We start from the raw sequence: 144,179 nt of genomic DNA on the forward strand, positions 1-144,179 counted from the left end.
GCCTACTAGAAAGAGGCTAATTGAGGCACTGCTACTCTCTGCTTTGGACTATGGGGACATTATATACAGAAATGCATCACCTACCACACTTAAAACTTTGGACTCAGTTTATCATTCTGCCCTCAGATTTATAACAGGCGACAACTATAACACCCATCACTGCATAGTGCATACTGTATAATAAGGTTGGTTGGCCCTCTCTAGGAGAGATCAGCATTGTTTTTTTTTTTTTAATAAAGTTTTGTTTATTTGGAGTTTACCCTCTTATTTAAATTATCTTTTGCAGTGGAAAACTAGTGCCTATCATACACGCTCTCAGGCCTGTTTGATGCTTGAGATTCCGCATGTCTCCACTGAGTTTGGAAAGTCTGCTTTCAAGTTTTGTGCCCCGCATACCTGGAACACCTTATTGGCTTTGCTTAGGTACAGCTCTCTTGTTCCCCTAGGTCACTTTCAGTCAGATATATCAACCTTGGTCAATCTAAATTGCACCTGTTTTAATTGATGTTGATGAATCATGTGATGAAATTTTCTTTTAAATCATGTTTTATTTATTTATTATTATTATTTTTGGGCAGTGAAACCGCCCCTATATGTGAGGTTTGGATATTTGCACACCAAATCCTGCGCTGTGATTGGCCACCAGTGTACCCCCCTAACCCTGCACCGTGATTGGCTAATCACAGTCTATTCAGGACTGTGATTGGCTAGGGAAACATGACACATGTGCATAGCCCTATAAATAGGACTATGCACTTAAAAAAAACACATTTATGTTTTTTTTTAAGTGAATCACACATTGTGGGTGGAAAGGGTATTAAAAAAAAACACATTATTCTTTTAAGTGAGCTTCCATCACCGTGATGACCACTGTTAACACATCGACCGCCAGAGGTTAATCTCATAATGTACTCACCAGTGCCAAGGTGTTATTGTTGTTTTTTTGTTTTTTTCATGTCGCCATAGATCTTGTTAAAATCCTTAAGATTGAGCCGTACACGGTCTGTTTACTTCGGCGACATCTCACTGTATCTCCCAGTGAAAACCACGTGTCAAACGGGGCATCCATGTTGTAGTTAGAGCGGATTACGTTAAACAGTGATATGCGAGGAGAAAAAACTACAGGAAGAGAATTGAGTTTCAGTTTCGTCTGTAGAACGAGGGCGGACGTGATCGTCAAAACCGGATCCCAAATAATTCTGTTTCCGGTCATCAAACCGGAAACGGAAGTGGATCAAAAACATTCCGAAAGTGCACCCGGAAATTTTTAGCGCGAAAAGACCGTGGACCGTAGGGCTACGGTCTCGGCGCTTAACAGTTCGATTTAACGGACCGTAGGACTACGTTCTTGGCGGTTAATGTGTTAAATAACAACAGTGAAATAGTGCTCCAATTCCACATGCTGTGATTGGCTAGTGAGACATATGATGAAATTAATCTAAAACCACTTTGATGTGACACTAGTATAATATACTAGTGTCTAAGAGCTCAAGGAGATCATGCCAAAAGACTTTCACAGCTTTTATGACAATCTAAAGCACTAAGAAACACCCACCACACACACGCAACACAACACACAACAGTGTGATAATAAAATGTTGATAGGTATATGATAGGTAAATTCAACTGTGGTTGTTATTGTTAGTGCAGTAGGCTACAGATTTGATAGGCTAAAGATTCTATTTTTCATGAATGTATTTTGTATTTATATGCCATTTTTTTTATTGTTGGTGTGCCATGATCGCTTTTGTTAAATACATGATTGAGTATTGAGGCAGAATTGTTTGTTGCACTCAACTGTAGAAGAACAACAGTGGTAACAGTTAGATCCATGGTTGTTTACAATGCATGTTAAAATAAAAGTTGTTTAAGTACAGAATTCAGCTTGATCTATAGTATATGAGGATGGCACTCACCATAAATAGCTGATCTCCAAGCTCACAATGCGTTGTGATGTGTTGTGAGCTTTGAGATCCATTGCCAGCTGTTCTTATCAATGATGGACAAAACCTCCTAACTCCACTTGCACTGGATTTGGGTAAAGTGGTGATAATATAATGACACATGCAAGTATCTGATAATATATAAAGTCACAATACCAAGTTTGATGAGGCAGTATTGCTTTGTTTTAAAAATATAAGGTTTTCTTCATTTTCTGAAAAATTGATATTTTGTTTTTCATTTCCTGAACAATTACCATTTTGGATTTAGCTGGTTCCGGCCGAACAGCAGAGATATTTAACTTAGATGCTGTCCATTTCGTGAGAACAGTAAAAAAGAACTCAAAGATCACTATGGCTGAAATGAGAAAAGGGAAAACCGATATTGAGAAGAAAATAGAAAGTCTTCCTAGAACTGGCCCTTTCAGATCAAAGGATATATCAGAAAAGGTTAAAGACAGAATTGTGACAAAGCACAGATCTGGCCAAGGTTACAAAAGAATTTCAGCTAAACTTAAGATTTCTAAGAACACAGTTACCAACATAATCCGTAAATGGAAGAGACGAGCCTTGGTGGGAAACGTAAAGAAGAACCCAAAAATCGCTATGTTTGAAATGGGAAAAGAGGAAAAGGATAAAATGAAAATGATAAGATCAAAGGGTATTCCAGAAGAGCTCAAAGACAGAATTGTGGCAAAGCACAGATCTGGCCAAACTTACAAAAGAATTGCCGCTGCAGTTAAGATTTCTAAGAACACAGTGGCCACGATAATCCGTAAATGGAAGATGTTTGAGAAAAGCAAGAGTCTTCCTAGAAGTGGTGATTTGGCCAAAGGACTTACACAACAACAGAGGCTAAAAAACTTCAAAACCACTGTCAAATATTGTGTAGTATTGTGATTAGCTAGCAAGACACCGCCCACTTCACACTGGGTGTGATTTTTTCATATTGTTGATTTTCTCGACTTGTAATCTCGGCATCACTGGAAAAGAGGGTCTCAGCCCTCAGTGTGTTTTCCGAGAATTAAATAGAGGTTGAAATGAAATGAAAAACTGATTGGATTACATATCTCAAACAAATTCCAAGTCTATACAAGATCATAACGTACTGAAACAAATAGAATACAATGGCTTCCTCGAAACTCAAACGATTCTCAGTATGCTTTGGAAAATGGTCAGCACTAAACATGCCAGACCACCAGTGTGGTCCTTTAAGTCAGTGGTTCTCAAATAATTTTATACCAAATTGATATGTATTTGACCGCGGAGCCCCATTTGTGTTTTCCCATTTTCAAAATTATTCCAAATTGTTCAACATTTTTAAAGATTTTTCATTAATTGCAAAAATAGCAGATCTACAAGCTCACTATTCGTGGTGTGACGCATTGAGAGCTTGTAGATTGGCTATTTTGGAATAGCCAATCTAAAGTATAAAATAGGTTAAAGTGGTTAAACTGATTCTGATGCTATATTAACACATTTTGCTGGGGACCCCTGGACCCTACTTTGAGAACCACTGCTTTAAGTCACTTTGACTGGGGAGTTTTAAGGTGATGATATCGGCAAGAATTGCACTTAGGACAAATCACAATTTGTATCAGGAAGAGAATACAAGAAAAGGGACGACAGTGGAAGAAAGCATCACTAATGCTACTAAAACCATACCCTGTCACCATCCCACTTCCAATAGGTAGGGTATGATTTCGTTTTTTGAGTGTGAACTACACTAGAGAGTAAATAGGGGCAGGAATTTCAGGGAGGCCACAAAGGCCATGGCCGTCGTTGCACTGTCAGTCTGGCCTTGTGTCCCTCAAAATTATGGCATGCCCTGAGGTCACAGTGGCCTGACTGTACCACTTTCTCCTGTCTCTTTCTTGTCAATATGTTGACACCAGTGTCTCTTTCTTGTCAATATGTAGACACCAGTGTCTCTTTCTTGTCATGTAGACACCAGTGTCTCTTGTTGAGATTCTGAATTCTTAACTCCCCTGAGTCTCCATCTCTAAACCAATCCAATGACTCTGATTGGTGCAGGGCTGAGCATGGATCAGATTGTAAATACCATAATTTATTTATTTCACTGCAGATAGTCTACATATAAAATTGTAAATCATCCATAACCCATCATCCATAATTAGTTATTTCAATGGACAAAATTCTTGTTTTATTTGATGGCCTTCCTGCCCTGGTATTTGGCCCTTGTGCCCTCAAAAAATGGACAACACCAAAGGCCAAGTGGCGTTGGCCCTAAAATGACAAAATTCCAGGCCTGCTGTGACCGCTTGATCACCCCTGACTAATTTTCTAGTTGATTGAATTGATACATTTCTAATTAAAACCACTGGAAAAGCACTGCTCAAACCATCGCTGAGAGATCCACTCATGGCCTTGCTTCAATGGACGAGGAGACTAGTCAATTACCCTGTCATCATGAGTTATGTCATGTCAAACGTATATACACACATACTGTACACATATACACATAATACACATGCAAACACTAAACACATCTTGAACACAATGGAATGCACAGGGAAACAGACAAACAAAGCATGTGCACGAACATGGACCCTACACACTGTCACACACATACACGCATGCACACGCACTCGCACCCGCACCCGCACCCGCACACGCACACGCACACAGTCACATGGCATATATACACCCTCCTTTCACATATGTTCATGCATGATCACACAATGCAATAAGCTTAAAGCCTTTAAGGTATGGCGATAAATTATCAAGATATACGTATGGCGCTGAACCAATTTATTTTCAAATGCATGCTCATCACTCTCAGCCTGTGTATGTGGCAGACTAATTCAGTCAGTGGTTCTCAAAGTGGGGTCCGGGGACCCCAGGGGTCCTTGAGGGGGTTCCAGGGGGTCCCCAGAAAAGTGAGTTAATATAGCATCAAATTCAGTTTAAACACTTTAGATGTGTCAGATGTGATGAGCAGATGTGATGAGCTCATCAATGGGACACAAACAATGTAGAAGGAACATTCAGAGGAAGAAAGAGAGAGAGAGAGAGAGAGAGAGAGAGCGAGAGAGAGAGAGAGAGAGAGAGAGAGAGAGAGAGAGAGAGAGAGAGAGAGAGAGAGAGAGAGAGAGAGAGAGAGAGAGATTCATGGTGTTAATTTATCGAGTACAAATGGTACCAAATGAACTTTCAGATTTAGATTAACAACAAAGGATTTTACTGTGCAGTGGTACACTGTAATATTTGTATGTGTGTGTGCAGGTGGTGGTATTTGAGGTGGTGTGTGTGTGTGTATGTGTGTGTGTGTGTGTGTGTGTGTGTGTGTGTGTGTGTGTGTGTGTGTGTGTGTGTGTGTGTGTGTGTGTGTGTGTGTGTGTGTGTGTGTGTGTGTGCAGTGGCGGAGCGTCCGGGGAGGCCAGGGAGGCGGCCGCCTCCCGGCCCGCGACCCTCGCGGGCCGGGAGGCGGCCGCCTCCCGGCCCGCGACCCTCGCGGGCCCGTGCCGTCAGATAATAAATCGGTAAAATCAGGCAAAAATAAGAATTAAACAACATAACCCTAACCTAACCCTACCCTAACCCTAGAACCGAAATAAAGTGACAAAAAGCCCCCCAAAAAGTGACCGAATCCGCCGGAAACCCTTCGCGCACGCGCGCGTGCGTGGGTGCGCAGGGGGGGCCTGATCACTGTGCTGTGCCTCCCGGCCCGGCTTTCAGTTGTTCCGCCACTGTGTGTGTGTGTGTGTGTGTGTGTGTGTGTGTGTGTGTGTGTGTGTGTGTGTGTGTGTGTGTGTGTGTGTGTGTGTGTGTGTGTGTGTGTGTGTGTGTGTGACACAACACAACACAACACAACACAACACAACACAAAACAACACAACACAACACAACACAACACAACACAACACAACACAACACAACACAACACAAGTACAGCCCTTGATGATTTGACAGAATGAATGTATCCAAATCCATTATGGTCAAGACAGAGGCAAATACTCTGGAAGCCATCAAAATGCTACCTTTCAGTCTCTCTCTCTCTCTCTCCCCTTTCCTTATCCCTCCTCTCTATTCTATTTAATTTCCTCTGTTGTTCATCCTGTTTTGCTGTCCTGCCTCTCATCTTTCCACCTTTAAAACCACCCCTTTTTCATTCATTCATCCTTTCCACCTTTCCGCTCTCTTCCCACTTCTTCTGAATCCTTTCCCTCTTTGTTTCTCTTGCTGATGTATTTCTTTACTTTGTCACTTTGCCTCTTATAACTCCCTTCACCTTCTATGAACCGCCCCTTCATTCTGCTCTCTCTGACTGTCTCTCTGCTTCCTCTCAGCTCAAGGCAGAAGTCAGAAGGAGGATTAAATCTCCTCAGTCATCATCGGATGAACATCAAAGAGGCGCCGGCGAGCAGCACAAGAATAGAAAAGTACTTCTATTTATAACCAGCTATGAAGAATGCCTATAAGCTCAAATAATAGTGCGTCCACTCCTTAGCATCACACACGCACGCACGCACGCACGCACGCACGCACGCACGCACGCACGCACGCACACACGCACGCACACACGCACACACACACACAATGCATATGGAGTGAAAAATGATACACAGTAAACTGCGGCAAATTAACTCAACTTGGGTTACGGGTCCATTTCACACTAAATTAACACTTTGCTGAACCCCACACATTTTGCTGTGTTATGAATAACATCCACGTGCAGCCATCAGGGAACGCATGAGGAATATATTGATAAAGGTAACCTTTACACCAGGATAGGAAACATCATCAGGATGCAAATTACATTAAGTTGTAACGGTTGGTTGAAGTTATCACACAGTGCTTCTTAACGAGTGACTATCACATGTAGCTGCAAGTTGTGAATTAATGTCAGTAACTACAGGACTCTGACTCAGCTGGTCGGTTTCAATCTTTCATGCAGGATAGACAGGTTTAAAAGGCTGCCATATGCACCCGCCCACTCACATGCACAGAAGGTGACAGCTGACCGATGTTCTCCTCGCAAAGGACAGTGATCTTCCTTAATTATACATGATGTGTCACCGAGATGAAGGGAGAGAGAGATAGAGAGAGGACATGCATTATAATCCCGATTTATACTCCATCTTATGACGCTGTTGCATGCCAAAGAATTGTCATAAAAGCTCATGTAGGTGAGCTTGTAGATCTGCAATTTTCGGCGTGTGACAGTGTCGTACGACAGAGTATAAATTAAGTATTGTACTGAAATAGAAAGAGTGAAAGAGTGGTTGAGTGAGAAGAGAGGAGCTCAATGGGAAGACAAAAGGGGAGAAGGAACGCTCAGAGGGCAAATAGATGATATAGAATGAGAGAGGGAAAGAAATGAGAGGAGAAGAATGGTACGAATAGAAGGGTGAATGGGTGGCAAAGGGGGCGAGAAGGGGAATGAATATGGAAAGAGAGCTGAAAGGAATTAAAGGGATACTTCACTTTAGGGCCGGGGAAACATTTAAAAAAAATATTAAAAATAAATGAAAAAAGTTATGGAAAATTCATGGCCCCCTCACGCATTAGAGTGTCCTACTAATGTGTGAGGGGGCCTTTATTTTGCCATAACTTCTTTCATTTTTTTTTAATATATATTTTTAATGTTTATTTTATGTGAAAGTGAAGTATCCCTTTAAGGATGGAGAGAAGGATGGAGAGGATGTCAGGACGTATTGATTGGGACAGGTCTCCTCCAGCAGCAGTGAGGTTACATTCTGAGCATGAGCAGCAGATTGGACACATCTCCCTGACTCTACACACACGGACACAAAAAACACGATCGCTAGCGAGCATAACACTCTTTCCGTACTGCTTGCACATTGAACACATGTCTCTGCCCTTCTAAGTTCTGTTCAATTCAGTTCAGATTAAAGCTTTGTTTCAATTGTTTGCAACAAAAGAAAACTATTAGTGTGAAGCATTTCCAAAGCTTAGAAAATAACAGAATAGGACAAATAATACGAAATAGATGCAAATTGTACAATGATGAATACATTTGTTAATACATTTATATCAATCAACTTCTTTGATTCATTTTCACACTGTGTTGGCCGATCTGGTGCAACAGTAAACAACATAGGAATATAATTACACAGTGCTGTAGGCTGTAATTGCCCCTGGCGCGCACGCACGCACACACGCACGCACGCACGCACGCACGCACGCACGCACGCACGCACGCACGCACACACACACACACACACACACACACACACACACACACACACACACACACACACAAACACACACACACACAGACACACACACACACACACACACACACACACACACACACACACACACACACACACACACACACAGACACACACACACACACACACACACACACACACACACACACACACACACACACACACACACACACACACACACACACACATACACATACAGAGTCAGCCTGTCATGCATTATTGCAATCAATTTCACACACTACCGTCATCTTCCTCATCATTGTTATGGGATAATAATGGGTTTTTCACTGTGAGAACTTTCACTTTCTCACGCATTTAAACTGATTGAATGGACACTTTTTTGATTGGCACTGCACTGATAATTATTTATTTTTTTATGCCGAGATACGGTGAGACACTTATGAAGGACTGATTGTAATGGACACTTTATTTGTCTTTGTGACGGGATACAGTGAGACACTGTAAGACACTGTAACCTGTGTTGTTGATTTTCCTGTGCAGCGCAGGATGGGACACTATACACCTGTATAGTGCAGGACAGTATACCGTTTCTCTGTATTGTTGATGCTTCTTGTTTTTCATTTTGTCTTGTATTGCTGTACAGGACAGTACTTTTTATTTTCCTTACTCTTAACCTGTAACTCTGTAACCTTAACTGCTGTGCCGCCTCTGGGCGACTGAATTTCCTCAGAGGGATAATAAAGGTATCTATCTATCTATCAATCTATCTATCTATCTATCTATCTATCTATCTATCTACCTACCTACCTACCTACCTACCTACCTACCTACCTACCTACCTACCTACCTACCTACCTACCTATCTATCTATCTATCTATCTATCTATCTATCAGATTCAAAGATAATACACTAGGACCCTGGCTAATATTATGGTGTCTAAATAGGAGCTGTAAAATATTGAGACTTTGTACTCTTTGATGACTGATTCCTCAATTTTGTAGTAACATAAAGTTTCGATTTCATAGGTAATACAAAAAACGAATTGAGAAAATAACCACATTTACACACAAAACAAGAAACAAAGTACAAGGACAAGACACTTTACATGTACGTGTTTGCTGTACTGTACAATTATGTATGTGCTATAATAAGTGAGTTAATCATACAGAAGACACGTTTTTTTTATAATGATCTATCATCTTGTTTTTAAGTTTTTTTGTTTTTTTTGTTTAATGAGCTGCACAATTTCATATCCTTATCAAGGCTGTTCCACAAAGTTACTCTAATGAATGTTATACATATTTGTTTATCATTTGTTCTGGTTTTTGCTTTTGAGTAGATGCATGTTCCTCTGAGATTATACTTTTCTGAAACATCTTCTGGATACTGTCCGGGACTGTCCGAGTCTACTAGTTCTCTGAATTTGAGATTTTATGAATAATTTGTTGGTTGGCTCATAGACTTTGTTAAGTATGTTTATTGGGTTGCTTAATGTTTTGTAAGTGTTTCCCCAGACTTCAACACAGTATGTTATTTATGGTATTGTTAATGATTGATACAAAATATACAGTGAATTTGTGGAGAGTCTTTTGCTTTATGCAATATTGCGATGACCGTTGATATTTTTGTTTTTGATTGATTCATATGGAGATTCCAGCTTAACTTAAGGTCAATAACCCCTCCAAGAAATGTGTTGTCATATAGACTCTATTTTTACATTATCTATCATAATTTGTACACTTTGTTTAATTTGATGATTTCCAAGTACAATAAACTTTAAAATATATATACAAATTTATTCCATTTCCACTGTAGCCAGTGTTTGTATCATCAGTAAATAAAACACAATCCAGCATCCTGGAGACATTGCATACTGTATATCATTAATATATCAAATGAAAAGCTTAACCTACTGTATCCCCTCTCATCTTAAAGGAGAATTTTGGACTAAAGTTTTCTTACCTTTTCTATGACGTTATGATATCTTAGGATGAATGGTACAGTAGAAAAAAATCATAACTCCACCCCTGAGCCGCCACAGCTTAAAAGGTGCGCGGATAGGCCTTAGGTTAGATCACATATTTTAATAGCTTTTAAAAAAAACAAAAATGGTGAGATCTGACGTTCATAGTGACAGAACACTATGCAACCAAAAAAAAAAAAAAAAAAAAAAAAGAAGTCTCGCTAGACGAGATTGAAATCTCGAGATTTCAATCTCGTCTAGCGAGACTTCTGTTTTTTTTTTTTTTTTTTTTTTTTTTGGGACAGTGTTCTGTCACTATGAACGTCAGATCTCACCAAGAAAAAAAAAAAAAAAAAGCTATTATTATTTTTTCTACTGTACCATTCATCCTAAGATATCATAACGTCATAGAAAAGGTAAGAAAACTTTAGTCCAAAATTCTCCTTTAAGAGTAAAATTATAAGAATAACTTTATTTATAGAGCAGTTTTCAATAGAAAGTTACAACGTTCTTTACATAAAACTGAACATTCAAATCTAATTAAATCTAAGGCATTTAGAGTAAGCAGAGTAAGCATGAACTCTAGTCAATAAACAAGGTTAAATAGTCAGTGAGAACTATGTAGTGCAGTGGTAGAAAGTAGGCTAACTAAGTAAATTTACTTCAATACTAAACTTAAGTACAATTAAGGTACTTTACTGGAGCATTTAATTTTACTCCACTACATCTCAGACAGTCAAATATTGTACTTTTTACTCCAATACAATTATTAGAAAACTTTAGTTACTAGTTACTTTGTAGATTTGGATTATTATTACAAAACATACATTAACCACTGACCCTATTTAAACTTTGGCTACCGGTATTTGAAAATAGCGATGCGTTGTGAGCTTGTAGATCGGCTATTTTCAAAAGATTTTTATACATTTGAAACCTGTGAAATGGGACATTCTGTATAATGGGTATTTTTACTTTTGGTACTTTCAAGTTAATTTTGATGGCAACTTTCACTTTTAACAGAGTATTTCTATATTGCAGTATTGATACTTTTATTTAAGTAAAACATGTACTACTACTAATACTTTTACCACCACTGATGTAGTGCCTCAAAGAAACTATGATACAAGGTAAATAATGAGCCTAGCATCTGTCTAAACATCATGCTATCTAAATAACATGTTTAACATTTGTGGAACAAGTGAGCAAGATATATCTGCATTGTAAACTAGCATCTATCGAACAAAGGTGACAAGAAGGGATACAAGGAGAGAGAGGTGCTAGGGGATGAGGTGGAGTCTTAAGAGGTGGGTCTTCAGACGCCAGACAAGTGCAGTGCGAAATAAAACATTAAGAGAATCAAACAATATGTCTAGAGTTCTTTCAATAAGTATGTTTTAAGAAATTATTTAAAAGAATACACAGATTTAGCAAGCCTGAGCTCCTCAGGCAGGTGGTTCCAGAGCCGATAAGCCCTGACAGCAAAGGCACGGCCACCCTTTATCTTCACCCTCGGCTCAGGAACAACCAGCCGATTCCTGCCTGAGGACCTGTTCTCAGGCTGCTCACAGGCTCGGTAGAGTATCTAACAATGAGACCTGTTCTTGCTCTAAGAGGGAAGATAATGGTCACTTTAATTAGTTTAGTCTATTCAGTGCCAAATAAACACCATTTAACAAGAGGTTGTGGATAAGAGGTTAATGTTTTGTGAAGTAACATTTTGGCAAACTTTAAAGAGAATTTCAAACACTTCCTTCAAGCCAACATCCCACACAACAATTGCCACAACAACAATTCGTATGATTACATGTTCTCTGTTGCCGCCTCTCGCCTCTACTTCTGACCTATATATGAATCATGATGGAGGCAATGAAATAGAGAGCACACACAAGGAGAGTGAAGCAATGAGATGAAACACAGACATAAACAAGAAGAGCAAAGAGACAGAGGAGGGGGAAGAGAGAGAGCAGTAGAAACGGTAGCCTAAAGGATGGAAGATAGCTCAGTGGAAAGAGGAGTGTTGGAGCAGCAGAAGTGTAGCGTAAAGGAGGCACAGGATGTCATGAAATATGTAGGAGGAGCAGAGAAGCACCGGAACACAAAGCCATTAAAGAAAGAACAGGAGAATGCAGCCAGCTGGAAACACAAATGGCCATTTTCATGCCCACAAATACATACTGTTACATAGACACGCCAACACCTGCGAGGAAATGTGCTGTACAGAACAAAACAATCTCTCTTGAACTTGCACATCGTCCAGTGAAAATGTCACATTTAATGTTTTTGGACACTGTGACTCGTGAACTTTAACATACTGTACTCTTGGCTGGGCTCTCAAATATACTGGGCATACACATTTGGGCATACTTCAGCTGCTGGCTGCTGAGCACTAAAACATGTATCTCCCTGCACTCTCGTATACATACTGTATACCCTTATGCCCTTAATGGTATGCTATAAATGATTGATTGGGTAGATGTAGGGGAACAGGGAGACAGTTAGTTTGACATGAGGCCGTGTGACTGAGTATGTCTGGTCGTCTAGAGTGACAAAACAGGACCGGAGGCTGGTAAACTGTTCAGAACCACTCAAGGTGAAGTGGTATTTAATCAGGTACAGTATGTACATTTTGCAGAGGATGGCCAGTGCCTGCTTGACCTCTGCATCTTCAACCTAGTTAAGGGCCATCCACAACTATAAAGTATATAATTTAAAACATCCTTCTAAGTCTGGTGGACGGCTGAATCCACACCACAACTATAACCACATCGACAGTGGTGACCAATATCATTGGTATCACTTTCACAGATGAACAATAGAAACACTGACAGCAATTAAAATCCATCTGAACTTACAGGGCATCACATTCAACACATCAAGTTGAACATGTTTAGAGAACATCGTTCATCAGCGTGGATGCTCACATCGTTAGTCATTTTTAGTTATGTACTGTATAGCCTATGTACTTGGATAGACCTTTACACCAGACACAGTGTCCAGCCAAATCTAATAAAATCACAGGATAGAATTAAGGAAGTGGTATACATCAGGAAAGAGGCGAGAAATCCAGCGTGAACTTTGGAAAAGAGATTGTACCGTACATTACTGAGCAGGGGGTATAGCTTACTGCTGAGGTGGTGGCAGAATTTAATTTTCCTCCAGTCATACTGTGACTCCACATTCCTTATACTGTACTGTATTTATAGCACTGTCTGTGGGTTTGTAATAATTCTGAGCCACAGTTTAGGATTTAGTTAAATAAAACTGTAGAAAGTTGGCAATAGCTTCACTCATGCACTCTTCAGGTTGCATCTACACACAATACAAGTACAAAGGATCTGGCCAAAAGAAAAACAAAAAGAAATTGCTTTGTGGTATGGAACAGATCATCTTATGGCTGCCTCAGCAGAATAGAATGATTAATTTCACTGTTAACTACTTCCAACAGGGCATGTCATCAAATATTTTCAAAAAATTACAAAAGATTTCAACATCCTGTATTAAAATTGGCTTAAGGGAGGACGTGAGGAGGCCGTGAGCGAACCTCTGACGTCACGCTCATGTCACCATGACTCAGCAATAACCAAAAAATAAGTTCCTAACCTTAATGTGTCGTCATGGCATCAGGCGCAAACAATCAGCTTCATATATGGGTACAAAAGGGGGAATGCCCCATATACTGATCTCTATACTGATCAGCGATCTCCATATAGGGGCATAAAAGGGACATGGACTGACAGATACAGCCACAGAGCCACATGATATGCCCATATGGTCATGTGCATACTGTATATAGGACTGACCGACTTCAAACTCGGCGCGCACAGTGGCAAGGAATCGAGGGAGTGTGGTGCCCGCCGTCGAGTAGTTCGGATATCCATTTGTCCAGAACCACCAATCCAACCAATATGCCCATATATGGACATTCCAATATATGACTTCATATATGGGCATAAAGGGAACAAGGACTGACAGATACAGATAGATATGGGCATAAAAGGGACACAGGTAGACAGACAGATACAGAGATGGGCACAAAAGGGACATAGAAAGGTACAACAGGTACTCTGACAAAGCCCCCGACACTATGACTTAGACAAATTGGTCGGATCGGCGGTGCGACGTAGGTGTGAGGGCCGTGTAGCGGCCCGAACCTCTAGTTTTCAAAAATAGCCATTTGTCGTACACCGAAGTATATATGGCTTAAGTTGAGAGTACTTATAGATAGGTTTGTTTGGAGTCAAGCCCTTACACTCACCAGAGTTAAATGAACTTTACCTAACCCAACCTCCTGCTGCTGCTTCACCATAGAGGCTGACATTGGGAGTGCAAACCCAGACGCACCCCCTTCATCTTGTTCAAATATTGACCAGAGAGCACTGCTGTGTGGAGTTTAAATGTGATGGCTATCATGCATGCAATATGACAGTGGATGAGTTTGGTTGGGTGGAGTTACTGTAAGACCCAGGACTATATCAACTGTCATCACAAACATCCACAGGGAGGCTTTGCATCTCTCTCTCTCTCTCTCTCTCTCGCACACACGGGCGCACACGCACACGCACGCGCACGCGCACGCGCACGCGCGCGCACACACACACACACACACACACACACACACACACACACACACACACACAGCCGGACATGAATGATTGAAATCAATATCACAAAACTGTAGTCATCTTCCGCATTGTTACCATAATCACCACCACACCCATGGAGCTACATTATTTCCCTTATCAATTTAAACTTCATTCTAACTTCTCTGATTGACTCACACTGTCATAAAAACTTTTTTTTATGCAAGCATGGTTAAACTATGTTTAACTATTAACAGCCTTTTGAAATAAGTTTTTTAATGATTTTTTCTTTTTTTTTTGTATTAAATTGTCACATTTTGCTTTATGGTTGCACATGCTGCGTGGGCGTCAGAAATCGAAGGGAATAAATCCCAGTGGGGAAAATGACCATGATGATGGCATGGCACAGCCATCAACACCATAAACAGGTTCCAGATAGTAGCCTAACCCAGAACAATGTGACATTTTGATGTGATCACTTGTTATTATGGCGCTCCATAAAAGCAATGCTCATGTGCCTCATGAATAGGCCAGGCTGTCACAATTATTACATAATCGCAATTATTTGAGATAATCACAATTATTTTGCATAATCGTCATAATCGTTTCCATGTTGAAAAATGTTCATACATTTTCAAAAAATAATGGAAATAGAAGATTGTAGGCTTGTAGATCAACTATTTCCGCTATCATTATAATTTATTAGTATAATATTATTAAATGTAATTTATTTGTATATTTTAAGTTATTTGTCATATCTGCCCTGTGCAATTTGTGATTGAAGCCTAAAAATCTAACGGAAATTAAAATTGTATTCATATGTTCCAATGCTCACGCAATGCCAAAAACACAATGAAATCGTTAATCGCAATTATTTGTGCGACAATGAATCGTCAACTTAAATGTAGTAATTGTGACAGACAGCCCTCCTCATGAATAAGCACAACAATGAGCTCTTAAAGAGCAGGGTGGCGTGGCGGCATGGAGCATGCAGGGTGGTCTGTATGGGTGCATGGGGTCTACCTGGATGCTGCAGGAGATCTCAGAGTCGTCCAGTAGCCGCAGCGTGCAGAGGATCTCCTGGTCCATCAGGGAGCGAATGCTGGGGCTACGGAACCGGAGCATTTTCATTCTTCTGTCGGTTCGATTAGAATCGACCACCAGGTCTTCATATCAACGGAACACACACACACACACACACACACACTCATACGCTCTCATACGCGCCTCGATCAGCTCCGGCGTGGCTCGACGCAGTCAGGAATGAATGAATGGATGGATGGGTGGATGGATGGATGGATGGATGGGAATGGGATGGACCGGTGGTTGGATGGATGGTTGGATGAGGGACTGGATGCGGGACGAAGGAGTGTTTGCATCCGACTCTCCCACTGTGGCAACATGGGGACCAGGCAGGGCTTCTCCCTCACTGGTGCTACACCCCCCCCCCCTTCACACAAACATCTCTCTCTCTCTCTCTCTCTCTCTCTCTCTCTCTCTCTCTACCTCTTCTCAGTGGTGGAAAAAGTACTAAAATGTTTTACTTAAAGGTAGGGTAAGTGATATTTTTTGGTCAAAACAAAAAGTATTTTGTTAAAAGGTTAAAATACTATATTCTGATAGTAATCATTGCTATAGAGTGTCTGTTCAGTAACAGGAGTCTCTCTGTCTCTCCAGCTCTTTAATAAACAGAAAATATTTTTTTCGGTAGGTGTCAAAATCTCAGCCAATCAGGAGAAAGTACCAATTTTTAAGCTTAATTTGTATAGTGTTCCAGTTCCAATTTTGTCTGCTCATTTCTTAGTGTCATCACTTCCAATTTCACTTGTTTAATCTGTATCCTGATTGAGTTCTCTGTCTGTTTTTTTTGGATAAAATTGGAAATGAAACTGAAACTGAAACGAAAATGCATTTTCTGTTTAATAAAGAGGTGGAGAGACAAGGAGACTCCTAATACTGATTACTGAACAAACACTCTATAGCAATGAGTACTATCAGAATATAGAGCTATTTAACACTTATTTTAACCAAAGCAAATCACTTACCCTACCTTTAAGTAAAAGTATCTATACTGCATTATAAAAACACTCTGTTACAAGTAAAAGTCAAAATGTTACTTGAGTAAAAATACAAAAGTATTGGCATCAAAATGTACTTAAATGGATATTTCACTTTCAAAAAAACTTTGGGTCATTTTAATGTCTACTCAGGCTTTTGTGAGCACCCCGGACCGTTTTTAAGTTGCTTGATTCAGTATTTAGATATTTGATATTCATTTTATCAGACACGCCCCCTTCCTATACAAACCCATTATAACTTCAAACTCAATTTTTAACATGTTAGATTAATCAAAAACACCCATCCTTGGTTCTGGTGACTCACCCTGCCCTCCTAATACGCGAGGGAGCCGTGTTTTTTTGATTATTGTAATTATTTTTGACAATTATTTATTGTATTTTTGACAATTATTTATTGTATTTACTTTTTTCATTTTCCAAAAAAAAACATTAAAAATTAATGTAAAAAATTATTGAAAAAACACGGCCCCCTCGCGTATTAGGAGGGCAAGGTGAGTCACCAGAACCAAGAACGGGTGTTTTTGATGAATCTAACATGTTAAAAATGGAGTTTGAAGATATAATGGGTTTGTATAGGAAGGGGGCGTGTCTGATAAAATGAATATCAAATATCTAAATACTGAATCAAGCAACTTAAAAACTGTCTGGGGGGCTCACAAACGCCTGAGTAGCCGATAAAATGACCCAAAGTTTTTTTTAAAGTGAAATATCCCTTTAAAGTACCAGAAGTAAAAGTACTCATTATGCAGAAGGTCCGATTTCACAAGTTTTCTAGAGTATATCAAATGTACAAAAATCCTTTGAAAATGGCAGATCTACAAGCACACAACGAGACGCATTGTGAGCTTGTAGATCTGCTATTTTGAAATAGCCAAAGTTTAAGCTGAAGTTCTGTGTATGTTTTGTAAGCTAAATCTACAAAGTAACTAGTAACTAAAGTGGTCAAATAATAGTAATGGACCTCAAAACTGTGTACTTTCCCCCTCATATCTTTCTTGAGGAGTCTCTGTTCAGTTACCTGCAGCAGGTACTCTCTGTGATATCACATTGCCTTGCAGCCTAACTGGCATTGAACAAAAGTCAATAACCACCCTGTGGGGTCTAAATAAGTAAGCTAATCTCATAGATTAATAATAAATAATAATTCCCATGTGGCTACTAATATGCACAGGCCTGCCTTGTTGTTGTTTAAACTATTGTATAACTTTGCAGCCAAGTTGATATAGCATAAACAAGGCCTATATACTGAGTTCATTTGGGGAACATATTTAAAGTTTATATATATATATATATATATATATATATATATATATATATATATATATATATATATATATAATCTATATCTAGACGGCATCCGGGAGCAGTTTGGGTTGGCGCCCCAGTCTGTGTCTTCCGTGAGGAAGAAGCCCAACAAATCCACGGTGAGGCCTTTGGGAGGACCATTCAAGTAAGACGCAAGGGAGGCTGCAGTACCACCAGCCTGCAGTACCACCAATGTGATGGTGTCACGGGCCAAGACACCATTACACCAGAATGAAATGTTTGGAGCAGGGGAGTCTGGTGCAACGCTCAGGTCCTGGACCTGGTGAGACGAAGGAGGAGCCCGGCCAGGAGACAACCCACAGAGCCTAGTCCCTCCACGTGCCAGAGCCTCCCCGAGTCCCGGCAGAGTATTTCCGGAGAAGCGGACTGAGTGGCCCTGTCTTGCCCTATAGGACTGACCGTGGGTAGCTACTGGGACGTAAGTCGGGGCTTGATCAACCCCGGCTGGGTCACCTGGGTGAGGGTGTATGTTGCGAGACCCGAAACATCCTATGACCCCAGGCTACAACACTGATGATACGTCCCAGGTGCATCCATGTGATGTTTTTCGTTATAGTTATTCTATTTATAGTGGCTCATAGGAATTTATAGACTACGTGACAACCAGGAATAGATTGGTGACCACCGGAGAGTCGGGTGACAGCCGGAATCTAGACGGCATCCGGGAGCAGTTTGGGTTGGCGCCCCAGTCTGTGTCTTCCGTGAGGAAGAAGCCCAACAAATCCACGGTGAGGCCTTTGGGAGGACCATTCAAGTAAGACGCAAGGGAGGCTGCAGTACCACCAGCCTGCAGTACCACCAATGTGATGGTGTCACGGGCCAAGACACCATTACACCAGAATGAAATGTTTGGAGCAGGGGAGTCTGGTGCAACGCTCAGGTCCTGGACCTGGTGAGACGAAGGAGGAGCCCGGCCAGGAGACAACCCACAGAGCCTAGTCCCTCCACGTGCCAGAGCCTCCCCGAGTCCCGGCAGAGTATTTCCGGAGAAGCGGACTGAGTGGCCCTGTCTTGCCCTATAGGACTGACCGTGGGTAGCTACTGGGACGTAAGTCGGGGCTTGATCAACCCCGGCTGGGTCACCTGGGTGAGGGTGTATGTTGCGAGACCCGAAACATCCTATGACCCCAGGCTACAACACTGATGATACGTCCCAGGTGCATCCATGTGATGTTTTTCGTTATATAATAGATATATATTATGCCAGTAATTGGGCTATTTTGTAAGTGACAAAATGAAATATCTATTCTTTTACAGTCATGCAAAACACATAACAGACCCCTGAAATGCTATTTCAAGGTGATGCAATTGCACCCTTTGTGCTTCCTTGGACAGATGTACAGTGTGGGTAGACTACTTTACATGTTGTTACTTAATTATACTTACTACATACTCAGTGGTGGAAGAAGTGCTCAGATGTTTTACTTAAGTAAAAGTAGCAATACCACAATATAGAAATACTCTGTTATGTAACAGGCCTGTCTTCAAAATGTTACTTGAGTAAAAGTACACAAGTCTTGGCATCAAAATATATTTAAAGTACCAAAAGTAAAAGTACTAAAATGTTTGAAAATAGCAGATCAGAAATCGAAGGGAATAAATCACAGTGTTACAATATTTGCCTCTGAGATGTGGAGTAGAGGTAAAAGCACTATATTGGAAATATTCCAGTAAAGTAAAACTACCTCAAAATTACTCTACAGTACTTGAGTAAATGTACTTAGTTACTTTACACCACTATACTGATTGATTGAATACTTTATTAACAGTTAGTTTGCAAAGACAAGCACAGGGAAGTAGCCTACAGTTCAATACAAGGTCTGTTAAAGGTAGGGTAAGTGATATTTTTTGGTTAAAACAAAAAGTATTTTGTTAAAAGGTTAAAATACTATATTCTGATAGTAATCATTGCTATAGAGTGTTTTTTCAGTAACAGATGTCTCCCTGTCTCTCCAGCTCTTTAATAAACAGAAAATACATTTTTCGGTAGGTGTCAAAATCTCAGCCAATCAGGAGAAAGTACCAATTTTTAAGCTTAATTTGTATAGTGTTCCAGTTCCAATTTTGTCTGCTCATTTCTTAGTGTCATCACTTCCAATTTCACTTGTTTAATCTGTATCCTGATTGAGTTCTCTGTCCTGGTTGGATAAAATTGGAAATGAAACTGAAACGAAAATGCATTTTCTGTTTAATAAAGAGGTGGAGAGACAAGGAGACTCCTAATACTGAACAAACACTCTATAGCAATGAGTACTATCAGAATATAGAGCTATTTAACAATTATTTTAACCAACGCAAATCACTTACCCTACCTTTAAGAGGATTTTAAACCCAAGAAAGCACTATGGCTTGTTTCCATTGGGGTCCTCTGTACTCAATTAATCGAAAAAACTGTAGGCTAACTAAACTGGATTTTAAAAACGAAGTTTATTAATTGCCGAGAACAGTATTAGCCTACTGTTATTTTCGTGTGATCAATGAGTGAAGAGAACGCTATATGGTGCACTGACTGACCCTTTAAGCGCGTTACTGTTCAATGGCAGTGTTGCCATGTCAGCTTATTATAAGCGACTATGGGCTTGTTTTTCTGTAAAGTCGCTTGTAAATATTGGTAGTAGCCTACTAGTTAGGGTTGCGGTTTTTTGGGCTTGTTTTTAAAGCGTAGTTATTTGGGCTTGCTTCCAATTCTTTATATATTTTTTTGTTATCATTGTTTAAAGTTTAAACAATAGCCAATAAAGTGCTCATGTGGCTCCGAGTCTAGTGGCTTCTTTTGGGCCTGTTTTCTTATACCAGGCTGCGTATTTCTTTCCAGGATCTGGCAACACTGTGCGCTGGTCGTGTGCGCATACACTTTCGTGTTTGTGCGTCATGACCATAGAGTTATAATATATCTAGAGGGCGGACTGCACCGCCCCACCTATTCATTTCAATGAAAGTTGATCACAGGCGCATGAAGCACCGAGAAGTACCTTTTACTTCCTGTATTGGCTACAATTTTGGATTTTGGAGCCAATAGAGCAGGCGCACAAGCGTTTCAGACGATGGAAGCATGCGCAGTAGCGTCACATATGCAGAAGTCCTGCAATACCAGATTTAGCCACCAGACTTGTGACGCTTCAACGAATTGTCTGCGGTTCTGGGGGCTTGGTCATGACGTACGTAGCCAAACAACCGGCGGCGCTACTATTCTTGATGCAGCAAAAAGGTAGATCTTTCGGCGTGAAGAAGTTCATACATGATGCCTGGGGCCGAAACCTAACCAGGCCAACATGATCTACATCGTCATGGGGGTTTCAGGCTGCGGGAAGTAAGTGCAGCAAAGAAGCGGCGCAACCCTTATTTTTTAACTCTATGGGCGCGACACACAGTATACAGAGCACCGACGTCTGACGTAATCTACGCATCCTACCTGGTTCACGGTTTTTCCTCCCATTCAGAATGACCATAGACTTGTTTAATATCACGTCAAATAAGAACTGTGTGCTAAAAATAAACAAATGATCCAGGTGGTTTGACTCATTATATGAAGCATCAACTGACGGCGAGAAAGCACTAATGTTACCACCGGTGAATTAGTTACATTTTCGCCAGGAATAGACTGAATCAAATGAGTGACTGACTGAGAGAGCCACCTCCCTGACAATATCGCCTGGACATTTTGTGTATTTTTGGACCACAATTCTTATATGAGACGATTCTAAGATGACCTAATGTTACTGGACTTCCGCGACCCAGGGGATGAACTAGTGACGTCACGACTTCGGTACTCCATCCATAGCGTTGCGATGCAACAAGTTGTGAGCTTGTAGATCGGCTATTTTCGTTGAACGACAGGCCATGCCGTGGGGATGGCGGGGGCATCCAATTCACTGACTGTCCCATCAGTCAGGAGCGGTGAGCCACGCACCTGTCTGTCCTCCCATTATATGATGTGGAATTGTGCTCTTCTGGTCAGTGGTCATACTGACATTCATAGTAGGCCTAGTAACCAGTGATGGAAGAAGTACTCACATGTTTTACTCAAGTAAAAGTATCAATACCCTATTGTAGAAATAGTCTGTTACAAGTACAAGTCCGTTGTTCAAAATGTACTTAAATAAAAGTACAAAAGTATTGGCATAAAAATATACTTAAAATTACCAAATGTAAAAGTACTCATTCATTATGCAGATTGTCCCCATTTCACAAGTTTTCAAAAATGTATAAAAATGATGGAAGTAAAGTAAAAATACCTAAACATTCTACAGTACTTGAGTACATGTACTTAGTTACTTTACACCACTGCAAGTAACAACCTGGATCTCTGCACTACAGGATCCTGGAGAGAGCCATGGTTAGATGGCTAGTTATCTGAGCACTTTCTTTTCTCTTTTAATAATCATCATCATCATCATAATACATTGAGCCCCACTCCTTTAGAGTATTTTTGTGACTGTATATTTGCACATAATGTGTAGTGTCCTCTGCATTGAACCATCCTATTTGGAGCAGTGAGCACTAACTAGTACAGGGAGCAGTTTTAGGGTGTCTTGCTAAGGGACACTTTAGACACATAGTAGACTAGGGCCGGGGCACGAACCGGGGGACCTTCCGTTTCCCAGGCAGATGGCCTAGTCTCTACCAACTAAGGCTGCTATGGCTGCCCACACTGTACTGTATCATGTGACAAGGTTTATTGTAAGCTTATCTGTCTGTCTCTGTTCTCCCTTATTGACAGAACCACACTAGGGACCCTCCTCTCAGAAAAGGTAAGACTCCCTCTCCCCCCTCTCACAAATGCACACATCTATGCTTTCAAATTCGAACAGACCCCTTTCATAGCAGACATTTTGATTGGGTAAACGCAGCTGGAGGTAATAACAGTAATTGTGGCCGTGTTTCATTTATGTGTCAGCTGCTGTGTGCCAGCATTGACAATCTCCTGTACAGTTACAGTTCCTGTAAATGTCTGCTGTTAAAAGGGTCTATTCTCAGCCATCTCTCAGGTCTGACTGCATCGCTCCCGTGTGTGTGTGTGTGTGTGTGTGTGTGTGTGTGTGTGTGTGTGTGTGTGTGTGTGTGTGTGTGTGTGTGTGTGTGTGTGTGTGTGTGTGTGTGTGTGTGTGTGTGTGTGTGTGTGTGTGTGTGTGTGTGTGTGTGTGTGTGTGTGTGTGTGTGTGTGTGTGTGTGTGTGTGTGTGTGTGTGCATGATACACTCCTCAGCTAGGCTGGCCCCTGCATGAAGGAGATGACTACCACCCAGAAGAGAACATTAAGAAGATGGCTCGTGGTGAACCGCTGACTGACCAGGTCAGCACTGAGTGAATGTGTGTCTCCTTTTTCTAGGTGAATTTTAACTTAAAGTTTTCAATCGATCACACCACTTACTTACGGTAACAGCGCCCATCTGGGAACCAGAAGGTTCCTGGTTCGATCCCCAATATCCTTGAGCAACATACTGGCCGGGCAAACAAGACACTAAACCCCTAACTGCCGATGAGCAGTGCGTGGTTGCCTCTGCCATCAGTGTGTAAACGTACATGTGCTTCGGATAAAGACACTATAGAATACAGATCAGATAGATAGATAGTAGCCACAATTTTGTAGTGTATTGTATGAAGTACTGACTTCTACACAGTAATTTCCGAAGCAACGACAGCCAAAATATGTCACCATGTGGTTCCTGGCCTGTGTTAACCCATTCAATCTGGGAATGCATACTGTGACATTTTAGATTTTAGTTATAACCATTATTTTATACTTTGGCTATTCAAAAATAGCAGATATACAAGCTCATAGCGTGGCTGAAAAACATGGAAAAAGTTTGAGCACTACAACAGGATTTAGAAGACATTTGTAGATGTTGTCCCAGATTGAATGGCTTAAGACCATCTCATGGATGCCAGTTTACTTACTTATTTACTCATGGATGTCAGTTTCTGAATGAATTAAGACTCAAAGCAAAGTTGTATTGGATTAGGTACAGTTGCTATGGGAGCAATGCTACTACAGCGGGTTTCATGCCAGTATCAGAGTTGATAGGTAGCAGTTGGCATTGCAAAACAGGATGCGTTTATTTTACTGAAGCATTATTTAGAGAAAGTAACTCATCTGATTCACGTTCAGTTCTTTATAGCAACGTCTGGTTGTAGTCTAATCAAAGGAACTATTGCTCCTTCTTCTGTTTGATGCTTTGTTTGATTCCTGATCAGATGGTTCCCTGTGCTAACCACATTAACCCTAGCATCCCTGTTCTGGGCATGTCATAATGGGCAAACATTCTGCAAAAATAGCAGATTCTACAAGCTCACAACACGTTGCGATGTGTTGTAAGCTTGTTGATCGGCTATTTTTGGCAAAGAGATTTGGCGTAGATGGAAAAAAGGAGGAGACCAAGTAGTATCCCTGAGGGACCCAAGTCAATATAGTATATAGGGTTTCAGTGGTTAAGGCCATTACACACAAGAACCATTGGCAGAAGAATGATGTGTAGATATGAACCTTTTGATAAAATTTTCCCCCAAAATATTTATCATTAAACCTGTGTTTTTAATGTGTACGGTATGGGCATAATATATGACATCATGCATTTGTATTTAGTTTTACCCTTTTTCAGAAGAATATATTACACATTGTAATACTGCCCTCAATGGTGAATGTATGTGGGATTGTTTTGCTATTTTGTAAAATAAGCTCACCACTTTATATTATAGTATACCAGTGAATAGACACATCCTGTTCTGGAATATACTGAATATACAGCAATCTTGAAACATAGACGTCACAACAGAAACATTTAATTATTCATCCCCCCAGGACAGATTGCCATGGCTTCTCAAGCTTCATGATGTCATTATGAGGTGAGAGTACACGTCATTAACTCAAGCCTTTTAAATCCTGTAGCATGCACCCCCAGCCCTGTGCAGCACCACACCTATATATCCTGTACATACACACTTATGCACAGAAGTTGGGATTTGCAACCATGAAAATATCACAAAGCCTGACTTAAAACAGTATGCAGTGGAAACCAACAAGGATGTAAGAGAGGTTCGGTGAGCAGAGACGGATAGTGAGCAACAAAAGGAGAAAGCAAATGAGAAAGCGTGACAGCTCTTCTTTAAAGTGCGTGTGACTACAACATCAGAAGAGCTCTTCTCCTTGCCAGACGTTTCTCTTCTCCGTAATCAGCACTCCCTCTGCCTCTGTTAGTCACACTACCCTCCCTCCCTCCCTCCCTCGTTCCCCACTTCCTTGCACTCTTCCAGCCCTGCCTTCATCTCTCTCCACCGCAATCTTCCAAGTCATTTGCAACAAGATGCTGCTTCTGAACTCTCGCTCAGAAACAGTACTTGGGTGTGATTTCCGAAGTTTTTCAGTGTGATCACATCCGAGTCGAGTCATTGGTAATTCATTCGCTTCTTAGCTGCATGTGCATATACTGTATGTAGGGCTACAACTGTTGATTGTTTTCTTAGGGATTAGCTACCAATTACTTTTTCGACTAATCGAATCATCAAGAAGCATGTTTCTTGTTTTAATGTAATTCATTATATCAACGAATAAATGTGGAAAAGTTCAAATTGATTTTTATACTTCGTATTATATAATGGAAGCTTGTAGATATGCTATTTTCAGTATTTTTGCAGTTTAAGTTTTGGAAAATTGATTATTTTACTTTTTGAAAATCTATTTCATTCAGATAGATTTTTTTATATATATAATTGAATAAATCATTTAGTTGGATTAACTGTTCCATCCCTACATGTATGTGCTTGTGGTGTACTTGTGTCCATCCATCAGAGAAAGGTCTGCTGGGTGTGATGCCATTGTGGTGTGTTCTGCCCTGAAGCGACTCTACAGACAGATCCTGCTCTACGGGTCCCAGGCTCTCACTTCCTGTCCAGACTGTGCCGTGCCTGGCGTCTTCTTCCTCTTCCTGTACGGTGATTATGATCTCATCCACCAGAGGATGGTGGACCGGAGGGGACATTTCATGGGGGCAGATCTGCTGCGGTCCCAGTTCGCCGCTCTGGAGCCGCCAACGGAGACAGAGAACGCACTGGCGCTGGACATCAGGAGGAGCATCCCTGACATCGCCACGGAGATAGAGGAACACCTCCTCAGCCTCAAGTCGTAATCATGGAAACCGACAGCCACTAGCATGACGTCGCTGTCACGTGGAAACCTTGTATCTCCAAAACGGTTGCTTTTCAGGAAATGTAGAAAAAGGTCATGCGTTCCAATATATCCAATGTAGTTATTTAGTCTCAAGCTCTTGTTAAATATTAATATACAAAACCCACAGACTTAACCACTGTCACCTTCAATTTAAAATATTTGAAAAAATAGCTAAAATGGTAGATCTACAAGCTCACAGCTCAGGTTGTAGATTGACCATTTGTACTACTTTTGTGTGACACTAGTATGATGATCCATACAAGGTTTTTGCACATCAGTGACGATAATCTATTGGTGAGACAGACCAATGGAAAGAGCTGGTCATTTCATCTATGTCATCACTGCTTTGATGATGATCTACATCACTGGCCTTGGGCTCATGGCTGCATTCACACCTGTGATGTTATTCACTAGGACACTCCTTGTAATCTATTGCTTTTAACCCATTAAGACCTGAGGCCAATTCTACACATATCTTCTAAATCCTAACAGTTTTTCTGAAAGATGTATATTTCTAAGTCAAGGACCCCCAAAATGATATGTATTTGGCTACGGACCCCCATCTTGCTTTAAAAGATTTGCACACATTTTGTAATCATTTTTGCATGATTTAAAAATATGAGCTTGTATATCAAATGACAGATGCTTTCCCCGTTTTAATGGGTAAGTAAAGCATCATATATTATTGGAAGTATTAGTCTAATACTGGTATTATACAAGTATCAGAAGATGCCAAATGATTGGGTATCTGTTTGGACTTAAAGCTGGATTTTCAGGAAGCTGGAGTTAGAAATGCTTTCAAGAGATTTGTTCTTAATAGACAATGGTCAGATATTTTAATCATGTAAATCAGGTGAGCACACAATTTACTACTTTTTTACAAATTAACTTTTATTGTCAAAATAAATCATAAATTCTTGATCAAAATCCTGCTTTATTTGTGTAAAGATGTTGCTATTTTTGAGTGGTGTCACTGTTGCAGCTTCAGATTATTTACTAGTTACCTGTTAACAAAGCTCAGTGTTTGAACAGAGTATTAATGCTAAATGTTGGATTACTAGACCTTGCTGACAGAACTTTCTGGATTTACCCGGATGCAAAATAACAGGGGTTGTGAACTTGAGTACCCTGTTGGATGTGATTTATAAACGCATACGACCATTTTGGTCTCTGAAAGCAACCTTGTTATACGAAGTACTAATATAAATTGCTTAACCAATTAACCCTAGCATTGTTGTGAGATTATAGATCAGCTATGTTAGGTAAAGACATTTGGTGTAAAGGGGGGAAAAGAATGGGACCAAGTAGGCTATGGACCCCTGTCCTGAGGGACCCCGGTCAACAAAATGATAAAGGGATGAAGTGTTTAAGCCTCGCCAGAAGACACCAATGAGTGCACGCGTGCACACACATCGCTGTCGTCCATGATCTTTAAGCTTGTTTGGAAGACATACACACACCATGTGAGCATGGAAGAGCAGTTTATTTTATGGTGTGAGTCATCTTCAAACCCCACCAGGATATTTCAGGAGCCTCTAATCCAAACAAACCCCTTTGGCTCCTCTCATATCTCACACATACAGGCACATGGGGGCATACACACACTTAAGAGACATACACACATATTCAGTGATCCAAAATGCCCTTAGGTCTGTCAGTGACAAACATAAATGCTTTGAGGCGCTTGGTAGGTACACATGGATTGACATTAAGAGACACATGTCTAACACATCACACACACACACACACACACACACACCTCAAATACCACCACTACATGTATGCATGCACAGTTGCACACACACTAACCCTAAAGCTGAAAAATCCCTATTTTCAGTGCATTACATCAGCATGCAACTAAGTGCGCACACACACACACACACACACACACACACACACACACACAGATAGTGTGACAACAAGATGACACAAGCACAGGCTCACAGGCTCATATGCACAAAAAACGCACACAAGTTCACACAGTTCTCCAGCACTGGTGCTTCATAACAAGATCAAAGGAGTCTTTTCTTCAGAAACATAGTTTTTCTATTATTGGTATACAATAAAGTAAAAAAATAAATATGACAACAAAAATCTTCGTAGGGAAAAAGATAAGGGTTATCACAGTGGAAGTGCACAATCTCAACTAGACTGAAGGAACACCATGGTCAGTGGTAGAAATAAGGCCCAGACTATCGATTTACCGCTGACAATGTGTTTCCAAATAAACCAAACCAAAACCTGTGACAAACTGTACTTTCCTGTTTCCTCATGTCTGAAACAAATTACTTAACTTTTAAATATGATTCAATTGATTTGTTGCGCCTTAAAAAAAAAGGAAGGTACATTTCATATGATTTTGTCCTTCAGTGTTGTTTGCCTGGTCTATGTATACTGTAAATCCTTCCATGGAACCTGTGATTATGAACCTGGTATAACATAGAGGCCACCAGGGTGTCGCTGCCCTCTAGTGCTCATGGTGGTATAGTACAAAAGAGATCCTATTTATGCCAAGTATGTTTTTTCCCCCGTCAAGTAATGCCCTACTTCATCATACAAGAGTGTCACACAAAAGTAGTGATTTTTTTATTATTGTTTATAATAATTATTTAAAAAAGGAACGGTTTTGGACATACAAGGTTTCCACCCGACAGCGACAATTTATTCTTCACCCCGCCAATTTTGGAAAGCAATTGACATATGATAAAATGAAGCTGGTCACATTTCTGGAATCAACAGTTTTTATTTTTAATCCATTTTAACACCAGCGGTAGCATATTAATCTAGGTACAGTAGTGTGGAATCTTTTTTTTCTTTTTTCTTTTTTCTTTTTTATCCATTTGAACATCAGCCGTAGCATGTTAATCTAGGTAGTATATTATTCCAACTCCACAACACAAAGGTAGAGGACCCTGAAAGCATTTTCTTAAGTCAAGTACTGAAACTGCCAACCCTAATTAAAGTATGATATACAGCAGGAACAAAATGACTGCTGTGTAAATATGGTCTATGAACACAACCATGGAAGAAACATTTCATCCTGAAGAAGCCTTCAGTTTGAGGAATGCAAACAACATAAAGCCAATATCCACTTAAACCCTCATATGCAGAAAAAAATAAGAAGTTACAGGAGCGCTACTGGTATCCCTCAGACCACCGGTGCTCATGGAAAGGAATAATGTTCAGGAGAAATTATGTCAAAAAGGCATAAGAAATCCAGGTCCAGGCAGTCAAGGTGGATTTTGTAGGTAAAAAGCCTTTATTATATTTGGGACAGACATTAAAAAACACCAACGCGTGTCGGCTTGTGCCTTCTTCAGACCTTTTACCTACATAATCCACCTCTAGTGCCTGGACCTGGATTGTCTTTTTGACATAATTTGTCCTCTCTCCTATCCATTTAAACCCTATTGACTGGTGTCCACAGGGGTCTGTACTTGGGCCCCTCCTTTTTGTCTCAAGTCTAAGCCAAATCTCTTCAACAAAAATAGCAGATGTACATACAATACGGTGCGATGCATTGTGAGCTTCTTAGATCTGCTATTTTCGCCAAATGCTCACCTGTTATGACATGCCCAGAATGCTAGGGTTCATGTGGTTAAAATACTGCTATAATGTGAGACACATATAGTAGTTCCTAATAGTAAAATCTCTGTCGTCCATAAATCTACAACATTTTTATGTTTAAGGATAAAAACACTGAGCTGTCCTTAAACTGCATTTTAAGGACAGACAGAAAACATAATGCCTCCCACCACAGCTGTCCACCTACTCTCCTCGAGCATGAGAATAGGGTGTTGGTGTTCACTTTAAAGAGGGATATGGTTAAGGGGGTGAGAGAAGTTCAGGATAAACATTAAGGTAAGAAATAAAGGAATTTAGTGTTTTTGACCATGTGTGAGAATTAGTGTCAAGAAAAAAATCAAGGAATGTTCTCACAAATATAGCAAATATGCAAGCGTACAGGCATGAACACTTGGACAGCATGGTTTAAGTGTGTATTTCGGCTATTTGAGTACATGGTCATGTATCAGCATTGATCGGCTGTGTGTGTGTGTCTGTGTCTGTCTGTCTGTCTGTCTGTCTGTCTGTCTGTCTGTCTGTCTGTCTGTCTGTCTGTGTGTGTGTGTGTGTGTCTGTGTGTGTGTGTGTGTGTGTGTGTGTGTGTGTGTGTGTGTGTGTGTGTGTGTGTGTGTGTGTGTGTGTGTGTGTGTGTGTGTGTGTGTGTGTGTGTGTGTGTGTGTGTGTGTGTGTGTGTGTGTGAACTTGGATACGGATGCATGTTCCATCGCAGCGGTGAGGTCTCCTCCAGTGCTGATGAGGGCCTGCATGTATGGCTGTACGCCAGGTCATGTTCTTTCAGCTTCTCAAGGGATTCAATTTCATCACTGGACCTGGCAGGAGATGAGATGCTGAGTTAATTCTAGGATATATTAGTCAACATGTACTGTATGGGCACTATATTGAAACCTTGGAAAAGTGGTTATCATTTAATTTATTTATTTCAAGGACCCCCAGTTTGGTACGCATTAGGCAATGGACCCCATAACTCAGAGACTGTCCAAATGTAACCAAATGGACCCGTGAGGCACGATTTGGTTACATTTGGACACTCTCTGAGTTACAGACCTGTAAGGGTCCCTTTGGTTCCTAACTATATATACTTTAGCTGGTGACCCCCTAGAACCCCCAGGGGGTCCCCTGACCCCACTTTGAGAACTAGTGCTTTAGATTTGTGCCAGCCTCCCTCTGTTCTGGACTTTCAGAAATTATATGTTAGGCATCTTGCATTCCAAGATTTATAATCCACATAAGCATATTTAGCCACCATTTAGTGTTGGTGAGATGGAGTCTGATTAATACTTGGTCAAATTCCAGTGTTGCACACCACAAAATAGCCTTGGCATAAGCTTGTAGATTGGCCCACGTGCAACTATGTATAATTTACGGTTCTTAAAAACTCACTATCTGCCAGACACCTCTCTTTCAACTAGCAGCACTTTCATGTACATGTTCGAAGACCTGGTCAAGGTTACTATTGTTCCTATTAGCACTCTTTTCCTAAGATTGAACTACATCTTGGGCTCTCTGAAAACTAAATTATGCTACAGGTCTTAAAGGAGAATTTTGGACTAAGGTTTTTTTTACCTTTTCTATGATGTTATGATATCTTAGGATGAATGGTACAGTAGAAATTCCAAAACTCCATCCATCACAAAAAAAAGCAAAAAAAAAGCTATTAAAGTATGCGATCTAGCGCAAGGCCTATCCGCGCACGTTTTAAGCTGTGGCGGACCCGGGATGGAGTTATGAATTTTTTCTACTGTACCATTCATCCTAAGATATAACATCATAGAAAAGGTAAGAAAAACTTAGTCCAAAATTCTCCTTTAAGTGTTATCGGAAACATTGCAAAAAGGCTTACTTTTCATTAGAAATCGAGAGAGAGAAAAGAAGTTAGTACTATAAAGAGACAAAATGTGTGCATATAATATTAAGCTAAACAACATGTAGTATGCATAACTGATATTTCACTTTAGTTCAGTGGTTCTCAACCTTTTCTGGATTAGGGCCCACCTTGATCATTTCAGAAGCATTCGCAGCCCACCCATCTCACCACTTAATGTTAAGAGGTCAATTGTGTGGGCCGCGTACAATTTCAGGTTATTTTAATGTCTACTCTAGCTTTTGTGAGCACCCCAGACAGTTTTTAAGTTGCTTGATTCAGTATTTAGGTATTTGATATTCATTTTATAAGACATGCCCCCTTCCTATTAGCCTGGCTCCACCCCCTGAATCATTTGCCTCGCATTCAGGGTCTGGTGACGCTGTCGAAGGCGGGTGTTTCTCGGTTGAAAATCTGTACGACGAATCGGGATCGGGATAATCTAGTATGAACCAATTGCCAAAGAGTCCCACTTTGGCCACGCCCCCATCTCAGAAATCGGCTGCATCGATAGGGCTTTCAGACTGAATAATGGAGTGAAACAAAATGAAAATTCAGGCTGAGTGTCAGGCTACCTTCCTATATGAACTCACTGTAACTTCAAATTTTAACCATGAGAGATTAATTGAAAACACCCATCCTTGGTTCTGGTGACTGATATTGGCCTTCTAATGCCTGAGGTGCCGGGTTTTTTCAATACATTTTTTTTTTTTTAAATCAATTTTTTTGGGGGAAAACAATTTTAAAAAGATAAAATAAATGAAAGAAGTAGTTGAAAAAACACGACGCTCTCGCGTATTAGAAGGACAATATCAGTCACCAGAACCAAGGACGGGTGTTTTCGATGAATCTCTCATGGTTAAAAAGTTTCAATGGATTTATATAGGAAGGGGGGTGATAAAACTAATATCAATATATCATGTCTAAATACTGAATCAAGCAACTTAAAAACCCTGTAGGTTTTTTTTGCTTTGTTTTTATTTTTTTAATAAAGATTTATTATTTATTATTATTTATCAATTTTTTGTTATCAATAATAGTGTGCACTTGCAATATCCTCAGGGTCCACCAGTGGGCCCCGGCCCACAGATTGAGAATCTCTGGTTTAGGTACCTGCTTGGTGTTAGCCAATGCCTGTAACATCTGCTGTACAAACTGCTGTTGCTGTTCTGTCGCTGTGGCCGATGCAGAGCTATTTCCTGATTGGCTATCCAGGCCAATTTCAGGCGGCAGCTCAGCGGCAGGGGTGACATTTGTCCCAAAGCTTCCCAGCCCAGTCCTGCAACAAAAAAAACAAGTCTAAACCAATTGGGATTTGTGAAAAGTGGCACAATATATTTAGTACAAACCTACTGTAAGATTCAACCCAGAGAAATACTGTATACTTCAAGAAAGTGTTGTGTCGACTAGGGCTGCAACTACCAATTATTTTCTTAGCGATTATTCTATCAATTACTTTTGCAATTAATCGAATAATCGAGGAGAGTGTTTTTTTTGTTTTGTGTTTATCAAAAAGAATAGACGTAAAACATTTCTAATATGCTTTTTATATTCAACTAAATCTATTTGTATGATTAACCACTTAAGCCCTGTAACCACGTAATCCTGGTGTTGCACAAAAATAGTCTATGTATGTACAATGCGTTGTATCGCGACACATTGTGAGCTTGCAGATCGTCTAATTTCGCAATTGTTTTTAATGGCAAGGTGAAAAAAGGGAAAAATAAATACAAATTCAATTTGGCCCCCAGAATCGATTATTGTATTAAAATTGATATTATTATTATTATGATATATTAAATTGATTAGTTTGATTAATTGTTGCACCACTAGTGTCTAAAGGTACTGTATATGAGTGTCTTTTTATGCTTACTGACCCAGGTATGAGGGCAGGTGCTTCTGAAGCCAGAGTCTGTAGCCCCTGTTGGATCTGTAGCAGAGCCTGCATGGCCCTGGGGTTTAACATGGCTGACAGCAGCTCTGGACTCTGCATCTACATTAACCAATCACAGAGACTTAGAGTAAAAACACATCAACAAGAAACACTGTGAAGTGAAGTGAACACCCTGGCTGCGGATCGAGGGTGTGATTGTGGACCCCCCAGTTCCAGATCGAGGGTTTCCAATGGAATGCGGCTACGGTCTGACCAAATAATATCCCAGACTCTCCTGTAGTGGGAGCGCAGCTTCAGGACGTATGTGGGAGAACATTTAGATATTTAGCATTGCTGTACCATAATATTACTGTAAGTTAACACAAGTCCAAAGCCAGTCCAAATTCCTAATAATTCATGTCCAGTGATGAGACAGTGGAGAGAGTGCACTCACCTGTTTCAGGAACTGAGGAAGCTGCTGTCTCATCTCCTGCTGCAGCTGAGGATTCCCTGAGAACAGTGGATGGCTAAGCAACATCTGGAACAGCAGAAACATGTACTGTACCATATTGTCGCTGTCGTGTGGAAACCTTGTATGTCCAAATATGCATACTTTTGTAGAAACTTTAAAAAGAATAACCTGTGTTCTAATGGATCCAATGTAGTTATTATTTAATCACAAGCTCATGTTAATACTTTTCATTGGTTCAATATTTATAAAATCCACAAACACACTTAAAGGGATATTTCACTTTCAGAAAAACTTTTGGTGATTTCATCATCTACTCAAGCCTTTGTGAGCCCCCCAGACAGTTTTTAAGTTGCTCGATTCAGTATTTAGATATTTGATTTTCATTTTATCAGACACGCCCCCTTCCTATACAAACCCATTATAACTTCAAACTCCATTGTAACCATGTTAAAAATGGAGTTTGAAGTTACAATATTTGAAGTTACAATGGGTTTGTATTAGCCTCGCGTGGCCAGACTCAGGCTCTGCACTCTCCCTGTTTGCATCCTACCTGACGGGTCGCTCCTACCAGGTGATGCTGAGAGGGTCTGTGTCAGAACCACACAGGCTCACAACTGGGGTTCCCCAAGGCTCGGTTCTGGGTCCTCTTCTTTTCTCTCTCTACACTACATCTCTGGGTGCTGTCATCCACTCCCATGGCTTTTCCTACCACTGCTATGCCGATGACACCCTGCTGATCCTCTCATTCCCCCCCTCTGATACCCAAGTGGAGGCACGCATTGCTGCTTGTCTGGCTGACATCTCGGAGTGGATGTCGACAAACCACCTGAAGCTCAACCTGGACAAGACCGAGCTGATGTTCCTCCCGGGGAAGGGCTGTCCGCACCGAGACATGGCCATCACCATTGATAATGCTGTGGTGACCTCGACTCGGACTGCGAAGAATCTGGGTGTGACCCTGGACGATCAACTGACGTTCTCGGCAAACATCGCATCAGTGACAAGGTCCTGCAGATTCCTCCTCTACAACATCAGGAGGATTCGCCCCTTCCTCACGGAGAAGGCAGCCCAGGTGCTCATCCAGGCTCTCGTCATCTCCCGCCTGGACTACTGCAACTCCCTCCTCGCTGGTGCTCCGGCATCTGCCATCAGACCTCTGGAGCTTGTTCAGAAAGCTGCGGCTCGTCTGGTGTTCAACCGCCCCAAGTTCTCCCACACAACCATCCTTCTCCGTTCTCTACACTGGCTCCCCGTAGCGGCTCGCATCCAGTTCAAAACCCTGGTGCTAGCCTATAGGGCAGTGAAAGGAACAGCTCCTTCCTACCTCCGGGCTATGGTCGATGCCTACACCCCTGCCCGACCACTTCGGTCTGATTGCCTCGTCACTCAAGGGTCCTTCTGGCCGATCCACACGGTCACGACTCTTTTCTGTTCTGGCCCCACAGTGGTGGAATGAACTTCCCACTGATGTTAGGACAGCAGAGTCACTGCCCATATTTCGCCGCAGGTTGAAAACCCACCTCTTCAGGAAACACTACCCTTCCTCTCTGCCTGACCTACTTGTTGTTAACTAGTTGTACGAACGCTTGTTTTCTATTGTTGTATTGTTTATTGGATCTTGTTTAGTCGATACACTTAATTGTTTTAGCTCATGCTCATTTGACTTAGCTTTTTTGTCTCATCTGTTTAAGGAAATAGGTAGCTGATATATTGCACTTTTACCTTAGCGCTAGGTATACTCTTGGTTGCTTGTTTTTGCAGAAAATGCACTAAAGACTTCTGGTGATTAGTAGTTTTCGTTCCCTACCTATGTTGGATACACTTATTGTAAGTCGCTTTGGATAAAAGCGTCTGCTAAATGACTGTAATGTAATGTAATGTAATATATCACACAACACACTGCGTGGATATTAGTCTGGTCCCTATCAACGATAGATTTTTTTCCAAGGGGCGGTGACAAAAAGATCCAAACGGACTCTATTGGTTAGACCTAAACCAATCAGAGCAGTGCTTCCTTGTTCACTAACCAATCAGCAGTGCTTCCTTGTACGTCATTGCTCCAAATAAGGTGATAAGCCCGCCCACATTTGGATACTGGGCCCTGGTTGGTTCCGCACAACTGCGGAGGGAGAGAAATGGAATCTCTATGGAGGGGGCCAGACCTAATCTGCCGAGGGCTAAAGTGCGATGCAATTTTGCAAAGGCAGATTCGTCTGGAACCAGGCTAGGTTTGTATAGGAAGGGGGCGTGTCTGATAAAATGAATATCTAATATCTAAATATTGAATCAAGCAACTTAAAAACTGTCTGCGGGGCTCACAAAAGCCTGAGTAGATGATACAATCACAAAAAGTTTTTTTGAAAGTGAAATATCCCTTTAACCACTTTCACTTTCAAAATGCTTTGTGCGTGCGTGCGTGCGTGCGTGCGTGCGTGCGTGCGTGCGTGCGTGCGTGCGTGCGTGCGTGCGTGCGTGCGTGCGTGCGTGCGTGCGTGCGTGCGTGCGTGCGTGCGTGCGTGCGTGCGTGCGTGCGTGCGTGCGTGCGTGCGTGCGTGCGTGCGTGCGTGCGTACGTGCGTGCGTGCGTGCGTGTACCTGTGCGGCTACATCAGGGTTCTGGCTGAGACTCTCCAGTAGGCTGACCACATAGGGCCCAGAGAGCAGGCTCTCCGTCAGACCGGGACTGGCTGTGATTTGCTCTAGCAGGGACTGCATGCCTGGTATAGAGAGGGCAGCCATGGATCCCCCATACAGAGATTTTCACATACGCATGGACGAGATGAGTGGGTGCACACAGAGAAACACAGGTAAAGTGAGTGTGAATAAACAAGAGGAACATTGCATGGTATTCAATATAAAGTGGTTTGGCCATCTCTCGCAGTTCGTAGAGAGCAACATTGTATTTTATTTACTTATTATAAGGCCTTGAGTGGTAAGCTTCCTTTGGTATCTATCCTCGCTTTTAGAACTAAAGGTTCTAAAAAAGTTCTAAAATGCTTTTTTTTGGTACATAGTGGTATTTTTTCTCTGTATTTTTATGTTGATATTTGAACTGTTTGGTTGCTACTATATATGTCTATGAAATTAATTCAAGGACCCCAACGGAAACAAGTCCGCAAGGACTTTTTTGGTCGGACCTTTTAGACAAAAGTATTATAAATGTAATTGTGTTGTGTTACATTCTTTTGCCTAATACAAATTTCAATCAATCAATCAATCAAGGTTACTGGATATTCAACACGTTCACAGACACACATTAGATATACCAGTACACGTATGAAGAGCAGTGGTGGAAAAAGTACTCAAAGGTTTTACTTAAGTAAAAGTATCAATACTGCAATGTAGAAGTACTCTGTTACAAGTAAAAGTCCGGAATTCAAAATGTACTTGAGTAAACGTACAAAAGTATTGGTATCAAAATGTACTTAAAGTACCAAAAGTAAAAGTACAAAAATGTTAGAAAATAGCAGATCTACAAGCTCACAACGCGTTGTGAGCTTGTACATCAGCTATTTTCAAATAGCCTGGTTATAAAATAGGGCTAAAGTGGTTATTGTATGTTTTATAATGTAATAATTTATATCTGCAAAGTAACTAGTAACTAAAGTTTTCAAATAATTGTAGTGGAGCAAAAGTAAAAGTATAGACAATTGGAAATACTCCAGTAAAGTAAAAGTACCTCAAATGTACTTAAGTACAGTACTTAAGTAAATGTACTTAGTTACTTTACACCACTGATGAACAGTGAACAAGGAAAGACTGCTTTCATTTATTGTGCTGCACAGAAATGGGACAAACTTCAGGACTCTCTGAAACTGGTTGGACTGGTCTCCATAGAGACATTTAGGGTGCTTCTTGAGGACACATTACATACAGTAGTGACTGCATCTGTTTTAATGTGGTTCAAATGTTTGTTATTGTTTTTCATTATATGTATTGTATTTTATAACTGTACTTGTTTTCATGCTGTAATCAGGGCGCCCTTGAAAAGGAGAGCTTGCTCTCAATGGGCTTCCCTGAATAAATAAAGGAAAAAAGAAAGAAAGAAAGAATATTGTACAACAGCGATTCCCAACCGGTGGGCCGGGGCCCACTGGTGGACAGAGAGGATATTGCAAGTGGGCCCCCACATAATAAACACCAAGATTTGAATGATAACATAACATTCATATTTAAAAAAGTAATGTAAAATAAATGTCATGGTATTTCATTGTGATACCAATAAATAGGAACTCAAAGTATACTACGTTAGTTCCATTGATTCAAACCTGAACACAATCATTGATCCAGACCTGAACACAATCAACTGATTGATCATGAAATATACACATGCTCTGAAAATGCATGTGACCCACCCATCCATCGGACTACTTAACACGACAGCCGTTCGGCTCGTTAAGCGGTTAGATGGGGTGGGCCGCGAGCGCTTTCAAGATTTTCAAGTGTACAATGGTGAGAGTTTGTGAGCGTGTGTAGTGTGTACCTCCAGTGACAGCATTCTGCGTGGTGGTACCAGTAGTAGTGGGCGTGGCAGTCAAGTCTGTCGGAGGAACTGTACCGTGGCTGGAGAGAGGGGGGGCCTGCTCTCTTTTCCTGATTGGCTGGGATCCCCCCGATGAGGAAGTCGTAAGTAGGTTTCTTCCCATCTGAATCAAGGAAAGAGAGCATGAAGGACAAGCTAAATATACACCCTGTCTATATGGTAGGTTCACCTTGACTTAACCGGTAATGGAGCTCATGAACCCCATCATGAAATTAACCGTGTGTGTGTGTGTGTGTGTGTGTGCGTGTGCGTGTGCGTGTGCGTGTGCGTGTGCGTGTGCGTGTGCGTGTGCGTGTGTGTGTGTGTGTGTGAGTGAGTGATAAAGTGTACATGCATTTGAGTGATGGTCAGCCTCTTGCAAGTCTATGTCATCATCATCATAACCTTTATTTCAACTCAGTACAGTACAGGAGTACAGTTGAGGGGCAGGCCTTCATTTTCAATGTAGCCGAAATGCATGTGTATACATGTATGCAGAGAAGGGCAGTATTTCAATTAAATGTTTAAAATGCTTAATCTTTTTGTGAGTATTTTGTAATTAACATTTTGCTGGATGTCATTTCTTTTTCTTAAAAGAAAAACATTTAGTATGTTTTTTTTAAACTAAAATTTTCTCCAAATTTGGTCATTATACCAATTAATCCTCCCCACACATTTCTTTGTTTTGCCACTGCTGTATTATTCTACTGGCTCACCAGCCAGTGAGGAGCCCCCACCGGGAGGACAGTGCAGTGGCGGCCATTTTCTGGTTCCACTTCAAAATACTCAATGCATTTTTCCCATTGAAATTTCCAAAAATATTTATATCAATTACAGGTAATTAAAGCCTAGAATCAAGCCATCCAGTGAATCATGACCATAAAACGTTTGATTCAGTGAGAAAAACAAAATTGAAAACGGCAAAACAAAGGGTATTTATTAAATATAGTATCATTATAATTAATTATAAAAATAAAATCACAGAAAAAAATGTTTTATGGTCATGATTCACCAGGACCCTGGATGGCTTGATTCTAGGCTTAAATTAATTGATATAAATATTTTTGGAAATGTCAATGGGAAAAATGCATTGAGTATTTTGAAGTGGAACCAGAAAATGGCTGCCACTGCTATGCCCTATAGCGTCTCCATCCTACTCCTCCCCCTCGCTGACGGGCAATGTACAGTGATAAGATTTTGTGCACATCTCTGCATGTATGTAAAGAATGTGAGATTGATTGAGTTTGAAAACAGTACGGCAGTACAGGAAATCAATGTTATTGGGCATGGAAGTGGAAAATGCACATAAGTATAGGAAAACACCTCTCTATTTCTTTGCATATTTGTTTTTTTTGTACCTGAGATGGGTTGAGGCTGTGTTCCTGTGCTTTAGTATCAGTCTTCTGAAGGTGATTGTCACCAGAGGTCAACTCTGGATTGCTTAGTGCTGTCTGAAGGTTGCACAGTGCCATATCCTGGCTAAGCAATAACTCCTGTATCATGTCAGGGTTCTGGGCTAACTCTAGAATCTGAGGAACAGGATGATTTATGGACAGAGGGATGCAAGGACACAGATGGAGAGAGAAGAGAGGTCACTTAGGCACAGGGGTGGACAGTAACGGAGTAAATGTATTTGAGTACTGTACTTGAGTACAGATTCTGAGGATGAGTATTAGATTTTTTCATACTTATTACTCTTACTTGAGTACATTTCCAAGACAAATATTTTACTTTTACTCAAGTACTTTCTAAGAAGGCTGTAACGTATGAGTACTTTTAAGCCCACTCCACATCCACACCAATGATTCGCCAATGATTTTTTCTTTTTCCTTCCCTAAAATGTAATTGGCCTAACTTCTGCTCTCACACTAGCCGTGTTTCTGGCTTCCCCCTCCACTCGCCTCTTTGTTACATCTTGTATGGGTGTACAGGAGTAAAAGTGTTTAGTTCGGGTTCCTCAGTCATTTCTATGTTTTTATAGGTGTTTCTGCAGGCTTTGTATAACCTAGTGGTTCTACAAGCAAGCACATCCGTGTATGCAGTGCAGTTGGTTTCAGAGAGTTACAGTACTTCTCTGAAACAAGAGTTACAAGGTCCTATAAATTCATTGTGAAAACATTACAGCAATTCATTGATATAAAAATTAAGAAATGTACTTCTACTTTTACTTTAAGTATTTTTCAAAGCATGTACTGTTGAATACTTTAGTATATTTAAAAGCAATTACTTTTTTGCTCTTACTTTAATTTTGACTGAGCTACTTTTACTTGTAGTGGAGTAAATTTGACCAAGAGTATCTCTACTCTTACTCAAGTACTGGGGTTGAGTACTTTGTCCACCTCTGCTTAGGCGACAAGCATATAACTCCTACCATGTCCTTACAAGATACAAATGTACTTCACAAATGTCACAGTTAGATACATACTTAGGTATTGAGGTCAGAATTTGACACATTTTTACTACAGTGGAAAAATACAAAATAATGTTGCTAATTTATCTTGAATAATTAAATAAAACATATTTTAGCTAATTTTGAAACCATAATCTACACACTAACATGCTTTTGTCTTTAGCATATGTATAAATCAGAGTCAACTAATTATTGTTATATATAAATAAAGTAATATTACAGGACTTCCACCCCTGGCACACATACCAAATAACCATTTGCATACAAACAATTTAAGTGCAGTTATTTACAGGGCTTCCCACACACAAAAACACACACACAAAAAGCAATTCACATTCCCAACTATTTCCCCCTGGGCTGCACATATTACCCCCACACCACATGCACAAATAGAGAACAGCTTGTCTCGCGCACACCTCCCAGTCCCAGTTAAACTTAGTCTCAACCAAAACCAACATATACCTCCGTAATGACATCTGGGTTGTTGTTGAGCTCATCGGCTACATCAGGGTTTGTTTGTAGGAATTGCAGCATCTGGGGATTGGTTAGTATGAGCTGCCTGGTGAGCTGGGGGTTGGCAGTGGACAGTGTACTCTGCACCAAGGGGCTGCCCAGCAGACTACACATCATCTCTGGGTCAGCCAGCAGCTGCCTCTCCATCTCTCCCTGGAGCGCTGGGAAGCAACCACAGACTGTGAGAGACGCTCCTTGTCCCATGCCCTCCACTGTAGGAGGATGGAAAGAGAATGGCAGTCAACACCACAATGCCTAGATATGAACAGGATGACCCAGTGACACGGAGGAGGCAGTGGGGATAGAGAGAATGGGAGGGAAGTGGGCCGGGATTGTACAGAGCAAAACCCTGTGTTAATTTAAATGTAACTGAACCTTAAGGGTCCATTTGGTTAAAATTAACACTAAACATTTTTTACTGTGAACGGAGATAGACGGTGGCAGAGAGAGGAAGAAAGTAGGGAGACATGAATGTCCTCTTCCATCTCTTACCCAGGCAGAGAGGAGAGGTGGGTGGTGGGCTCACGTCATCAGGGCTGAGATTAAGGACAGGTGTGATCTCTGCTGATTGGGCCGTTTCTGAAGCAGGGCCATGGGTGGACGGGACAGACAGATTGACAGACCTGAGAGAGTAGGTCAAATAGACATTAGCCATCGTGAGGTTATTATCAGTGGAATATTTATGGTGATGATAGCAGTTTACTGTGCATGTTGTGCTGATGTATGCGATGTACAGTATGCTCTGTGTGTGTGTGTGTGTGTGTGTGTGTGTGTGTGTGTGTGTGTGTGTGTGTGTGTGTGTGTGTACCTGAGGACCATGTGAAGGCTGACTGAGCCATCCTGTCCTTTATATAGACTCAGCAGTTCTGATTCAGTGAGGGTCCGGCCAGAGTGAATCAGCACAAACTGCGCTTCAGTGGTCCCGAACCGCTCTGACACAATTTCTTTCAACTTCATGAGTTTGTCATAAGCGGAACACGGCCAGATAGACAGGGAAATCGAGGGGGAAGGGGTTATTGTTTGGAAATGACATCAACACAACACCAGGCATTTGCGCACAGACAGTTGCTTTTGTTGGCTATGTGGGGCAGTGGATGATACAGCACTAAGTTTAGACTAGTACAGGCAGTAGCCTAATATGCATGCAGATAATTAACTCACCATGCTAAACAGGGTACCTTTTGCAGCTGACAATGCAAAAGGAACCAAGAATGCAATAAAATAAATAGGCTAATGTTGGGGGGTGGGGGAGGCAAATTGCTAAATGTTGTCTGTAATAATAATATTGTAGGTTGACTATGCTTAGATGCCTATTTTTTGTTGTTTTTTGTATTATGTGTTTTTATTGATGTCTCTATGAGAGCTGCTGTAACGCCTTAATTTCCCCTCGGGGATGAATAAAGTACCTAATATTGCCTACAGTACAAAGAGCCTGAATGTCAGGAAGCTATAACATGGATACAACCTGTCTGATGGTGCAATCTCCTTTAATGACGAAGTCCTCTCGCTCTGTGAGAGTTCTCACAGTAACATTGATGACTTCACAACATTCCATCTCCTCAGTGTCCCGCTGCGCTGACGGACTGGTCCGACTGGAAAGTGGAAACATGTGGAGGAGAGGAGCGCACTGAGTCCGGGCGGCGGGCGCGTCTCTCCGATGACTTGGCAAAAACACGAAATGAATCGAATGCAAAGTCTGTGATCTGGCTGATGCGTTATTTATGACCCTGACAATATTATTCCTATGTGCCTCAGGTTCAGCTTTTTTAACGAGGCCGTGAGGTGATGTCACTCTGTTCGCCGGTTAGTCTTTTTTCACGAGTCACTCATGATTTATAATTTGTCGTACTACGGTGTTGCTCGCTGAAAATAGCCGATATACACAAGCTGCCGGCGAAGCATTGTGAGCTTGTAGACAGGCTAATTCCAGCGAGCGACACCGTCGTACGAGGCGACAAGAGGATAGATCAAGCGTTATTTGCTGATTGCAGTCCAGAAATCTGTCCAGCTCATGTCATTGTGCAGTGAGTGCACCTCAGTGGTGGAAAAAGTACTGTTTTACTTAAGTAAAAGTATCAATACTGCCATGTAGAAAATATACTCTGTTACAGGTGAAAGTCCAGAATTCAAAATTTACTTGAGTAAAAGTACAAAAGTATTGGTATCAAAATGTAGCATACTTAAGGTACCAAAAGTAGAAAGTACTCATTACCAGAATGTCCAAGAAGTTTAAAAATGTTTACAAATCTGTTGAAAATAGCAGATCTACAAGCTCACAATGCATCACATTGTGAGCTTGTAGATTGGCTATTTTCAAATGGTCAAAATATATAGGACTGAAGTGGGTATAATATATGTTTTGTAATAATAATCTAAAAAGTAACTTAAGTTTTTAAATAATTGTAGTGGAGTAAAAGTACAATATTTTCCTCTGAGATGTATAGTGGAGTAGAAGTAAAAGTACAGACAATTGGAAATGCTCCAGTAAAGTAACAATGCCTCAAAATTGTACAGAAGTACAGTACTCATTCAAAACACAGTTCTCAAAGTGAACAGGGGTCCTTGAGGTGGTTTTAGAGTCCTCAGCAAAAGTAATCAGTTAGGAACCAAATGGACCCTACACAGCTCTGCAACTCATGTACACACTCAAAAGTTATGGGTCCATAATTACAAAACTGGGGGTCCTTGAAATTAAAACGTTTGACAACCACTGTACACTAAAATGAAACACATGGGAATTACAAAAGTTAAAAATCAAATAAATAAAAGGTTGAAGCAGCTACTTCATCTTAATGCAAATAAACCATAAGTCTTGAAATTCACAAGATAAAACGTGCCAAACAAAAACAGAAATCTCGCTCTTAATTTCCACTGGAAAAGTAGTTTATTTACTTTACAGTGAGATAAAGAAAAACAGAACAATCAAAAAGGTACATCATGTCATTTTGGCATCAAAACAGGGGGAAAGGGATACACAGCGTGCTTTAAACTGAACATGAACAGTGCTGGAGATAAAGTGTCACAACTTCACCTAAAAACGGTAGCACTGGAAACCAAAACCATCATTCAAACTTCAACACTTATGATGGATTTTTAAAGCCTCTTATTCTTCTGCTGTGCAATACATCCCACCAAGTCGGGCGAGTCAGTCTTTTGGGTGTGTGTGTGTGTGTGTGTGTGTTGAGGGGGCATGCATAGTGTCTTAACAAAGTTGGGAGAAACATAAAAAAAAGCAAATCGGGGAGGGTACCCAGAAGAAAATCAACTTATTTTTTCTTCATTAATTTGTTCAGTTACATATTTTTGCAGTCACTGCATCCTCCTGTTGGAATCTTCATAGATCCGACTCTGAACCCTTCTTCCCCTTCTTGTTTCCCTGCCAGTCAGAAAAGACCAGGGATGACAACAATAGTTAATCACAGATATGAGAAAATATGAATAACTGCATCACAGAATTGAAAGAACAAGTCACACACCTCCCAGTATACAATGAAGCAGCCCAAACATCACCACCAGGATCTCACCTACTGTATCAATCTTATTCTGTTCCAGAAAACCGTTTTAAGCCCTACTTATGCTTTGTCATTCCAAGGTGTCGCGTGCCGAAAATAACCGATTCACAACACGTTGCGGATGCATGCATGTTGTTGTGTCACAGCGGTCTGAATTACCCCTCGCAACTGTACATTCTATACCCCAGAACCGATAGTTGCAACCTATTGGCTGCTTCATCGCGGACACGTTATGTATGGAAATCCTGGTGACACTGAAAGGGCATTGGTCGGCAATGTGATTATTAATTCATATGGCCCACAAATCTAGACCAACGCTTGATTGGAACCCTCTCGTTCTTCCTCCTTACCCCGTCTGACTGGATCCCCAAGTGGGGTTGTTCTTTGAACTCAAAAGGTAAACAGACTGAGGGAAAGTTGAGATTGATCAGTCATAAAGGATCAGCACATAGGCCTAATAATTGAACAGCAAATGATATACATTTTCAGTGCAATGTATTGGTTTATGTACAGGTTTACAGGTGTACAGAAGTGGTTCAAATCGGGATCAAATCGATCGAGAATTATTTTTAATCGAGAATCAATTTTGAATTTAGAATAGTTTTGAATCGAAAATTTATTTTAAATCGAATCATCACCTGGAATTTAATCAATTGGGATACCAAAAGATTCACACTCCTCTATGCGCCATATTTATATTGCAAATGAAGTCAACCAATGCAGAGTACAATAATTCTTTTGAGCTGCATCTACAATAGCTATAGTTTTGTTACCATGGCCCTGTCTCTTCTGCTCTCTACTGGTTTAGACATAATGGATGACATCTCTCTTTTCTAGAGGAAGGAACACGCATTACTTCACATGCATGCACACATCATGTTCACACGCACTTGTTACAATCTCTCATACACACACATACAGTATCACGGCTTCCCGTGTCCCAATTGCAATGTAGTCTCTCACCTTCAACCTCCCTCCCCCCCCACACACACACCTTCAGCCCAAGGACAATCTTACCTGATGCTTTGGCTGTTCTGACTGGAGGCCTTTAACTTTAGACTTTTCTTGTTCAAGGGCAGCGTGCAGTAATGATACCTAAAAGGAGACAATTCATCCAGTCACATGATCTGATTCTGATTCACTGCTAATAATACAGGTGACTGGTAGTTATAGTTTGATGCAAAGGTGTTCAATGTGTGTGCACATTTCTCACACACTCACGCACCTGTGATGACAGTTCCTCTTTGATATTTAAAAGCTCATCCACCTGTAGAAGGATCTCTGCTTTATCTTTCACTGTTGAAAGAGAACACATTCAGACATTAAAAGGAGAGCACATTAGAACCTGGAGTAGATCAATACCAGATCAATCAAACAAAATAGTCAGTCAGTATATATATGTCACAGGGTGAATGGAGAACCAGGTAGATTGAAGACAGAGCGCTCGTTTTTAGGCACGGGGCTTCGGGGCGAGGCGGGGCTTTTCGAGATAGGGCTTATTAGCGAGGCTCGCGAGTAGGAGGAGAAGGAGGACGCGGCACTGCGAGGCGGGGGTTTATTACGTGAGGCGAGGAGGAGCTCCTCCTCGCGAAATAAACCGTCCTCCTCCGAGGAGGAGGAGAAGGAGAACGCGGAGAGGCGGGGCTTTGATGTGCCTGTCTTTTGTTGTTCCCCCCCACATAGCAACCAGGAAGCTACGCTAGGGGAACGCTGAACACGCGTGCACACGCACACGCTTGTCCACGACGGAGGCGCGCCGACAAGTGGAGCTTGAGGCCGAGGAAGCGCGCGCGCGAGTGCCCGCGCTGACCGGCCGATGCTCCACTTGTCGACTCAGCGCCGTTTGAGTTGTAAACCGATAGGGACAGAATAGTTCTTTTCATGGATCACTGTGTGTGTGTGTGTGTGTGTGTGTGTGTGTGTGTGTGTGTGTGTGTGTGTGTGTGTGTGTGTGTGTGTGTGTGTGTCAGGGAGAAAGTAAAACAAAAGCCAGAACACAATAAAAGTATCTTAACAGTCCTGCTTTCAATAAACCAAAAAAAGCATGAGCGCGTGTGTGTGCGCGCTTGTGTGTGTGTGTGTGTGTGTGTGTGTGTGTGTGTGTGTGACTGACTGTGTGTGTGTGGTCGCAGCCATATATGTTTGTGCACAAGCCTGGCTTGTGGCTCCCTCTAGTGTTGCTTCTACAGAATTGCTGGGTGGGTGGTAAAAACGAACGCGCCTTCTTCAATCTACCTGGTTCTCCATTCACCCTGTAACATATATACTAAAGGAGACAACTGGGTTTTTATGTTGCTGATATTCAACTCACTCTCCCCCTGCTGCAGCATCTTAAGGAGCTGGGAATTTCTTGCTTTTACCTCCTTGTATTTCATCTGCAGAGACAAGGAAGCAGGACAAAAGGTTAAGGAATTTGTTTTATACATTCCAAAATACAGTGAATAAATACTCCCTCTCGGACACCCTTAAACTATTGTTTTTCCTAAAAGTGAAGCAGGCTATAGCAAAAATGTCTTAATGAGGACAGCGCATGTTAACTCATCACAATATAATATGAGACGAGAACTGACCAACAGTAAACATTTTACCGCTGTAGAGAGGAGGCAGCATGGTGTCTATAATTGGAAATGTCTGAATGTGTTCAAATTGGCAAGAAATGGCTAATAATCTGTGATTCAACATTGGACAAAATGGCAGATTAGACAGTGAAATACATGGATGATCAGGCAACTGTTGCTTATGACCGCTGACCTCCCACTGTGAGATGGTTTTCTTTAGTTTATCAATCTCCTGGTCTTTCTTCTCCAGATCATACTTCAACTGTTCTGTCCGAGGGTCCTGGGAGCGGGGTGTAAAAAGGCAAGAAAATAAGAGCTGCTTTTAGAAATTATAAAAAGGTTAACAGTATACCTGCAACAGCCTGTAACTCTGAGAAAGGTAAACCACAACCTTTGCACACAGTGGAGCGCAGATCTCCACCAGGATGCATGTCCCAAATAATAATCCATGTTGGGCACGTTACTTTAAGTTAGTAGCTAGTTATAGTTACTGCTTTCAAAAAGTAACTTAGTTACTACTACTAGTTACTGCAATATAAAATTAGTAAACTAGTTACGTTACTAGTTACTTTTGCAATACTTACATTTATTTATTTTGATTCAACATTGACTGATTTGAGGCAGTCAGACAAACAGACACAGACAGTGGGTGACAAGCAGAAAAACTGATGCTAAAGCTTAGTACACTGATCCAATTACCCTCACCACCAAACTTAAAATGGTAATTATGTTCACTAACAAAACAGAAAAATCACAATGAGTTGGCAAATTCAGTATCCGTTACATTCTGTAACCCTACCACTACAAGTGATAGTATTCAATATGATGTCCGGTGACACTGCAAACTTAACAGCCGTTTAGAAAAGTGGGTCCAATCCACTCCGACAGTATGTGTATGAGTTCCCGTCAGTCCATCTCACCGGTTCATGTTCTGTGGAGGTGTTGACCTCTTGGCCCTGGCTGTTGACATACTGCTCACGTCTCTTTTCCCGCTGGATGATCCGATTGACATCATCCTCCAGCTTATTGAAGAACCGATCCTCCGGCGCCACGCCTAATGCTGGATTAGCTGCACTACTAGATTCCTGTATGGTGTAATGTTAGCAGCAGTGACAACATGGTATGTAAATATGACAACTCAACCAATCTTAATAAAGTATACAGTTTATATAGAGCAAGCTTGATAAAGGTTACTCTAAAACAGTTTCTACTGACTGATTCTAAAACAATAGATTTATAGTAGATGGATGGTTGGATTTAGGAATGGGAATGTTCGGCGTGTCTCACCTCTTTCTCTTTCTTAACCAGATGTTCTGCAAATACAGAGAATACAAGTATCAAGTATGTGGTTTTACTGTTCATGCCAAGTCAATTCAGAGATTGAAAGTACACAGTAACATCCTCTGTTAATTTTACTCTCGGAGAGTATCTATTCTGTATAGCAGGTAATAGAATGTGGATTAATTATCACAAAAGGAAGAAGCTATCATTCTACTGACTATGTCCCACAACACTTGTGTTTAGGTTTCTCTACTTTTCTCTCACCGACACTTCCTTCTGCCTGAAAATCTTGCAAAGAGACAGTCTTCTTGTCTTTTCCCTGCTGGTTCTTCTTCTTTTCCTTCTTTCCCCCTCGAGACTTAGGAGACACAGTGTCTGTGCCGCCCTGTAAAAAATAGAAAAAAGACAAATCTATAAAAGATATGCTGAAGTGTCAAGTTGCCATGTCTTCAGCCCAACACTAGAGGGCAGCATAAGTGTCATTACAAAACTGGGCTGTAGATCACAGCACAAGAAGTCCTGGGAAATAAATAGCTTAAGAGAAAGAAAATGCCCTAACGGGGACTGCATTTAGTTTTCCCTTTTTATCTTTGCATGACCTCGCTTCAGTGGAGGTCGAGGCTGCAAGGAAAAATACAGCAAATGGTAATTTTTTAGACAAGAATTTCAATAAGCATGTATGCTTAACTGACCGAGCATGGTACGGTGCAGTGTCTGAAGTTAATAAAATCAGATTCAGCACACACCTTGATATAACAAGAAGGCTCCAAATATATATTGATTCAACATATTCATGGGGAAACTGACATTGCTTAGAGCTACAATCTGTAAGCTTCATGTTCATTCTGCTTCAAATAATTTTACCGACAACCAAATTACCAAATTGAGTCATGTGGAAGTCCTGTATTGTTATGCAACTGACAAATTAAACAAAAAACAACAAAAGGCAGTGTAGTATAAGTAAAGTGTGTTTGTTTGTTTACTTTGTGATGTACCTCTTTCTGTTGTTCAAATTCCATTTGGCTGAGAATCAAGGCCTTTTCTAAGTCTTGCTCATACAGCTCACTGGTTATCTACAGATGGGCGAAGGAACACAGAGACAAGGAAGGAAAACATCAGCTACATGCAATACAATGGAATGTCAGGGAGTTTCTCTTTAAATTGTAGCTTGTCACAGCTGGAGAGGACATTGAGCATACACAGCCCTCCAACTTCTCTAACAAGTTTTTATGGAAAAAGACACAGCAACAGACGTACCAAAGTGATGATTATTATAAAACATTTTCCAAAACCGTTACTTAAAGAAAACACACAAAAACAAAGTGCAATGCAAGAATCTTATTCCCAAAACAATTATGTTAACGATATAAAATAATTTGACCATAGTACAGCATAGTACTAATGCCCACTCCCTATTTTTGACATTTTGGCATGGCAAGTTTGACATAAAATGTTACAATACATGTATCTTTCTACCATGTAATCTATACACATGCTCAAACTCCTAAATCGAGACAGTGGGGGTTACAGCATGCATTTGCATTCATTCCCCTTTGGTACTGTATTTTCCTACCTGCTCATCTCTTGTTTTCCATTGTTGCCACCCTTCAGCGGGTACAGTCTGGTCCCCCGCTGTAGGATTGAGAAGGTCATTTGCTACAGCCTGGAGACTAGTCATGGGTGGTGGTGGGGCAGATGACTTCTGAGGGATCTTTTTGAAAGCCAGACTTCGCAGCTAAAGGACAAAATCCAAATACATCAGTCAGAAGATTGGAGTGGCGCGATTACCTCGATACCACTTTTTTCATTTCCAATACCACAACCTTGAGAATCTGCCTCAACTGAGACAGTCAGACATGCTTGTTTCCCCTCTTAAAACAAACTGCTAAACGGTTAATAATCCATTTGTACTGCACTGCTTTTCTTTCTGGCATGTCGCTCAAAGTGGTAATCATCATTACCTGAGGTTATCCAACCGAAGGCTATGAGAAATGCCATGCTGTGGGATGATTTGAAACATAGCCTATTTAGTCACAAAGAAGAAAACTGCATTTGCTCAGCGCAGCCACCACAGTGTTTTAGATGTTAGTTTTAGAGTTACTTCTGCAGGTATGATGGCACTTTAGCTCGCACTGATTTTAGTCAGCTGCCATCAATTACAGTGTCGGCCCTCCCCTCGGGGTTATCAGATATCGCTCACCCCAGGGAAAATAAAGGTTGGGTATGTGATGAAAGCATCTACATTTCAGGCTAGATTTGTTAGTGATCGCAACAGATTATAACTTCAACTTTCTGCATATCTAACCCTGTAAGACCTGTCCTACTCCTAGGTCACCAGTCTTGACCCATGTTCTTTGTTTAAAACCAGTCGAGGCAGTTGAACAGAAAGCTTTAATTATCCTCCAACGTGAAAGGCTCAAGACACCTGACCTTTAGCTACACCCTGCCCCCCCCCCACATGGTTTCAGTTATGAAGTGAAACAACAAATGAGGGGCAGAGAGAACATGTTTACAACAATGGTTCTCAAAGTGGATTTCAGGGACTCTAGTCTCTGGGTTTCTTTAGGGGGGTCTAAATTGACCGTTACAAGTATGTAACTCTGACAGTATATAAATGGAACCAAATGTACTGTCAAGAGTTAAGGGGAGACCTTGAAATGTCAAAGTTTGAGAACCATTGGCCTACAATATGACAATACAACCAGTTGAATGTAAAATGGGCGATATGGTGCATCATCGCTAATTGAATGCATCACTCCTGGCACTCACACACCTGATTGGCTTCAGTCTGTTGCTGTTCTTTCTTCTTCTTCTTCTTATCTTTCTTCTTGTCATTGTTCTGAGCGGCTTTCCCTGCTGCCTTGCCGGTGGTCCCTCTGCTCTTCCCAGGGCCCCCCTTGCTGCCGGTGCCGGTGGTCTTTCCTCCCACCTCGGAACTGTCAGAGTCCGACTCAGTATCGATCTGTAGCAAGGCGAAGCGGGACGCCGTGGTGGGGACGTTGATCATTGTAGACGATGCCATGGTATCTACTGGTTGTTGATCTGAATTAAACAATGAAAACGACTGAACTATAACAATACAGCCTAAAACACTGCCAGATACAACAAGCAAAAGCCCCGTAGTTGGAAAAAGCCTTTGTCTAATTGGAAACGATGTTGCTTATTATGAATGAAGTTGTAATGTTACTGCATTTAAATCAAGACTCCTTCGCTTCAACGTGCCCTCACTGCCCTGGTACCTAGCATTACAATGCAGTAAAGTAACAGTGGATAGCCTCGCTATAGGGTCGCCAGATCTTGCGAGAGAAATAAGCAACAGGGTCTATGAAAACAAGCCCAAAAAAAGAAGCAACTAGGCTACATGAGCGATTGCTAATTGAAAATAGCAGATCGCAAGTCCACGATGCGACGCGTTGAGAACTTGTAGATCTGCTATTTAGAAAAAGATCTTGAAAAGAAAAAGTGAAATATTTGGAACATATTTGAAAGTTATAAATATTTGTTTGTACATTGTTCCTAGACATGCAAATGTTTGAGAACTGATTTAAATAACGATAAAACAAATATATGTATATTTGTTAACAAGCCCAAATAATTACACTTTAAAAACAAGACCAAAAAGCCGCAAACCGCAACTGCCACTATTTACAAGCAACTTAACAGAATAAATAAGCCAAAGGTAACTTATAATCAGCGGACATGGCAACACGGATAGCCTCGCTAGCTGCGGCGGTATGGTTAGCCTCAAAGAGCTACCCCCCCAAACAAGTGTTAAAACTAGTCAACTCGTGACAACAAAGAACGTATTCAAGCTGTCGCACAAAACGCGTCTCCTTGCGATAGTACTTAATGTGTGTTAAAATGTGGGTCAAGAAGACACACTTAGTTTCTTTTCACCTGTCTGTTTGGATCCTTCTGTAACGATGTGATTCTGACTGCACTGTTGGTCGCTGGGTGAAGTACAGGGGCCCGGGTAGACCAAAAATGTGTTGGTGTAGTTCCGCGCAGTGGTTGAAAAAGTACTCACAGCTTTAAGTAAAAGTATCAATACTCAATACTGCAATATTAAAATACTCTGTTCAAAATTTTACCTGAGTAAATGTACAAACGTATTGGCATCCAAATATGCTTAAAGTACCAAAAGTAAATGATTGATTGATTGATTGAAAATGTTATTAGGCAAAAGAATGTAAAACAACACAGTTACATTTATAATACTTTTGTCTAAAAGGTCCGACCAAAAAAGTCCTTGCGGACTTGTTTCCGTTGGGGTCCTTGAATTAATTTCATAGACATATATAGTAGCAACCAAACAGTTCAAATCAACATAAAAATACAGAGAAAAAATACCACTATGTACAAAAAAATGCATGAAAAATAAAACATATTTACAAAAAAGGGGGAGGGGGTCGTCTGTCTACCGGGAAACTGGTACTACCTCCTCTTATGGCCTCCAGAAAGATGAGTTTTTAGGGCTGTTTTAAATGAGCCCAGCGAACTGCATTTTTTGAGGGATGGGGTTAGACTATTCCATAGCTTGGTGGCCATGCTGTAGAAGGAGAATTTGCCCATGTTTGTTTTGTGGGTGGGTGGTACCAGATTGTTGTTTACGCTCCCTCTAGTTTCGTGACTGTGGGTGTCACTAACTTTTTGGAGGTATTTAGACAGATATGCGGGTATAGGGGACATTTCGGGCAAATCTGCTTTTACAATTTTGAAGACCAGTCCCATTTTTAGTTGTTTAACCCTGTCTTCCACCCTGAGCCAGCCTAGGCTGGCAAAGTGAGTGGGAGAGTGGTGGGTCATCATGGGCCCCAGTCCGAGAAGTAGTCCAATCAGTTTGTTTTGGGAGGTTTGAAGCTTAGTCTTCAGTGAGAGGAGCAAGCATAGTCAAAAAGGGGCTGAATCAGGGCCCCTGAGAGGGTCCTGAGGGCCTGAGGGTTGACAAAAGAGGAAACTCTGCCCATAAATGTGGTTATCTGGTTTACTCTTTTGACCACCTTTGTTGCCATGCTTTCTCCTGTCAGGTATTTGTCAAGAATACCTCCCAAATAAGTAATCTCTTCTTTGCTAGACTGCTAGAGATGATTGTATCATCGACTTTGACCAAGTCATTTACCTTCATCTTACTGAGGGAATGTTTAAGATGTACTAAGATGTTTGAAAATAGCAGATCTACAAGCAGATCTACAAGCTCACAACGCTACGCAACGAGGCTATTTTCAAATAGCCTATGTATAAAATAGGGCTGAAGTGGTTAATTTATGTTAATATATTTATAATATAATGATTTATATCTGCAAAGTTATAGTAACTAACGTTTTCAAATAATTGTAGTGGAGTAAAAGTACAATATTTGCCTCTGAGATGTAGTGGAGTAGAAGTACAATTATTGAAAATTGGAAATACTCCAGTAAAGTAAAAAATACCTCATAATTGTACTTAAAGTACTTAAGCAAATGTACTTAGTTACTTTACACCACTGGATGTTGATGTACAGCAGTCAGTGGTTCTCAAACATTTTCGTGTTTGGCCGTGGAACTGGAACCCCATTTGAAAGAATTGTGTGCCAGGGATACCCATAATAATAGAAGATTTGTCAAGGTTTTTGAAACAACATTCAGCAACAGTGAGGTGCCCACAATGTTTAGCTGCCCACTCTTTGTAGGCTGGCTATCCCATCAAACCTTTGGAATAAAAATAATAGTTGTATTTCACCAAAAATCTGAAGATAAATCTCAATATTCATGCTTCCGATTCAATAGGAGAAAAAAACAATAGACTTACAAGATTTTAATAAAACATTTATTTCATAAAATCATCAGATTTTATGTAGTAACTTACTCATTTTAAGTGCATTACTGTTTGAGCTGTGAAAATGGGCATGGAGGGGGGGGCGGGGGGGCATAATGTCTTACTGTACAATGCTTCCTTTCACCACAAGTGCTGAGATTCAAATGGTGACCAAGTGCTGCTGTTTTCAGGGAACTATTTGGTCAATTAATTCTAACAAGTGGTTGGTCATGAGGGTTTGTTTTAGCTTAAAATGGTTTTAAAGGAGGCTGTATTATGCTTAAATACAATGCGCTCAATTTTATCCATGGTATCTTCACATTAAATCTAATAATTCCCAGGTTTCAGACATTGCATTATAGTCGGTCTCAGCTCTGGCAATTAAAGAGTTCCCACCAAAACAGAAAATGAAACCGGTTCAGATGAAACTGGAGAAGCAAAAATAAGATAACAAGAAAAATAAATTAAACCGGCTACTAGCCCATGGTAGCCTGTTATAGTAAAAGCGCCATTACTATTGATCGATGTTATCTAACCTTTAACCATTTCTTATGATGAAAGACTGAACAATTTACAGAAACGTTCAAAGTTGATGCACTGTAGCAAATTATTACAGCCCTTGTGTCAACACATCCACTTCTTTGACTCTACACTGAATGGAATATGGAACATTTATGACTTCCATGCCAAAAGTATACACAAGAGAACATCCTCACAAGAGTCTTACGTTTGCTTATTATTTGTTTCACTCCAATTAACAATACAACATTTCTTCTTAATACGTTTTACTTTTCAAGATAGCAAGGTCCTCTCTTCAGTTCAGAAACTTCCAAAGGCCCCAGTCTTAGTGAATGCAACATCGCTACCTGCATCAACAGTCCATTTCTATTGAGTCCTCCGGTATTGAATCTATGGTGGTCTTTGCTGCAGAATGGCGCCCCCCTGTGGCATGAACACCAACCTGCAGGTCTGCCGGGGAGATCTGTCTCAGCTCTCTGCGAGGCAGGCAGACTGGCATCATCTTCAACGCATCCCCACTGTGGCCTCCGCCGTTCCTTTCTTCAGGCTGCGTGTGTGCGTGCACGCTGGCATACGTGAGAACCTTTGATTTTCGGTGTGTTTGGAGCTCAGAAGATGAGGAAGGACATGAAGTGCGATGTTTGTGTCTCTGTGTGTGCGCCGTCTGCCCCGTGTCAACCAATGCCTGGCTCATCTTTGCCTGGAGTTTGTGTGTCTTCCTGCGCTCAACAGGCGTCTGTTGACTGCTTGTTCTTGTGTCTACCTGCATGTTGTGTGTGTCTGTGTGCGACGACTCGGGCCGTGTCTGTTGGAGCGAGGGCTGTGTGGCAGGCAGCGGCAGGGAAAGCTGAGGGTCATTCAGCAGCTCTCTCACTTTCTTCTTCAGCTGACGACTAGAGCTCTTGTAGAAAAACAACTCTTTCTCCAGCTGCTGTACTCGAGCCTGGAGGGTCTCATCCTTTTCTGCAGACCCGCCTTCCCCCCACACACACGCACACACACACACACACACACACACACACACACACACACACACACACACACACACACACACACACACACACACACACACACACACACACACACACACACACACACACACACACACACACACACAATTATGACTTTTTGTTACATGCTATGTTCACTACTGTGACAATAGACATGGCCAACTCAATATACTGCATGGTTTATACTGTATAGTGCTGTGCTGTAATTAGGTCCCCTGGCCTGGCCTCTGGGAGTATATAAGGACTTGAACTTGGGTGAAAGTTCCCTTTAGCCACGCCCTGAGGAAGACACTTGTGTGTCGAAACTGGTCGACATTAAAGGCATTTGAACCTTTGTTCTTGCTGGGCGGAAGTGTTCTTGGAGTTCACCCATCGGCCTTTCTTTCATCCAAGATTATGACTAACTTCATCATCTCATTTCTGCCCCATCTATCACCAAGCAAGTGATCAGAATAATAATACACAAAAATTAGGGGAACGCTAAGAAAATTAGATTTCAGTTGGATAATCTTTAGTTGGTCAGTGTAAATACTTGAATTCACTAAATTGTGTTTGTTTGTGTTCTGACTTACATTGATCCTTTGACATAAGAAACATTATATGAAAACAAACAAATCCCATTCTAGGTGTATTCTATTTGTTGTTTTTAACAGACAGAGCAATAGTTACAATTGACAGCAAATAACAATGCAGTGAAACATTTGCCAAACATCCAATAAAGTAGGCCTAGCCTTTGTCATAACTATTGACTCATTGAAATTTGGCAAATACTCTAGTAATGTTCTTGTTAATGCCCTCAGGGCTTATTTATATTACGGTACTTGTAAAAATTGCAAATGTACAAAACTAGAGGTTCGGGCCGCGTAGGTCTGCACATACAATATAGGCTACATACTGTCAGTCCTCAAATACAAACCCCTCAGGTAGAGAGGGTGGCTTGCTGTGTGTTGGCCTGGTTCGGCATCATTGGGTTCTCACTATGCTGGTGGGTTCTAATAAGATATGGTATAATGGTCATTTGGGTAATGCCTATTTTTCATGTTAGTGATGATGTTCTGCAGCCTCGCCGTTGTTATCGCTGTGTGTGTGGCAGTCGGCAGTAAGTCAATACAGTGCGAAGTGAGAGACACACACACACGCACACACACACACACACACACACACACACACTCCATGGTGACACAGGCAAAGAAGTGTTAAGAAGATGAAAGTGGATGGTTTGCGACGGTCGCCGCGTGGCGGACCGCCAGCGAAGACACACACACACACACACACACACACACACACACACACACACACACACACACACACACACACACACACACACACACACACACACACACACACACACACACACACACACACACACACACACACACACACACACACACACAGAATGCCTTTCCTCACCTGTAAATTGTTGCAGCAGTAGTTGAATGGTGCCCTGATGCTCTCGGTGCTGCTGGGTGAGCCTACGGTCTGTTTCCAGGGCCACACGCTGCAGGGCAACCTCCATCTCCCTGAGCACTTTGTCTTGCTCCCAGGCCTGCAGCTGTAGCTCTTCACAATGCAACCGTAGATGGCGGTCCTCTTCACGGAGATGCACCACCTAAAGAAAAGGGAGGTGGTGGTTGCGGAGGAGGCCAGGGCAGGGCAGGGTGGGAGGCAGAGACAGGCAGAAAAACATAAACCTAATATACACAATAGTACTTCAAATGGATGAGACTGCTGCTGTGCTAAATTAAAAATGCTAAAACTTCTTCTGTGAGTGTGGACTGTTTCTTAAGACTGTTTGTCTTAAGGCATATCATTTATTTACATTTGTGTTTTATCTTATTGTGCTTTATTATTATTATTGCTGTTTCTTTGAATTATTTCCATTTCATTTCTTGGTAAAGTACTTTGTAATCTTTGTAAAAGTGTGGTTGCTGAAACGAAGTACCTGAAAGAGCATGTGTGTGTGTGTGTCCTATCTAACCTTGTTGAAGTATTGCACCAGTAGCTCTGAGGACTCAGGCAGCGAGAGCTCTCTCAGTTTCATGATGACGTCACAGAGTTGGGCGGGTTCAGTACTATGTGACTGACAGGTGATTGACAGCTGCTTCTGTCTGTTCACTATGGAGCGGTTTTTAAACTCCAGGGCAGTGTCCAGCGCTTCTACAGCTTCCTCCAGCTGAAGTAGGGAAAACTCCTCCTGGACACACACACACACACACACACAGACAGATGCACGCGCACACACACACACACAGACACACACACACACGCACACGCACACGCACAGGAATTCAAATGCTTAGCCATGAGTGGGCTTGTATTAAACATACTGTAGATGCATTGTTATATGAACAACACATACGTATAAATGCGCTGTAAGATAATAGATTACTTTTCAAAATCCTTGCCAAACTAAAAGTCTTTCATACACATGCACCCTTACACAAACTCATGCACGCACGCACGCACGCAAGCAAGCATGCACTCACACACACTTTCTAACCTGTGCAGTGAGCAGCCTGCCATCTCTAAGCTGCAGGTCCAGAGCATCTCTTCTCTGTATGAGCGCATCCCTCTCCTTCTCCAGCTCCCCTGCAGTGACTCCTACAGCCTGCCTCGCTGTGCTGCTGCCCTCTAGCTGCTTCTCCAGGGAGTGCAACTCATCAGATACAAGCGACTGGTCTCGATTCAGAGCCTGCAAAAACATTTGTTGGTTTGTTTTATTTATTTTTATTTATTTATTACATTTATTTATTTCTATAAAGAACCTTGCAATGTTGTTTTTTGGGCATCCTTTTTGGGCATCCCAAGATGTTGAAATCCTTTAACAACCTTCCTGTGGGTATGATCTAGGCTGCCACATATACAAACTAATAGTCTGCACCTATAGCCTAGCTCTGAGAAGGTGTAGGAGTGGTTGGTATTTAATGACCGTGGTCATAAAAGCTTCCTCTACGCTAGGGTCAAAGGTACAGGCTATCTTTAATACAGAGATAGCCTGGTTCTATGCCCTGATTTGATTCTATGCCCTAAAGTTTGCACACACACACACACACACACACACACACACACACACACACACACACACACACACACACACACACACACACACACACACACACACACACACACACACACACACACACACACACACACACACACACACACACACACACCTGACTGGAGCGTAACCTCTTGATCTCCAGCTTGTGTCTCTGTTGCAGACAGTCGTCCCTGCGCTGCAGCACCTCCTCTCTGGTCCTCAGCTCCTCCTCCAGCTCCTGCAGCTCTGCTCTCCTCTGCAGGGCCAGCTCCTCCTCTTCCTCCAGCCAAACACTCTGCTGCTCCTGCAGGACAAAAAAAAGGGGAACAACAGCAATTAGACCAGTGTGGTTCCAACCTTTTTTACTTGAATTTTTACTTTATTGAGGCTGAGACACCACACACACGTGTACATACACACACAGTCACACACTATATACTGTGCTTCTCGTGCGACAAATAGCGTAAATAGACGATCTGTAAGCTCACAATGCATTGCGATGCAATGTGTTCTCAGCTTGTAGATCGGCTATTTTAGATCGGCTATTTTAGCTACAGTATTTATTAAAAAATAAAAAATAAATTATACTTTTAAAATATAATGACAGGATTGACCAGATTGGAAGTGGATGAAAGCAAGCTATGATTTTGTGCAACGTTTAAAACGTTGGACTCCCTCCACACAGTCAAGGCCTTACCTTTTCTTCCGAGTCTTCAGTCAGGCTGCTTTGGCAGACTGTCAGATCCTCCACTGCCAAATCCTGCAAACGGAAGCAATAAACCATTACGGAACATATTTCATTTCACCAGTGACCGTCTCAACTCATTCGAATAAAGTGTTATGGGACTGCTGAGCATACAGTAAGTTAAAAACCGGGAAAGCATCTGTGTCATTTTTGGTTTTTGCGTTGGCTATTCAAAAATAGCAGATGTACAAGCTCACAGTGCGACACTTCGTGCCACGCTGCGAGCTTGTGCATCTGCTATGTTTGAACATTTTTGAAAAATCTTCAAAGTGTGAGAACTACTGATTTAGAAGGCGTTTTGTAGAATCGGCCTCAGGTCTTAATGGGTTTAGCGCATATGATCGGATGTTGCGGCGAGGTCGCGTTGTAACCAACCGTGCTCTGGTCGTCCAGCAGCAGTCCGGTCGTGTCCCTGACCTCGCTCTGCTGTCTGAGGCTGTGCTGGAGCTGCAGTCGTTGCAGTTTCATGTGCTGCAGGCTGCGGTGGAGCTCTGCCCGGGCCTGCTGGCTCTGCAGGGACAGTCTGGCCAACGCACCTCCACCCGCCTGCCTGCCGCGGCGCTCTGCTGCCTCAGCCTCCTCGCCTGTCACGTGCAAAACACACACGGGAGATTGGAGAACAGTTCCAGGCAAAGATTTAGATCCAGACCAGATCGGAACTTGTCTAGATACACATAAAGAATCCATTGTTATTTTAACTGTGAAAGTGTAAAAATGTATCTGTAAGGGTCATTGATCACATTTTTAAATGACAGTCAGGATTTTACTCTATACGTGCTACACACCATATTCATCACATGTGGGCAAAGACGGTCACAGCCAGGTAGGGGAAACACAGAAATACGTGACAATATCTATCTCTCGGATGAAACAGCGATACCAGGTAGTAAAATATGCACTTTGTTTTTAAAGCCAATGGATCAAACAAACAGGCATAAGTGAACAAATGCATCATCATGTACTTACAGTATACAGACACACACACAGGCGCACGCACACACATACACACACACACACACACACACACACACACACACACACACACACACACACACACACACACACACACACACACACACACACACACACACACACACACACACACACACACACACACACACACACACACACACACACGAACACACCAGTTTTGTCGAGCTCTTTCATGAGCTCCTCTTTCATACGCATGTTGATTGATAGCTCTCGGATTCTCCTCTGAATGATACTGGCCTCCCTCGGACTGCAATTTTCAGCACTGATCTCCTCAGTTGCTGTGAAGAAAAAAAGAAAAAAGCAGGATAAACAATATTAAATGAAACCAAAACAATTTTAAAAATTTGCAAAGTGTGGTTGCCCCGACGCAAGTCGTGTGTCCATCATGACCAGGGGAATCCATGGGGGAAAATAGCGTTTCTACGAAATAAAAGCCAATACGGTTGAACTTATTTGCATTTGTGGTGCCCCTATGTTCAGAAGAGAATTTTGGTGAAGACTGGTCCAATCAAATCATTTCTGCAATACACTCTCAACGTTTTGCATTAGAGGCGCCCCCTATGGGTTGAAGTCAAAGCACTTTCGGCACTGTGTTCTGCATACACCCCTCAATGCGATTTGGCATCGATAGACGATGCATTGATTATTTGGGATTTTTTGATAAAACAAGCTTCAGCTTGAACCTACTACCAACTCTTATGGTTTGTGAGATTAAAATAATATATATATACTTTAATGGGAACTGTCATATTTCCCCATATAAATAGGAACATTTTATGTACTAATAAATTAATATCAATTAAACTATAGGCCATATCAGAAAAATACAAGCACACAGTTCCCAATTAAGTGATTTGACATATTACATAATGTATGTATGTATGTGCCGCGACGACTGTGGGAGGAGTAGCAAATCAAGTTAACCAGAAACCATGGCAACTTTATGATGTGAAATTAGGGAGATAAAAAGTGGCCTGGTGAGATATTGTCCTTACACTAGAACAGACCACACAGACTCTAAAAACATCCACAAGTACCTGACTGGGGCTGCTGAGGCAAATTCATTCTGTTCTGGGACCTTTGCTCCAGCAAAGTGTTGTTCTGTTTCTGGCTTGGGTTCTGTCGGCAGGTCCATGTCCGGTTTAAAGAACGTCTGTTAAAAAATCATATAGATTAGACAGCTGAAATGATAACAGAAATACATATGCCTACATATGCCTCAAGTGAATATCCAAATATTGGCAAAACCATAGTATATTTAGAGAGAGCATAAAATGGAAATAAAAATGGGGACATGGGGACAAAACGTTCAGAAACCTGGCTATCTCTGTAGGCCTGTAAGGGAAAGGCCTCCTGGGAATCATCATTTGGGCACAGCTCCTTCTGGAATCATGTCGAAGTGTCCTTGAGGAAATCACTGAACCCCTAACTCCTTTTACGAGCCCATTTTGTTCCATTTGAACACCCTCAGGGTTAAATCAACCCTCTGGATTTTACTGTGTACCTACTTACACAGTAGAGCTTCTCACCTAAAGCCCATTCCTCCCTCCTCGTTGACCTCCTCCTGCCCTTGATCACTGTGGTTCAGTTTCTCCTGCTGGGTTATGAATGGGCAGTACACCTCGTCTTTCTCTTCAACCTCAGCCAGCAGAAGTTGACCACGCATCTTAAATGCTGCCATCACCCTCTCTAAAGAATAGGCTGGAGGACTGGTGTGGATCTACACACACACACACACACACACACACACACACACACACACACACACACACACACACACACACACACACACACACACACACACACACACACACACACACACACACAATCAATGAGGAGTTTGTAATAACAAACAATTGGTTAAAAAAAACTTGTACTTTTGAATAGCCACAGACACAGTTATAGGGCAGTCACCTACATTTCTGACAGGCCCATGACCACAGCTGTGTCTGAGGAGTGGGACACTGTGAGGCCTCCTGGCCAACTTCCCAGAAACCCCCTCCTCTAGTGATGTCACTTTGGAGGTCATGAGGTTGTCGTGGAGGCGATCGATGAGTATCTGCTGGTCGACCATTTGTTCAGTCTGAAATCAAAACCAATGGATATGTGTTGTTAGGATTGTTGCATGTAGGGAACATGTGTTTTATTTGTATTGTTTTCTGTCTTTAAAAGAAAAAAGATGTAGCTTTACAGTCTATCATTTTATATACCTTTTGTGTTATATGTTGTCCGTCTCACCTGTATGCGTGTACGCTCCTTCTCTTGTTCAAAGGCCTGGAGGTGTATTTTGCTCTCTTGAAGGAGTTTCTGCATCTCCTTCTGAACCTGCCTCAGCTCGTCCTCTTTCTGCACAAACACCTGCTCATCTATGGCTAGAGCCTCCTGAGAGAAAGAGAGAGAGAGAGAGAGAGAGAGAGAGAGAGAGAGAGAGAGAGAGAGAGATGAAAAACCTTTATTCCCTGCTCCAAGTCCAACAGACCAACACTTAGACTATCTTGTTCATACAACTTAATTTGTACTGTGGCAGCAACTCTTATGGCCTTTGAAAATAATGATCCTTGACCAAATTCAAGCGAAACTTAAGCGAAAAAGAGATTTATACACATCTTCCAGTCTTTAGGAGAGACTGGTGGAGACAAACTCTGCACACTACTCCCTACATTCCCTGTTTTGACATGCTGCTCTTTTTTAGTTTATTCAATAAAAGCAGCAATCTGTGAGTCATACCTGGCATTTGTTGAGCTCTCGTCTGAGCTGCACTATGGTGACGTGTTGGGCTTGCGCTCCCTCTGGGTCCAACTCTCTGTCCATCTGACTCGCCTGTTGGGAGTGCACCTCCTCCTTCCCCCTCACAGCGTCCAGTTCCCTCCCCTTGTCTTTGAGGGCCTCCCGTAGTGTCTGGACCTCCTGCTCCAGCTCTCCTCGCCGAGCCACTCCTGGGTCCCAGGTAATGGCGCAGGTCTTCCCGGGACGGTTGCGCACGTGGCGCGCCCTCGAAGCAAACTGCAGCACACTCAGGGTCTCGGCCACGCTGTGGTGGGACGGACTGACGCACGCCACCATCAGCGTGTGGGCGCTGCCTCCCAGCGAATCGCGTAGGAGGCGAGTTATTTTGGCGTCGCGGAATGGAACGTGCGATTCTCTGCGGTTTCGCCCAGGGTCCGTGAGGGCCCGGATGACGTTGCCCAGTGCCAGGAGGTCCGTGTTGATGTGAGCGGACTCTTTCAGACGAATCCCGGTGTTGCCCGTTTTACTCGCACGCTCTGAGCCGGCCAGGTCCACCAGGTGGAGTTTTGACAAGCAGACTGTGTTTGAGGTGGCGACGCTGCCATGACAGTGCTTTGTCACCTGAAGGGTGAGGATGGTGTGCGAACGGCTGGAGCGCTCGTTCATTCGCGTGGTGCCGGTATGGCGAAGGGCGTTACCTGTGTCCAGGATGCTGAGGAGCTCCTCCACTGAGCTAACCAACATTTCCTTCAGTCCCACAACCACTGGAAATGCACAAACAAACACACACACACACACACACACACACACACACACACACACACACACACACACACACACACACACACACACACACACACACATTATTAGAACTAGAAAAAAAATCACACCCTGTGTGAAGTGGGCGGTGTCTTGCTAGCTAATCACAATACTGAATGGAGTCAACCAATCATGTACAAAAAATAAATACATTTATTGAAACACTCTTTATGATGAAAAGAAACCATAACTTAAAAAAAAACAATTTATGTTTTTTTTAAAGTTATGGTTTCTTATATAGGGCTATGCACGTGTCATGTGACACTGGCCAATCACAGTCCTGAATAGACTGTGATTGGCCAATCACGGTGCAGGGTTAGGCGGGGTACATTTTTGGCCAATCACAGCGCAGGATTTGTTGTACAAATATCCAAACCTCACTTATAGGGGCGGTTTCACCGCCCAAAAACTGTTTGGCCTGGTCCTACCTGAAGACCCCCCCATCCTGAAGACCCCCCCATACACGCAAAACCCTGAAGCTGCTCAGTTTCCAGTGCAGCCCTGTTAATGTGAACAGGGGGTACGTGCTCTCTGTAGCTTCCTATAGATGCTGCATGCAAACAGTAGAGCGGCCCCCTACTGACCATAATCTGGGTCATAATTTGTGCAAATTGAACAAATTATATGCCAATTAAAAGAGGCAAAAGTGGCCTACCCAATAGCCAGAGCTATGAGTGATATTTAGGCCAAGTTTGGAGGCAGTTGGACAACTGGCCTCCAAAATACACATGTCATTTAAGCAGAACTTTTCAAAAATAGAGAAAACAGCCCATCTACAAGCTCACATATATTGCGACGCATTGTGAGCGTGTATATCTGCTATTTTTGCTATGAATACAGGTGTGTCTTGAGATTTTGACTTGCCAATTGGTGTGCCTTGGGCACAAAAAGATTGAAAACGTACCTGTGTTGCCCCTGTCATCCTCTCTGATGTGCAGCTCCTTGTGGTCGGTGTGAAGCTCCAGCAGGTCCCTTAGCTCCTCCCTGTACAGCTCCATGTAGGACATGGTCACTGTGGCCTGCTCACCCTTCAGCCCAGTGAACACATCGTAGGCCACGCGCCCCACAATCCCCATCCCTTCCTCTGGAAGGGACACAAGAGAGACAGCCAGGAGTGGAAATTAATCGAATAATCAAGAAGCACGTTTTTTCTCAACGCATCGTGACGTGTTGTAAGCTTGTAGATTAAACTGATTAACTGGATTTGTTTGATTAACTGTTGCACCCCTAGTGGAAAAAAGTGGGGAAAATTTACTCAAGTATGTAACATTTTTAGGTACTTTTTTACTTTATTTGAGTATTTCAATTTGTTTAATACTTGTATTGGCGTTGGCGTTCATGTGTTTAACTGATAAATTATGATGTATTATTATAAGTTATTAAGCTACCCCGGCAGCACATAAAGAAATCAAAATCATCCTCTATTGTGTCAGGACCAGTTCAGTGGTCTTGTGGTTAGAGTGTCTGTCCGCCATCAGACTGGGAGGTCAGGGGTTCAATCCCCAGCCGAGTCAGACCAAAGACTGTAATTTTTTTTACCCAATTCCTCCATGCTTGGCACTCAACATCAAGAGTTGGATTGGGAATCCCTGTGACATACTGGCATCATATCCAGGGGGTGTACTTGTACAAGAAATCATGTCCAGGGAATGTACATCGTGATATGGGAACAGGAGATCCTGTCCTATGGGCTAGTGGTTCCCAATGCTACTTTACTGCTTATTCTGTTCTATCTGCAGCAGCAAAGTCGTGAACACATTAATGCATGAAAAATTACAACCCAATAATATGATTGTGAAATGGGCCATTCTGTATAATGAGTACTATTTGTTTATTTTTTTGAATATTATATTGTACTTGTGGTTATATGTTGTATGTTTATAGGTGTAACTAAATGTTAAGGCTGTTCTGGTCAGTGTGATCAGGTACAAATGTATAGTAATTGATTCATATTGGAACACAATTGTATATAACTTGTTAACTACTATAGGCCCTATAGCCTGGCCTATACATCATTGACTGGTGTCCCTATAGGGGTCTAAATATAGTCCCCTCCTTTTTCTCCCTCAATTACAAATATGCAAACAAAACTGACTTTTGCCTCTCAAGTAAAGGTGACAGATTAGCAATTAAGTCAGACAGACGTATTTGACCTTACAGGTCAAGTATCAAGGGTATAGGTCATACATACCATCATGCAGCGTGTATGTCTTGCCCGACCCAGTCTGTCCATAGGCGAACACTGTTGCATTATAGCCCTCAACTAGGGATCGAACCAGCGGCTGGACGCAGGACTCGTAGAAGGCATCCTGGCTGACGGCCGGTCCGAAGGCATGGTCGAAGGAGAAGTCCCTGTCCGAGCCCAGCATCACCTGTCCGGTGCTGTCCGGTCCAGGTATGACCCTCACACACACCTGATGACTGTGGAGGATCTCTTTGGGCAGCAAGGGACGGATTCGAACCGCCACCCGGACATGCACCTGATCGCCCATGACCTGATTGATTGATTGATTGATTGATGATTGATTGAATACTTTATCAACAGTTTGCAAAAAAAGCACAGAAAGTACAGTTCTATAAAAGGTCTGCTAAAAGGATTAAAACCCAAGAAAGCACTATGGATTGTTTCCATTGGGGTCCATGTGTATTCAATTCATCGAAACATTGAATGACAAATATACGACGATCGACGACTAAATATGCCAGATTAAGCCTAGTTTAGTTTGGTTTAGTTACTGGACGCCGGCTAACTAATGCATGTGAAGACGTACAGTCGCATCTCTTGCTTATTTGGGGTAAAACTCATTCACAATCATAAAGTTGGCGGATCAGTCAATACAAACATGCGATCAATAGACTACATGCATTTACTGAACGCCCACCGGTTAACTAAACAGATGTGCGACTAACCGTGTCCTCGTTTGCGTTCCAAGGGTTACTTTTAACACCTAAAACGTTACCTCTGCTGCCTCCAGTTTTGTTGTGGCTTGTGGGGTTGCCTGGGAAACGGAGATGCGAGCGATGCTCAAGGAAAACACGGAGCAAGAGACGAGGACTGCAGGTCATAATGTTTCATATTTGCAACAGTGCCACCCCACGTACAACTCTAAGCACTGCGTTTCCATTTCACTTCAGATCAGGGGTTTTCAACGTTTTTCAGGCCAAGGACCCCCTTAGCTGAGAGAGAGATGAAGCAGGGACCCCCCCCTCCCATTACACATTGAATAAAGTTGTGTTGCAGATTAAACCTTTTCATAGATGTCATAAAGAGTTTCATAGACTTGTTTGACAGCACCATCATCAGTGTATGTATGTTGAATTCATGTTCATGTGTATTTTGAGACTTTTACCGCTTGATCCCTCAATACTTAGTAAACTTGACCTTTCACTCTGTATTTGGTCTGCTCTTTTTTCCCTCTACACCAAACCTCTTTGCCGAAAATAGACGATCTACAAGCGCACGCAGCGCGAGGCGTTGTGAGATTGTAGATCTGCTATTTTCTGCTGTTCCCTTCAGAAAGGGGGTGCTAAAATTTCAGCCGGGCCACAGAAAGATTTGGTGGCCCCCCTGTAGTAACTCAAAGGACCCCCTGTAGAAGACCCCTGGTTTAAATAATATTGGGCATTGGCAACCCACAACCGAAGGGCTTGTCCACCTGGAAACAAATGTTGAAACATGGACCTAGGAATCTGTGCACTAAAGTTCAGCTAAAATAAACATAATCCTGTGTGTTAGAAATAGGATATCCTTTATTTAATTATCTGTTAATTACTTAAAAGATTTCTCTGAAAAAAACAACAACACCCACATCTCTGTTTGTAAATATTTATTTAATAGACTGACATACAGTACACCATAATATTGCTGGAATATTTTCAGCCTGTAGTGTTGAGATTTTCCTCTCAGTACCAGTTTGTTTTTTCTTCTTTAAAAAAAAAAGTGAAACAGCATTTCAAGAGAATAGAAGAACCCTCGCCCCAAAACACGCTTGCCCCAGGTCTAATCCGGCGACCTCGGAACGGTCGCCAGACTCGCCAACAGGTATTCCTTAACGGAACCTCAGTAAAACTATGCCTAAACCTAGCCTTATTCCTAAACTTAACCTCAGTAAAACTATGCCTAACCCTAGACTTATTCCTATACAAGAATGTGATAAAATGAAATAAAGAAAGGAGTCAGGACATGAGCATAGGACATAATGTTGGGAGGAATTTAAATTGAACATTGAAAAGTTTTCATGTCAAAACAAACTGAGAATTACAGTTGATGGTTGATTGATGGGTGAATGTCATATTATTGTTTTAATTGCTTGGTTCAAGTGTAAGCAGATGACATTTTGTTTCACATCTTTTCGGGATATATTGTTAAACAGATCTATAATATGACCAGAATGTTATAGAATGGTGGTGCTTCTATAAAACGAAAAATCTCATTAAAACTAAGAACCGTTTTATAATACAAAGTATAAAACAGGCAATTTTGAACAAGTACAGAACAAAAACATTATCTCAGGGACCAGCACTGAACGTCCCTTGCTACCGAGAAATGCATTAAGGCACTGTATGTACTGAAACACTGTCAGCCAGCTCATTAGTAGTAAATACATCGTGTGTGGTGTATCGGGATATGGGCCATCTCTTTGTGGTGCTGCTTGGCATACGGCCACAAGTAAAAGTCGATAATTGCAGCGTTGATGTTGCAAGGCTGACCGTCTCTCTCCTCCACCAACTTGCAGAGGCACGCTTTTATCAGTTCTACTGACCAAATAGAACAACCGCGGATCTCCACCTCTCTTCTGTCCCCCGAAGTCAGCAGCTCACCTGGGAGAGAAGGGAGGGAGGACGATGAAGTAGGGTTGGGATCCGGAACCGGATCCATCATTGAGGAACTGGTTTCCTGAACTGGTTTATTAATACTGGTGGTTCTCAAACGTTTCAATGTCAAGGTCCACCACAAATGGAACCAAATGGACCCGTAAGGGTCCATTTGGTTCCATTTGTACACTCTCAGAGTTACGGGTCCATTTGGTTCCATTTGTACACTCTCAGAGTTACGGGTCCATTTGGTTCCATTTGCACACTCTCAGAGTTACAGGCCTGTAAGGGTCCATTTGGAACCCCTTATAGGACTCGTTAAAGGGAACCATTAAAGGAGGAGTTCACCCAAAAAATTACTTATTTTCTATCAGTTGCACACCCTATGAAGCCTTGAATCCATGGATTCTTTTTTGTTTTTGTCGCATTCCTAAGCTAATAATTTGATTCCCGTCTCCTACCGACTAGTGTATCCGGTAGGAGACACAAAGTAGATTATTTGTGTCTCCTACCGGAAATACACACGGTCATCAAATTGTTGGCTTAGGAATGCGACAAAAACAAAAAAAAATCCATGAATTCAAGGCTTCATGGGGCGTGCAATTGATATAAAATAAGTTATTTTTTGGGTGAACTCCTCCTTTAAGGAATCGGACCGTTAAGCAGGAATCGTTAAAGTTAACGATTCCCTCTTAGCGGTCCGATTAAGGAACTGGATTTGTTAAAATAGGATCCCAACCCTACACTTGAGCCCCATTTCATACTTCCTTGTACGATGGTATTGTGCGGAAATAGCCAATCTACAAGCCCACAACACATTACGACGTGGCTATTTTCACAATTTGTGAGAATTTGGGAAAAGTTTAAAAACGTTTCTAAAAATGCTGAATGCCCAAAATAGGGATGCCAGGTTAAAAGTGCTTGTTCTGTATACAGGGGGACAGGGAACGTGAGAGAGAGGCAGAGAGAAAACAGTGGCATAGATAAAGTGGGGAAAAAAAGATGAAAAGAGGTTTATGGGAGGGAGACACACACACACACACACACACACACACAGAGCTTACTATTATTATTTCTCTACCTCCATAACAGGACAGACACACATACACACACACACACACACACACACACACACACACACACACACACAAACTCACCGTTCTTCAATGTCTGCATCAGTGTGTCAGAGTATCGTAGCACCCTGAGGTAGACCAGGGCCTGTGGGACCCTGTAGTCCGCAAACATGGTAAGATAGTCCAAATTGGGTATATTGCCCTCCCCTCTTGCCTCCATAATGCCCCAGAAATCTGCTATTAGGATTTGGGCTCGTTTGTAGAATGCGATCTTCTTACCCTGAAACACAACAGTTGGACAATTGGCATAATAATATACCTTAGCCTCAGTACTAATGTGCCTATATGTAACTGATGAGTGAGTAATACCTCAGCACTGTGTTTATGTTATTGATGGGCGAGTAATATCTTGTCCACACTCCACAGTGCTGTGGTTATACCCTCTGTTTTCACAACATTGTGGCTGTTAAATTGCGGACTGGAGCTTTAACAAATGAAAGCAAAAGACTACTTGCTACACTGTTGTTGGCCAGCAGATGGCGGTCTGAAACCAGTTATATTCAGACTCTTATTTATATGTACAATGGGTGGTGTGCATGACTATCACTGATCACATGCACGTACTATGTGCTTTCAAATAATTGGTTATGCTATGCACATACAGTATGTGTATCATATTGTTTTGCTACTTTTTCTGTGCCGGTTGCCTCAGAAAATTTACGTTTTTTGCATCAGATTAGTCGTTTTGTGGTTTTGGCATTGGCATTAGTTAGGGTAAAAATAAGGCTAAAATGATATTAACCACTTAAATCCTAGGGTTTGGGTTAGGGTCCTTTTTCCCTTTACACCAAATCTCTTTGCAGAAAAGAGCTGATCTCCAAGCTCACATGTCACAACGTGTCACGCTGTGAGCTTGTAGATATTCGCCAAATGTCCCGCTTTTTTGTTGTTGGATATTTTATTAGACAAAAATGCTAAACAGCACGAGTACAGTCAAACACTTGGTCTAAAAGGGTAACACAAGTTTTTGTTTCCATTGGGGTCCTATGTATCTAATATGTGTCCTATGTAGCTAATTTCACTGAATGTTTGCCTATTATGACATGACCAGAATCAGATAATGTTACAAAGATAAGGGTTTAGAAGATGAATTCAAGTTTGTAAATATAACATACAGACAGTGGCATGTGTGTGTGTGTGTGTGTGTGTGTGTGTGTGTGTGTGTGTGTGTGTGTGTGTGTGTGTGTGTGTGTGTGTGTTTGTTTGTTGATGCACATACAGTATGTTACTTTTATTTTATTTTTTATCTCACCTCATACATAGCTTCATCTCTGTAGGAGGGTATTTTGTCAACAATGAGTTCCATCATCTTCCGAGCATCATTTCCAGCCTGGCTGATAAAGCTACTGAAGCTTCCTCCATGCTCCAACAGCACACGGCCACCTTCAGTCAAAACCTAATTACGAAAATTCAGTACATGATGTGGTCAAATCTTTGTGCTGAAAGGGTGGAAAATAATTATAAATGATAATTTTCCCCTTACAATAAGTGGAATACATGTTATATGTCAGAGAGCTTATTCTTCCCAAACAAAGTAATCTGGCAGCTCAGACCCAACTTCTAAGCGAGAAAGCTAGGGGTCATTTTAGACTAAAGAGCACACTTAACTTATTTGACAAAGCCTGCCTTTTACATATAGAACATTGACAAAGACTGCCTTTTTCATATGGAACATTGACAAATTAGACCTTTCTATTCTCAACAGTATGCAGAGAAGCATATTCATGCCTTGATAACCAGCCGCCTTGATATACAGGAATACATTTTATACCAAGCAAAAAGTGTGTTCTGTCGAAAATTATATAGGAAGGACATTCTAGTCAAGCATGGACTGTGTGTAGTTTTGTGTATGAGATACTTTTAAGAGTTATTGGTGTTAATGTGAAGTGGCTTGTTATAGTGTTATAATCAGGAACATTTTGTTTTTGGCAAATCAGGATGGAATATGAAAACAATCGGTTTGAGTGATGTTTGACAAAATCTGTACGAGTAATATCCAAAAATGTGTTTTGCAAAAATCTGCCTCCTGGTGGTGCTGTAACAGGCCCACGATTTGGGGCATGGGTTCTGCTCTGGCCTCCTGGGAGTTTGCATGCACAGTTTTGCGTGGGCACCACCTATTCTTGGGCTGCTCGATAAGATAAAGTGAGTGAGCATAGTGTTGGGCTGCCCCCCGGGTTTATACCTGTTGTATGCCTTTGTACTGTGCTAGATCGTGATGCTGTCCGTTTTGCCCTCTGGGTGTGTGCCGTCATCAGCCTAATGTTTCTTGTATATTTTTTTTTGGTTGTGTTATGTATTATGTTGGTTTGTTATGTATGCTTTGGTTTGTTTCTTGTTTCATGTTTGTTTTCTAAATTCATTTATATTTTGTATTGTGGTATTTCTTTTATCTGTTAAATTCCTGTTATTACAATACGTTGAAAAATACCTGTGTGGAAGAAAAAAAACTACAATAAACAGATGTTTTAAAAAAAAAAGGTCTCGGCCACGCCTTCGACCTGGCGGAGACAATTAGAGAACACTTAACATCTGTCTTATTTGACTTACACTGGCTCCCACCTCCCTGTGTCAGTGAGAATGTATTTCTAAGTTAATGTAATTATCTATGACACTAATAGATTAGCACCCTGCCTATTATTTTACATGCCAGCATGCCCTCTAAGGTTCTTTAACCATATGAACCGTACCTAGTACCCCTAATCTGTGGTCAACATTTGTCGAAAATAGCATACAAGCTCACAGCCTGAGCCTGGAGCCCCCGGTCAAGTGGTTAAACTGTACTAGTTGTACCTCATGTGAGATGTCAAACCTCTGGTCACCCGATTAGTTATGGTGCAATGTTATGGAACACACTAGCCAAGGCAGACTCTGCATATGCTCAGAAGGAATCTAGAACCTTACCTGCCACCTATCTTCTGACTGATGTTTGCTTGTCTTAATTATTACTGCATTTCATTTCTGATTGTATTTTATTGCCAATTATTTGTAATGTCAGTATTTACTTGCTTGTTTATTACTACCATTGGTCTAGTGCTTGTGTTAGGAAGCACTGGGGTTGCTTTTGTACCCATAATTTGTCATAGTACTTGGAGACCAGTCTCTGACATCATATTGATGACATCAAGGATCTTCATACATGGGCATAAAGGGGACACAGACAGAAAGATATAGAGGTCCCTGGATTTTTCCTGGCTCTGTTCGGTTCCAAGATATGCACAAGACAGACACACATATTCCGTGCATTTATAGATAGATGCACTGTAATACCTGATGGCGCTCCTGAAGCATGGGCATGGACGTGCCATTGTCTGAACGCAGGACATGTGCCAGCTCCTCGATACTCATCTTAGAGAAGTAGTTTGGATCAGTGATGGGAACACCTGAGGAGTGAGGGAGAGAGATGGTTCAGAATGAGGAGAAGAAAAAGAAGAAAGTACACTAGGCTTAAAATAATGCAATAAAGTTTTAATAGCGATAATTACAGACAATTGACTTCATAGAAACCATGTCTACTTAGAGGAACCGGGGCAAAACGGCAACATTATATTCTGAAAAGATCTTGCATTTAGAGACCAAAACAAATGCCCGTAACAATCACTGTTCCATACGAGACGTAACTGATTAGAGTCATTCATGGTAATTACTGAGGGTGCACAGTCACATGCTAAGCTTAAGGCACTTTACCAGCAGTATATAGGTATAATTGGCAGGCAGAAATACAGTAATGAGCAAGAGAAATCCATGGGACCAAAAGAACCATGCAGTGCATAAAGAGGCTAAACTGGCATCACAGCCAATTCAATTCAATAGCCAGTTATTTCTTTTATGGAATGAAAGGTGGACAAATGTCCGAAAAATTCTCCTAAAACTAAATACTAAGTACGCGGATGTAGATACCCCACCTAAAGAAATTGTCTGCACTAGCATCCGTATTCTTGGGCTAAAATACAGCAAAAAAAGCAGATCTACAAGCTCACAATGCGGCGGGACGTGGTGTTAGCTTGTAGATCGGCTATTTTTGGCAAAGAGATTTGATGGGAAAGAAGAACGGGAAGTACAGAGCCAACTCAGGTCAGGTTTACTGAGTATAGGGCATAGCTGTGGCGGCCATTTTGTGGTTCCACAAATCGAAAGCCCATTCGTTTTTCCCATAGAGATTTCTGAAAATATTTATATTAATTATTTTATGCCTGGAACCAAGCCATCCATAGCCTGGTTCCAGACAAATCTGCTATTGCCAAAAAAAATGATTGCCCTCGGCAGATTAGGTCTGGCCCCTCTCAATAGAGATTCGATTTCTCTCCCTCTGAAGTTGTGAGGGACCAATCAGGGCCCAGTATGCAAATGTGGGACGGGTTTATCGCCAGAGGCATTTCTTTTATTGGCCCCTCGGAAATGCAGGTTCCACACAGAGATTCCAGACTAATATCTACGCAGTGATATTAGTCTGGCCATGCCAGGCTAAGCCATCCAGGCTCCTGGTGAATCATGACCATAAAACATTTGATTCTGTGAACAAAAACATATTTGAAAACCACAAAACAAATGGTATTTATTAAATATAGTACATCATATAATTAAATGTTCCATTTGTTTTCACTCTAGGGTTTAAGAGGTTGCTTTAAAGTTTAAACTTTAAAGTTTAAAGCAACAAAGAAAACATTCAGGTGGCAACATGAGAACTGTTTTCAAGTTATATATAGTTGAATCTCCAATGAGTCAAAGACTGGGTTTCAATCTTTGACTGCTCTCACCCTCCTCCATGGCCCTGGCCATGGCAGCACATAAAGTCATGTAGCCTCTGTATGTAGTCCCTTTGAAGGTCACCTCACACTGCTGGTCTTCCTTCTCTGGCCAGAAGGAGAAGTTCATAGTGTCTGCCACGAACACCCAGTTTGGGGCCTGCAGTGCAGAAGAGCTAGGATTATCAAGAGAGCAAAACAGAAAGTCTTGACCATCTCAAACTTCCGCCAAGAGGCTTTGATTGTGTCCTGAATGGAACAGAATGCATCCCCTTTTTAAGTAAGTCAATATTTTTGAATGTTTATACCAGTGTTCTTTAGCTATCAATACTCATCACCAATCACCATCCATCGACTGCAGATGAGATCAAAGAAAATCAGGCATGCCACTCTGTTTATCTCCCATTGCTTTGGCCAGATCTCCACCTGGAGTCCAGTGTCTCTGCCAATAGCTTCTGAAGGAGTTGCGACCTCTGCTTACTATCAGCAATCGACAAGATAGATGAAGATAAAACTATCAATACTAGCGGACCTAGAATAGGGCCCTGCGGGAGCCTGTCAACTATGTATATAGGGTTTAATTGGTTACGAAACAGCTTTACAAGGACAATGTTGGTGTAATCCAAGAAAAAAGAAAGAATGTATAGATGATCAATTACGAGTTCCACTTTGCATTTTCTGGTTGTACAGGCTGTCTGCAGAGAGACTGTTTTATGATGTCAAGCACATGAGCTGTGAATGGTCTGCTATTGAGAGGACATAGATACAGTCAAATGATGTAGATATAAACTGCGTGGCAGCGTGGCTCAGTAATGGTACTTTGGCTAAAGGAATCCACCACGTCTGTAATGAGATTAAGTCAGGTTATTATACAACTTCTCAGAAGGCTCACATTAGGGATGGGAGGATATAAGATTTTATATTTTATCATGATAAAAACACTCAAGGTAATTGTATCGTGGTGACGTGGTCTGTTTCAAATATGGGGATAATTGTGAATATCCTTCACAACGTGACTTGAAAAAACAAACCATGTTACATACACTACATCTGAGCCATGTGAATGCTTGGATATCAGGTTGATAGGTGATTATTTTTTCTTAATGAATATCTTTATTAATGGAATAATTTTTCTCTCATAGTGATTACCTGCTGTGTGTTGGCAAATCTTAATCTGTTCTTGTTTTTCACATAAAGGACAATCACGAATGTTCATGTTCCTATGATGAGATAAAAATATTTGTTTCTTTACTCAAATTAAGGCAGAGTGATTCCAGTATGTTTTTGCGCCATTTTAACAGTTTTAAGCATTTTTTTGGTTTTACAATTCATGGGATAATATTGTGCATCACAATTATTTTGGGCGGGATAAATGTGACAAGAAATGTTCATATTGTCCCATGCCTACAGTAGCTGACCTAGTAGTATACTAAAACATTTGTTTGAGCTACATGGTCATTTCAGTTTTCAGATCTGAATTAGCACAATTCTGTTCCTAGTGTAGTCCCAATGTTGTATTTCTAGGATGACAGTTTTTGTTTATTGGATGTGGCCCAAATTGTATCATACCATGAGTTTTACTATACATTTCCCCACTGTTCTTCACCAACATTTATCCTACAATTACAAATGGTCTGAATATCACCAAATATTGTATTTATAACAAACACTCAACTACACTAGCAGGCTACAGCACTATAATAAACCCATTATTTTCATGATATAGCAACTGTAATTGTGCAGTACAGCTGCTAACTAGTCTCCAAATGGTTGCAGAGTATGAGTGTATAATCACAATGAAACAATTACAATACTTTTCACTAAGCTGTGCCATACACCTTTTTCAGTTGGAAAAACATCATTTGACTATTGTCGTTTCTCCTTTACGGGGGTGGAGGTACATTACAGAAGTAGTTCACCACTCATGTACTGCATGTTATGGTGGAAATAGATATGGCTCTCTGAGTGACCTGGTCAGAGGTGGGTGGTGGGGCCAGAGGATTGGCCTTCTTCCAGCCGCTGGCGGTTAAAGCCTCACTGTGCCGGAGGGAGTAGAGCATCTCCGCTACCCTCTGCACTCCCTCCTCTTCCACAAAAACATCCAGACTCCGCTCTGCTACAAACTGGCCAGACTCATGGGGGTAGAGAGGCAGCTCCATGATGAAGACTGTATTGAATAAAAAAGACACGAATGGAGGTGTGCAGGCAGACAATTGCATGAATAATATTTCCCCAAACTGGAGTAGTAGGTTGTGGTTGAGGTTAAAGCAAAGGTCTTGATTAGAAATCAGATTTATGCATGCATCTCTGTTCCACAGGGCCAATTTAGTCCTGCAGCTTTGCTTGTGGGGGCAACATCTCTCTCTCTCTGTGCATTCATCACATCTTACCAGAGAGAGAGAGAGAGAGAGAGAGAGAGAGAGAGAGAGAGAGAGAGAGAGAGAGAGAGAGAGAGAGAGAGAGAGAGAGAGAGAGAGAGAGCGAGAGAGAGAGAGAGAGAGAGAGAGACAGACACAGTGAGTTATTCATAGGGCTTGTACAACCAAGGCCAAGTTTGCACTAATAAGGTCCCCATTATTAAAACCAAAGGCAAAGGGTGATGCTTCTCCGTCCTTTCAAAATGTAACCTACCCATTTGGTAACAGGACAGGTGGGCACTAGGGACATCTGGGCACCTCTATGTAAAAGTGGACATTTTGTCCAAAATGTAAAAAAAAAGTATATATATTTGAAACATGGTCTAAAGTAAAGTATGATTAGAACATGCTTAAATAATCGACAATTAAAGTCTAATACTCCTACAATTGCTACAAAATAATAATAATAATAATAATGATGTACCGTGCATGTTCACATCATGTATACTTTACATTACTTAAGACCATTTTTCAATTTTTTAACATTTTAGACAAAATAGCCTATTTTAAATCGAGGTGCCCCAGATGTCCCTTGTGCCCACGTATCCCATTCATCACATCTTACCACTTACCAGAGAGAGAGTTAGATCATTGGGCTTCGTACAACCAAGGCCAAGTTTGCACTAAGGTCCCCATTATTAAAACCGAGGGGTGATGCTTCCTTTCTGAATTTAACCAACTCATTCCCCTCAACGTGAATATCGGTAGTGAATAATATGTCCCCCACCGAGGTGATAATGGAACACACTGACGCACAAACACCAATCACCCTACAGACTCCTATTGGGTGAATAGATATATTATAACTCTATAGGTCCTTACACACCGGGGCGATTTTTTTCATGCGAATAATACGTTTTTTTAAAAAACCTTAAAGCCATAAAGTCAATGCAAGCTTCCACACCAGTTTCGCGGAGCGAAAAAAGCGTCTTTTAATTATTCGGAACGAGTCCAAATGTTGCGTATATTCGCATATTCGCCGGTGTGTACCGCCTTATGCCCTACTCCTATTGGGTGAATTCAAAGCCATTGTACTATGGTTACTGTGGTGAGTCACCTTTCACTTCCACGCTAAAAGAAAACAAGTTCAGGTGAACTTAGGGAAGACTCTTATTACAGAACCGTATATTCCATGATTTCCACCAATGCTGTTATCTACAGTACTTTTCTTATTCGCCCTGTAATCTGTTTTTAACTGCTTTACTGTCTTTGGTGACTGATTTCCCCCCAGCGGGATCAATAAAGGTCTTTTCTTATTAGTCCCTCAGAATTGTTGATCAAATCACTCAGGTTTGTTTACTGCAAGCGTTGCCACTTGCCAGGTTTTGTGAAACAAATAAGCAACCAGGTCTCTAAAACAAGCCCCAAAGAAGCAACTTAGGTCACATATTTGAAAATAGCCGATCTGCAAGCTTACAGTAGATTAGCCCTGAAACATGACTGTCATACCATGACAGTCATGGTGCCGAGTCCCCCTGGTCTAAAGTTGTGTTCGATTTTTTCACATTGCCATCTCTCACATAAACATAAACGTTCAGATTTCAAATATAAAGTGCTTACCACCAAGCCACGGATGTTACAAGGCGATGCGGACCGCGATGAGTACCCGTATCTCCCGTATTGTTCAATAAAAAGCATTTTAATCCCATCGCCGGCCATTTTCTTTTTTTGTTTTTTTTTGTTTTGTAATGTATCGGAGTGCAATACACCTCCCAACCATTAGTGTCGCATGGTTGAAAGTATCGGAGACAATTTGGAGAAAATGGCCGGCGATGGGATTAAAATGCTTTTTATTGAACAATACGGGAGATACGGGTACTCATCGCGGTCCGCATCGCCTTGTAACATCCGTGGCTCGGTGGTAAGCACTTTATATTTGAAATCTGAACGTTTATGTTTATGTGAGCGATGGCAATGTGAAAAAATCGAACACAACTTTAGACCAGGGGGACACGGCACCATGACGCTTGTATACAAGCGTCATGTGAACCATGGCTAACAGTAGATCTGCTATTTCCAACAACAAAAAAAGTGGAGTATTTGGAATATTTTTTTAAACAGTCTTACAACACAAATGCTCCATGGCAAAATATTTTCATGAAAATATTTGAGAATCACTGGCTTATAAAAAAGAAGGAAAAAAAACGCAACAACCACATTTTTACCAGAACTTCACAGAAAAGTAGCCCAAAGTCGCTTATAATAAGCCAACATGGCAATACTGTTTACTGCATCTGGAGTCTGGACCCATGCTTTCATGTGACTCACATTCATCAGCTACCTAATGTATATCGCAGTTGTCCATAGTATCATTGCAAAACACCTGAAAAGTATTATGTAGTAACTTTACTCTAAGAAAAACAGAAGCACGTCACTTACATTACTTGAAGAAACAAGGTTAGTTCACTGACTGCAGCTTCATCATCATGTGCTTCCTAGTTCCCTTTCTGACTGGAACTAGCTTCATGTTGCTGACCAATCAGCGCTTTCTGTTTGGGGTTGTCATAGCCCTGCTACGTGACTGTCATGTGGATGCTGTTTGCACGTTCTCCCTTTTTGGCCCATACATTTACATAAACGTTCAGAATTAAAATATTAAGTACAATTCCATGGCCACGGATGTTACAATTATGTACGGGCCTTCAGAAGTACCCGCATCTTCCGTATTGTTCAATAAAAAGCATTTTAATCTGATCGGTGGCCATTTTCTCCGTATTTTCGCCATATGCTTTCAAACTACGCGACCCTATCGGTTGGGAGGTGTATTGCTCCCCGACACATTACAACTATGAGAAAATAGCCATCGATCGGATTAAAATGCTTTTTATTGAACAATACGGAATATACGGGTACTTCTGAGGGCCCGTACATATTTGTAACATCCATGGCCATGAGGTAAGCACTTTATAGTTGAAATCTTAACGTTTACGTAGATGTACGGGCCAAAAAGGGAGAAAGTGCAAACACTATGTTGAAATTCATCAATGACGGTCATGACAGATGACCGTCTTGGATTCATTCCATGGCTAGGGTTGTAAATGCTAGATAAGCCAATCAAATTACACCCCGCGTTAAGACTGGAAAAACAATGCGTGAGCATAGGTCACATCTATGCTCATAAATTACACAACCAATTTAAACGCCCTTTAGGATTAAACGTGATCGATTCTGCATGAGTTTGTGTGTAATGTTGAACGTTTACTCCGTGGTAAGGGAAATCACTTTAAAAGACTTGTCCAGTGTGTTATAATACACTTTGTCATGTTAGTGGTTATGTCAGCAACTAAAACTAGTGTCCAGTTCTTAATAATCATTCTACAGGTAAGTACGTTTTCAAGCAGTAAGCATGTAAAACATCAATAGCCAGGATGGTAAAAAGTGGCATAATCTTTATTCATCAGTTTACAATTTGACAGTGTGAATTCTACAGCATGGAGAGCAAACGGGTGTAGAACACAGGAAATTGCAGGGGGAAAATAGATCATTTCCACATTAAAGTCTCCCAGACATTGTCGTAACTAGCTAAATCTTTCCATTTCAGGTTCCAGATTGATCACACATCACTCAACATCCTTATAAAATAGTCTACCTGCCCTGCGTCTTACATCAGGCGTACAACTGAAAGTAACAATCAGCATATTCTTCCACAAATTCAGAGTCCCAAACTCACAATATCCCAGAACTGAAAACACTTCAAAGGAGTACAATTTCCAAAGGCTCTTAAAAATAATAAAATGCTCCATAAAAAAAAGACAAAAAAAGAAAAGAAAAAAAGAGTAGCTTACTGTACATTCTGCATGTTGCACTGAGTGGTGATGGTGCACAACTGTGTGTGAGAGACACTATTACAGACAACAAGAGAAAGCACACCCATCCTCACACATACACACACACACTGGACAGATTTACTGTATTGACACAAACACATCTATACCTTATAGAAAACCCATTCAAAAATAAAGTATGTTTAATTTAGTCTCCCTTTCAAAATGCTCCAGAGGGCTTTTTGAGAGACCAGTATTTTAAAAACAAAATCAAAACAAAAAACAGTTACAGAGTGTGAGAAATATGAAATGGACTACACTCGTGAAAAAAAAAATGAAAAAAATGCAGGACACCTACATTTTCTTTTACGCACAGGAATGTTGGGCATTGTTATTTATTTATTTTTATTTAAAAATACAAAAATAAGATTCAAAAAGAAACCCACAATCCGGGATCATAGTCTGAGGGGGTGGGGTAGGGGAGGTTGTGTTGGAGAGGGACAGAGGGGTTGGGGAGGGGGGGCAATCTGAGTCTGCATCAATCTGTCTCCTGGGGGGGGGGTCTAGATGAACTGACCAGAGTACTGCTTCACACTGAAATATAAAGAGTACAAAAAAGAAACTAAATAAAGAACAATAAAATATAATTCAAAATACATTCAGTACATTAGGTATAGGTGACTTGGAGGGGGTGGGGCATGGGGGGGTGCACCGATCTTAAGATAAAATGGGGGGCGTTTGGAGTGGAGGGAAAGGGGGGATGACAGATAGAGAGAGAGCGAGACAGAGAGAGGCAGAAGGATGTGTATCATCGATGGCAGGAGGAGGAAGAGGAGGACTAGGAAGAGGAAGGGTATGGTTAGTCCTGGTGTCCAAGCAGGTGCAGCGCACTGGGGAGGAGGAGAGGAAGGAAGAGGGAGGCAGGGTTAGTTACCATGGCAACACTACACACTACATACGACAGCGGCAGCAGTTTCTACAGCTACGTTAGCATTTTAGTTATGCTAGCTAGCATCAACGAGAAAAGTAGTGTATGATACGTGCTGATTTGTTGCCAAGGGAGACAGAAGAGGAGGAGCCTGTGCCATTTGGCAGACTGTGATTTGTTGTCGGTTGATCTAACTAAAAACAACAAAATCACTAGTCTTCCACACAGCAGCAGCCAGGGGAAGAATCAATCCACTCCCTGCTTCACAGTGAAACGGCTTGGATGGCTAAACAAGTAGACATTCTGGTTGATTTATTTGGAAAATTGTGACACTTATTAAGAAACATCATGTCAAGGATGCTTCTTTGGTTTCAAAACAAAAATCAATCTAGAAGAATGTAAAATATACGTACAAATACTTTGTCTACTCATTCACAGCCATTTCATGTAAGAGGAAGGTTTGAACTAGTTGCAGGTTGCATGGGGAGGAAAGGAAGGGGGTTAGTTAACAGAAGAGTTAAAAGGCAAAAGAATTGCATAGCCCAACAAAGAGTGGGTTAATTAGAAACAAGATGCAATACAAAAATATATATCCATATATATATATTTCCACTCAATAAAACAGCAATTCTTAATAGGTTAAGTCAGAGGAGGGATATGCAGGAAAATACATTCATTTGTTCAAAAAGATCAGATCCTTACAAATACTTTTCATGGCTTGTTCAGACTATTTAATCAATATGGTTCACTATGGGTTAGGGTTCTTATATTTGACATGCAGGCCGAATCATTTACAGAGAATGAGTTCAGAGGTTTTCCAATGGTTCTATTGTATAATTTAAAGCTTGGTTGCTCCTAGACAAGTTTCAAGACATTACAAACTACCACCTGGTACCAGTGGCAACTCGTATGCTCAGTCCAAATGCCATTCAAGTATTTAAAAGGATTTCAGCTTCTACTAAGACCGGAGTGTATTTGGGTCACAGATGCGGTTTCAGAACTTGCCTGTTCTGCAGAAGGTACTGAGCATTTTGGATCTGGTCCTGTGTACCGCTGATGGTGATGATGCGATCCTCAGAGCCTTCCAGAGGCTCATCAATCTTGATGGAAGCCCCAGACTCGTGACGGATCTGCTTAATCCGCTGGCCTCCCTTACCAATGATAGAGCCAGCCAGCTATAAATAAGGCAGAGGATGAGACAGACATGTTCAGATTAAGGAGTCCCAGTGTGACATTTTCAATTAATGAAGTCAGCAACAAAACAGGCAATCAATATATTAACCCATGCACAAAGAATATTGTGCCCCAATATATGCGTGGAAATAAGGGGAAATATTAAAAACTTGAAACATATTTAACTACCATTACTTCCCTGTTCTGAAGTCTGCTGTGTACGTGTAGCATAGTCATTAGTCACAACATTAGTAATTCACCACCCAGCAGTGTCATTGGGACAGTCACAGTATGTATGATGAATAAATTAACGCACAAAATGTTGGTATAAGACAGCAGGCACATACAATGCGAATGACTAAATGTTATCATGACTTAAGGCTGTAAAGATGTGGTGGAGAGAAACTGATTCACACATTCAAACTGATTGCATATCTACAGTATGTCCCATGTGGCGATGCATGTTGAAGTACAGTAATCACAAACTGAATGACCCCTTGGCGTGTATGCATACGTGTGGGCTTGTGTGGTTGTTTACTCACATCTTTAGGGATGGTCACTTGTGTGGTGATGACTGGACCGCCCATGTCATTATAGGAGCTGCGTCCACCTGAAGACGAAAGGATGGAGCCGTGGAAGGGAAACAAGACCCCAGGGAGGGGAGGGTCAGGAGAGTGATTAAAAAAGAAAAACAAACAAACAGTCAATATTGTCACCATGTATAACGTGCAAAGTATAGGTGCCCCAGCAAACATTTTAAGGAGACTCACCTGACTGGTAGTTGTCCCAGGAGGAAGTGCTATCTGAGATTTAGAGTGTGGGAGAAAGATATTTAACATTGACCCAGTGAAACATGAGCCTGCTCATTTCAGATATTTGTGAGAAACATGACAAACTATTACACCAACACTGAGCTCACAACCACGTAATTATTCACACTTTTTTAAAGCAGGCCTTTGGTTGGAAACTGTTACACGACAATAAATCGACAGTCCTTGTAGGTGTTCTTCTGATGAGCACATTTTTAACAGTGTCTCATCATTCATTTAAAGCAATATTGTCCCAGCAGCGCAAGATAGGCAAGACAGGAGATTATGTTCATTACATGTTTAGATTCAACTAACACAGCAAATGTTTGTATTTGCAAATAGTGTGAAATTCCTTCCCGATTACAGTTTGCTTACAACATCCATCTAGTGGCTGCAGTGACAACACAGTAAAATAAGCATTCAGATATTCAATCTCAGCACGCAAGGACACAACAGATACACACAGAAACGCTAACACATACATTCTTGCAATCTTGTATGAGTATATACGGTCATAAAAAATATAAAGCTTGGCACTCACCGTATCCACCGCCACCCTGTAAAAAGACAGAGCGAAAACAGGGTTAGATACAGCACACACATTTCCTTTCATCTTTCCACACATGGATGGATCGATATGAGATGAGTGTATGGATGATGCAGCAGCCTTGTCCATGGAGCAGACTCAACTAAATGCCACCGGGTTTTCATCCATAAGCCAGACTCCTCCTCCCTCTCTCTACCCACCCCCCCCCCCTCCTTCCTGTCACACTCCCCCCCCTCTCTCCTTATGACTCCATCAGCCCCCATTTTCACCTGCTATTCAGCTGCTGCTCTGTCACCAGGGCAACAGGCGATTCAAAAAGCTGTTGCTGAGCAACGGCAGGCAGTATCCAGCCAGCTCTCGGAAAGAGGGGGGAAAGAGAGAGAGAGAGAGAAAGAGAGAGCGAGCAAGAGACCTTCCCGTCTGTCAACAAAGCATTATTATTGCCTAGCAACCTGCCACAGCCACCCCCACCTCTACATCTACCCCAGATCCTTCCTCTCCTAGTGGGAAAAACAGGCTGGCCGTTAAAGTACATGGTGGAGGGCAATTATGGCTGATTATTGTGGGGTGTCTCCGGCTGTGGTGATTATGGTCATTTGGTGGGAATGGCTTGCACTGCGCTAAAGCTTGCTTATATGCATGGTCAGGTCTGGTATCTGTGCGAGTGTGAATGCGTGGGTGCACATGAGTGGACGGTGGCTACGGTAATATTGCCTCAGTCTTTTGTCATTAACTACATCGCACAATCATGGCCATTGTCTGCTGTTCGGACCTATCAGCACGCCAACCAAAGGATGCCGGCGCCCAATGACATGTCCGGGAACAGAGCTGCATGCACTTAGCCAAGGGTCACTAACCATGTTATCGCCATAGCGATCCGGTCTTCCTCTTCTGTCGCTGCTGACGAGGAAGGGAAGGGAGGGTGGGGGGACAAGACAAAGTGGTAAAAACAAAAAAGCTCATCAATATTCAAACAAAAATCTCTGGTCTAGGTCAAACTGCCTCACACACACACACCGTTAAGAATACAGTATAAACACATTTCCTCCCAGCCGTCCACCCACGCAGTAACAGGAACAGCTCTGACAGTGTTATGGTGAGAGGAGTGACAGGTGGTGGTGGTGATGAGAGGCTAGGTCTGCCGCTTCTTTCCCAAAAACCGAGCTCAAATTAAGCCATTGGTTAAATACATTTCAACTGCAATTTTTATAACCGGCCAAATTCTAACGAAAAATGGGTACTAGTTGCTTTTACTTGGCACAATTCACCTCTATCGTCACAGTAAGCACTCGTATACACACCACTCCTTGTACTTGCAATTTGCACCTACTAAGTGGCATGTCTATATATAGAATATCGAGTACATACAATATGTGCAGCATAACCAGCGCAATATTATTGCTATACATTTCTAACTCGTCAGTGCAAAAGATGAGATATGTCGTGTCTCATCACACAGCACATACTTGTCTAATACTGTTTAAACTGGTCTGACCCAAATGCTTTCTCTTACCTGCTATATTTATTTGTCTTCTATGCTTCTTCTAAGAGAGCAATGCACCCAGTCAAATTGTGTGCAATAAACTGATTTTGATTCTTGGTATACTACCTTGCTAGCCAGAATGTTTTTAATTGGAGATGCAAACATCATGAGTGAAATTAACCCTTTAGATCAAAGCATCTCTAGAGGCACAGAAGTAAATAAGTCTACAAAATTATTTTAACATAATTGATCAATCTTGGTATTGGGTGAGTGGTTAGATATTTTAATCAGCATCGACAGTGAAAACAATGTACTAACCCTATACTATATAGACTAATCCCATCAGTTATAAATGTTGACATTTGAAGAAGTGACATCACTTGACCATTAGGAAAAGCAGATAAAGATCAGAGTAAGGCCATATTATTTGAGCCTGGGTCTTTCAAAAGGACTCCAAAATGTGGACTGTGAAGCAGTGGATGGGGTCAAGCCAAGGAACTTTTACAAGCCAGGGTTATTACAGGCAGGGACTGAGTGAGACAGTAATGTTTACAGGATAGGACAGGAGGGAGCAGGTTAACAAAGAGGACAGGATTATCTTCCATGGGGTCTGAAAAGGTGATAAGCAGGCATACCAGAACAGTTGATAAGAAAGGGTAGGACAATATGGGAGGGATAATATTGGACTTGAAGGGATACCTCGACGTTAGCAATTCTAATCTGACTGGTGTCTTGGTCAGGCCCCTGTCAGATTTTCTGGGGGAATAAAAAGAATTCAGTAATTGTCAGCATTAAGGTCTTTTCACACCAAGTCCATTATGAACACGCAGTACGAAAATAAGAAAACAATACAGGTGCAATTTTTACGCACTCCAACCTTTCACACCAAGTCCGAAGCGATTCTTTGCATCCATGCTGGGAAACGCTCTCAGCAGCAAGTAAATGAAAAAGCTCTGGAACGTATGGGGACCAATACATCTGGATGTAGTTTCCCAGAAGAGAACCAAAATAAACAATGACAGACAACTCAAAAGGTTGACAGTCATTGATTTTATAGGCAAGGTCGGTCCTCATAGTAAACACCGTAAAACACTCAATATTCTGCAGCGTTTCAGATTATTTACCATCTGCCACAACGCTCTTTTATTTGCCATTTAGACCTTTTGTCTCACAAAACGTTATTCTCTGACACAATGTTAGATTTCTTGGGTGATATATTTGTTTATCTTAGCGTTTCTCTACGTTAGGTCAACATCTATGATGTAAATTGTGAATAGAATTAGGTATCTGATGGTTATCTGAGTTTTTATACATAAAGATGCTGCAGAAATCATACTGGCTCTGGTTAAAAATATAACGAAGCATGGCCGCACAGCAGGTTTGGACTCGTGAGCAAGAGGTCATAGCTATGCGTGTGCTCATTATCAAGATGTGTGCATGTTTTATGCGAAAAACCTAAAACGGACTTGGTGTAAAAGGCCTTTAGACATGGTTTATTAGTGTTCCTCATGGACAGCACTGGGTAATAAGCTAGCTTGCTAGCAGCAGTACACTTTAACATTGCTAAAAATTCTAATTTAAGTTTTTGGCTTACACATGCCCCACCCAATTGTGTAAATTGCAGGGAAAAGTGAAATAACAGACTGAAATTTCAAATGTCAGGGTATCCCTTTAAAGACAGCACTCTTTGGGCTAAAAAGTCAGGTGGGAGGAGGGCAGAGGACTGGGGCAGAGACTTACTTTGACCTGTCATCTGAGCCACGGTACGAGTCATAGTAACGGTCATCTCTGTGGGCAAGGTGAAGATGGAGACACAAGCGTACGCACGCACACACAGACACACATACACACAAACAAATGAGCACATACACTTTATGGAATGAGTTTGCAATGATTTCTCAACTCCCCTATGTATGAATACTGATGAGTTTATAGAGGCAAGCATAGTATGACATTGGTCTACATGCACAATACTGGATCCAATTCATCCTATGAATGACATCATGAAGCCATGTTGAAAATATAACCAAGACTTATAAAAGGAAACAGAGCAAGAGTATGATTTACAGAAAACCCAACAACAGTCAGGGCAAGTGCCAACTTTTAAGTTATGGAATGATATTGCAACATTGTTCATGTGCATTATTTCATGTATGATCCAGAATATTAGAATGCTCCTCTGCGAGTATAACTGGTGCTCCAGAAATAAACAAAATGGAGAAAACACTCAATGAAGACGGCTTTGAGAACAACTCAGTGGTTAGTAGGACTGTGCAAACCTTTGCGGCCAACAAGTTCAAATAAAACAAAAGGGTTTGCCATTTTATTTTAGTGAAGAGGCAAGATGCTGTTCTTTCTTTTTTAATACACAGGTTGCCCGGATTAATGTTAGATATGTTAAGTATTCTTTTACACACACACACAAGCAATTGGGTTCTTACCCTCCTCTGTGTGGGGGTCCCATGGGCATGCTGCGTCCTCGACCACCTCCCCTACCACCCCTTCCACCAGGGTGGGGTGGTGGTGGCCCTCTGCGGGGGCTTATCTCATCATAGTCCCGACGGGAAGGGGGCATGGGGCCTCGTCCCCCCCTACCGGAGGGCATGCGGTCCCCAAACCCACGGTCGCTTCCGCCACCCCGGCCACCGCGCATGGGGAAACCCCCCATAGGTCTACGGCTTCCCCCTCGCTCTTCAAACATCATGGTGAAACCGCCATAGTCATAGGTTTCATCATAGAAGTTTGGGTCGTAGGGCTGGGCACGTCCTTTAATAGGAGCCTGATGAGGGACAGGCCAGGGAAAACATTTGGATGTCACCAAAAATTAAGGAAAACTGATGGGGTAAGTGTATACATCCTGTACTCCTATTCTAAAACATATACAAATATAATGGCAGCCAACACACCCTATGACCAATTTTTGTGCTGTAAAAACTTAACCTGAAAAAACATGACTTACGTCAGCGATGAGCTCCATCATAGTCTTGATGCACTCCACCACCCTCTCCGACTTTCCTCCAACCAGCACCACTCGGTCTGTTGACTGAGGACAGCACTCCTGAAACAGCTTGATGCTCGTCTGGGTGTTCTGGACAAATGTGCGTACACACACAAAAATGTTAGGCCGTCACTTTTTTCCAAAAATCAAGATCTAACAAAAGCCACAATAATGGGACTCTAATTAATTAATTCAAACTAAATGGCACAGCTGCAAACTTAACAGTGGTACTGTAATGCATTTGCTTCAGTTGGCAAACAGCCTCATCTTTAATGATAATTTTGCCACAATCTGCCTAAATGCTTCCATTTAGGCAGATGGAAGCATGGCGTCGAGATTATTCGTTGAGCAGCATGGCTTGGCTATAATTTCCCCAATTTTTACATTAGTGCTGGGAATAATAGCCTACAACAATACAGTAACATGGTACTATTCTGCCCTAATTGATCCAAGCCCCACATACAAGGCAGCAAAAATGCATCCACATTCTCAGATATTTGTTCATACGTGATGTCTTCCATCCAGGTGTTCTGAGGGAAACAAAGTACCTTGTGCACACATCTTTGCCAATAGACTATGGAGCCAGGGGTAAACCCTTTACTTCAGATGGCCTGTTGTGTTCCAATTTGGATAGTGAACACATCATTATAGATTTAAAATCTAATCCTTCAATCCTTCAATGCTCAAACAAAAAATAAGGCGACAGCCCTACATGAAAGGCAAACATAGCGAAAGTTATTCCCCTGCACAGGCACCTGAGACTAAGTATGCTCAATTCAATTGCAACATGTTTTTTAAATGACTAGTGATTTATTTGGAAATGAAACAAGCCCGTCTCTAGTGTATATGTCACAGTACGTTTGGAGAACCAGTACGATTGAAGACAGAGCGCTCGTTTTTAGGCACGGGGCTCCTTCGGGGCGAGGCGGGGCTTTTCGAGACAGGGTTTATTAGCGAGGCTCGCGAGGAGGAGGAGGAGGACGGCGCTGCGAGGCGGGGGGTTATTACGCGAGGCTCGCGAGGAAGAGGAGCCTCCTCCTCCTCCTCCTCGCGTAATAACCCGTCCCGTCCTCTCCTTCTCTCCTTCTCCTCCTCCGAGGAGGAGGAGAAGGAGAGCGCGGAGAGGCGGGGCTTTGATGCGCCGACGGAGACCTGTCTTTTGTTGTTCCCCCCCACATAGCAACCAGGAAGCTACGCTAGGGGAACCATAATATCTATGAGGGGAACGCTGAACACGCGTTCACACGCACGGCGCGCCGACTTAGTGGAGCTTGAGGCCGAGGAAGCGCGCCCTCGCGCCTCCAGGCGCGAGTGCCCGCGGTGACCGGCCGACGCTCCACTAGTCGACTCAGCGCCGTTTGATTTGTAAACCGATAGGGACAGAATAGTTCTTTTCATGGATCACTGTGTGTGTGTGTGTGTGTGTGTGTGTGTGTGTGTGTGTCAGGGAGAAAGTAAAACAAAAGCCAGAACACAATAAAAGTATCTAAACAGTCCTGCTTTCAATAAACCAAAAAAAGCATGAGCGCGTGCGCGTGTGTGTGCGCGTGTGTGTGTGTGTGACTGTGTGTGTGACTGTGTGTGTGTGTGGCCATATATGTTTGTGCACAAGCCTGGCTTGTGGCTCCCTCTAGTGCTGGGTGGGTGGTAAAAACGAGCGCGCTTTCTTCAATCGTACTGGTTCTCCAATCATACTGTAACATATATATACCTCTCGCAGCTCCTTGATCTTGGCTCCCTTCACGCCGATAATAGAACCAGCCAGGCTTTGGTGGATCAATAGACGCAGCTCGCAGTCAAAATCCATGCCGTTGTACTGCTGGTACTGGTGAGAATTATCAATGTGTTAGGACTGTACAAGTGATATAAAAAGGAATTAACCAGAACTCCTCTCTCCCAGTGCTTGACCTGTGACACATAAGACAGTAACTCCTAGGGTACTGATATTCCTCTAAGATGAGAAGCTGATAATGAAGCATGCACTTGGGATGAGAATATAATAAAAAAAGGTTACAGTTATTACACTGCATGTGGAGCGCTACAAGGATAAAATAAGAACATTTACTGTGATATACAGTATGAGATGGCAGCACTGGGGAGAAGAGCAAAATAAACAATAATCACCTCCTCCAGAGTTGGGATGATCTTAAGCAGTATCTCTCCAACTGTTTCGATGTCTGCGCTGATGCTTAGAATGCTTTAGATCAGACCCATCGATTGCAGCGTGGAGCACAGACAGGACGCAGCCAACAGAGATTAACCAGGGGAACACATCAGGTGGCGGCGTGGTGCCATCCCGAAGAAGAGGAAACAGTACTTCAGATTAAGACAATTCAGAACGTCCCTTAAAAAGAAGAGACTTGGCCATAGAGAAAGACCCACACCTATTTATCCCATCCAGCGCTGTGACTAACCAGGCTAAAAGGAGCAATTGATGTCCTATATTTAAAAACTTTAACAGGATTGTAAGCTCAGTATCAGTGATGGTCTCAGAAAATAACTGCTTAAATAACTATTCCTACATGAACAAAGGTAATTTATAAAAAAAATAAAAAAACATATCAGTCTGTTGCCCAGGGAAAGACGGGAAAAACAGAAGACATAAAGGCAAAGTGATTGTGTTTGGTGACCGTTGGGAGGGGTGAGGTGGGGAGAATGGAGAGTTTAGGAGGATCTGGCACTAAAAAAAATAAACACCAGTGGTGCAAAAGAGAGGGCAAAAATAACCTGAAGCCAAAAGGGATGGATGCACACTACAAATAATGTGTCAAGATTTTGCCCCGACAACGCTCCAAACAAATTTAAAAGGTCCGGGCGTTGGCTAAATTCATCATCTTGCGTTCTCAATTTTAAGGTGGGATATTCTCAGACAATGCTCCCGCTTCTCTGGGACTATCCCACTCTTAAAATATGTCTAGGACAGCACTTTTTGTGTTTTACTGGGTAGTGTTCATTTAAAAAATATTGTTGTTTGCATCCTCCCTAATGTTGCAAGACGATAGCAAAACAAAATTATAAAAAAAACGAGAAAGAGGGAGTTGAAACTAAAGACACTCAAAATAGATTAATCTACCAACAGAATAAACAGGAAAAACCCTGATCAAGAGTGCTAAAGTGCAGTTTGTACATGGGAGAAGGATGGCAGACGATATAGACAGACAGTCAAGAGCAACAGAGCAGGTTATGCCATGGAAGGAGGAGTTTTTCACCCCTCAACTCAATGGTTTTTAAAGGGATGAGGGAAGTGACAAACATGAGACCATGGGACATGAGGTGAGCAAGAAAAGAGAAAAAAAAAAGAGGTCTTGCAATTTCAATAGCTCCAACAGTCAATGGCCAAGCTCAGCTAGGCAGGAGAACGAAAAGAAAAAAATACACACAACACTTGAACCCTAGGCTGGCCTTTTTCCACACAGATTTAGCTCAATGTGCAGTCTTTCTCTAACAAAATGATGACAGCATCACAAGAAAAGCGTGGGATGGGGCAAGAATGATATGAAAAGCTAAAAAACAAAACAAAACACCAGTACATTGATTCTGAGAGGGGGAGAAAGAGGTGAGGAACGCAGAAGATAATCATCACTTAAATTAATATAAAAACACAGACATGTTTGAACACTGGATCAAGTTAGAGTAGAACAGACTGCAAAAGATTTTGTAAAATCCTGATATCACTTGCATATGGCTCATTGACACTGTCATGACTTTAAATGGAGGCATGTAAACAGGATGTTGACATGGCTTTTACAGGATCAAGAGGCAGATTTGGACATGAAGAAGGCATTTTGCTTCAGATTAAAATACTTTGAGAACAGGTAGGTTAAACAACAGTGACTTGACAAAGGCAGGATGACTATTTATCTTTCCTTGTTTGTCCTGTAGTCAGGCAGTGAGAGGGAGGAGCTTAGGGACATACCGCTCAGGCCCACTGCTGTCTGGGACTGACACACTGGCATTGAACTGGGCGTGGCATGGGCAGGGGCCAGGGCCATTCGAGCACACAGATGTCAATCAAGTAAGGCGCCCATTTAGGGACAGGGCACGATTATGGGCAGGGCCAACCAGGGTGTCAGGTGGGCGGGTGCAGGAGGGGCCATCCAGAACATGGGCAACAGAGGAGGAAGTGGGCAAAAAAGTCAACAATAAAATAATAAACAGGGGAGAGGGAAGAGGGAAGGGAGGGGAAGAGGAATACATTTTAATATACAGGCTCTACACTGGTCAAATGTGACTTCATTTTTTAATCTCTCAGAGGTTGGTTTGTCAAAGAGAGAAGAAAGGGTGAAATTGGAAAATGGGTAATGGGGTATTGAGAGATTTAGAGGGGGTAAAATGTTGGGAGAATAGGCAGAAAGAGGGACAATGAGAGAGAGGGACAGCAGCTGGGGGAGAGTGGGAGGAGGAGAAAGGTGTGGAGGGGCAGAGAAAGAGAGACGTAATGACATTGAATGAGTTGAGAATTGGCCAGGTTGCTCAAACATCTCCAATAGAATGACTAATGGCAGTTGGCGCTACAAATGATCTCATCTTTACCACACTGTGCCCATTCTAGAATTAGCAAGAGCATCAGTATGGCTTTGATCAAGAAGTTATAATCGACAGTAGACATTATGCAAAAGTAAATGGACTTGAAGTTGGACATTTTGCGTTTTGCGGGGGTCAGTTCAGCGGAGACAATCAGATGATGCCTATGTGAGAAAAATGATACACTAACCCAGAGGGGTCGTGAGACAAGCTCATGAACAGTAAACAAATAAAACATTAACCTCTAGCCAACATCCCCATAGTTTACATAGATGAAGAGACCCATTGCTAAATTCAAACATGCCGATTAAACAGTCAGCCACTATTTGCACTAAACCTAAATCCAATCCCTACTGAAGTGCTGTTATATTTGCTGGTAGGCTGTGTACCAGTAAAGAAATACAATTTGGAATATACAGAATAGATGTACTCACGTCTGTACGAAGGGCTTTGATGTTTTTGCCACCCTTCCCAATTACAGCTCCTGCATTCTAAGGACAGAGAGATTATTAGGAAAACATTAAATACAATGGTGAAATCATAGAAAGGCAAAGAAAAAAGGGAACTATATTTTAAGGTTCCACAAATACTGGCATTTACATAATTTGCAGGGAGAAAATGAGATTACACAATCTATCAGAAAATGAAACCGCAACACACAAGTGACAAAAACAGGGATTTGATCAGGAAGACGGATAACCAAAATGATAATAATGGCAGAGTACAGGATGCCATGATTTATTAGATATGAATGGGGTTTTCCCCTAGAACCCCCCCCCCCCCCGCCCACAAAAAAAAAACTCTAAAATACTGGAAAAAATAGGATTGCTAAAATAAAGGAGACAGAGGATGCACAAAAAAAATAGCACTTAAAACCTATACTCTATGCTCCCTCGTTTCTTTCCTCTACGCAAAATAGCTTTGCTGAATGCTCACCCTAGAATAGGGATGCTAGGGTTCATGTGGTTAATGACAAAAAAAAAGATGAAAGGAGTGCCGATTTACTTTGCTCTGCAGGAGGATGCGAAGCTCCACCATCTCGTCTGAGTTCCTGGATCGCTTGAATGATTTCTGGTCGTCTGCGTCCTCCGCAGGGCGCTTACCTGGAATAAGGAGATAAATTCACACTTTAGGCACACAGGAAAAGTATGGCCACCACATCCTCACACAAATGCTCAAAATTATAATAAGTTGATTTTTTTTAACACACCCCCACACCGACAAGTGAACAGAAAGATAATAATTAGATTAAATAAATATGCGCACATATATGCATTTAAAATCTCTACATGACATTCTCCCTGCAGATTTATAGGTAGAATGAATAACTATTTCAGCCTGGCTTTAAACACACATGAATGAGAGAGCGATGCAGTGAAATATGGTTCTGCAGCCTGGCTGTTGCATAGTGGGTCTTAGTGACACCTAGCTCTGTCAGGAATACTAAATGGCATGTCTGACTGGCAGAAATTTCAAAAGACTGAACTGCAGAGAGAAGAGAGAATGCGTGACGACGCCACCATACCTGCCTTACTATGTATTACACAATGCTTGGGATATTCTCATTATATAGATGTAATGTAAATTGTCACCTTACTGTAATATACGACACACAATGAGGAAGCAAAACTATATATATTTTTTAAATCTAATATGTTACCGTTTGTCTCTGTGTTGCCGAATGAGGTCTCTTCTTGCTGTTCAATTTCTGTCTCCATTGTCGGCGGACAGCGGGGAGGGGAGGGCGGGCACCTCGGTCCTGGGAACAGGCAGCGTCAGGGAGAGAGGAGCAAGAAACTGTGCCTGGTGATCTGTGGTAGATGGTCAGCATTGTTGAGGGGAAATTTAGAAAAATTAGAGCCTTTTCAAACATAAAGTCATGAAGAGAAAAAGAGGGAGCCTGGCAGAAGGGAAGAGACTCACTGATATATATTGTCAAGAGGAGGGCGTGATGATGATGATGATGGGCGGAACTAAATAAGCAAGGACCAAACACTGTCTGCGACCTATCAGGGGGAGAGAGAGAGAGAGGCTGATTGGAATACTACCGAGACGATTATCAAGGAGCATTTTTATGATGCCAATATTTTAAACATAGGAAATCCTGTATCCTATCTACTGATGTCTCGCACCCTAACATGGCTGACATTCTGCATAAGATTTTCTAAATCAAATAATTACAAATTGATATATATATTTATATTATCATAAAAAATGGGGGGGGTGGGGGGATTTCTATACTTTAACATGAGGCAATAATTGGTTTGCAATAAAAAAAAAAAAGAAGAAATCAGATATGATACATTGCTTTCTATGGGTATTTATTTACACTACCTGCCTGAACTCAAAAGACACTAATACACAGTAAAATCCTCAGCGTTATTATCCATTTATTAACTCTGAGGCTGAACAAGGATTTTTACTGTGACTACAATGACTCACTATGTATGGACAGTTATGCATAGGGCACTACCACAACTAACCAATAAAAGACCCAGAATTAATGTAAACCAGCTAGTACCACACACACACACACACAAAGCTGCAGGCCAGGCCGGGGCTGGAGGAGGTAAAGTTGCTAACTAGCTAACGTTAGCCATTATAAGGAAATGGTTCGTCGAGACGATTTAAAGGTTCGAGCTCTGGTATTTATTATACCATTTTGTTGTTTTCTGTTTCCTCCCCGCGACAATGATGCGTTTCATATAGCGAGCATGAACAACAAATGAGCAATATCTATCGAACGAGCAGTGAAAAAAAGACTGGCCTAAGAACGTCAAATGTTCGCTAGCTTAGCATAAAATGCTAGCGCTGGGCTACCACCATCGCCATATTGAAATCACGTCGCCCAAAGCAAATCTGGAGCTAGCTGGCTAATTTGGCAACATTAGCGAGCCAAAGCTAACTGTGCGTTAATATTGACTTCTATAACAGAGAGCGACGATATAATACCTGTTTTTGTTGCTGCATTCACCAGATTGTGATAGAAAACAAAACGACACACAAAAAAAACACCTACCAAAGATGCAACACCTCGCCTTGTTCCCCTTCCTTCGTTACAAACAGGAAGCTATTGCACACACGGGGGACAGGCGGTCTGATTGGTGGAGCCGAATGTTGAGTTGTTGAGAGTGTTGAATCGAGAGTAGCCGTTGGCTAGAGAACGTGTCAATCAAATGGGACGAGGCGTGTCCAAAGGAGCATGTTCTGTTGTTTCACGTAGTTTGAAGCGTTGCCATGTCTGCTTGTTATAAGTGAATTTGGGCTTGTTATTCTGTAAAGTTGCTTGTAAATATATATATTTTTGGGCTTGTTCTTTAAGTGTAGTTGCTTATTTGGGCTTGTTTCCTAATGTTGTTTAAAACAGTGGTTCTCAAAGATTTTCATGGCAAGGTCCACAGACCCCTCCATCTAAAAATATGTTTTTTTAGATTAATTTGAAAATATCAGATTTACAAGCTCACATCCTGTTGCATCTCGACGCGTTGTGAGCTTGTAGATCGGCTATTTTCAAATAGCCTATTATGTTTAAAGTGCTCATGTTTGGGACTTGGGTCTTTGGGGCTTGTTTTCATAGACCTGGTTGCTTATTTCTCTCGCACAATCTGGCAACACTGATAGTTTGGTTGAAACGTACACAGACGGGTTCTTTCCTTAGTTTCTTAGAAGATCTTCCTTTACCTCAAACTTGTGATCTTTAAAGGTAATCTGACGTTTACTGGTGATGAATTATTAGGCTATAGTAATGCTCTCATGTTTTACTGTAATTGCCGTTCATTACGACATAATGTTACATGGGAAAATGTCAAGTAGCATTACTTTTAGTGAAAGACTTAACTCACTGACATGAACTTTGGCGCCTTGTTTTTTTTTTGTCGTTATCCTACGTCATTCATTGATAGTGGGGCAAAAGACTACTGACTCTACCCAGTGGTGTAAAGTAACTAAGTACATGTACTCAAGTACTGTACAATTTTGACTACTTACTTAACTGGAGTATTTCTAATTTTCAATACTTTTACTCCTACGCAAATATTGTACTTTTTACTCCACTACAAGTATTTGAAAAACATAGTATTTCTACATTGTGGTATTGATACTAATACTTAGGTAAAACATGTCAGTACTTCTTCCACCACTGCCTAACGTTAGATTAAATCAGATAGCATAGAGAGGTTAAATAGAGTAGAGTAGTATATAGCTTAATTTTACACTGTGGCATCCAATCCATCAATAACAATCTATTGCTTGGGTGTCAAGCAATTAAATCTAAACAGAAGATATGCAAGAGTGCTTGGTGTGGCGTTTGATCTTGTAGCATTTGGATCAATTCTAGTGTTTATTACTTAGCAGGGGTGAATCCAAATACTTAATAACTACTTAATTGAATATAGGGATAAATATGTACAGTTGATTTGTCTTTCCCACTTTCTGGCTGCACTCCAAATTTCACAGTGTGTGTGATTAATTATAGCTATTTTATTTATGTTTATTGGACTATTAGTGCAGTGATCAATGCTAAGAAACACTGAATAACCATTTTTGCCAGAGCAGCTAGTAAGGAAGTTTGCTGGGGTTGTGCACATGCAGTAATGGCAGCAGTAACAGAAGAAACATGTTCAGGTGGAGTACATCTAGAAGCGGAGGATGGCTCCTGAGACCCAGGGAGCAGTGCGTGCTGCTCAGGCCTGGCTGAAGACCTCGTGGCATGTCCAGGTACCCAGTGGTCTAAAGTAACTAAGAAGTAGTACATGTACTCAAGTACTATACTTAAGTACAACTTTGAGGTGTTTCTTTACTTTACTGAAGTGTTTCCAATTTTCAGTGCTTTTACTTCTACTCCTCTCAGAAGCAAATATTGTACTTTTACTCCACCACAATTATTTGTAAGCTTCAGTTACTTGTTACTTTGTAGATTTTGATTATTATCGCAAAACATACATTAACCACTTCAGCCCTATATACATTTCGCCCATTAGAAAATAGCCGATCTACAAGCTCACAATGCATTGCAATGCGACGCATTGTGAGCTTGTAGATCTGCTATTTTCAAAAGATCTTTATATGTTTAATTTGATTATAACATTTAATTAGAAAACTTGTGAAATGGGACATTCTGCATAACGAGTGGACTACTTTCTACTTTTGGTACTTTAAATACATTTTGATGCAAATACTTTTGTAATTTTACTCATTTTGAATTCCGGACTTTTACTTGTAACAGAGTATTTCTTACATTGCTGTATTGATACTTTTACTTAAGTAAAACATTTGAGTATTTTTTTCCACCACTGCAGGTACCCTATGCTTGGCTGGAGGCCTGTGTGGAGTGGCTGCAGGAGGAGGGAGGCGGTCGTCTCTCACAACAACAAATCAACCAACAGGTAACAAGGATGGATGCTTCTGCAGCTTCCTACAACACAATATATGAGGCGCAGCTTGTGGAGCTAGTTCAGGCCAGGCAACTCAAGGGATTGTGCCAACCGATCAGGTGACTAGTCACATGCACTCTTCTCCTGGTCGGTGGGTTATAAGTACTGCTCTGCCTACCTGTTCATTCTGGCTGCTCTGTCCTGCTGCGCTGACGTGCCGTCGCTGCTGCTCTGCTGCAGAAATCTCTGCTGTATCTGCTGCCTTCGCTTGCCTGCGTATGCTGCTGACCATGAATAGTCTCATCCCACTGCCTCCCCGGCATCCACCGGCAGGCTCTGTTTCTAGATCCCAGTGGGGGTCTTTATTCATTCCCTGTAAATGCTATTTGGCATGTAACATTTATTAAAATGTGATGCTTACAGGGAGTGAATGGATTCAGAGCCCTGACGCCAAACTATGCTTCATATATGCGTCCTATATCTATGCTCAAGCATGCTCAATAAATATATATTCTAATCCAATCCAAGAGTTGTCTGACTGAAATGAAGTCAGGGCTGGTCCTGGAAGATATGGACAAAGTATCACAATGTTTTTCACCAAATACCACAATATCAGTATTGTGGGGCTGACTATTGGTGGCGCTTTCACAAAATATTTACACTATATGAGATTAGATATTTGATAAATACATGAATGCCTATATCATTAATAACTAAGTGGGTATTAAAGGCAAATAACAGCTACAACAGTTGGGTAAGTTGAGAACATTTCTGTAAAGCAATTTCTTTAAAACCAGTAAAAGACAAAACTTAGTGCCATATCACGATATTATGATATCCAAAAGACAATATCTAGTCTCACACCACAATATCATATCAATATATTGCCCATTGCCCTATATGAAGTAATAAGAACACATGTTCTCAAGAATTTTGTAGCTGATTATATAATCTAGAACTTGAAGAAATGTGTTAAATTTACTAATGCAGCAGAAAATTAATCAATTATTGAGGTCTTTTGGGCTAGTGTACCTCACCTTCATGTTAAAGGTGGTGTAAGTGATATAATTATTTATTGTTAAATAGCTGTATATTCCCATAGTAGTTATTGCTATAGAGTGTTTGTTCCATAACAGTGGTCTCCCTGTCAGTTCAGCTCTTTAGTAAACGGAAAATGCATTTGCAGGTTGAGATACCAGTTTCATCCAATCAGGAAGAAGTAGTACGATGAAGTCTGTAGAACTGAACTCGTATAGGATACACTCAAGATAAACATGTGAAATTGGATATGATTAAACCAAACAAAATTGCAATTGAATTGCAATTGCACAGATAGAAAATGTTTCCCACAGAGATTTCAGAAAATATTTATATACATTATTTTAAGCCTGGAACCAAGCCATCCAGGCTCCTGGTGAATCATGATCATAAAACATTTGATTATTCTGTGTCAAACAATAATTGAAAACCACCCAAAAAGAAGGGAATTTCTGTTCTGTAATAGTATATAAAATAATTAAATATTCTGATATTTCTTGACACAAAATCAAATGTTTTATGGTCATGATTCACCTGTATAGATATCTTAGTTTATCTGTCTTTCTTTTTTCCTTGCTCTCCCTGCCCCACTCCCTTCTTTTTCTTTTCTCCCCGGAAACGAACGATGGAGCTTGCACAATAAACCAATTTCACCCTCTTCTTTACACCTGTAAACCTGTGATGTGACAATAAAGATGATTCTGATTCTGGTACTCCACTACATTTCAAAGATAAATATTGTACTTTTGACTCAACTACATTTCTATGAAGGTCGTTGTTACTTATTGTTAATTTTTTAGCTTATAGCTTTGAAGTCAGCTGTAGATTCTTTTTGGCCTCACGCTGTGTTCCTCACAGGAGGAAACCACTCACAGTAAACCATAGATATCTTAAAAGCTCTCAACTGAAATGATTTTCTCGGCAGTAGGTGCTAATGGTGACGGAGGTGTGGACATTTCTACATCTTACCTGGCTGTAATCATCCTGTCGCTCAAGTTAAACATAGCACTACCTGCCTCTGCTGCTTGTGAAAGGCTTTTTAGTGCAGCTGGATTGACTCAAGAAGGGTAAAATCAATTAATACAACTTCAAAAACAGCTTCTACTGAAAAAAGTTTGAATACATTTGACCAGGCTGAGAATTCTCACCTATCAACACGGTTTCACCTAATTTGAGATGCACAGTACAGTCTAAGTAATTCCCAGCAAATTGTTTACATTGACTGCACCTATAAAACTGAGTGTGTGTGTGGGGGGATTTATTGTGAAACAATAACTGTGTTAATAAGAAGAACCAGAATAAGCTTTATTGTCACATGGCCGGTGTAAAGAAGTGGGTGAACATATTTTTCCCATACATGCTCCATCATTTGTAGTTTTCCAGGAAAGGGAAGGATAGAAATAGGAAGAACAAGGAAACAGAGATAGGAACAGGTCACAAGGAGAGTAGTCCACATAAAGGAAAATTTACTTTTGAATACTATTTTTACTCCAATAGAGCATCGCAGTTCCCGCCCCTTCCGGGTTCCACCGCAAAATACTCAATGCATTTTTCCCATTGACATTTCCAAAAATATTTATATCAATTAATTTAAGCCTAGAATCAAGCCATCCAGGGTCCTGGTGAATCATGACCATTAAACGTTTGATTCTGTGATTTGTTTTTTGTGAAAACGGCAAAACAAAGGGTATTTATTAAATATGGTATATCATATAATTAAATATAAAATAAAATAAATCACAGAAAAAAACGTTTTATGGTCATGATTCACCAGGACCCTGGATGGCTTGATTCTAGGCTTAAATTAATTGATATAAATATTTTTGGAAATGTCAATGGGAAAAATGCATTGAGTTTTTCCTTCCGGCACCAGGAAAAACCAGGAAGTGGGCGGGAACTGCGATGCTCTAATCTCCAATACTTTAACTCAAGCTAAAATCTGACAGAGCAACTTTCAGTTGTAGTCTAGGGATTTAACCAGAAGTCTCTGTACCTTGACTCAAGTGACGGTGATGTACTGTATACTTTGTCCACCACGGCCCAGGGGTCTATACTCCCTACTGTTTCCCCCCTCTACACCAAATCTCTTTGCTGAAAATAGCCAATCAAAAGCTCACAACGCTTAGCATTGCGCTTGTAGATTGGCTATTTTCAGTGACTGGATATCTATTTTCACCAAATGTGTTGAGATGCGCGGAAAAGGGCAGCGCTAAGGTTCATACGGTTAATGTCAAAAGACCATATCCTGAGCCTTTATCTTTTGTTGTAAAGAAAATACAATGTTATTGCATGTGAAACGCGTTGGACCATGGTTTGAACATTTATGACTTATTATCTTCTTGTTTGCAGGCTAAATAACCTCACAACATTTAACACATTGAGCTAATGACCATTCATAAATAAAAGGAAATTAATCCTAGAACCAGACTGGGTCATAGATTACACCAGCTATTATTATTTATACATTTAATTGAGTTAAGTACATTCTGATTAAATGTGTTGTAAAGCAGGAAAACCTATAGCAGACAGACTAGAATATGTTTGAAAGCCATAATTGCAGACAACCACCAGATATCGTGTGTGTGTACCTCCTTTAGGTGTTAGACCAGTGGCTGTTGGCAGACCTGAAGGTCTTGGGCCATGGTGTCCTTCCTGATGGACTGTCCCAGGCCCACAAGACAGAGCTCAATGGCACCTTCTGTGTCCAGGTGGGTGCATCATATCGTCGCTGTTGGACAGAAACCTTGTATGCATGTTCAAAGTCCAAACCTGTTACTTTTTAGGAAATGTAAAAATAAAATGAATACACATTTAAGGGCCGGGAAAGGCATTATCAGGAAGACTTAACCCATTAAAACTGGGAACGCATCTGTGTAACCACTTAAACCATTATTTTATACTTAAGCTATTTGAAAATCACAGATCTACAAGCTCATTGCGCGGCACAGAGTGCCGCACTATGAGCTTGTAGATCTGCTATTTTTTAAACGTGAAAATGTGTGCAAATATTTGAATATATTAATTTTTTAAAGCAAACATTTTTAACTCAAATCTTTGCTTCTGTGGGTCCCTGGAACTAAATATTTCTGAGATGGGGGTCCGTGGCCAAATACATATAATTTGGGGGGTCCTTGACATGAAAAGGTTTAAGAACCACTGATATAGCAACATAAGGATTTAGAAGACATTTGTAGAATTGGCCTCAGGTCTGAATGGGTTAAAGAAAACAATAATATGCAAAAAATGTATAATGTAAATGTTGTGTTTAAATGATGTGGTTTAAATTTAGCTTTGGATGGTTAGTAGACTATCTGGTTGGAGCTCCTAAAATAGGAATGGAAAGCTATATTTATGGGTGGCACATGAATAGATAACATACGGTAGTTATTAGAGAGATAAAAGATGTGTGGTTGCACAATAGCTTTGGGTTGTGTAGTTAGTTATCTTGCCACGATGTAACTCCAACTATTGGCTTTTTTTTAAAACCTGGAATACGTTGTTATACCTTTCAAGCAAACAAAGCAGATTCTGCCAATGTATCAAATTACAAAACCTGGTTGTGTTAAAAGTGTGACTTTGAGAACTGTTTCACCAATATAAGTCAATGAGGTAATATGAGAGTATTTCGGATAATACATTTTTAATATACCAGGCAACTATTGAAGATGTACTGTATCTCGCCAATATTTGGAGTTACGTGGTGGCAAGGTAAGCAAGGACACAACCCAAACCTCTACCAAAGTTTAAGATAAGTAATTAGATATGCAGGGGCAATCCTCAATTGCTAACTAAGTAACAATAACTAAGTATTCCCAATTATGTTTTAGGTTGACTCATTACTGGACATCAGTCAGCCAGCCTATGGTCAGCTGCAGAAATGGAGGGGCAAGGACTGTGCAAATGAAGATGTAACTGCTGTCACTCAGATCACCCAAAAGCCCTGGGAGGCCAAAACGACCCGCATGCTGCTGCTACAGGTCCGGTGCAAGCTAGCAGACAATAGAGCCCAACCAATGCCAGATTTTTGGGTCCTATCCCGATTTTGGAGACTCCATGACCGATGTTTTGACTGATATCTTGTCATAAATTTCAAAGATTTTCTAATCAATTTGAATAATTTGGGTTTGATTATACTTAATTATTCTGGCTCTCTAATGTGCTAAAAAAAAGAGTGAGTTTGCTCCAGTTATGTTGTGCATAAAGGCTGAACGCTGCTTCTCCATTTTTGGTTTTGACTCAGGGGACAGAAAGCAGACCACTGACTATTTCATCTGTTATGCAGGTGACAGATGGAGTCCAGAGCTTAGAGGCCATGGAGTACCAGCCTATCCCTGCACTCAGCACTGCACTCAGGTCTGTGAAATGGTCCCCCTTCACTCAAAAAACATGTTTTGATTACAGTTACTGTAACTCCTCCTGGAGGAATGAGATTGACTATACAGGTTGTTACATGTGAGACCTTGCCACTTGAGCGCCCTTTTTACATCCTTCCACAATATTGTTTTCTCCAGGGTGTTTGGGGAAGACTTGGCCTGTGATTGGCTGAGATGCAGGCAAGGGAGCACAATGTTTTTGCTTCACATGATAAACGATTCCATCCACCGCAGCTTACCAACTCAAACGGTGTGCACGACAACACGCGAGGCCATCGGCTGCTTGACGGGCAATCGCTCGTCTAGTGGCTCGCACGGGTGCACCTCACAAGCAGGCGGCAAGCCAATAGAGGTCACTGCCACTACCGCTGGGTTGTTTTTTGTATTGGAATCCCCATAGGCAAATCTTAGATTGCGTCATACAAGAACTGTGTTCCAAACATAAACAAAGAACAACAAATTTACTTCACAAGAACAATGTTCGTGTAACTATTAGCTGAAAAATAATTACATGCATAGATGATCAACTCCAATGTAACATTCACAACTTGGCATTTCCTGGTTTTACACCGATAAAAAGATGCACTCCGCTTGCCAGTGACAGTGATAGCCTATGTGCACTGACAGTCAGCTCAGTTGAGATTTTCCAAGTGAAACAACAAACCCCAGGAGGATTTCTGTTCCTCCCCAATACATATTTTATCCCCATTTTATTAGGCGCTTTAGACACATCTTGCGCAAGCATTAAGTGCTGTGTCACTAACGGTCATCTAATGTGATAACAGACATCACAGCGAACTTCTCCATAAAGGAGGTCAATGTGTAAATGACTAACCACTGCCTGGATATTTTTTTCCAGCAATGTTAGGGATTCCATGTGGGAAAGTGGCTTAAGATAAAGAATGCTAACAATCAATTTTTAGGCAAAGGGAAGGACATTGAGAAGAAATTACCGTATTTTCCGCACTATAAGGCGCATCTGAGTATAAGGCGCACCTTCAATAAATGTATTATTTTCATATATAGGGCGCACCGCATTATAAGGCGCATCCGCACTATAAGGCGCACTGACGGTGCGGCTTATAGTGCGGAAACCAAGGGAACCAATATTGATACATATATAAGGCGCATCGGATTATAAGGCGCATCCGCACTATAAGGCGCACTGACGGTACGTGCGCCTTATAGTGCGGAAAATACGGTACTCAAATTCAAATTAGAAATGTCAAGGTATTCATTTTAAGCTCTTAAATAAAAGTTGCCAAACTTAATAAAAGAAAGAAAAAAATAAAATATGAAGTGTTGTTGTTGTTGTTATCCTTGATAACATATTTAACATTTCATTACATTTGATATGAAATCAAAATAAAATGTATTGTAATCTGACAGTACGTTTTTTGGTTTGTTTGCTTTTTGTTTTTAGAATCTGTATACTTATATCTGCTTGATAATATTATGTTGTAATTCATATATCCGCTTAATTTGAAACAGCAATACCTCCCTTTCCTCCAACATCTAGGCCTGGAGTGAAGCTCCAGTTGAAGGGACAGATGGTGTGTCGACTGGGAATGCTGCTGCTGGGTCCAGGTAATGTGGAGGTCCTGGGAGGAGAAGTAGAGGACATGGTGGACAGGAACAGCCAGGTAAGCGGCATTTCTCTTGAAATTGAAAATGTGAAATACACACGCCCATACTGTGACAAGACAAAAAAAAGCATGCTTTAGTTTTAGAATTACTGGCACCTGCAACTCTGCATGGAGGAGTCTTGATTTATCATCTGACCATTTAAGCTCTGTGTGTTTATACTGTTCTGTATTGTTTTTCTGTTCTTATATCACCTGAGGTGAGGATAAAAACAATGTTGCTGGCTTTGGTTCTTGATCAAGAAATCCATGTGTTTTTTTCCACCCAGGGCAAGATGCTGTGCAGGGCCCTGGGTCTGCCTGAAGAAGAGCCACAGATTGCGGCAGAGGAGGCAGAGGAAATCCCAGCAGAACCAGACCAAAGTATGGCAACGCTGGCTTGTGTGGTTTTGTTGTCGCTTCACGAGTGGTTGTCATCATCAAGGATAATGATAGGGTGGACCATGTACTTCATCTAGCTGGCAGCTGTTTGATTGGGGAAGAAAGAAGGCATTGCATAGTTCTTGTTAAGACTGGATCAAACTGAATGTTCAAACTGAATGTTCTGAATTAACTGTAAGATAATTGCACACCTCCACACATGATAAATATGAACAAATCAGTTTGTTCTGTTCTAAGTTGTATCCGTGGGTTTGGTTTAAAGCAATTAAACCAAACCCAGTTGAATTTATTTAATTGTCAGTACATAATTTGGAGGGGAATTGAAATAGAAATACATAGAAAATAGAAATACAGATAATTACACACCTCCAGGCTCCGCACAACACATGATGAATATGAACAAATCAGTTTGTTCTGAGTTGTGTCCACATTGTCAAAGCAATTACAACGAATCCATTTGAATTTGATTTCATTGTCATCAGATTTTTGGGCTGGAACTATCTGCTGATCATTAAACTGACTGATGCTGTACATGGTCGGTGTTGTAGGTAACCAGGAAATGGACGACTTGGATGTAGATGACCAGGAGTTGTTGGCCAGCCTGGAAGCCCAGGAGGAGAGGGGAGGAGCTCCCAGAGGGCCTATTGTGGAAAGTGGCTATGGGACTCTCAGTGAAGCCTCCACTGTATCTTCTGTCAGGAGCCACCCTTCCACGGCCTCATCCAGGTGGGTGCTGTCGGTGCTTAATCAATGTCGGAGTTCGGCTCCGGAACCTCCCTTCTGCGTTCCATCTTTTATTTAGGCTATTTATTATTGATTCAGCTTTAGCGTTTTCCCCTCAATGTCCATTCCTGTAATGGAAAAGGACCGTGGATGAAATTAAACTGAGTTAGGTTACGTAAATCTTCACAATAACCACTTTATTATTCACTGTTAGAGAGAGGGGGGACAGTGCGTATGTCTGTGATCAGAGAGAGAGAGAGAGAGAGAGAGAGAGAGAGAGAGAGAGAGAGAGAGAGAGAGAGAGAGAGAGAGATCTCATAAATAATAGCGTTCTTTCTTCTATTGCTACGCCTATGTTAATGTATGTTCAGATTATGAAAAACATTATTTGATGTGGAAACAGTGACCCTTATGCTGTTATTTGGCCAAGCTTTCTGGGGCAATTTTTTGGTTAAATCAATTAATATTATTTCATATAAAATATAGATACAAATACGGGCATACCTTGGGGTGGGGGGGCAAGACTCACGTGTTCATGAGCTCCGGCACCTAATAATTTACAAATTAAGCACTGGGTGGGTGGTTACTGAAGTGACGCTTAACATTTACATTATAACAAAAAAAAAAATCAGTTATCACAACACAGGGTAAATTACTTATTTATTCAGTATGAAGGATTTCAATTTATTTTTGGATAAAATGTTAATGAATGTACAGTACAGCAACAGTGGACAAGAACACAGTTTGTGGATCAGAAATGTTAAATAGAAGATAACATCACTCTCCCACTCGTTGGCAAAGACGTTGCAGTGTGTGTGTGTGTGTGTGTGTGTGTGCGCGGGTGTGTGTGCGCATGCAGAGAGTGTGGAAGACACACTGCACGTCTGATGAGCCATAGCATATTATTTGTGCCTAATACTTTCATGACATGCTGGCTGAATGAATAGTATTGTTGCACTTTTGGCTTAATTAATCATGTTAATACCAGCTGCAGTGCAAAATACAGCATTAACCTACTACAGTAGACAGCTACATACATTTACATTAATGCAGAGCAAGAGAGAGTGCGAGTGAGGATTTAATGACACACTGGTACAGTAGGTTTGGGCTGTGAGGTACCTTGTCTGCAGATCTAATGTTTGGAATATCTCATGGATTAAAGTTCTCAGTCGCCACGACTCATTTCAGTCATTTGGGTTCCATAGAAGTCAGCATGTCTTCTATGGAAGCATGTCATGCATTCGTTATTTTAAGGTTATTTGAGGTGGTCAAACTAGCAATAGAATGCATGTTTAATCTTTCAGAAAATCCTAATGATCTCAGATATTTCATAAAAGCAAAGGTTATACCTCTGGCGTCTTGCATTGTGTTTTAAAATAGCCAACAAAATTACTATCCAGTTTATCGTCAATCAAACTGGTTGGCTGTATGGCTACCAAAAACATCATAATTCCACATATTGTGCCAATTGTTTATGAAACACAGCACTAGTGTGTTGAGGAGTTCCTTTCACGCAGTTTCACAAATCGCATATTAGGGGGGAAAAAATTCAGTGAGATTTTATTTGCTTTAATCCATGATTTCTAATCAATGGCAATGACATGGTAAATACACAACCAAATAGTCATTGCGCTTTAAATAATATAGATTTATGGAGGCAACGGTATAGGAAAGGGAGACTAATTGAAATGTAAAAATAACACAAAGAAGTTCTTTGTAGATCCAATTGAATTGAATGAGCTCATAAAAGTAAAATATGAAATGCTAGCATTTCTGGATGTGGCATAATGCAGGAGTATGTTTCTGTGTTCGTCTGGAAAGTGGGAGGAGGAAACGAGGACATTGTCATGTACTGCAAGCCTGCTTCAGCAATAGGGAGTCAGTCAGTCAGTCAGTCAGTCACTTACTCACTAATCTTGAGAAAGGTCTTTAGAAAAGTTTGGTTAAATTCATAACATTGTTCTTAACCCATTCAATCCGGGACACCTCTGCATCATTTTAGATTTATTTGGCTATTAAAAAATAGCAGATATACAAGCTCATAGCGCGGCACCAAGTGCCGCGTGACATTACAGCAATCCCAATTCACCAAAATGAAAAATACCAGTAAATTACTGGCTTTACGTTAAAACAATCTCAGAATTAATTCTTAAATGTAGTGCTCTTTCGCTTTACCATAAACCTATCTGGCTTATAATGACCCATAGACAGTGCTGTTAAAAACGGTTATTTCAGTTCAATATTATTGACTGTTGTCTTCCCAAAGTGAAGCTTCCTTATTCTCTTACAGAACTGGGTTGACTCAAAGCAACAGAAGTGGATCCATCCAGAGTCATCACTGGTTAAACGATCAAGGGGATTCAGCTCTTGTTACTCCCTTATCTTCTACCTCCTCGACTCGCCACAGGATGACAGATCAGGATATGGCAGATGAATATTTCCCAGATGAAGACTTCGATGACCTCCCCTTGGATGAGCTTGACAGTGTAATCTTTCAGGAAAGTGCAGACAGCATTCCACAGTCTGACAGCAGTCACAGAGGCAATAGTAATAGTAGCAGTAGTATCACAACTAATCCCAACAGCTTTGACAGTGCAACAACACCACCGACTGATCGGTTTGACAGAACATCACAACAGCAGAGGCAAAATCGTTGTGTATTACAGCTTGGCGTCGGCAACTCTAGATTTACCAAGAAAGACAAAGAAAGAGACAGTCAGAGCTTTGGTAGGGAAGCTGGAGGCCAACAAGAGGCAAAGAATTCCAAGCCCTTCTCTTTGCAGCCATCACATGGTGGCGGCCATATGGTGATTGATGATGAGGAGGATGATTTTATGGACGAGGACATGGATTCCTGCTTCCTTGATGTAAAAGAAAGTAATACAGTGCAATCTAAGTTTGAAAGTGCTCAGAATACAGCTCGGGAAATTGACCATGTTTCTACAACGGGAAGGGAAGAGAACCTTTCCACTGCTCTCACCATCACCTCACCACCGTTCAGCTATCTGTGCCTTCTCCAAGACAGGATCGCCACGCCACGTACCCAAGCCACAGAGATCCGCGTCAAGGCCTTCATCGTGACTCTCCTGGGGAAACTGACCAGTAACGGTGGTCAGTGGCAGATTTGTGTCACCATATCCGACGGCACTGGCTACTTAGACGTGGAGCTGTCGGACAAGGTTTTGGTGGGCCTGTTGGGTTTCACAGTGGCCGAGAAGGGGTCCCTGAAGCGGGACCCAGCGCGAAGAGCAGAGCTGGATGCTGGAATGAAAAGGTGCCAGGAGGGGCTGGTGGATATGTGCCGCGTTATGACAATTGTAGTTGATCCACTGGGGAGTAAAGCTGTGGTAACCAGGGCAGAGCCAGTTACTGAGAAAGACCTTCAGGCACTAGAGCAGAGGGTAAGGGACAAGAGGAAATAAAAAAGACACAATTGAGGATGAAAGTTGGAGAGTTCAGTCTAAGGGTCATACACAGGAAGATTTGAAGCAGGGTGCACATTCAGGTGTCTAGTTTGAGGGTAGTAAAGTTTAAGTTGGTGCAGTATTGTCAGCCTAAACAGATGTTGTGGAGGTGGCATTCGTGATATGGGGGTGTGTCAGCTACACTAATGACGGCCATATCTAACTTGAAAATATATGACATCCCTCTTCGTCTTTGTTTGGAGAACCATGTCAACTGGCTTGTGTTCACAGACTGATAATAATAATAATAATACAATGGATACATAAAACGCATTAAAAGTCAGTGTTCTTCTGGCGGGTTGATCCTTTTCATTCTCTTGAAATTCTGCTGCTGTGTCAAACTTCCGAACCCATCAGTTATTTCACTAATAAACATTAGTGATACTGCCCTCAAACTAAAGGCCATAATATTTTGTTGTTACAAATTTTTTTTTAGTTATTTTTTATCGGTCAGTATTGTGCCAGATTTCTGTTATTAATTTGTATTTGTCCTGTACCACTACAAATTGCCTTTGCAAAAGTACACACACGATGCAATTCTATTCTATACACCTTGAAAGTGGGAGAAGTTGTCCCATAACTCCACCACCAAGTACATGCTAGAAAAATACATTGAAATATATATTTTTTTGGTAAAAAAAAAAGAAGAAATTGAACATCTCTGTTTACATCCATTACAGTACATGAGAAGGTGAAAGGTTTGGTACTAACTGGAGGCTGGAGAGCAGCAATGGAAAAGTGCATGTGTATGTATGAGGAAAGGAGGGGGGGGGGGTTATGATGAGGATGAAAGGAAGAGAGATTTCATCCTCTGATTGTTGTAATGAATTGCTGGCCTTTGCATTCATTGAATACATCCATTGCTCGTGATTGAAAGTTGATTGAATGTCCAAGGGCAATGTGGGTCTTTAATAAACTCCCACAGAAGAGAATGAGAAAAAAAGAAGATAAAGGAGAGGCCATGAGCTTCTATTATTTCTATTCATTACAGAATTCATCTGTTTTGTCTATAATGAATATATTTTTATCATCGTACCGCAGAGATCGCATGCCACATTATAATTTTTTTGTCTTTATTGAAGTTGTAATCAAACTATTATATATAATATTGCAGAGCTTTTACATTTTTTAATCAATAAAATTTACTTGAAACAAGCACTTTCCTTTGTCTATTTGTCCCATAATGAGTCCTCTCATTGCCTGTGACACGTATCAGTTATGTATTCTAGTCATTTATAGCCCTCGTTCCCGTGGTGCGACAACAAAGCCCCACACTTCTATGTAGATAACAAGGCATTTTCTTCAAGACAGCACAGTTTTTACCCAAACCAGAAGCCAGATATGTACATGCAAGTGCATGGCCTTGGTATAGGCCTTGGCTGTCTATCTACAGTACAGTCAGTTCAGAATTCAAGTCTTCAAATATATCAAGCTATTGCAAAGAAAAATACAACTTGAACAAGCTCTTTTAGTTGAATAGAAAATATATTGTCTACTGCAAACATTCTTCTTTTGTTTAATGAAAAATGTCCAACAAATCTAAGCCAACACACCTGAGTCTTAGAATCTCAATACAGGGACAGAGACTTGCTTTACTGTAATAAAGAACAAAACAGTATTAACAAAAACTGTGTGTGTGTGTGTGTGTGTGTGTGTGTGTGTGTGTGTGTGTGTGTGTGTGTGTGTGTGTGTGTGTGTGTGTGTGTGTGTGTGTGTGTGTGTGTGTGTGTGTGTGTGTGTGTGTGTGTGTGTGTGTGTGTGTGTGTGTGTGTGTCTTGCATGCATGTGCATGTGACTCATTGCTATGCCACTGTGTGCACTTACATTCAGATGGCTGGTCTCAGCTCATTAAGGCCTAATCGGGTTGAACAGCTAAATCAGAGCCCTGCTACGCATGTAGTTATCCTGTTATGTGTTAATGAGGGTGGCTATGATGGAAGGAGGAAACGGGAGCAGGGGGTAAAAAAGGAGAGTGGCAACCCATCGGGAAGTAGAAGTGGAGTAGAGTGATAGAGATGGTGGGAGAGTAAAACAGGAAGTGTGGTAGAGGTAGTTGAAACTGGCATACTGTGACCCCAACTGCCCATATTTTTCAGTGGCAATAAAGTGGTCGTACACAAAGGAGGTGCATCTTGTCAGGGTCGTCAGGGGTCTACCTGGTGGGGTATACACTCAACTACAGAAATAAACGTGGGTGGGGCTAAAGGAGAAAAGGTTGGGACAAATGATGGAGGTCACGGTTAGGTTAATTGTTATACATCTGCAAGATATAATTGCTATCTGAATTGCTTACTTATGAATTATAAAAATGTAATATGTAAAAATATATATATTTCATGTTAGTAAAGCTTTTTTGAAGTTTGAATGGAATTACATACGAAAAAGGTTTAAGCACAATGGAGACTAACCTACCTAACCCTAACTCAATGGGAAGGACCAGTCAACGTTTGTGTTTCTTTATGGGGTTCTCCTTTATATTTTCATAAACTTGTGGTTAGGGACAAGGCCTCCTAAGCAGGGAGCAAAACGACTGCGCAAACATTTTTTACAAAGGAAAACTTTCTATTTTTTATTTAAAAAAAGTATTTTCCAAAAGGTTCAGGACATACCATGGCTCTAACATTCTCAGTTTCCTTTAAATGAACTGTATTACATTTGCATTGAGCTTCTGTGAAAAGGCTGGACTGGTCTTGTGGGGAAATTACATAATTACTCGAGACAACAACTGTTTGCCATGTATCGGCAAACAGTAAATTATTTATTTTAGAGGAGGCATGAGAAAATTGAATTCATTGAATTCAACTGTGCTAATAGCTTTCCATTTGCAATGTTATTTCCTTGATTATGTTCCTCCTCTGTTTTCGGTCTCAGTCTGGAGAGGTAGTTAGAGATAAAAGAAGCTTTTCCATTCCCCTGTGAGTTAGGATGTACCTTTCCAAATTGCAGACAGTACAAGCGAGTGTGGGAGAGGGAGACAGAGGAAGAGAATGCACATGGAGGGAGACAGCATTGTACTAATATCTGTAATGCTCACACACTACAGCTGCCGTCCACCTCTTTCGCCCTCTCATATATTGAGCTAAAAAGTACATGAGCAATCCTAACTAATATCCCACTGCTGGAGCAGCTGTAATTTTCTTTGGCCTATTAGAGCTGGTAATGAAAAATCCACTTAGGCAGCACGACCTCTTGGTCAGGCCTCCACCAAGATGAGCAAATGGGTTCCCTTCATGCTTAAAACACACACGTGTCTATGTGCGTGTGCGTGCGTGTGTGTGTGCGTGTGTGTGTGTGTTTATGCATGTGCATGGGTATACTGTATATGCGTCGCTGTCTTGAGTCTGACCGTCTGTGTGTGTCAGCGAGTGCGCTGTGGCTTGAACGTGTGAGTCATTAAAGGAATTGAAAATTATGATGGAAATTGGTTTTAGGAAGCATTAAAGTACTTCTACCCAGGTTGACTAGTTTTAGGAGATGACTGCAGTGGTCTGAACGGAAGAGACGGGACAGAGTGAAGCATGTTTGTCCAGTTCCTCTTTCCTCTTTTCCTTTTTTCCCCCCAGGAACAAGACAAGTATCGCAAGAGAAAAGACATTCAGGCAGCAATTACAGACGGAAAATTAATTTGGTTTTTGGCCTTTTATTGACGACTCAGATGTATGATGGTTAACTAGACTTAATGGAAAAGCATATTAAAGCTCAGTGAAGCTGGTCTGAAAGCATGGAGACAGACGGCTGACAGGCCCACAATACAGGCAGCCAGAATTAGTACAACACCTAACCTTGTGTCCCTGTCTGTCTGTCTGTCTGTCTGTCTGTCTGTCTGTCTGTCTGTCTGTCTGTCTGTCTGTCTGTCTCTCTCTCAATCTGTCTGTCGTTCTCCCATTCCTACCATGCTGCCCTCTCATTCTGACCCTCTTTCTCTGCCTCGATTCTCTACACAGCACTCTTCAAAATCATTACCACCCTTTGAATGCGTGCTGGATGTAGGCTACTTTAGAAAAGGGCTAAAAAAGAAAGAAAGGAAAACAAAGGAATCATAAAAGGAGGTGAATGAGCAAGTGATTTGCCTGTGACAAGGTAGAGAATAGCATGCACCCCCCTTCTACCCAACCACCACTTGTCCTTTTTTCCACGAGGAGGCAGCCTGACAAGCTAGCCATTAGGAGGGTAATTTGACAAGCAGCGTGGAGTGTGTTCACTGTGCCCTTACACCTCTTGAACATGTTGAAGCCGTATTCTGTGCCCCTGGCTAATGATGAGAGAATACTAAGGCTTCATAAGACCACCGGTGAAGGGGAAATGACTGCCTTGCCATCCGGCATCTATTGGTCTTTTCAATTAAAATGTGTTTTTGAACCCATGAACAGTTGTTGGTCAATCTCGACAGCCTTCCAGGGCACAAGAACTGAACTGCCTTGCTCTTTCATTTGTTTTGTAGCGTAATGCGACTCTTGTCATGTTTTTGTAATCATTTGGCGCTCTCTGCCCAGATTTTTTGATGACGCCATCAGCATTAAGAGCGTCATTAGACCATCAATGTATTAGTGTGCACACCTGTGCGTTTGTTCATGTTTGTTGGTTAGTACCTTTAATTCACAAGGCAGGATATGAAATGAAAGGTCATCAGGAAGCTGTACGGGAAATGAGCACCCCAGAAGAAATTAATAATAAGTGTGTGTGTGTGTGTGTGTGTGTGTGTGTGTGTGTGTGTGTGTGTGTGTGTGTGTGTACTGTAATGCTTGTGAATCAAAGACTTACCTTCAAAGATTTCAGCCTGAACATTTGTGAGAGATTGTGTATAGTGCGTGTCTGCCTGTTTTTGTGTTTGCGTGAAAAGGTCATGTAAAGGTTGAACTGACAAGCCTCATCATTGTCAATCAAGATGACTCCTCATCTCCGAGTGCCTACACACACACACACACACACACACACACACACACACACACACACACACACACACACACACACACACACACACACACACACACACACACACTGATAGTCTGCTTGGCAGCTATAGTTGTTGCTGTAGTGATCAGGTGATCAGGAGCGGAGGAGTAAACCTCTAGACAGTCGCTTGTCTTGTAAACAGTATTCACTGCTGAAGGCTATCAGCATTCATCCACTAATCCCAGTCCACCATGCAGTCTGTTTCTATTGTATTCTAGTACTTCCTACTGTACTCTACTGTACTCTATTTTCACTAGCACAGTGATATTTTTCACTCTCCTCCAATATCTTGATCCTCATTTACCGTCTCCCCATGATATTATTCCATATGCCAATCTCTCTCTCTCTCTCTCTCTCTCTCTCTCTCTCTCTCTCTCTCTCTCCCCTATTTAGTTATTTGTCATTTATTTGTTGTTATTTTATTTCAGCAACAGGAAACCCAAGGCCAGAGAGGGTGAAGACATGTGAAACAACTTAAGTCTGATTTATTGTTCATTGTGCAACAGCTTAGATCGGCTATTTTTAGCACACAACGACAACGTCGTACGACGGCCGAGGGCATAAATTAGGCATTAGATGGGGATTGGATTCAAACCCTGGTCCATCCATGCACAAACTGGCTGTGCCACAGAAACCTATTCAGGCCCTTTTAGTAAGGCTTTGGTGAAGGATGTGTCTTGGCACAGACAGGTCATTTAATGCTGCACTCTGTTTGGTCTATGGTGGATGCTGTATAAATTAGATGAACTAAAAACTAAACAAAAATACCCCCTTTACTTCCTTTTTGGAGCTACTTATTTGGTGCATATTGTAGATAGATCCATTTCTCTCAAGAGAGGTACATTATTCCTAAAATTCTATATCCTCTTCCCAATAGTTTTTTCAATAATAGTAATAGGCCTATTTTTTGTAAATAAGTTATACATAGTATTCATTGCTATAGAGTGTTTGTTCCTGTACAAGGGTCTCCCCCTCTCTCTAGTTGTTTAGTAAACAGAAAATAGATTTTCAGGTCGGGATACCAATTTTATCCAATCAGGAGAGAGAACTCCACAAACATAATTTATCAGCTTTCCGTAGTGTTCCAGTTAAACAAATTATAATTGAACTTTACGAATTGCCGGTGCGCTAAAATCTCACAAAATAAACTCCATTGCAACAGCCGATTGACATTTTCCCCATGGTTATGTGTGGTTAGTTTTCAGTTGTTAGCACACATAATTAAGGCAGATTGGTTGTGCCCCTGTGTCGTTCACTGCAAATAGCAGATCTACAAGCTCACAGTGCCAGTGCAATGCGTTGTTAGCCTGTAGATCGGCTATTTTCAGTGCATGACACGATGTGCTGTATAAATCAGGCAAGAGGCTGCTGGGTACATTGTGTTTGCACTCACTGCCCAAGCAGAGCGTGCCACTAGAGCGCTCTCCTCTCATCACACGCACGCACGCACGCACGCACGCACGCACGCACGCACGCACGCACGCACGCACGCACGCACGCACGCACGCACGCACGCACGCACGCACGCACGCACGCACGCACGCACGCACGCACGCACACAGCCACCCTGTAAACAATATACAATGCTTATGCAAGGGCCAGGTTATGTTGCCTGCAGAGACAAAATTATACCAATATTATAATCAGAATTTGCATCTCCTTTATGCACACACACACACACACACACACACACACACACACACACACACACACACACACACACACACACACACACACACACACACACACACACACACACGCACACACTCGTGAGAAACAGCCCTGATTGTCTGTGGGGACTTTATCAAGTCTTCTTATTAATACGGTCTATCAGAAATTGCCCAGCTGGCTGCAAACTGTGTGGGTTATGCATTAGGATGCATTATCACACCCATGCCAATGTCTTGCAGAATGGCCATGTTTGTTTCTCTACTCCCTATGAACTACTCCTGGCAAATTGTGTTTTATTGAAAGACCAGTGACGCTTTTAAATAACATTAATAACAAATCATCTCTCTTGTTGACTGTTGATTGAGATTTAACAGGAAAACATGCAACAGAAAAAGAAAATTAACCTGACTGCCTGAGTCAGGTTAATTAATTTTTTCTGTTGCATGTTTTTCTCTTAAACCGATTGCTAACAAAGAAAATTTATGGAAAAATAGGTAAGCTGCAGGGACCCGCTTGCATCAGTATTTAAATGAATGATAGCTACTGCATATGCACTGTCATTTTTGTATGTTGTTATCTGTGTTTTTGTACTGCAGCTTTTACTAAGTCCTTCCTTGAATCCAAGACACATTTATCCTATGGGAGACAAATAAAGTGAACCTTGACCTTGACCTTGATGGATCTCTTAACCACTTAAGCCCTATATACTTCTTTGTACGACAAATAGAGAAAATAGGGAAAATCTACAGTACAAGCTCACAACATCATGTCATGGTACCATGGTTCAATCTCAATTAAAGCATGCCTGGACCAATGAGGGGAACAGAGGAGAGGGGGGAGGGATTAATGCCCTTCTCCTGAATTGTTGGTGGTTTTCAGCTGTTCAATGTTTACTGTGCTCTACATAGATTCTAGAGGCACCAGACCTTTTTTTTTAATTATTAGTATTATTTATTTATTTTTAACATTTGAAGCTCTTCTTGAAACAGCGTTTGGCTAAAAACTAAAATTGATTATTATTGTGATCTCATTAAGAGGGATGGTCACAATGTGAATGGTTAGTTAGTTGTCAAATCTTGGCTACCGTTCTGGATTTGATTTGATTTTATACGCAGAGGACAGTAGGCTAATCTTCCACCTCAAAACGATGCCCTGACTCGTCGCTGTGCTCGCTTTCACATTCAATTTACATTGCCTTCGTGAGAAATGACCTAGTCTGCCTTCGTTGCCATAGCAGCGTGATGTTTAATTTCAAACCACAACCGCTTTGGCGAGAAACTTTTGGGGAAAAACAAAAGTCAGATTGACTGGAGAATGGCTTCAAAGCCAAAAAGTGAAAAACTAAATTATAGGCCCATTTTGTGAATTTGCTGCCACCTACAGTTTACAAATAATCTAAAAGGCTGCTAGACTGAGCTTTGCTGATACAATGAATAGATGTGTTAGTAGGGCTGGGTGATATGGCTTCAAATCAATATCACCATTATGTCAAACTGTTGCCTCGATTACGATTAATGAACGATAATGTTTTTAAACAAATAGTGAAAATAGCTAATCTACAAGCTCACAATCTGTCACGATGAGGTGAGCTTGTAGATCGGCTATTTGCGCACACCTCCATTGTACGACAAAGTATAATACAGGGCTTAAGTGGTTAATCAGACTAATCGATTTAGTCGATAAAAATCATAGAACTTTTTGGTGTTAATTCGTTGATATATGGCCATATAAATATTTTAAAAAACTACATATAAAATCTGCCCTAATGCCATGACTGGCCCCTAGGTTGGACTTTGGACTGTTGGTGCGTATGAGCAGATATTCCAGTTGTCCCAGAATAGGGATGCTAGGGTTCAAGTGGTTAACCTTTACATGGTTGTAAACTCACAATGGCCTAGTGTTTAGTTCCCCTTTAAGGTCTTCATACACTGGGGGCATGACAAATAAACAGTCTGAAAATCGCCGGAGAGTATTTCACATCAAAACTATTCATACAGTGGATGGCTTTTAAAAAAGTTACAATTATAATGTACATTTTATTTTTAATATCAATGCGTTGCTCAATTCAAATCCCCCCCCCCCCCAAATCAATGATAGTGAAAATAGTAGATCTACAAGCTAACAACATGTCACATGTCAAACTAATGTGAGCTTGTAGATCTGCTATTTTCACTATAGTTGAAGTAGGACTTAAGTGGTTAATTCATAATGTACTTTTTCCCTTGTATGTAGTTGAGTCGAAAGTGCAATATTTGTCTTTGAAATGTAGGGGAGTGAAAGTCAGAAGTCTCAGAAAATACAAATAGCCTACAGTAAAGTACAGATACTCAAAAAAGTTACTTAAGTACAGTACTCAAGTAAATGTACTTAGTTACTGTCCACCACTCATGTGGATGTACTCATGACACAAACAACAGTTGGAAAATATATTTTTGGGAAGAGCCCCGGTGTGTAAAGACCTTTATGCTTAACACCGCCGTGTCCTTTAATGAGGAGGCATATTGAAGAGAAAGGAACAAGAGGAGAGTGCCTGGAGGAAGGACAGAGGAAAGGCTAGGAGGGAGAAGAGGAAGGAGGTGTGTTTAGTGAAAGGGAAGGATGAAGAAAAAGACGAGTGGGGGTTCAAGGAGATGAAAGGGGAAGTATTGAGAAAGAAAGAGGCATAAAGAGGATATGCCTAGAGAAATGGAGAGGAGGAGATATAGAAAAGAGAACACTCAGCTTGGATGCATGCTTCCTAGAACTGAAGTAAAGTACATATCAAAATACTAAAAGCTGCACAAAACCTGCAAAGTTCATTGATTACTATAGTTTTCCAGACTGGACTGCTTACTGTTAGATTTCTCAGCTTTGAAATACTTTCACAGGAATCTATACATTCTCTTGTCTGTATCAGGTAGACTTTGTGTTGAGATTTTATAACATTTTGTTTCTGCCTTTACTTCAGCCCTACTTTATAGAAGCATTTCACATACAGTATGTGCATTTCTATGACTTTCTTCGCTGTACCTTCAAACAGGGATAAAGTCATACCAGAATGCAAATAACTGTGCTTTATACCACACTACCACTGTAGTGTACTATAGGTTATGATTATATATTTTTTCATAATAATTTGAACTATTCACATTTGTTTTTATTAATTTCAAAGGTTTTTTAAAACCTTTTTCAAAATTAAAACGTGTATTCTATATGTTAAAAACATAGAGTCTGTTAAACACGACAAACGTATTTGCATTCCATGGAACTTTGCAAGAAGGATTTAACAGAATATACCTCTGCATTTATTCTGCTATGTTCATTCTTGCTTTTCAATTAGTAAATGTATACTCCATGGCCAGTGTCATTCAAACTGCTCTCAAGGCAACTCCTATTGAAATGCACAGCAAAAAGGGAGAGAGAGAGAGAGAGAGAGAGAGAGAGAGAGCGTGCAAACTGAGCCAATGGACACCATATACTGTAGGTCCTTGAAACAAGTCTGACGCACAGCTCAGCTCTCATGTAAGATATGTGGCGCTTTGTCGCTGTAAGGTTGTAATGCATCCTCAAGAGCCCTCCATCCGCTCTCCGCTACATCGGTCACCATGGAGATTTGAGTAATTCAGCGAGCGATAGGGTTAAACAAGTACATATTCAGTCGAGCATGAAGAGCAGCAAAACACGCAAACACTTGCTGGAAGCCTGGAACAACGGGAGACATCGAATAGACGAGATGGACACATGAGGCTTTGATATGCTTTTAAAAAACTCCTGTCCTTCTCTCCTGCACTCAAGCAATGGGTTGGAACCATCTTTCTATTTTAGGATCTATTCATGCAGCGGAAACCAAATGAAACTGGAAATTGATGGATGGATGGATGGATGGATGGGTGGGTGGATGGGCTGGTGAAGGGATGGTGTAAATGTAAAGACTGAATAAAGATTCTGAATTAAAGAATTAGACAGCACTTGATATTCATCAGGCCCCCGAGGCCATTAGGAGGGAGAGAGTCAGGTTCTCTAAATTAGAGTAATGAGGTGTTTGGAACCCAGCCAGGTCACAATTAAGCAAGGGATGGGAGCGAGCCGAAGAGAGAGGGAGGAGAAAAATGAGTTACCAAGTGGAAGAAAGCCAATGTTTATTATTTGGGGTAGAAAGAGACTGGACGGATTTTGAAGATGGGGGGGGGGGCAGTAAGTATATCCCAACCCCTGATGACAAACAGCTAATTACCTCTCTACCTAAAGCTCTCTGGGAGGATTGTGTTCAGAATACATTTGGAACACTCAGAGGATTTCAGAGGCAAAGAGGGCCAAACAGAAGGGGTGATGAGAGAAAGAAGGAGGAATAGGTTAGGATCATACACTATGACTCTGATCCCAGCGTGTGTTCATTTCTGCCCTGGCTAGACCCCCTGCCTGGCTTCCAGGGAAAGTGTGTGTGTGCGTGTGCGTGTGCGTGTGTGCGTGTGCGTGTGCGTGCGTGTGCGTGTGTGTGTGTGTGTGTGTGTGTGTGTGTGTGTGTGTGTGTGTGTGTGTGTGTGTGTGTGTGTGTGTGTGTGTGTGTGTGTGTGTGTGTGTGTGTGTGTGTGTGTGTGTGTGTGTGTGTGTGTGTGTGTGTGTGTGTGTGTGTGTGTGTGTGTGTGTGTGTGTGTGTGTGTGCGTGTGAGCGTGCGTGAGTGTGGGAGAGACTGTGTGTGTGTGTGAGAAGAGAGAGACTGTGTATGAGCCCTTTCAGAAGAGAAAAAATCAGGGACACTGCATGCAGACACACACACATAGGTCATAAAACCGTGTGGCATGACAGAGATTTTCTCAGAACCTACTACCACAAACGTTAAGGGAAAAAGCAGTGCACATGGTTTTCTGCGAACAAATAGCTGAAAGGAAAGGTACACAGAATAAACCTAGTTAGCTATCTGCCAGGCTTAAAGCAATGAAACACACCACATGCTCAATTCACCACATACAGTTTAAAATGACTATGTTGAATTTCATTTCAGTGAAAAACAACAACTTAAAAGGGCCTTGACCAGTGATCTGCCATGTTTAGCCCATTGGCTATGTGACTCATGATGTATGATCACATTACTGCAGACCATTTTATAAACCATACTGTGGTTTGTTTGATGTTTAAGGAAACGGTTGGATTCAGTTCATTTTTAGTATGGAAAGAAAATCAACTTGATACTTGAAACTTGCTTGAGTTAATACTTCACACTGAACATAATTGCATGGCTATTTTTGTCAAAGTTATGTTATCATTGCATTTTAATACATTTTTAATTGCAGATTGATTTGAAAAGTCTAGCCAAAAACAGTTCTTGGAGAAATGATAGATCTAGGAACAAAATGAGAATCCAAGTCCATGCCTTATTAACCACACAATTATGTTTAGCCAACATTGAATATATTATTCAGGTAAGTTTGGTAATTATTTTACTGTGGACGAAATATAAACAAAAACAAAGAATGAAGCCATTAACGGGAGAATAGTCCTTTAACCCATTAAGATCTGAAGCCGATTCTACAAATGACTTCTAAATCAGTAGTTCTCACACTTTCAAGATTTTTCAAAAGTGTTCAAAAATAGCAGATGTACAAGCTCACAGCGCGGCACACAGTGACGCTTTGTGAGCTTGTATATCTGCTATTTTTGAATAGCCAATGCAAAAATAAAAAATTACACAGATGCTTTCCCAGTTCTGAGCATTTTGGCTTGTGTATCATGAGAGATATAAAATGGCCAGACTAGGTTACTAATGGTTAGACTAGCTTGCATTTATTTATCCAGTGTCTTCACTTGACAGTGTCTTAATATATGTTAATATATTGCCTATTAACAGAGGCAACAGTGAAAATAGTAACTCACACATTACATTAGTCATAGCTGAGAATAAAACTTCACATTTCTTCTTGCATCACATAGGGAGAAAAAAATGCTTGAATCTTCTACTATAATTAAAAATAGTTTATACATATATATATATATATATATATATATATATATATATATATATATATATATATATATATATATATATATATATATATACAAATAATGTCAGGATTTAGAACTGTGCACATGTCAATACATTTTATTGACATACTGAAACTAATTGCCACAAAGGCAGCTTTTACTATTCTATAAAATAGTGTAAATGTGTACAGCGATTTTACATGTCACTGATTTTAAATAAAGTAAGCTGATAAAAATTGTATCAGTATAGTCTAAAGGCTTTTAATCTTTTTGTGAGAATAACGTGAATCTTTTTACATTATACTATAGTGACATTAATTTACAGCGACGCATGTACTGTGCATTCCGGTTGAAATAAAAGCATATTTGTACGTAGTAATAGGTCTAAGTATAGATTATATTCATGTGACCAAACAGTAGACCCCACAAAGCAATAATTACATCTGATGAAAAAATGTCTCTTGACTCTCCACCATAATTAATGTGCGACTGCCTCTGTTCATCTACTTGGATTCGTCAGGGATTCTCCTGTTTAATTTCTCACCATGCACCAAGACACATCCGTGCAATTACGTGTCAATGAGCAATTAAAGCATCAATTAAGGTTTGTTAAGCGGAGGGCATGTCACGGAGAACACTAATTAAGAAACAGTCACATTTCTCAGATGATTGTTTGTATTGCTTGATATGTTTGTCAATAGGGTGATTATCTCTGTGCACAAATCTATCTGTCTACCTACTGTTTCTATTCTACACCATAAAATCCACAGTGAAAATATCGGGTTCCATTTTTACATCTCAGAGTTAATTAACACTCAGGATTTGATATAGTCTAAAAAAAACAACAACTGGCTTTTCCTTTTTTCTTTGTATCTGTGGAGTCTGTTTTGTGCATTTTGTTTTGTTTGCACCATCATAATGAATTGCTTTTCTCTCCATCCTCCGCCCTTCATCCCTCCCCCCCATGTGTCTGTCTCTGCTCTTGCATCCTTTATCCCAGTTCCTCCACCATCTCTGGTTATTCTAATCACTGCCTCCTTGAATCTTCTGAAACGGTACAGAGTCTATTTTCACTCCTTCGTTCACCCTCCTCTGTCTCTGTCTCCTCAAGTCTCCCTGACCTTCCTTTCGCCATTCCTTTCTGTTCCTCCCTATCCCTTCCCTCCAAACCTCTCTTTTTCTCCCTGTCTTTGTCTTGCTCTTCATTTGTGTTCTTTGAGTGGTGGTCGATGACAAGTCAATCTCCATCCCTCAGGTGTTTTTTTTTCTGTCATCCTCCTTTCCATCCCTTGGAGTGGTGCTAGATGACAATCCAATATCCACCTGTCTCAACCTAATATTCATCCTCTTTCTCTGTGTGTTTCTGCCTCTCTCTCTCGCTGTCTTTCTGTCTCTCTCCGTCTTTCTTTCTGTCTCTCTGTCTTTTTGTCTCTCTCTGTCTTTCTGTCTCTCACGATCTGTGTGTGCGTCTGTCTGTCTGTCTGTCTCTCTCTCTCTCTCACTCTCTCTCTCTCTCTCTCCATTGCACCCTCCCTTCCCTTCTTTTTCTCACTTCTCCATCCATTCAGACCTCTCCGCATTGTCTTCTCTGGAGAGATAGCAGCGATATCACAACAGCCTAGTCTGAGTGTCTTAATTAAAATGGCACATGTGATATAATAATCGCCAATGACATTTTCACACTGCAGCTCTGAGCTGTACCTGGGGTGCACTGGCTTAGCACCCTTAGTTCATGCTTCACAACTCCGGCAATAAACACAGTCAAATTCTGTGTTAATTTCACCCATTTAACTCAGAGTGTGAAAATGGGCCCAAATGGACCTGTAACACTGAGGATTTTACTAACTGTAATTGTAATGAAAGAAGCCAGAAGCCACGCGTGAAAGGGCAGCCGTGTTGCATCATGGATAATTAACTTAAGCACCCCCTACATGGCTGTAATGGAATTTTTAGCATATTGTCATGAAAATGAGAGTTGTCTCAAAGTGGACAGTATGTGAGACTCAGAGAGCTGATATTTGTAATTGAAACAAACACTAAGGATGCAAATAGCAAGCTCCAAAAACACATACCCAAAAACTGCACTCTCTGGACTAAGTCTTGATTATGAGTTTTTGGTCGGTTACAGATAAGATGACGTGTGATGTGTGTTACATGTACGGTGGGGACATGGGGCCATAAGCAATATTTGAGCGGCGTCTCCAGAGGCCTGTATGGTATGTTATATGACAGAGCCTCCTAAGCTCTTGGCAGATTAAGGGATCCAGTTTGCCTTTATGATCATGCAGACAAAGAAACATGAGTGAAGTTTACCATGCTTTATTGTGGTAAACAACACATGCTATCACAGTGCCTAAAAAGGCCCTATGTGTTAGTCTGTTACGCCTGAAGTCCGATGTATACTTCATCGCATGAGGGTATTGCGGATGCTCAAAATAGCCGATCTACAAGCTCACAACGTGTCGCGGATGTGTCCAATGTACCCTCGCTCTGTGGGAGTGTGAAACTCACACGTGTGAATACCACCTCCTGCCGACAGAGACAGGGAGCCATCTGACCTTTTCGCAGTGGCTGATTTTTAATGAAGAGACATCTCATCTAGCATCTCTATATGACTGCAAGCCAGGTGAAGGTGCTGCTTCCTTCTGTGTCACATGCAGATGTGAGCGCGCACCCCTCCCATCCCTCGAAGGAACGCAACACTTTCTTCTGTTCTCTCTCTTGGGTCTCAGTCTGTTTTTTCACCCAATGATACAGTATAATGAGTTTGCACAGTCAATCAGTCAGTTAGAGTCCAGTCCATTTTGACAGCCTGGGCTTTGGTGACTACTAGTTGGACCCAGTATGCGTCAGATGCTGAGAACGAGAAGGAAGTGAGACCACAGTGACATCAAGTGGCCAAGTCATATATTGTTCCTCAGAGTCAACAGGTGCTTTGTGCTGAGCAGAAAATGATTAAAAAAATAATCGTAAAAAAACAACAAACAAAAAATGTGGCACTGACATTAATACAAATGTAGCAAATATTATTATTTTTTTGTTGGGGTGGAAGTAACTCATAGTTACATTAACACTGAGGTTTTTACTGTGTGGGTATCATGGAATATCCAACGTTTATACCGGGCCTAATTACGATGGTTTTGTGTGTCTCGTGCTTATTGATCACAGTATACATTACAAAATAAATAGGAAAAATATAAATTACGTGGACTTAGGGTTTGTGGCTCTCTCCACTTTGTTACTTTGTAACTTACTTTGTCCTTTCCTCTGTGTGTGTGTGTGTGTGTGTGTGTGTGTGTGTGTGTGTGTGTGTGTGTGTGTGTGTGTGTGTGTGTGTGTGTGTGTGTGTGTGTGTGTGTGTGTGTGTGTGTGTGTGTGTGTGTGTGTGTGTGTGTGTGTGTTCAAGGCACTATAAGCTGCAGTTGAAGTGTGTGGAGGGCATGGCAGTGCAGCAGCCTTGCAGAGCGCCCGCACTGAATCCCCACTGCTCCGACACACTCACACTGGAAGAAGAGCACACATATACACATACATATATCAGGCACAGGCATATATACATCAATACATGTATGTGTGTAAGGTAAATGGACTACATTTACATAGTGCTTTGGCGGAGGAAACCATGCAAGGCACCAACCTGCTCATTGGGAGCAATTAGGGGTTCAGTGTCTTGTTCGGGTTTGAACACTATATATATATATATATATATATATATATATATATATATATATATATATATATATATTATATATTATTACACACGCACCTGTTGAATAGCTCTGCACAACAGGTGGCTAGGTCTGTGCTGCTGTTGGCCACATTGGTGTGGTTGAACAGTGTGTTCAGGAACTGCTGGCAGTGAAGTGGGACATACAGCACTCCTAGAAATGCACAACGTGAACATGTTATTACTGCTGCATTTTAAGGTACAGTCAGTCACACACAGAATGAAGATGTAACAGTTGACATTTAAACCATCGCCAGGAACGCGATGGTTTAATAGGATTTGTTGCTGTCGGAAATGTTGGTAAATGTATGCCAGACTTCATCATAAAAGAGTGTCGTGCTAAAGTAGTGAAAATAGCCGATCTACAAGCTCACAGTGCATCACATCACGACGCGTTGTGAGCTTGTAGATCGGCTATATTCGCTGTTATTTACAAAAAAAAGGAACCAAACAAGCGACAAAATCATCATGTTCCTTATTCTCAATGTCACTATTAGGATATGAAAAGAGAGCACGAGGGAAAAGACAGAAAAGAAAGCAAGAATTAAGCCTAACGGTGAGATGATGGAGGGAAGTAGGGAACGAGGGACGGGATAGAGATAAACAGAAAGAAGGGCAAAAATGAAAGTATAAAGGAGAGAACGGTCACCTGCAATGCACGCAGTCATGAAGCAGGCAACTGTGCCTGAAATAAGGGCTCTCATGCCGCACCTGGAGATGTCTGACCTCCTGTCTGGAGCCATGGCCGCTGGGGGAAAAAACATTCTATGTTACAATGATACAGTGGCATAAATTAACTAAGTACATTTACTCAATACTGTACTTAAGTACAATTTTGAGGTATTTTTACTTTACTTGAGTATTTCCAATTTTCAGTACTTTTACTTCTAGGGGTCACATGCACTTCTACTCCACTATTACTTCTACTCCACTACAGGAGCAAATATTGTACTTTTATTCCACTACAATTATTTGAAAACTTTAGTTACTAGTTACTTTGTAGATTTGTATTATTATTACAAAACATACATTAACCACTTCAGCCCCATATACATTTGAAAATAGCCGATCTACAAGCTCACAATGCCTCCCGATGCAACGCATTGTGAGCTTGTAGATCTGCTATTTTCAAAGGATTTTTATACATTTGAAAACTTGTGAAATGTGACATTCTGCAGAAAGAGTACTTTCTATTTTTGGTACCTTAAGTACATTTTGATGCCAATACTTTTATACTTTTACTCAAGTCAATTTTGAATTCTGGACTTTTACTTGTAAGAGAGTATTTCTACATTGCAGTATTGATACTTTTACTTAAGTAAAAAATGTGAGTACTTTCTCCACCACTGCAATGATATAATAACAAAGCGGCCACAATACTATACCAGCTGTACACTCAATTGGTACAGCTGTTCCAGCTATACATTTAGTACAAATCTTTGAGCAGTGGTGTAAACCTTTCTGTTCTTTAGTGCAGTGGTGCTCAAAGTGGGGTTAATACTTTACTTACTTTACTTTACTTTATTTGTTTATTAACGGGACTGTGCGCGTTAATGAACATTCAATACATGTACAAGAAATGCATGACTAAAACAGAAAATACAACATAAAACTAATCTGGGAAATGTTCAGTATGTTTGAAACATTTTAACAACACACATCTTGTATGGGGTCCCTGGCACAACATATTTTCAGATGGGGGTCTGCAGCGAGAAATATATTAATGTGGGGGTCCTTGACATGAAAATGTTTGAGAACCTTTAGTGTGTCCATAAGAAGTAGTTCATTTGAACCAACTGTACATTTAAATTGGGATTCTAACAACACTATTCACAAAAAGTCCTGTACAAATGTTTAAATGTGTGAATTGTCTTACAAAGGGTATTTAGTTGTGAAAATTTAGGATTTGTTTGGGCAAATAAATCCCCCCCCCCCCTTTATAGTGGCCTGGATTTGAAACCTGGCGAGACACAAAATGCAATTCAACAATATTGTGAATGTGGCAAACAAGGTCATCAACACAAGCGTCCGCCCTCATTAATGTCTATTTACAACAGGTCCTGTGTAAATGCAGCACAGATTGCTTTAGTCACACTTTGCGTAAAATTGGGGCGATGTGGGGGGCCTGGATTTTCATTTGTCTGTTTGTCTGTCTGCCTGTCTGTCTTGGAAACCAGACTTGGAAACAGCTTTTGATAGAGGGTGGAACTCACACAGTCCTCCAATCAACATCCCCAGGGAGGCAAAGTTGGCAAATCCACAGAGAGCGTAGGTTGCTATGGTTTCAGAGTGGACCTGAGGAGCAAGAAACAGCTTTGGTCTACATTTGTCTCTTTCATTGGTTGTGATTCTGTCAAAATGATTCTACTGTATATGGCACATATAGCAACAAAATGTCAGAGGCAGCACAATGCACATACTGTGTAGAAGATTATGCACAGATTGAACTTGAGACAAGGACAATAGAATGTCTTGGGCGCAATCATTATAGCTATTTAGAGGAGCAGTCATGCAAATCAAGTAAGTGCTGTACACTCCTAATGCTGACATCAATCACAGACAGATTTCAACAATGAACTTGATGTGTGAGTGGCAGTTTAGTAATTTTCTGTGATTTCATGATTGGAATAGAATGAACAGAACATTGCTTTTTTTTAAACAATTTTTAACAGTTTCTTTCCTATACCAAGGCAGTAAATGCTCCTACAACAGTTCTCCCACATTATAAAATGAAACAGTTTCTTTATTGAGCAAGTGGAGACAGTGTGTAGGTTTTTTGTTTGTTTGTTTGTTTTTAAGTAAAATATGTAATCAAATCAAAATGTGCATGTCAGTGTTAATCAATGAGGACGTTGGAATTAGGGCATATAATCATCATATGAGTGTCGTTTTAATTGTATTGTATTTCAGTGAATCACTGACAGAGGGAGAGAAGGGGGGTGAAAGTACTAAAATAGACAAGAATAAAAACACTAGTACCACCACAATAACCAGAGGCACAACGAATGATACTCACGGAGATGTACTGCTTAACGTTGTCCACATATTCAGGCCCACCGTCCTCCCTTAACTTAATGAGATCAGACAGTTTCTTGTAGGCCACAAACTCATTGAAAAACGTCTTACGTCCAATGAGTTCCCCCACAATGAAGCTGTCTTCCCAGGAAACACCCATCATGAAGGAGACCGGCATGAACACGTAAGAGCAGATAACCTACGTGGGGAGAGACAGTTAGGGTTTCCATGAATTATATCAGTGTCTACCTCATTGAGGAAAGTATATTTTAGAACTGTGTATGTGTGTGTGTCCATGCAAATGTGTGTGTGGTTGCCCCCCTCACCGAGAAGCTCAACTGGGGGTAGTCGAACATCCCTCCCAGCCAAGAGAGGGCAGCATCGGCAAAGGCCAGCAGGGCTATGAAGGCGATGAGGCTGACAGCAACGTTTGCCACCAGTACCACAGCAGAAGATGCTCCGTAGGAGGCTGCTTCCAATAGGTTCTTACATTCACTGTGGACAATAAGACAGAGGTTACAATTTGTCTCAATGCTTGAGCCTAATTTATACTTTGTAGTACGGCCGCGTAGTCCGCTGAAAATAATCTGTTTCCCAGTTCAATCAATTTATTTCGCAGTATAATGTAGACTTTATACTACACATGCCACCTCTTGCTTCAGAGATAAGGAAGGGGTGAGATAATCACTCGGGTCCTATTTCTGGACTAGATCATGACAACACATGGCAGCCTTTTTCAGTTTGTGTGTGTACATTGTTTCCATCCTCTCGCACCTTTTGGCCAGTTTGAGGCCTTTGCTGGCTGTTATCCGCGGGGTCTCTGTCTCTGGCCAGAAGAGCTTAGCGATGGCCAGACTGGCAGGGGCAGACATGAATGATGCTGTCAACAGGTGGGAACCTGCAATCTAGAGTATGAGAGGGAGTAATGGAGAGAAAGAGAATAATGCAGCTGAACTGAATCCAAACCTTTGTTTAGTGTTGACTGAAATGGCAGATATGAAATCGTTATTACAAAGTATACAGTAGATGTCCCACTTTTATGCCCCATATAACGTGAAATCACCCTACTATGGGGGGGGGGGGGGGTTAAAGACGATAGCCCTTGTATTGTTATATTTATTTACTTTTATGTTTCCCACCACTACAGCGCAATGGTGGCCTTGAGCTCAGAGAAATGTACTTGTAGCTCCTTTGAAAGCCTTGGTCTGATCAAGGTTTCCTGTCCCATAGTCACGTTAGCCTGTGCAGTGTGCAATAACAGGCAAAAAAACAAGGAGACCCTTTCATTTCTCCTCTGTCATCAAATCGCCAGCTGTCATCAAGCCCATATTCATTTATCCATTCACCTACATGTCCCTTCACTGCTGTGCTAACTGCAAAATTCTCTATTTCTTCCACCAAAAGAAAGCACCCAGTAGAAGCAATTTCCCTCGAAAACGTTGAATTACTGTAGCATGCAAAACGCAAGACAATAAACAAGCAATAGGCTGTAATAGGCTACTACACCATGGAGACTGGGGTTCAAATCCTCCACTCAACTTAACTCATTCAATTCAACACAGTGCCTTCGGCTTGGCCAGGTGCACCAACTAATATTGTGTGGGTGGGAAGCCAGTTGGGGATGGATGATCTCTGTCGCTACACTAGCAACTCCCACAGGTTGGTCAACTCAGGGCACCTGTTCAGCAGGGAGAAAAACTAGGTAGGCCCTGCTCCTTATTTCCTCCCTAACCCATCACCTCTCAACCAAATGGACCGTTCCGGGTCCATTTGGTTACACTTATACTCTCTCAGAGTTACAGCTGGATAACTGTCTATGCTTTTGTGCACACTAGCTGGCAGGCACCTCTCTTCTCTCCTCGCCCAAAGGTGGTGAAACCCCTTAAAAACACCATCATCATGTCTCCTCCTGCTCAATCCTTTCCTTCCACTTTCCCCGTCTCCTCACCCCAAAGGAGATGAAAGCTCCCAAGACGCTACCGGCGATGGAGGCCAAACCTCCTGTCATCACCGCGTGCATTTCAGACAGAGTCAGTTGACTGATGTATGGACGAATCAGGAGTGGTGACTCCGTCTGAGAGAGAGAGAGAGAGAGAGAAAGAGAGAGATGTGTCAGCACCATATTTTCATATTTGCATCAGGACAGCATGAGTGCAAATGTGCTTGATTCAATCAACTGGCTGAAATCATAACTGGTTTTGTGATGTTTAAAGCTGCAATCTGTAACTTGTTTTAATGACTAAACCACTATTTTAACCAATGTGCATGGTAGAGTATGTTAATACAATATAACTAGTACAGACTGCAGTCAGGGCCGGCCGCAGGCATAAGGAGTCTATGCGGTTGCTTAGGGCCACAACCACTAGGGAGGCCGGGGGTCACACACTGTATAATAAAATAAAATAAAATGTGTCCAAGCCAGGTGAAGTCACCTCTGGAGCCTGTCATAGTCACAGAAATTGTTCAGACTAATTGAGAAACCTGTGAACATTGACATTCCCACCTCAGAAGATCACACTTCTTGAGATAGCTTGCCCTTTTCTTTCTTTCTTTCTTCCTGTGACGTCTGCTCCTCTCTCATCTCTGGTGATGGCAGATATTAATTTACAATGAATGTCTGCTCTTAAACCTTCTTGGCACTAGACAGATGGAACTAGCCCAAGCAGGGTTGAGGAGATGACTTGTAGGGAAGTAAATTGGGCATCAAACTCTGTGATGATGTGGTAAAGAAGAGGAGCAGCCATGTTTCATCTAGATGTGTCATCTTCTATGGTTTCTGCAGGAGCAGAAAGAAAGGCCAAACTCGCAGGCAATCAAAAAGTGTGATCCCACGTTCTGAATGTTCACAAGATTCTCAATTAGCCTGAACCCTGACTGTGACAGACTGTGACAGGTATCTCAAATGACAGGTGATAATTATCAGCCTGGTCAAATTATTCAAACGTGCAGTGGTTACAGTGGTTTATGGAGTATCAACAGCTGGTACTATACTTTTAAAAAAAGTGCATATTCAAAAGATGTACTTAAGTACAGTAATCAAGTAAATGTACATTGCTACTGTCCACCACAGGGCTTCATGGTATATTTACAGCACATTTACAGTATGGACAATGAATCGAATAATCACTTACTGATAAGTAGTTTTTCCGTATAAATGGGTATTCAATTAATTTTTTAAAGAAAACAGCCAGGTTCAGGTGAGAGAGTAAGGTCTAAATGATGTTACCTCAGTGCATTGCCCACAACAACCCAATATTAAATAGATTATATAATGTTATCAGCATCTTCCATTTTTTCAAGGCACTGTATGCATTGAGCCAGATTTATACTTAGACATATGACACTGTCAAAAATAACCAATCTACAAGCTCACAGTACATTGCAGCATGAATTAGGCATTAGGGGCTAAACACCCCTAGAGGTCTGACCCTAAAAACGCCCCTGATATTTACATGAACAAAACACGAGCTTTAACTATTCTTTTTGCCATCCTTTTTATTCTTTGCCAATGTGTGTGTGTGTGTGCGTGCATGCATGCGTGCGTGCGTGCGTGCATGAGTGCGTTCCTAGGGCCGGCCCTGACTGTAGTGGTTTGAGGTGGTCTCCCTGAGACATTTAAACACCGGTGTCAGGTTGGACATCTCAAGTTTGTCAAGTAGTGCTGCCTGAATCTCATACGGCCAGTATCTTCCCTGGACAAGCGGGTGCTCTGTCTTAGCTCAGCAGTAGAAATGTGGTCTCTGGATTGCAGCTTTAATGCTCTCATGCCAGCTTGCAGCTTTACATGTAAATTCCCTCAAACATGTTACACACCTGTCCCAAAAATATGTTTCCAGCAGCAGCCATCGATTCCATTGGAGATGTTCCCATGGTTAGCTGCATCATGAACCCGACCTGGGGGGAAAAAGGGTCAAATTACCTCAGCAACTTTAGATTTTTTTTTGCATGTTCTTGCTAACAGAATGTGACATCATCAGTAACAAGCCAGGTTGTATATAACTGTCTGCATGCTGGAATAGTCTCCATACTGTATATGGGCACCGTTCACCATCCACCGTCCACCAACACAGCAATTTTAATATAGGATAGACATATATAATATATACGATATATACACACAACATCTGTATAAAATATAATAGCAGCAGCAGTACACCAGTGTTGCCGTCCATGTACAATATACCAATGTTGCCAGTAGAGAGCAATGTGACTCCAAATATAGCTGTTAGCTCACTGAGAGGAGACATTTCCTACACACTTCCTATTCCTTAGTACAAAGATAAGCACTACTCCCTTACCTTGGGAATGAGCCAGGACATGAAGCCAACATAGTAAAGCATGGTGATGATGGTGCAGAAAAACACTATGATGGGCAGCACCTGTTGGGAGAGTGAAGTTAACACCCAAGATTTTGTGCTTTTAGTAGTAGTATTATTCATCTGATTATCGTTGCCAGCTTGTTTGTGCTCTGTGTGTGTGTGTGTGCGTGCGTGCGTACGTGCGTGCGTGCGTGCGTGTGTGCGTGTCATACCTTAAAGGCAAAGAAGTGGTCTTGATAACTCTCACCAAAGACAAACTCAGAGCCCACATCCGTGTAAGACAGAAAGATCTATATGGAAGTGAAAGAGAAATCTAACCTTTTGAAACTGACACGTTTCTCTCCTTTCACAAATCAAGCTCAGCTAGTGTACAGTAGTGTACTGTAGGTGTGCATGTCTTTGTATGAGTTTACATGCAACATGGGTGTGTGGCTGAGGTGTGAACCACTTTCAATCTGGCATCCTTACTTTGTCATTATAGGCCAAATTATTTAAAATATTTTCAATCAATTTGAAATCTTCAAAAATAGAGAAAATAGCAAATAGTAAATATAGTAAAAAAAACTAACAGTCAAAAAATACGTGGAATTGATCAATAATGTAATTTATTATGGCCGATACATTGTGGAATTAAGCTTGTAGATCTACTATATTAACTACAAGTCTATAGGACTTAAAGGACCACTTGAACCATTTTCAACCTATCTTCATAATTGGTCCTCACTAATGCTCATTATAATATGGTACAATTTTGGTTGCGTCTCAGATGAGGGCTGTGGACAGTTCAGAAACCCGCTTACTAGTGACATCATCGGTCGGCAAGTTTGGTCATTTCAAACAAGATTTCAAATGTATTTTTTGTTTTTTTTATCAATGCCAGAACAATGGCTTCCATTATAGCATGCTAACTTCCCAGGGAGAGAGAGCCTGTCATTTCTATTAGTTTGGATTCCCCATCGATGGTGTCACTGGTAGGTGGGTTTCTGAACTGTCCATAGCCCTGCTCTGAGATATAGAGTGAGCTGAATTTATTTATTTAATATTATTTATTACACTATTTATAGTGTGTGCATGCGTACATACGTGCATGTGTGTGTGTGTGTGTGTGTGTGTGTGTGTGTGTGTGTGTGTGTGTGTGTGTGTGTGCGTACTGTACCTTCACTTGTTGTCCGAGCCAGTCCACTGCAGTGAAGCCGACTATTGTCCTGAGAATAAGAAGACCAAAGACAAACTGCAGTCCAACGCCACACAGCACAGTACGCCAACACACCTGCAGAAAACACACACAAACTGAATGCACTTTACACACAGTTTCAGTTCAATTCAATCCCTTTATTGTAATTGCAGGTGAAATTAAAGCCGCAATCCAAAACATATTTTAATGCTTTAGGGAATCAGTACAGTACACTACAGACAGATTGGGAAGTTAGCCAAGCAACAACATATAGGGGGTCTGGCAAAGATCAATCAAAGCCAGCTGCCGGGGAAGCACAGAGTGTGGTGCTATAAGCACACACTGACTGTACCAAAGGGTGATGTGGCCACTAAATGTCTGTGAGATCCCCACTTCTCAGGTCTGCAGGATGCACAACCTAGCTACAAATTACATAAGGAAGTGGATGGGCTTGCCCCGCTGCTTTTCGGATGGAGGTCTCTTTGGATGGAATATGCTGGGGCTCCCTTTGAAATCCATCAGTCTACTATAGGATACAAGCAGGAGAAGGCTCGCCTTGCACTCAAGCTGAAGGAGTCCAGTGCAGTTATAACATCAAGGCAAGCTGGCAGAGCTCCTGGAAAGATGTTGGGCAGCTTTCATCAAGCCAGGCGATTGAGGAGAAAGCCATTCTCAGACTTGGCAAGAACCTCAGCTCAGCTTCCCAAGAGAGATTGTGTCCACCACTCTCCGGTCAGACATCATCATGTGGTCTGCTGTGGAGAGAAGAGTCCTCATGAAGAGTCACCCCCTGTGAAGAGGGCATGACAGCAGCCCACGAGTGGAAACACCTCAAGCTGGTGGCGGAGTGCCAAGAGGCTGGATTGAAAGTGGATGTCTGAAGCAGGGGCTCTGTCGGCAAGGCAGTAGTAGTCCAACTGCCCCGCAGCGCTGGCATGACAGGCTCAAGTCTGCGGAAAGCTGTGAAGGAGCTAGGAGAAGAGGCAGAGAAAGCGAGCATAACGTTTGGGGGCGAACACCAATATAAAGGCAGCTGCAAGGAGTAGTTGGGAGATGGGGGGGGGGAAACATCTGTGATTTCTTGCATGGGAGTCCTGGGTTCAAATCCCAGGTAGCGTAGGACCTACAGTACAGTACATCTTACGGATTGCAGCTTTAAGTTTGCAACTCCCAAGTCAATGCACTAAAGAAAAGAATATACACAAGAATAATTTAAGAGAAGCACATTTCAGCCTAATTGCTAAAAGCAAAAGAAAGGCTATATTTAATCTAAAACGGTACAAATGCTAAACTGGGGCGAACGTCAGTTTGTGTGCGTGTGTGTGTGTGTGTGTGTGTACATCCCTTACTCTGAACGGGTTGTTGGAAAAGAGCAGCATTAAGAAGATGAATGAGAGCAGACCAGCAAAGGACACCAATGGTCTAGTTCCCTGCTTGGCTGTGTCCAACACCAACCAGCACACCACCCCTGCCACCAGTAACACACACATCACCCTGGACAGGGGCAGGGAGAACAAGGGGGAGGAAGGGACATGGGGGTCTTGTTACCAACCAGAGCTCGTAACAACAAAGAGGTAAAAGAGCACGGCTGCTGTGCCCAGAGAAACAAATCAATGTATTTACTTTTTAATGTATTTTGTTAAACATGTTAAATCTTTAAATGTTTATTTATTTTGGAAAATCTTTTAATTTTTTTTTTTTTTTTAAATGGGATGTTTACTCATGACCCATAAGAATGGTTCCATGACCCAGAAACGGTTCCCGACCTGCTCTAATGTATATCTGAGTTAAAGCTGCAATCTGTCATTCTTAGATCCTATACCCAAAATTCGAACCTGAGACCAAACATCTACATGTACCACTCAGCCGAGATAGAATCCCCACTTGGCCAAAGGATGAGCTTCAGTACTACTTGTCAACCAGCAGGTGTGGTACCCGACACCAGGGTCTAAATTTCTCAATGGACGAGTAGGGAGACCACTGCAGATATACTAGTTATAATCGGTTTAACACAAAGTTTTAGTCATTAAATTAAGTTCCGGATTTAATCTTTAAGATAAACACCTTAATGTGTGTACTTTCCACATAGTCAATAAATACTTCTGACACAAATACAATTAATTCCAAGGTATAGATAGATTTTGTGAGGAAGTCAGTGATTGATTTATCAGTCATCGACTTGCTAACAAATAATTTTCTTGTTTATTGTTTATTAGGATCCCCATTATAGATTTTGCCATGACAAAAGCTAACTATATTTTATATAATAAAATAAAAATAAATAAAGATGCAATGAAAAGTAATAAAAATAAACCAAATTCACATACAACACAAGAAATTTCGTGTCTCTAGGGGTTACTACAGGCTTGTTTGCATTAAGTGTTCCTTTATCTTTCTCTTGAAGGTGAATCCTGTGTTTGTATTTTTAACAGTTGACGGACAGGTTCAGGCTCCAAAGAATGGTTCAAAGTCCAGGAATTTCAGGGTTTTTATATTTATTTCCCTCCACAAACACCAATACAAATCAGTGCAACATATTCACAGTGGGCCTAGGCGGAGACGACAACTTAACACAAATAAGGCTGGCCAAAAATAACAGCAAAATCAGAAATGCACACTTGAAAAGCTAAACTAAAAAAACGCAACAAACCAAGAACTTAAGAAACTGAATACAGACTATGCCTTCCATGAAGGCCCTGGCAGCTCTCCTTTGAAATTCATACTTAGCCTACTAGCCCAAGCCTACTTTTTTTTTTTTTTTAGCTGGAGCCTCCTTTTTATAAGTTGGGGTGTAAGTGGGATAAACTATAACAATTAGTAATTGGCAACTCATTAACTCAAATATGGCTAACCGGCCCATGACTTATTTTACACAATGACCTAATCTGTTACCATCCAAATCATATTCCTTTCTGGGCACCCATACATTCACAAGACAATAAAAACCAACCCATGAAACTAAACACCCCTCCTCCTCCACAGTACTTGGCACCTTCCCAATTAACAGGATTGCCAGCCCGGCAGGCGGCAGAGGAGGCACAGGTGACCCACAATCAATTGAACATTCCACAGTTTAGACATGTTTAAAATATTTGCAGTCCTTCAATGTTCAACAGTGCATAGATGTACCAATGATAAAACATTCAACACCGATGCTACCAACAGTCACCTCCAAACCGGCTTGTTGGTCCTCAATTAATAGGAAACAGCTGTGTAGCTTGTGTGTTTGCAGTGTCCCAGATTAATGTGCATAGGGCGTCTATAGTGCACGGGCTGCCCCGTGACAGTATGTAATTAGGCAATGAGTTCCATCCTATTACAGATTTACAGATAACAGTAGATTTTTCTTGGTCTAGGTGCTACCAGATAACCTGAACTGGCTTGTAGTCATATGGTTATGTTCATTTCACGGCCACCTGGTCAACGAAATACTGTGGTTTCTTGTCAATTAAAACAAGTAAGAATTTGATGCCAAGAACAATGAATACACCAGTCTTTCCCAAACTTTTTAGCTCAAGACCCAAAGGAGAAATTATAGTTTGCCCGGGACCCAAAATAGTGAAAATAGCAGATATACAAGCTCACAACGTGGTGAACAAGCTTGTAGATCTGCTATTTTCACTACTTCTTAAATGTTTTTAAATTTTTGATTTTATTTATGAAACACTTTTAAAATTGTTGGAATTATTTTTTATTGATGAAAAGTTGTGATTTTTTTGTTCAAACCTTTGAAATAATATATATATCTTTTTTAATAGGGGATATTTACTCGCGACCCATAAAAATTGGTCACCGACCCAAACATGGGTCTTGAGTCCTACCCACTGTGTGGGAAACATTGTTCTACACTGTGTCAATTTAACAACTTACTTTCAAACTTTCAGTTTGAAAGGATTTCATATATGCAGAGGCAGGTTCTCTATATTTTGCATTTGGACTTACTCACCATCTGATCCACCTCCAATTCCCACTCAGGACCTTTCTGACAGGAAGGAGCCCCTCCCACACTTGGTCACCATAGTGTGCCACTGCCCAATCCCAAGCCACAAAGAACACAGTTAACAAGGTGATGACCAGCAGCCCCACGGCACGGTGGAAGTTTATGATGCACGCCGCTATCACCATAGCAATGACACCTGTAAACATTTTAAAATATATTCATATGAAAACCTGCACTGTATAGAGTTGAATCATAAAGAATAGAACAGAATAGAATAACAGAACAGAAAGGGTGTACGGCTGAAAATCTTTTCAAACATAAATGCCATCTCCCACACCTCCTGTCGGAATGCAAACGGTAGGCCACTCTGTTCGTTTGTGGCTGCAAGAGTCAATACTTTTCAAGCTGTTCTTCGGAACTTAATGCATGGATTGGATGAGTCTGTGAATAACATAATGTCAGTATAAGTAACCCTGTGAAGAGATGCACTAGATACTCATCTAGCCTTAGGAGAAATTGGCTTAAAAGCCTGTATTTATAACTGTCCAACATGTTCGTTTGGACAGTTTTTATTTATGTTCCTGTAACTGTATGTTTTTCTATGGACCATGAGTCTGCAATAAAGATATTCATTCATTCATTAAGGAAGTAATTTTCATGAATAAGCAACCTCACCTGATATCTTATCAGGAATGAGTGAACTGAACACATTCCAGCATCTGCTAGCCTGCTATCACAGAAAGCTTCACACAATAACCTCTCCTGAAAGGAGGCTGAAGTGTCCAGTGTCATCCAATGCAAAGGTGTCCAAAATAATAGTGGTCCATAATTGTCCATTGTTTAATCTATGTGGTAATGGCTGATAAAAGATCACAATGACACATATTGTTCTGATAAGATAGTAGTCTAATCATTGTTATGGGAGCTACTGTAGAAAAAACATTGAGTCATACATGCAGGTCACACAGAATGTGTGTGTGTGTGTGTGTGTGTGTGTGTGTGTGTGTGTGTGTGTGTGTGTGTGTGTGTGTGTGTGTGTGTGTGTGTGTGTGTGTGTGTGTGTGTGTGTGTGGGGGGGGGGGGGGGGGGGGCAGGGTGCTATTACCCGTCACTAGAAGTAGGAGTGTAATCATCTTGATCTTCTTTTTGTGTTCTACAACATAATCCTGGAGGGCCTCCATTTTCTGCTCCAAGAACCTATGGATGCAGGTATATGGAGATATTTATTGAGGAGTGACAAAGAGAGAGAACAAAGAGGCTAGATTGATGATTTACGTATGTTGATACGTATGTTGATGTAGGAAGAATTTAGGGAATGATGTGACATAAATGGATTGCATCTGTTTGCCTGCCACAAACCTTTTTTTATGTTCATCCGTTTTGTCAAATGTGCTCTCTGCATCCTCATGTGCATTTTCCATATCAATGGATTGACCGCGCTCCTGTCTCACACACACACACACACACACACACACACACACACACACACACACACACACACACACACACAAACGTGCATATGCATAGTTTTAACATAATTAATTTGGCTTATGTTTACACAAGTATGATTGCACAGTGACATCCAAAAGCCAAAAGCAGGTTTGAATTAAAATAACTATTGGTTCTCCATGGAGTCTGTGAGCTATTGGTTTTATATTTCTCCTCGGTGTGAAAGTGTGTCTGATAAAAGGTCTGAAAAGGACACAGGTTTGTCACACAAACCTGTGTCTGATGCTGCAGTACACAGTATGTGTCTGACCACGTCATTTGTGTTGCCAATTGCCATTCCTACTATATGAGTGCTTCTCTAGCCACATATTTATCGCAAAACCAAGAATAATGGGTTCTTACCTCTGAGTCGAAGCCCTGGTTTTCCTTTCCCTTCCTGTGAGTCGTTTCTGTTAGTCCATTCAACTCCATGTTGAGGCTGTGTAGGTTTGTTAAAGCACTAGTTAGAGACCAGCATGGCTTTTTATATGACACCTGTGAAATACATCCTCCTTTCTGTCTCTCTACAAGTTATGGGGAAGGTGTGCGCGTCATGTGTTTGCTGGTAACTTTTGAAACCTCCCCCTTTCTTCATCTCTCACACACCTCTTTGTTTCTTTGTTTTTGTCTCTCTCCTTCTTTCTTTCTATCTTTGAGTATGTACAAACTTGAGTCATATTTTGCTGTGGGCGATCACTCACCAGGTTAAATGGAAAGGAGTATAATATGTGACCTTGTAAAGGTCATTATGGGATTATTAGTCACAGCACACACACACACACACACACACACACACACACACACACACACACACACACACACACACACACACACACACACACACACACACACACACACACACACACACACACACACACACACACACACACACACACACAGCACACAGGGTCCCCAGCAAAATCAGGAACAGTTTAACCCCCCTATTTCATACTTTGGCTGTTCGAAAATAGATGATCTACAAGCTCACAATGTGTCGCATCGAGACATGTTGTGAGCTTGTATATTGGCTAGTTTTGAAACATTTTGAAAAATCTTTAAGCATTAAAAGTTTTATTTTTAAGAGTCCGCTGCCAAATACATATTGATTTAGGGGTCCTTGCCATGAAAATGTTTGAGAACCACTGGACTAGACTGACAGTGACTGCGATCAAATATCAGTGCCCAGATGCACCAGTGATCTGGGTTTCACTGTACGTCTGGCAAATTGATGGGTGATCAGATATTTTTTTAAACAAAACTGAATCCTGAAATGAACTCTGATAAGCACACTGGTGATATGGAGACAATTCAGCTTGTTTTTCTCTCTTTCTCCTCCCTTTTCCCCCTTTACTGTTACTAATAGCATGTTCCTGTGCACAAGATGTAACAATAAAGAACAACCTTGAACCTTGAACATTCCACATGTTCCCACACAGATGAACATTTTGTATTTGTACATTTTGATACTTTTTGCACTTTCCCATGGTCACCTAGCCTTGTTTACCTCTTACAGATTTGAGTTTGGGTATAATTTTTATGGGTCGCGAGTAGATAATGTTTTTAAATTATTATTTCAAAATATTAAAGAAAAAAAGTCAGAAATCTTCAAAAACAAATGTGTTTTTTTATTTCGTTTTTTTCACAGGGAGACACAAAATGTATCTTTTTGGGAACCCCTGCTCTTGACTGTAAACAGTAGGGATGTTATCCCCCGCATGTCCATGTCCACTATGGTGTTTATGCAATTTACAATTTAGGCATTTTGGCAGACACTCTTAATCCAGAGCGATTTACAGTATGTAACCTGATATGATACTTGTAGAGATCTGGCCTTGTCTTAAAAGGTTGTAGAAAAAAGAGATTTTCAACAGGTGGTCCGTTGACCACTTTTGGTCCGTGAAGATATTGTGTGGTCCCTGACCATGCATTTAGTAATGTAGGAAAGTGACCTTTTTGTGACCTGTGTTGACATGTCAATGTTGTCAGTTACTGGGAAGTGGGAGCTCAAGAAATCCCACCGAAAAGGGATCTCAAGAAGGGGAAGCGTACTGGATTGGAAGCGTACCGGATTGCCTGATTGAGTCATCAATCAGGCAATTATTAGGAAATGTGCCCATGTAATCTTGTTCATTATTGAAGTCTTTTGCCCCCAGCAGCACTCATTTACCGGACGTTTCGGCCTCACAGGCCTTCCTCAAAGGCCTGTGAGGCCGAAATCAGCGTGTGTGTGTGCTGGTAGTCTTTTCTAAGAAACTATTACTTACTTATACGCACTCACTGAGAAACAATGTGATAATTATAACTCACTTAAGCACTCACTGATAAACAATATAATTAAACAAGAAAGGACCAATAACCGCATGGCTTCCCTGTGCGATCTGTAGCTACGGAGAGCAACTTACTGCATTCAACTAAACAAATATAGCAGAAACCAAAAGTATCAGTCAATATTGATGAGATTCAGTGTGTAAGCTGTGCACGGTTGATAGTGCATGGGCAGAATGAATGTTGTAAAGGTGTAAAGCAAAAGGACAGGCTTCAAATAACCTGGGGGAGATGGAGACAATCAATGAAGGGAGGCAGAGGTATTTAAAGCATGGAATACACTGAGCTCAGGTGTGCCCCATTCTACTGATGAGCCTCCCCAGCTTCACACTGCCAGCAATGATCTGATGACAGCAAATCTTCTTTCAAAGTTCTCTTTATTTCTGTACAGCAGTAAAAGTACAAAGGTATTAGCATCAAAATGTACTTACAGTACCAAAAGTAGAAAGTACTCATTATGCAGAATGTCCTATTTCAAAAGTTTTCAAATGTATGAAATTTGTAAAAGTCTTTTGAAGATAGCAGATCTACAAGCTCACAATGCGTCGCATCGCCACACATTGTAGATCGGCTATTTTCAAATGGCCGAAATGTCTAATGTATGTTTAATAATAATCTAAATCTATAAAGTAACTAATAACTAAATCTGTCAAATAATTGTAGTGGAGTAAAAAGTACATTATTTGCCTCTGAGATGTAGTGGAGTAAAAGTATTGAAAAATGGAAATACTCCAGTAAAGTAAAAGTACCTCAAAATTGTACTTAACAAATGTACTTAGCTACTTTACACCACCGGGTAGTATAATAATCACTCGT

The 144,179-nt window shown here is 41.3% G+C and overlaps 9 protein-coding genes across 19 annotated transcripts in view; 2 read left to right on the top strand and 7 right to left on the bottom strand.

Annotated features, from left to right (window-relative positions):
- frmd3 (FERM domain containing 3) overlaps positions 1 to 15,794 on the bottom strand; it is a gene marked incomplete at its 5' end in the record, with an annotated part of 72,119 nt that extends 56,325 nt beyond the window's left edge. The window contains one exon of the mRNA XM_080432445.1: positions 15,687 to 15,794. Within this exon, the coding sequence (XP_080288571.1) occupies positions 15,687 to 15,794 (108 nt within the window). The remainder of the gene's footprint in view (positions 1 to 15,686) is intronic.
- A 5,444-nt stretch (positions 15,795 to 21,238) lies between these two features.
- LOC308089334 (putative gluconokinase) lies at positions 21,239 to 27,157 on the top strand. The gene is made up of 5 exons (XM_080434000.1): positions 21,239 to 21,377; positions 22,788 to 22,818; positions 23,273 to 23,359; positions 24,866 to 24,909; positions 25,853 to 27,157. The coding sequence occupies exons 1-5, from the start codon at positions 21,340 to 21,342 to the stop codon at positions 26,187 to 26,189; spliced, it is 537 nt and encodes a 178-aa protein (XP_080290126.1). The 5' UTR covers positions 21,239 to 21,339; the 3' UTR covers positions 26,190 to 27,157.
- Positions 27,158 to 28,777: 1,620 nt separating this feature from the next.
- On the bottom strand, positions 28,778 to 43,251 carry LOC308088548 (ubiquilin-1-like). The gene is made up of 11 exons (XM_080433024.1): positions 42,931 to 43,251; positions 42,274 to 42,416; positions 41,958 to 42,088; positions 41,415 to 41,677; positions 39,901 to 40,071; positions 38,504 to 38,666; positions 36,616 to 36,737; positions 34,004 to 34,087; positions 33,554 to 33,669; positions 32,790 to 32,955; positions 28,778 to 30,624 (listed from the first exon to the last, which is right to left on the bottom strand). Exons 1-11 carry the CDS (start codon positions 43,072 to 43,074, stop codon positions 30,616 to 30,618), a joined length of 1,512 nt encoding a protein of 503 aa, XP_080289150.1. The 5' UTR covers positions 43,075 to 43,251; the 3' UTR covers positions 28,778 to 30,615.
- Positions 43,252 to 44,330: 1,079 nt separating this feature from the next.
- Positions 44,331 to 52,773, bottom strand: gkap1 (G kinase anchoring protein 1). Its single transcript, XM_080433264.1, has 12 exons — positions 52,714 to 52,773; positions 51,590 to 51,858; positions 50,390 to 50,551; positions 49,812 to 49,889; positions 49,081 to 49,201; positions 48,823 to 48,848; positions 48,456 to 48,620; positions 47,729 to 47,815; positions 47,289 to 47,352; positions 46,203 to 46,273; positions 45,995 to 46,072; positions 44,331 to 44,841 (listed from the first exon to the last, which is right to left on the bottom strand). Exons 2-12 carry the CDS (start codon positions 51,836 to 51,838, stop codon positions 44,800 to 44,802), a joined length of 1,143 nt encoding a protein of 380 aa, XP_080289390.1. The 5' UTR covers positions 51,839 to 51,858; positions 52,714 to 52,773; the 3' UTR covers positions 44,331 to 44,799.
- A 1,915-nt stretch (positions 52,774 to 54,688) lies between these two features.
- Positions 54,689 to 67,460, bottom strand: LOC308088485 (kinesin-like protein KIF27). 2 transcript variants are annotated; one of them, XM_080432950.1, is made up of 16 exons: positions 67,423 to 67,460; positions 66,654 to 66,957; positions 65,367 to 65,546; positions 63,644 to 64,407; positions 63,155 to 63,295; positions 62,835 to 62,999; positions 62,446 to 62,636; positions 61,954 to 62,069; positions 61,069 to 61,194; positions 60,299 to 60,507; positions 59,876 to 59,938; positions 59,312 to 59,482; positions 58,639 to 58,830; positions 58,117 to 58,332; positions 57,549 to 57,747; positions 54,689 to 56,103 (listed from the first exon to the last, which is right to left on the bottom strand). In XM_080432950.1, exons 2-16 carry the CDS (start codon positions 66,952 to 66,954, stop codon positions 55,481 to 55,483), a joined length of 3,657 nt encoding a protein of 1,218 aa, XP_080289076.1. In that variant the 5' UTR covers positions 66,955 to 66,957; positions 67,423 to 67,460; the 3' UTR covers positions 54,689 to 55,480. The 2 variants fall into 2 exon arrangements, with proteins under 2 accessions (XP_080289076.1, XP_080289075.1); XM_080432949.1 differs by having other exon boundaries at positions 63,155 to 63,298.
- A 1,148-nt stretch (positions 67,461 to 68,608) lies between these two features.
- On the bottom strand, positions 68,609 to 80,016 carry qng1 (Q-nucleotide N-glycosylase 1). The gene is made up of 7 exons (XM_080433771.1): positions 79,952 to 80,016; positions 77,126 to 77,322; positions 75,168 to 75,315; positions 73,681 to 73,793; positions 71,663 to 71,806; positions 70,435 to 70,630; positions 68,609 to 69,283 (listed from the first exon to the last, which is right to left on the bottom strand). Exons 2-7 carry the CDS (start codon positions 77,312 to 77,314, stop codon positions 69,054 to 69,056), a joined length of 1,020 nt encoding a protein of 339 aa, XP_080289897.1. The 5' UTR covers positions 77,315 to 77,322; positions 79,952 to 80,016; the 3' UTR covers positions 68,609 to 69,053.
- A 925-nt stretch (positions 80,017 to 80,941) lies between these two features.
- On the bottom strand, positions 80,942 to 96,872 carry hnrnpk (heterogeneous nuclear ribonucleoprotein K). 10 transcript variants are annotated; one of them, XM_080433055.1, is made up of 18 exons: positions 96,818 to 96,872; positions 95,722 to 95,804; positions 95,459 to 95,609; positions 94,804 to 94,901; positions 94,233 to 94,289; positions 93,191 to 93,234; positions 91,399 to 91,471; positions 90,986 to 91,099; positions 89,236 to 89,364; positions 88,718 to 89,055; positions 88,017 to 88,064; positions 86,976 to 87,032; positions 85,651 to 85,693; positions 84,788 to 84,803; positions 84,208 to 84,240; positions 83,980 to 84,047; positions 83,270 to 83,439; positions 80,942 to 82,226 (listed from the first exon to the last, which is right to left on the bottom strand). In XM_080433055.1, the coding sequence occupies exons 3-18, from the start codon at positions 95,514 to 95,516 to the stop codon at positions 82,196 to 82,198; spliced, it is 1,377 nt and encodes a 458-aa protein (XP_080289181.1). In that variant the 5' UTR covers positions 95,517 to 95,609; positions 95,722 to 95,804; positions 96,818 to 96,872; the 3' UTR covers positions 80,942 to 82,195. The 10 variants fall into 10 exon arrangements, with proteins under 10 accessions (XP_080289181.1, XP_080289186.1, XP_080289185.1 ...); XM_080433060.1 differs by having other exon boundaries at positions 90,986 to 91,093; positions 96,751 to 96,861; XM_080433059.1 differs by having other exon boundaries at positions 85,651 to 85,690; positions 96,751 to 96,861.
- A 570-nt stretch (positions 96,873 to 97,442) lies between these two features.
- Positions 97,443 to 111,897, top strand: rmi1 (RMI1, RecQ mediated genome instability 1, homolog). Its single transcript, XM_080432708.1, has 10 exons — positions 97,443 to 97,501; positions 98,422 to 98,514; positions 99,096 to 99,182; positions 102,806 to 102,916; positions 104,036 to 104,185; positions 104,491 to 104,561; positions 106,101 to 106,224; positions 106,494 to 106,587; positions 107,154 to 107,331; positions 109,619 to 111,897. Exons 2-10 carry the CDS (start codon positions 98,446 to 98,448, stop codon positions 110,748 to 110,750), a joined length of 2,016 nt encoding a protein of 671 aa, XP_080288834.1. The 5' UTR covers positions 97,443 to 97,501; positions 98,422 to 98,445; the 3' UTR covers positions 110,751 to 111,897.
- Positions 111,898 to 126,784: 14,887 nt separating this feature from the next.
- On the bottom strand, positions 126,785 to 139,735 carry LOC308088972 (solute carrier family 28 member 3-like; the record flags this gene model as incomplete). The annotated part of the gene is made up of 14 exons (XM_080433553.1): positions 126,785 to 126,878; positions 127,142 to 127,256; positions 127,752 to 127,850; positions 129,316 to 129,397; positions 130,119 to 130,316; positions 130,444 to 130,612; positions 130,892 to 131,022; positions 132,066 to 132,191; positions 133,931 to 134,011; positions 134,416 to 134,496; positions 134,649 to 134,726; positions 135,593 to 135,706; positions 136,960 to 137,104; positions 139,557 to 139,735. The coding sequence occupies 14 exons, from the start codon at positions 139,733 to 139,735 to the stop codon at positions 126,785 to 126,787; spliced, it is 1,692 nt and encodes a 563-aa protein (XP_080289679.1).
- Positions 139,736 to 144,179: the final 4,444 nt, after the last annotated feature.

This window comes from Gymnoscopelus braueri, assembly GCF_963280865.1.
Source record: "Gymnoscopelus braueri genome assembly, chromosome: 7".
In the NCBI taxonomy this organism is placed as follows: domain Eukaryota; kingdom Metazoa; phylum Chordata; class Actinopteri; order Myctophiformes; family Myctophidae; genus Gymnoscopelus; species Gymnoscopelus braueri.

Excerpts from the sequence above, each read along its gene's own strand:
- qng1 (XM_080433771.1), bottom strand. The coding sequence starts at position 77,314 with ATGGAGCTGCCTCTCTACCCCCATGAGTCTGGCCAGTTTGTAGCAGAG. Across the intron at positions 75,316-77,125 it reads CACCACCCACCTCTGACCAG|GCCCCAAACTGGGTGTTCGT; the intron begins GTCACTCAGAGA and ends TCTGCACTGCAG. Across the intron at positions 69,284-70,434 it reads GATGCAGACATTGAAGAACG|GTGAGCTGCTGACTTCGGGG; the intron begins GTGAGTTTGTGT and ends CTTCTCTCCCAG.
- rmi1 (XM_080432708.1), top strand. The coding sequence starts at position 98,446 with ATGGCTCCTGAGACCCAGGGAGCAGTGCGTGCTGCTCAGGCCTGGCTG. Across the intron at positions 106,225-106,493 it reads TGGTGGACAGGAACAGCCAG|GGCAAGATGCTGTGCAGGGC; the intron begins GTAAGCGGCATT and ends TTTTCCACCCAG. Across the intron at positions 107,332-109,618 it reads CCTTCCACGGCCTCATCCAG|AACTGGGTTGACTCAAAGCA; the intron begins GTGGGTGCTGTC and ends ATTCTCTTACAG.
- LOC308088485 (XM_080432949.1), bottom strand. The coding sequence starts at position 66,954 with ATGGGCGATCAGGTGCATGTCCGGGTGGCGGTTCGAATCCGTCCCTTG. Across the intron at positions 64,408-65,366 it reads GGATGACAGGGGCAACACAG|TGGTTGTGGGACTGAAGGAA; the intron begins GTACGTTTTCAA and ends GTGCATTTCCAG. Across the intron at positions 59,483-59,875 it reads CTGAAGACTCGGAAGAAAAG|GAGCAGCAGAGTGTTTGGCT; the intron begins GTAAGGCCTTGA and ends TTTGTCCTGCAG.
- LOC308088548 (XM_080433024.1), bottom strand. The coding sequence starts at position 43,074 with ATGTTTCCACTTTCCAGTCGGACCAGTCCGTCAGCGCAGCGGGACACT. Across the intron at positions 42,417-42,930 it reads GAGATTGCACCATCAGACAG|TTGAAAGAAATTGTGTCAGA; the intron begins GTTGTATCCATG and ends AAACTCATGAAG. Across the intron at positions 41,678-41,957 it reads CACCTCTCCTCTCTGCCTGG|TGGAGGGCATGGGACAAGGA; the intron begins GTAAGAGATGGA and ends ATCCTCCTACAG.
- gkap1 (XM_080433264.1), bottom strand. The coding sequence starts at position 51,838 with ATGGCATCGTCTACAATGATCAACGTCCCCACCACGGCGTCCCGCTTC. Across the intron at positions 49,202-49,811 it reads AATTTGAACAACAGAAAGAG|GGCGGCACAGACACTGTGTC; the intron begins GTACATCACAAA and ends TATTTTTTACAG. Across the intron at positions 44,842-45,994 it reads CAGAACAGCCAAAGCATCAG|GGAAACAAGAAGGGGAAGAA; the intron begins GTAAGATTGTCC and ends TCTGACTGGCAG.
- LOC308089334 (XM_080434000.1), top strand. The coding sequence starts at position 21,340 with ATGATCTACATCGTCATGGGGGTTTCAGGCTGCGGGAA. Across the intron at positions 23,360-24,865 it reads GTGAACCGCTGACTGACCAG|GACAGATTGCCATGGCTTCT; the intron begins GTCAGCACTGAG and ends TCATCCCCCCAG. Across the intron at positions 24,910-25,852 it reads CTTCATGATGTCATTATGAG|AGAAAGGTCTGCTGGGTGTG; the intron begins GTGAGAGTACAC and ends TCCATCCATCAG.
- hnrnpk (XM_080433055.1), bottom strand. The coding sequence starts at position 95,516 with ATGGAGACAGAAATTGAACAGCAAGAAGAGACCTCATTCGGCAACACA. Across the intron at positions 89,365-90,985 it reads AGATCAAGGAGCTGCGAGAG|AACACCCAGACGAGCATCAA; the intron begins GTATATATATGT and ends ACATTTGTCCAG. Across the intron at positions 83,440-83,979 it reads AAGTGACCATCCCTAAAGAT|CTGGCTGGCTCTATCATTGG; the intron begins GTGAGTAAACAA and ends CCTTATTTATAG.